This window comes from Onychomys torridus, chromosome 21, assembly GCF_903995425.1.
Source record: "Onychomys torridus chromosome 21, mOncTor1.1, whole genome shotgun sequence".
In the NCBI taxonomy this organism is placed as follows: Eukaryota; Metazoa; Chordata; class Mammalia; order Rodentia; family Cricetidae; genus Onychomys; species Onychomys torridus.
The window spans coordinates 38823626-38967163 of record NC_050463.1 but is presented as its reverse complement, the minus strand read 5'-3'; the positions used below and the strand labels follow the sequence as shown (position 1 = coordinate 38967163).

Genomic DNA, 143538 nt, shown 5'->3' with positions numbered 1-143538 from the left:
TACTTCTTAGCCATTGGGACTTCCATTTCTGATGTGGTTCTACCCAGGGCTTCTTTCACCAAAAGTGAAAATCTCTGAGATGTGCTTTCTCAGCTCCAAGTGGTCATGCAACCCACACTGACCTCTGCTTTGCAGGTAGCTGCAGCCTGAGGTTTCTACAGTGGAAACCACAGGGGGGAGGGAGAAAGGAATGAGCATTTAGTGAGCATGGACTGCCTGGCAGGCTGACGGACAGATAGTTGGCTCCTGGGTCTCCTAAGACTCTGTTGTTTTAAGGCAGGGTCTCATTTGGTAGTCCAGTATGTCTTTGAACTCCTGATCCTCCTGCCTCAGCCTCCTGGGTGCTGGCATCCATCACAAAGGGGGTACTACTATGCCTGGATCCTTGAGCATCCTCAAATCTCACTAGCAGCTGCAAGGTGTGCTCAGCCCATCCCCCACCACCCCCAAATCAAGATAATGGTTTGGAACCTGGTAAGGAGTGTGTCAGGGAGTCAAACTCATGTGGCATGGACCCCAGATTATGCCTTCTTTTCTTTGGGCTAGAACACGAGAAACATCTGATAAATCGAACCCTCTAGGCTGGGTCACTACCCAAGCTGAGTGAAGGACATTCTGAGCTTCCAAGAAGATCAGGTGTCAGGATCAGGGGCACAATTGATGGCGTCATCCCCAACGGGGAAGGCTATGTGGTTAGATGGCCAGTGTTCTTACAGACTGGGGCAGGGCTTGGCCCAGGAGAAGGCAATGCAGTACATCATGTTTGGAATTGTGGAAACACGGCCGTGGGCTACAGAGCTACTCTCTTCTCAATGCTCCTACAGTCTACTATGTGGGCCCCTTGCTTGTTGTACAGTCCTTGGAGAGATCATATGTGTCCTGGAAGCAGCCTGACAGGATACTCTTCTTTGCCTCTCTGGATCTAGCCATCTTTCCAGTCCTTGCTCTCATTGGCTTCTGCACCATCACACCTCCGAGACTCTCTCTAGGCTCGACCTTCCTCGCCACAGTGGATATTTCTTACCTCCAGGCAGCAGCATCCCATCGCCTTAGGACTAGTCCCTTCTGTCAGATGGATGGCTGCTCTGCTGGTAGGTACCACAAGCTCTCAGAGAACCCCATGGTCTCCATGTGCTTTGGTCCCCAGCAAGAGTGGCCTTCTGTGGGCTCTGAGTTCGAGACAGAATAAGAAAGAGGAGTGAAGCAGTGCTTTTGTGAGAGTCCTGAACATAGGCCAATGAGACTCACGTTGGAAGCCCCAGCTAGAGTCTAGGCAGCAGGGAACACCCCTGCTTTCCCTGATCTAAGTCTGTGAAAGGCCCATCCTTGCATGCGGCCTAGGCCCGGTGTATTGTACACTGCTGCGTACAGCCTCTATTCTAAGCTACAAGTCTCTCAGGCCAGAGAGGAGAAGGTCTGTCCAGAACATTCTGTGACTACAAGCTGTGGGTGCTGGGTATGATTGCACAAAAATGACCAGTGTGTCTCTAGGAGAACACAGAGTGACCAAAAAAAAAAAAAAAAAAAAAAAAAAAAAAAGCCTAACTCCCCAACTGACCTCAGAAGTCTGGCTGGCTCGCCCTAGGAAATGGCCTTCTGGCAGGACATGTCAGGGAGGGGAATAGAGTATTTCAACTGAAGCATCCCTTGCCAGGGGAAGCAGGCGGGGGCTTCCCCAGGCTGGGTACAACCTCCAGGGTCTCTGGTCAGTGAAGCATGGAATCACAGACTTCCTCCCACCAGAAGCCCTGTTCTCACTCCAGAGCTCTTCCCGAGTGCTGGTCTACAGCTACACTCCCTTTCCATCTCGAGTATCTTGACCTGCCTTCCTCTGATGGGGTCTCCCTGCAGCCCCAGCCCTTAATTTCTTGTCTTAGGTCTCAGGGAGGCATGGGCCAGAGCACTACCACCGTTGTTGCTTATCCATTAGGTATGAGGTCAGGTTGAGGTGTGCCTAGGGACGGAGAGATTGACAATGTTTGCTACAGAGTCAGGAATGCAGTAGCTACAACTATGGCCAGCAATGTGGGACCAAGGCCTAAGCAAGGACTACATAACAGGGAAAGACAGGCCTGGCGGGCTTCCTGGAAGAAAGGGAATTTGACACATGAAGGACAGTTAAGACAACCATGCCTAGGGGGTGTTAGGACAAAAGAAGGGCTTGGAGTGCCGTTCAACAGCAGTTGTCTAGCATGAGTGAGGCTCTAGTTATCCCCACAGCACTGGGATAAGGGGTCGAAGAGAAAGAGGAGCCGGGCTAGGTAATGTCCTTGGAGGAAGAACTGGCTACAGAGATGGGTGGGTGAATCCAAGACTGCGTTGAAAAGGACCCGATTTCTTGGACGATAATGAGGCCAGTGAGGCCATTGTGCATCACAATATGCATGAAAGTGCCCACCTCCATGTGGGACCCAGCATGGTGCTCAAATCATGCTCACTTGTGACTTGTGAGTCTAGTGACAGATTGGCATACAGTTAGAGAGAACCCAATTTCATTGGTTTTCTGAGCACCTGTGAAGACAGGGACTTCTGAACTTGGCATAAACTTCCCTGCCCTGGGAAGAGATGAACACCATTACACACCTTCCTCTTCAGTGGGCAACCAGGCCTGCCTGTCTTGTACCCAGCATGGAAAAGACTACTAACCAAGTCTAGAGAGCTCCCAGACAAACTCCTGTCCTCAGACTGAGCCTATGGTTATGTTCCTTGGGATCCTCCCCAATATCTCCTCCAGTCGTCCTGACAAGGATTTTGCCCAGACCTCACAGAAGGCTACCCAGAGCCCACATGGGCACCAGAAGGAAGAATTTACATTAGTTACGTGCACATCTGTTTATTCTTTTCCCAGAGTTAATTGCTCAGCCAAGGCCTCCCGCCGCAAGCAAGGGACATCAAAGTGTCCTTGGGATGCTCTCTCCTCCATGTGCTGTCCTTGTGCTGGCCCTGGTAACTAGGCTGACCAGGACTTGGCTTCCAAGCAGAAGAACATACCGAGGTGTCCCAGTCTGCCTCCTGTTGCTGTAGTAAATATGAAGACCAAAAGCAACTTGGGGTTAAAAGGGATTATTTTATCTTACGGATCGCAATCTATTGTGAAAGAAATCTGGACAGAAACTCCAGGCAGGAACCCAGAGGCAGGAACTGAAGCAGAGACCATGGAGGAATGCTGCCTATTGGCTTGCTCCCTATAGCTTGCTCAGCTTGCTTTTTTTTTTTTTTTTTTTATACAACCCAGGATCACCTGCCCAGGGGTAGCACCATCCACAGCAAGCTGAGTCTTCCTACATCCATCAAGAAAATGCCCCACAGACTTGTGTACAGTCCAATGTTTTGGAGGCATTTTCTCAACTGAGGTTCCCTCTGTTAGACTGGCTGACCAGTCTGACCTCAAACTCACAATTCTCCTGCCTTAGCTTCCTGGATGCTGGAATTATAGTAGAGCACCACACTCTAATAGCAAATATTTGTACAAAGAAATAAACAAACATATATGAACTGGGGTTTGAGAAAGGGGGCTGGCCGCCTTGGAGGTGGATGGCCGAGCTCAGTAGAAATGGCCACGGAACTGTCACACAAGCATAGGTCCACTCTGGGGAGAGTAGGCCACAGGCTCAAGGCCAGACAAGGTGTGTGGGCCCAGCGACTTTTGAGTCCAGTAGAGTTGAGCATCCATTAGCAAGAGCAGGACTGGGGAGGAGTTATAGAGGGACCCCTGAGCGAGAAGAAGCATGCAGGAGAAGGAAGGGTAAGGAAGACTGAAACTCTGGCCCTCAGTGACTGGTGAGCGGGAACGAGAAGGGCGGGAAGAGGGGACGCTATCCACTTATGGCCCGAGTGAAAAAGCATTGTCACCGTCATGGGATACTTCAGCCATGCACGGTCGGGTGGGCCCCCGAGAGGGCCCTGAGTCAGCAGCACTTTTCAGTTCCACAGGAAAGGCTTAGACTCCGGGTCTGGATGCAGGCAGGGACTCAAAAGCTCATGCCGGCATGTTATACGATTCAAGGGCTGTGCGGCTTGCAACTGGCTTGGGAACCCACACCTCTCCAAGCTGTCTTCACTCTGGCCCCAGGATAGCAAGTTCCAAAGAGACACAGTGTGTAGTGGGTACTGACAGTCCTTCTAGCCCTGGGCAGGTGGCTGGTGACACAGACAGGGGAGATGAAGCCTGGTAGTAGACTTTGGGGGGGGAGGGGAGCTCTGTACAGTAACCCAGGCCCACGATTTGCATGCACGTATTTACCAGTGTCTGAGACAGTTCAGTACGACTGAGCTGCTTTCTCCTTGCCAACACTGCTTTGCCAAATCTTCTGGCTCGCTGAGACACCCACTGTCCACATGGCCAGACCTCAGTTCTGCCTCGGTCAGCTCCCCCCAACCTCCCATGTGTCTGACACTGTACTCAAAGCACCTTCCTGTGCAGGTCCTGGGCACAGACATTAACCAGACACTGTCTAGCCCTTGAAGGGCCAAGTCTGACACAAAGTCCAGGTGGCCCAGCCTTCCAGGTGGTGTCTTTGGCCTGGCTCCGTCAAGGGCAAGGATACATTCACGCCTGGGCAGAGAGACTGGCATGCGCACGTTCGTGCTCTGTAAAATCTGTTTTGAAATCTGTGTCCACTGTGAAAAAGCTAAGTTGAAACTCTGCCTTTTCTTTCTTTCATTCTTATTGATTGATGGACACTGGGTTTTAAATCTGTGGCTTTGTGCATGCTAGGCAAGGACTCTATCACTAAATTATTACCTCAGTCCCCTTGAGACTCATGCTCTTAGGGTGCTAAGAGTATCTGCCCCTGATTCAGTGGCCTTTAAGAGGATTCCTTGAGTCTAGGAACAGGGGAATGGACAAAATTGTTGGACCTTCAGCTGAAGCCTGCTGAGGACAGGTTGGGGTCTGTGTTGGGCTGGATGCCAAGGAAGGCACTGGGAAAGGCCACATAGGAGGTGGGAGCAGACAGACTCTCATTCTGTCCCATGCTCTTCCTAGGTCTAGTTGGTGAACTGGGGTCTTGTCTCATAAGGCCAGAGAAGATTGGCCACTGAGTGGGGGTCTTGTTTGTACTGTGGCAGCTGCTGAAAGAAGCATCTACCACAGAGATGATGCAGAAGTGGAGAAGATCTTCTAGAACAGTGGTTTTCAACCTTCCTAACACCGTGACCCATTAGTTTTATGGTGAACCCCCCCCCCCACAACCACAAAATTATTTCTTTGCTACTCAGAACAGTAATATTGCTACTGTTATGAGTCATAATGTAAATATCTGATATGCAGGGTATCTGATATGTGACTCCCGTGAGAGGGTTGTTTAAAACCCCCAAGGAGTTGCGACTTGCATGCTCAAAAACGAGTAGCTCATACTTTTCAGAGTCTGAGGCTGGAACAAGAGCAGAGGAAGGAAGAGCTGGGCCCAGGAGCTGAGGTGAGCACTTGATCTTGTCCACCAGGACCATTTACCCTCCATCCACTGAGCATCTCCTGGGCTCACGAGTAATGGAGGCAAAACCAAGGAAAGTAGGGTCCACTCGGGGCTTATAGCCAGCAGTCAGAAGACCTCAGAATCTCAGCCCGTACTATGCCTGGGCCACGGGTTAAAACTCCTGCTGAAGACAAGGAGTGTAGGCTGGGTTGAGGGGACAGCCGCTGAACTTGGATGAGACAGTTCTCACGGTGGTGTTGGCTCAAAGCTCTCATTTCTCATGTGATAGGAACAATTTTCATGGAATGACTCTCTAGGGACTCTCCCTTTTGCTGTGGGCTCCACTTCCGGAGGGCCTCAAGGAAACAGTTGAACCTAATAGCAGCAGGGTTTCACTCTGGGCCCCAACTTGTCTTATGATCCTTAGTTTCCTCAACGTTTAAGATCTTATACTTGGGGTTGGGGATTTAGCTCAGTGGTAGAGCACTTGCCTAGCAAGCGCAATGCCCTGGGTTTGGTCCTCAGCTCCAGAAGGAAAAAAAAAAAAAAAGATCTTATTCTTGTTGCTTGAGGCTGACCTGGAAACTCTCAATCTTCCTGCCTCAGCTTCCTGTGCACTGGATTAGAGGCATGCACCACCACACCCCATTGTAGGAGGATCTAATAATATACGGCCAGTTGCTGCAAGGATTATCAGTGCTATATGCAAAGGACTAGACATATAAATGTGCATAGAACACGGAGCTATTAATATGACAGCTGGCAGCTGCAACCACCTCCTCGTCGGCAGTAGTCTTGGCTTTACCTCTGCCACCTTGTTTGGAGGCAGTCTCCCCAAGATTCAGCACATCCCGGGAGATACCCTGGACATAAGGAACTCATGTGGCCTCTCCATTCCTGCATGCTACCCTTTTTACATGGCCTCTGAAGGGAGCTGCTGATACAGACAGCTGGTCCCGCAGTGTTGCCCCTCACAGGAATGATTAGCTGTGTCATGCATCCATTTGTAATGAAATAGAAACGTTTTGATTTCTCTGGGAAGCCGGATTTTCTCCCAAATCCTTGCTGCTTTCATCCTTGGACATGAAACAGCCCATTCTAATCTCATACCAGGCAGCCATTATAGAGAGCCCGTGAAATCTGATCACCCCCTTGTCTCCCCACCCCCCCCCCCGCAGCGCTTTGATGCCTGGGAGGGATCCAGTTATCCTCCGCCTGCTGCTAATAGCTCTATGCATTATTGAAGAGCTGTGTTTGCAGGGGCAGACCCATCGGGGAGACATCCCTAGTGGAGGTTGAGACTCAGCTGTCTCCCCGGCTGGCTCCTCACTGTGGAGTTTTGGGGTCTGGAAGAGCTACTAGAAAGAGACACCTGCCGTTGGGAGAGATGGCTTAGCAGTTAAGAGCACTGGATGCTTTTCCAGAAGACCCAGGTTCGAGCCCCAGCATCAACATAGAGGCTCATAACCATGTGTAACTCCAGTTCCAGGGGATCTGAGACCTATACCCTCCCTGGGCACCAGGCACAAACATGGTGCATAGATGTGCAGACAGAACTCCCATACACATAGAAATGAAATAAAAGTTAAAAAAAAAAAAAAAAAAAAAAGCCAGGCACGTTGGTACATATCTTTTATCCCAGCACTCAGGAGGCAGAGGCAGGCAGATCTTTATGAGTTCAAGACCAGTCTGGTGTACATAATGAGTTCCAAGATAGTCAGAGCTACATAGGGAGACCCTGTCTCAACAAACTAACAAAAAAGGAAGGAAGAAAGAGACAATGTTATCTGCGTATCTTGCCATACTCTTGTTGGATGGCAGCTGATAAGAGACGAGAAAAGAAGATATGGAGCCTTGAGAGATGGCTCAGCACCAGCGTGGTAGCTTACAACCGTCTGTAACTCCAGTTCCAGAGACTCCAACACTCTCTCCTGGATTCTGTGGGCACGTGGCATGCATGTGATGCACAGACCTACATGTAGGCAAAACACACATACATATAAAATAAATTCTAAAATTTTTAAAAGGAGAAACAAAAAGAGATGTAAGATGGAATGGTAGCTTAGCTGGTAAAGGTACTTGCCACCAACTCTGACAATCTAGGCTCAATCTCAATCTCCGGACTCACAACGTGGACTGAAAGAGTCGACTTCCACAAATTGTCCTCTGATCTTCACATGCATGCTGTGGAGCGCGTGCACACACACACACACACACACACACACACACACACACACACACACGCATGCACGCACGCACACATACACACACGCACACAATGCAAAAATAATTAAACACTTCTAAAAATAAAAGAGGTGAAAGCAGTAGTTTCGGGCTTTCTCAACTGACCCAAGGCCTCCCTCACTCGGTTACAGTGAGGCTGAGGCAGACGGTGTTTGCATAACCCCCTGAGCAGAATTCTGATACCATGCTTTCCGGGCAAGAGGGCTGGGACTTAGTTATCCCTGAGAATTTTCTGGGAATGCCAAGGAATATGAACATGGTTTGCCCATCCTTGCGGTTCAAATAGAATAACCTAGTCAAACGGCTTTCATTCACCTTTTAGAAACACTGTCTAAACTGGAGAGGTGGCTCAGTGGTGAAAAGCAGTTCTTGTTTTTGTAAGAGGACCTGGGTTCAATTCCCAGCACCCACATGGTGACTCACAACCATCTCTAACTCCAGTTCCAGGGGATCCGATGCCCTTTTCTGGCCTCCATGGCACCAGGCATACATACATACGATCAAGCAATACTGATACATACAAAAAGGTGCAATAAATAAATCTTTAAAAACTAAAATAAAAAATTAGTGTTCAAATATCTGCAGTGTGCCATGTACAGCATGAAAGACCTGATCATGAGAGCAGAGGACAGTTATCAAGGTGACCCCGATGACTCCTGTCCCCTTGTACTCATGTGCTTACACAAGTGTCTCTCACACTGAAGAGTGCTGACCTGTGTGGCCAGTAGACTATTCCATGGGACTACAGAGATGGCTCTGAGGTTAAGAGCATGCACTGCACTTCCAGAGGAACCAGGTTAGGTTCTCAGCACTCATGGAGGATAGCTTGTGAATGCCTGTAACTCTAGCTTTGAGAGATCCAACGTCTTCTTTTGCCCTCCATGGGTACACACTGACACAGACACAGACACAGACACATACACACACATACACACACAGACACACACAGACACACACAGACACAGACACAGACACACACACACACACACACACACACACACACACACACACAAATATATAATCCCAAATGATGGACCTGGGGTGAGGGGTGGGGGGTGGGAGTAGCAGGTGGGCTAAAGTCCATGTCTTCCATGAGTTTCTCAGCCTGGCAGAGAATTAGCTATTGGTCAGCTATCACCACAATAATTTACAATTTGTATAAAAGCCTCTGTTCAGGAGGAAGGGACCTAGACAGAGCAGTCAGGGAAAGGCTCTGGGGGAGCCGGACTTGATCCGACTCTACAGAGTAGGGATAACTAAAGAGAACGTAGGTCAAGGAACAGCTCAGACAGGGAGTGGGCTGGAGGCTCAGGAGACCAAGAGGCAAGTTGGGGAGAGCAAGAGCTAGCAAGCATGGAGTGAGAGGCACCTGGGTAGATGTGGAATTTACAGGCTTGCTATTTAGCCTAAGCACAGCGGGAACCTGGGCTTCGTCACTTTAAGCAAATGAGTAATGTGCTAAGGTCTGTGTTTTCAAAGCTTCCTTTAGTTTCCATGGAGTACGGATTGGAGATAAAACGAGGCCCCATGCCGGTGACGGAGGCTTAAGAGAGGTATGGGGTGCTTAGAAAAAGTAGCAGAGGGGACAGACCGAGGTGTAGGAGGCTAGACTGACCTGACGACACATACTGGGTATAGGGAAGAGTCCCAGATGAGCTTGAGGGCGCAATACCATGATGGCTGAGGGCAAACCAGTTCAGACCCCAGAAAAAAATGCACCCGATGGGCCATGGTGAACCTGACATGTAGTCCAAGTAATGTTCAACCTCTGGCTCTGAGCATGGTCCTGTCCCATCATAAATTATGGTCTGGTATGTACCCTGTGTCCTTATCCCAGTTAGCATGTCCTCACCCTACAGGCTCTGTACTTGGAGGTGGGGCCTGGTTAAGTTTAGAAGAAACCATGAAGCTAGGATCCTCAACATGGCGGTGGGGGTGGTGGGGTGCTTGTACAAAAAGACATGGAAGAAGCTTGTAGTTTGAGGCCTGACTTTCTGTCTGTCTTGGTACGAGTGGCATAGCGACGGGCAGCCGGGAACCATGCTCTCACTGAGAACTACATTGGACAGCACTAACAGGATGAGAAGGAAGCTTCTAGACCCTGTGAAGGACATTGCTGTTGTCAAAGCTGCCCAGTGTACAGTCAGAAACAGGCTGAGCCAGCCACCCTCTAGGGAGGCCACAGGACCCACTACAGGAGACATCCAGGGAAGAGCTGCTGTGTTTCTTTCCTCACAAAGGGCAGGTCCACGAGTTCAAGACCTAGGATAGAACAAAGGCCCCTAGGGAGCCCTGAAAAATGTCTTTGGAAATCCTGAAGTTAGAAACTATTTATATAAGAATACTAAGGCAAAAAAACCCAAAAAACCAAAACAAAACAAAATAAAAAACCAGATGTCGTGACACACATCTGTCATCCCAACACTTGGCTCAGAAGTTCATTGTTGTCCTTGGCTACATAATGAATCTAAGGCCAGCCTAGGTTACAAGAGACCCTGTCTCCAAACAAACAAACAGAACAAAACACAGAGACTAGGACAGTCTCTGCCTATTTTTCAATCTTATTCATCCAGATAATAAAATGGAATGTTCTAGAATCCAAGTGGCATGAGGTTTTGCAGGGGACTGAAGGGAAAAGCAATATCAGAGCTTGTTCACCAAGGCCATTCTTCACACTGTCTACTTTCGTTTGAGTAAATACATTTTCATAAACGTATTTTACTCATAGTAACGTGTAATGGGTATATTACTATTTTAAATAAGTCATTGAGTAATTTGAAATCTGCCAAGCTCCAATTATCAACATGGCAAATATTGAGAAATACAATCTATTAAACTAAGAGGTCTTGGGGAACCTGTATCTCAAATTCTAATTGGTCCTATATAAAAACCTGGAGCCAGATATCAGGGTCAATGCTGAAAAATCAGAGGAAACAAGCCCCAGCCAATTCTTATCTTGCCAGCTCCTCAGCCGAAAGGAGAAGATCCTGTCTCCACGAGTCCTCAGACTGAAAGCCCCGAGTCCTCAGCCAAAAGCCGCCCCCCCCTCCCCGCCCCAACACCTGTCTTCTCCTCCCACCTTATATTCCTTTCTCCGCCCAGCCATGTCACTTCCTGTCTCTACCTTCCTAGTGCTGGGATTAAAGGTGTGCACCACCACTGCCCGGCCTCTATGGCTAACTCTGTGGCTGGCTCTGCCCTCTGATCTTCAGACAAACTTTATTTGTTAGAGCGTACACAAAATATCACCACAGGAACCTGCTTACAGTGGTACACACCTGTAACTCCAACCCATCGGAGGTGGAGGCAGGAGGATCAGGAGTTCAAAGTCATTTAGCTACATAGCTCGAGGTAAGCCTGAGCTACATGAGACCTTGTCTTCCTCCCTGCACCCCCTGTCCCCCCAGATATCTTAGAAGTCTTCATTTATTTGAGGGAGAGTTTTGTTGTTGTTTTTGTGGTTTTTCTTTTATTTGTTATTGTCTGACTCTATAGCCCAGACTAGCATAGAACTTACCGTGTAGCCCAGGATATCCTCAACCTTGCTGTAATTTTCCTGCCTCACCCTCCCACATACTATAATTACAAGAATAAGATACCATGTCGGCCTGGGGTTTTAATTTTTAAGAGTAGAAAATAAGGGTCCAGTTACCAAAGACTTTGAGAACTGCTGATCGAGGGTAGGGATGGCCTCCATTTCTCAGTTGTCTCTTCCATCATTAACAAAGTGCCATAGTGGGTCAGCAATAAAGCCAGAAGCATCACAGCCTCTGGAGATGGACTGATAGACACATTAATCCTGCATAGTAGGTCAGCAGCAGAGACGGAAGCGTCACAGCCTCTGGAGACGGGCTGCTGTACACACTACTCCTCAGCTAAATGTAGGCTTGTCTTCTGTCGCTGAAGGGGTTTTGACCACTCTGAACTTTTCTACTCCCCTGTTGAGATACATACAATGATCTTTCAAACGAAAAACTGACTCTGTCTCTCCCTGATTTGAAATCTTTCCACTTCCCCAATCAACTGGAAATATTAAGGCTCCAATAAGCACTGAGTCATGTCAAGTCCTCCATGGCTTCCAGCATCGCTGCTCCTGACCAGCCTCATTCAGCTATTATAAGCTTCCTGGAGTCTAAGGGACTCTGCGGGACTTTGTGTATGTGCCATGCAGACAGCACCCCACTTCTGGAGCTGAGGATCGAACCCAGGGCCTTGTGCTTGCTAGGCAAGGGCTCTACCACTGAGCTAAATCCTCAACCCCTGTAGTGAGTCCTGAAGTACCTTTTCCCCTTCCATCTGCAGCTCTGCTTCCCACAGGATGCAGCTCAATGATCATCTCTTTTGTGAAGGTGCCAACGACCCTCTTCAAGGCCACTAGAACGTAGCAGATTCCTCTGTTCCAAGGCTGAATCTTCACATCTGTGGTAGAGCTGAGGTCTTGCCTATACATGTCAGAATGTTTTGGCTCTGGTTGGTTAGTTTCTCATTTCTGACTGCTCGTTGTCCTGGTTGTTAAAATATTTTCAAATCCTTCCCTTCCAAAGTCCTTCAAAGAAAGCATTCAAATATTTGCCAAATGACTCAATGAACAAAATGCTCTGGGCTCCAAATGGCACAAGAGAAATTGCTTTGCCAGCCCAGAGGTCTTGGCTTGTGATTAGGAAGTCTTCTCTAGAGCTGGGGGTTGAACCCAGAACCTCACACACCCTGAAACTACGCACCATGACTGAGCATCCTCATCTCCTGCAATCCTAGGCCTTTCTCCACCATAGGCCTTACATGGGAGGCAGTACTGAACGCCTCAGTCAATTCTCAGCTTTCTCTGAACCACGGCAAATTAGAAATCTCAACGTTCTCTTTCCAGCCCCCTGGCTTATCACCCACCTGCACCAAAGAAGCTGCATCCTATAGACTTGGGTCTGTCCAATATCCTTGGTCCAGAAGCATCTCTGCTGAGGCCTCAGGCTCTGCAATCCTGATTTACCGACTCTCACTGCAGGTGAAGTTCCTAAGGGGTAAGTGGCCAGGAATTCCAACTACGTGAAACAATTATGCATTTGAGTCAATATCTATCTATTGCTGGGAAGAATTATATTCTGAATCGAATCCAGTCATTCCCTCCATGGGTGAGATACTCAATAATGGCTGTGGTCACTGCTTTCTTACATGGTACCAAGTGTTGTCTGCTCGGTCAGTAAATGCATTTCAATACCATTCACTTCATTCAGAACATCTATTCAGTGTCTGCTACTGTGTTAGGCTTTAGACTTAAGTTTATAACACACACAGAGACATACACATGGAGACATACACAGAGATGTACACACATGGAGACACACAGAGACTCATATACAGCATACACACACACACAGAAACAGACACAGACACACACAAGCATACATACACAGAGACGCAGACACACACCACTTCTGCTTGACAACATCAGGAAAAGTAGCTTCACAGTTAATCAAAGATTCAAAATTATCCGAGGAGGAACCGGAGAGAAACCTCATTTCACATAGCTCTCCAGGGACAGGAAGATTGCTAGTTAAGGTAATCTAGAAATATTCAGTTTCCCTAAGGTCTAAATTCCTGGCCTGTAGTGAATGAGGAGTTGGTATCAGGCCTCTCAAGACTATGACTTGCCATGCCCCCCATCTGCCATGTGGTGGTGAGGGCAAAGGAAAGATGCCCTCCCCCTGACCCTTGCCACCTGTGGTGGGTGGGGGAGCTGCCCCTGCCCCTTACCAGCTGCAACACTCAGGAGAGTGGACCCTGCACCTCGCCTGGGCAGCAAAGTAGAGGTGAACCGCCCCGAGAATGTGAACATGGGAAACCAGGCTCCACTGCTCATCTGCCATATGGTGGCATGGGCATGGGAGAGCTGCTTCCCTGTCCTCCACCCCCCATCAACACCTGAGACAGTGGGAGAGCTGACCTTGAGTACATAAGAGCAGGAGAGAAGCCCCTGTCCCTCACCTGGGCAGCACAATAGAGCCAATCCTGCTGGCAGAGGTGTGGGTGAGCATGCCCCAAAATTGTGAACATGGGAGAGAGAGCTGTCCCCATTACTCATCTTTCATGTGGTATCATGGGCCAGGGATCAGATGCCCTCCCAACCCCCACTCTCATCCATCAACGCTTGAGGCAAGTGGGAGAGCTGGCCCTGGGATCCTAAGAGAGGGAGAGCTGTCCCTGCCCTTCATCAGTGCAGCACTCGGGAGAGTGACCCCTACAAACCAATGCCTGAGCAACACAGTAGAGTTGGCCCTGAAGGTGTAGCTGTGGAAGAACCGACCCTGAGGACCGGCCCCGCCTCTTGCTCATCGCTTCAAGAGGTGAACTAACACCTGGTGGTGAGGACAAGGAAGAGCTGGCAGGCTGACCAACCCTGTAACTAACTACTCAGGCTCAGAATCAGAGTTATGAGTTGGCCTACTCCAACATCCATACCATCTACCATATGCTAGAGCCCATGAAGGGGTCAATGCTGCAGACTCAAAGCTGCAAGATCTCCATGACACAGGACAACAGGCTGTCCAAGAAGAGTTCCAGGGAGGGCCCAGCATCGATAGAGTAGTAGAAACCAGAGGCCTCGAACCAGACCAACGACTCTTTGCAATGAAGAGACATATGGACAAATGGGTTTGCAGTGTGACTCACTGTGTCACACTACAGCTTCCATGACAAGATTGAATTTTTTTTTTCCTTTTCATTTTCTTTTTCCTTAAATTTTATTTTATTTTATTTTGGGCGTGGGGGAGGTTGCAAGGGCAGAGGGCAGATACAAGGGGATGGGGGAATGAATAGGCTGGAGATGCATGATGTGAAAGACGTAAAGAATAAATAAAAAGTTTTATATAAAAAAGACTATGGCTCAAGGGGCAGGCTTCTGGGCTTTCTCTGGCTGCTCTCTACTGCCATCTATGGTCATTTGGTCAGGCTGTCTGGAGGCCACAGGACAGCGGGGGGGGGGGGGGGGGGGGGGTGGAGGTGGGTGTCCTGTCAGCAGCTGAGACTTTGCTGGGCTGTGACAGCATAGGAGTGGCCATCTAGAACTCACCACAGGAAGACTTTTCTGTTTAGCTGGCTTGTCCTGCAGCTGTCTAGAAAAAAAAAAAAAAGAGCCAGGGAGATGAGAGCCGCTGGTGATTGATGGGGCTGTGTGTGGCTTTCTTTTGCTTCAGTGCACTGTTTTCAATCAGGGAAGAAGAGGCTTATCTCTCATTTTTAATTGATTTTAATGCTGCTCAGCCAGGCTAGATCAAATCTTAGCTTCTGCATGGCCTATAAGGAATGGCTTGAGGAACTACCTGAATGTTAATGAGGGCTAGAGAGAAGCCAGAGGAGGCATAGAGGCCCTGTGCATAGGCTCCTGTGGCCTCTGTAGCTCAGCCTTGTGCTGGCCGGTCACGATGAGCTAATGTGTGCATTTCAGGGGTGGTGTAGATATGGGAATGTGGTAGTCTGACCTACGTCCGACTGGTGGAGCTGATGCAGAGGGATGAAAGTATGTGGTTGTAATTACAGTCTGAAAGACCCAAAACGAGTACAGGTTTTGGACTTGGATTGGCCAGCTCCACATGACTATAGTGAAATGTCTGAGGCAGTTAATATACAAGCAGGAAAGGTCTAACACAGTTACCAGTTCTGCGGGTTCCAGCCCAAGAGTCTTTGGAGTAGCACAGCCCAGAGGTGAACAATGAAGGAAACTGCTTACTCCATGAGAGAAGAAGCCCAAAGAAACAAAACTGGCACTCCACAATCTCCATCATTGACACACTGCAGTGACCTAAGGACCTTGCATAGACACCCCTCTTCTAAAATACTTCGCCATTTGCCGCCATGAACATTGAGCCTTTACCATGTACACTGTTGAGAAGCAGTCATCTAAACCACAGCAGGACTCCAGCGAGCTGATGCCAGATACACCCACTCTCTTCCCTCACGGGGCTTCTGCCTCCTCTTCAGGTGCCTTTGCGGTTCTCTGGGTGGCACCTTCTGGAAACCAGGCTGCTCTTTCTACAAGCTGCTTGGTCTCTTCCCAGCCCCCACCCCAAGCCCCACTGGACTCTGCCTCTCCATGAACTCAGATCAGCAGTGAAGCCTTCCTGGCCCTCAGCCCTCCACTTTCAAACTGGGATACTGGCATTTGTTTGGAAAGTCAGAAAGAAAGGGAGCAGGCTGACACTTTGGAGGCTGACACAGCCCACTCTGGGGGATGGCACTGACTCCTATTCTGGCCCCACGATGAGATGCCCATCCAGTTTTCTTGAGTGAAAAGAGCCAGTAGGTATACCATAAGTTTGGGTTTCAAATCCACTCCTCGAGAGAAGCACCTAGACTTGGGCACTGGGATATCCTAGAAGGTGGTGAGTTTAAGATGTGATGGGAAAGAAAGTTTCATTTCCTAAACAGAAGGATTCTACTTCTGATGTATTTCTATCGGCTTCTTCCTGTGGTGACCACAGGTCATCTCATCTCCAATCTGGTTCTTCTATACTCAACAGAGCATCCCGAGGGCCTCACAAACCCCAGTGGTGGGTACATGAGTGAGACAGAGAAGGGTATCTGTCTCTCCTTATTTCTCAGTCCCTCTCTCTTCCTTGCCGTTCAATAAGGAAAGCTACTTCAGTTTCTCATAGTGACTCACACAAGCCAAGAACAGATTTCCAGTGTGTACCAGCTCTGAAATACCTTTTTTCAGGACGCCATCATCTCTAATTGGTTCTCATACACAGACAAATGTGGTGAAAGCCAGGGACACTGAAACACACGTCTATGAATACATTGTCAAATACTGGTGAAGAGAGGACGGTTTAAGATGCTTCTTTTGTTTTTATTTTTAATCCTCTGTGTAAGAGACCTAATTATCTTCTTGGTTTTGAGAATACTGGCACAGGACATGAGATTCCTGGCCCAGGGATGAAGGACAGTTTAACATTCACAGAAGGCTCAACAGCCACAGTACTAGCACTCAGTTGCCAGTACTAACTCCCACATAGTGTTGTCAAGAGGATTGGATGACACCTGAGTTACCACATTCGGGAGACATCAGTGTACACCATCAAATGTGAAGCAGGCTGTGTTTCACTTAAGAGACAACTGGAGGGCTTGGAGAGATGACTCAGAGGTTAAGAGCACCAGCTGTTCTTCCGGAGGTCCTGAGTTCAATTCCCAGCAACCACATGGTGGCTCACAACCATCTAGAATGAGAACTGGTGCTCTTCTGGCCTGCAGACATACATACAGGCATTGTATACATAATAAATAAATAAAATTAAAAAAAAGAGAGACAACTGGATCTACCAAGGCTGTCCACTAGACAACCATCCTTAAAAAGATACTTCAGTCTTACTTTGTAAGATCTGGGAAAAAAAATGCAAGAGATCTATGAAGAATTATCTAATACTCAGGTTCACTCTGACACACACTTTCCATGTGTACTCACATAGCATGTAAACACACCCAAGATCTGCATAGGAAATATGCATATTTAGATTCCTAGTCTTTGAAGATAGCCTGGGATCTGCTCCCTGGAAGCTAAGATTCTATCATTGAACTGCTTGGAATTTTTTGTTTGTTACTTTTTGTTTTGTTTTTTTTTTCTAGACAGGGTTTTAAAACCTGGAGCCTGTTCTGGAACTCACTCTGTAGACCAGGCTGGCCTCAAACTCACAGAGATCCACCTGCCTCTGCCTCCCAAGTACTGGGATTAAAGGCGTGCACCACCACCACCCGGAAACTGCCTGGATTTTTATAAAGATATTTCAGGTTTGTTCCTTTTATATAAAGACTATTGTCTTCCAACCAGGACCATTCTTTTTTTGGTTTTCAAGACAGGGTTTCTCTGTGTAGCTTTGTGCCTTTCCTGGAACTCACTTGGTAGCCCAGGCTGGCCTCGAACTCACAGAGATCCTCCTGCCTCTGCCTCTGCTGGGATTAAAGGCATGTGCCACCACCGTCTGGCTCAGGACCATTCTTTCTTCTTGCTTTTTCTAGAATTTTTGATGGAGAGAGCAAGGCTCCTTGTCCACACTTCCTGTGGAGGGTGCTCACCACTGACCTCTGCTTGGCCCCTTTTAAGCTACTATTTCTGGGCTCTGCTGTACCAGTTCAGAGTGCAATCAGTAACTCCCCTTGTCCACATGCACTATGTTCTGAGATCCCTGAGGGGCGCCTTGAATCCATCCATAGAACTGTACCCTAGAAAGGCTGTTTTTTTCCCTACACGTGCATTCCTGTGATTAAATTATTAAATTAGACATGATAAGAGATTAACAACAATTACTAGTAATGAAATGGATTACTGTGATATACTTTTATTTAGCAAATATGAATTCTTTCTTGAATTTTCCATTTAATATTTTCAGACTGTAGTTGTATAGTAATTGAGGACTGGAAATGAAACTCCAGATAAGGGAATCCCTGTAGTCCTCTTTATTTTCCAAGAAACATTATGAGAGGAGGTTTGGTTATTTTTTTTGTTTGCATTCTGTTATGTTGCATTGGTTTAACTCTGTGAAGCTGTGTTACTGTGCTTGTCTAAAACACCTGATGGTCTAATAAAGAGATGAACAGCCAATATCAAGGCAGGAGAAAGGATAGGCAGAGTTGGCAGGCAGAGAGAAAAAATAGAAGGAGAAATCTAGGGGAAAAAAAGAAGAAAGAGCACGAGAACCAAGAGAGAACTTCAGGGACCAGCCACCCAGCCACCCAGCCACCCAGCCACCCAGCCACCCAGCCACCCAGCCACCCAGCCAGTCACGGAGTAAGACTGAGAGTAAGAAAAGGAAAAAGCCCAGAGGCAAAAGGTAGATGGGATAATTTAAAGTTAAGAAAAGCTGGCTAGAAACAAGCCAAGCTAAGGTCAGGCATTTATAATTAAGAAAAAGCCTCCACATGTGATTTATCTGGGAGCTGGGTGGCACACCCGTTAAAGAGCTGAAAAGAGTAGAGTAAAAACAACCACCGCTGCAGATGTCTGCCCCACTGCCACGCAGGACAGGAGCAGAGCAGAGCTGGAGAGGAGCCACGGTAAGGACTCTTATTACAAGCTTGGAGCTGCGTTAGCTGATCTTTTTGTTGACGTGGGAACTGGATCAGGAGTGGGAGCCGTCACCCTCTCTCCGCAGCTTAGCCCCGTGTTCCTTCCAGAAGACCAGTTATCTGAACGTCTTCTTCCCCGGGACTCACCCTGCCTGCCCTCCTGAGCAGGCTAGATTCAGCCCTTGGCTCCTCCACCAGCCTGCGTGCATGAGGCCTGAGCCTACATCCATTGTTGCTGGGTCTGCCTTGCCTAAGCTCTCAAAGGTGGAGCCAGGTCCTGTTTTTCGTGTCTCTCTGGGCATGTGCACTGTTGCAGGTCTCTCTGCTTCAAGCTTTGCCTGAAGGTCCTGTGCTGACTTCTCCGCAGCCTGCAGCCTTTTGCCTAGGAGGCTGCTCCTGCTGCTCTGCTTCCTCTCATACCTGAGCTCCACACAACAGTTTTAAAGTGTGAATAAACTCCTGGAAGGTTAGGGGGCATCCTGGAGGTCGTTTGAGGGAAGGAGAAATATCAGACAATGAATCTCAGAATTCTTGGAAGTGGGAATATGGGGGCTGGGACGGGGTCCCATGTAAGTCAGCTCAAGCTGCCTGTGGCACAAAACTGGCTCTCACCTGGCAGATGTGAGGCTAGAAGAAGCCACAGAACTCATATAAGTTTTGGTATTGGTGTCTCAGATATGAGTCCAGGCCGGGGAAAAATACATAGAGAAGGTGGTGGCTCCAGGGTTTATCTCAGGCAAGTGTCCCAGAGTTTAGGGCCAGAGGATGGCCAGTCTCCCATCCCTCTGGTGGGTGAGCAGGTGACAGGACTCAAGGTCACACCCAGGGCAGACGATCTGTTCTCCTCTCTCCTCAGTCTTGGTTTGGTGCAGTGGCCCACTTCCTGGGTCATTCCGGCCAAGAATCTTTCAGGAAAGGGAGGCTGGCTAGAGCTAAAGAACCCTGCCAGGTGGGATATCTGAAGAGGTGAGGAGTACCTGCTCTGTTTTTGCTGAAATTCTCCCCATGGCTGTGCCCAGCAGAAATAATAACAGTGTGTTAGTGTTTCTCAAACACCTTGACCTCTATTACATTAACTGCAAGATAGGCAGGGAAGAAGATAAGCATACACATACCTTCTTGTTTCTTGGTGCTTTGTTTGTTTTGAGACAGGGTCTCCCTAGGTAGCTCTGGCTGTTCTGGAACTCACTGTGTAGACCAGGCTGGCCTCAAAGTTCCCAGAGATTCACCTGCTTCTGCCTCCCGGGTGCTGGGATCCACGGCGTGCGCTACTACCCTGGCTCATAGCCTCTTGTTTGATAGGAGGAGACTTGGGGCCAGAGAAGGAGAGGGCTTTACTCAAGGTCACTCAGCAGAAAATGCTGGTGTCAGGTCCAGGCCCAGCTTCCTCCTGCATGTCCCACTGTGGTGCCCAATGACAGGCAGTACTGCTTTCTCCTTCCTCACTGTTTTCCTGGGGACTGTGCTATGGATATCGCTCTGTACAAATAAAATGCTGATTGGCCAGTGGCCAGGCAGGAAGTATAGGTGGGACAAGAGAGAAGAGAATTCTGGGAAGTAGAAGGCTGGGGAGAGAGACCGCCAGCCGCCGCCATGAGAAGCAACATGTAAAGACACTGGTAAGCCACAAGCCATGTGGCAAAGTATAGATAAGCAGAAATGGGTTAATTTAAGATAGAAAAGGTAGATAACAAGCAGCCTGCCACGGCCATACAGTTTGTAAGCAATATAAGTTTCTGTGTGCTTTCTTGGTTGGGTCTGAGCGACTGTGGGACTGGTGGGCGAGAGAGATTTGTCCTGACTGGGCCAGGCAGGAAAATTCTAACTACAGGACTGAATGCTAAGGACAGCGGGGATGGCAAGGGATGTGACCGGAACAGGAAGTGGAGGCTAGAGCACCCAGGCTGTGGGTGATGTTAGGGTATGGGGGCCTCTTCAGTCTCCATGGGATAAAGGCTGGCAGGGTGGGGCAGTAGAGAACAAGAGAACGGTCAGACCCCTCACCCCTCACCACCACCCACCCACCCCCACCCCTATACTCAAGTGTCTCCAGGTAGGGACCTATCCACGGCCTCCTCTGGGCCACCTCTCTGGTCTCACCTGCCTCTTGACACCGTGTGGCTCTCTACTTAGCACACCCTCGTTCTCTGTTATGTTCTCTGTTCTGCCGCTCTAGGACCCAAGGGCGGGCCTCTGTCTGGTTCATCTCTGCACCCAGAACACGGTTCAGGGAATATGCAGAACAAGTACTGGATGCACAGTTGTGGAATGAATACATGGGTGAGTGAGTGGTAAGTGTGTGGGCCTTGGCCTGGGGATGTAGCGAAGTTAGTGGAGTGCTTGCCTGGGCTCTGGGCTGATGCCCGGCACCTCATAAACCAGGTATCGTGATGCTTGCCTCTCATCTTAGCACGTGGAAGATAGAGAGGAAAGAGGATCAACTGAACTTCAAAATCATCTTTGGCTACACAGCCAGCCTGGACTATGAGACTCTGTCTCAAAAAAAAAAAAAAAAAAAAAAAAAAAAAAAGAAACAAAAAGCAAAAAACAAAAATCAAGCTTCGTAACACATGGCCTGAGCATAGTAAGGCACAATAGGTACTTACTGAACTAGAGAGGGGGGAAAATCCCAAGACCGATCTACGATGTCCTCACACCACCATTGGCTCCCCGTCTACGCATACATACATGTACAAGAGCATCCTTCCAGGACACTTCGAGGAAATCCTGCTCTATAACAGCCAAACAGTCTCACCTAGCACACCAAGTACCTCGCTCTGAAAGCACGCTCCCCGGACTTCTGCTGTGACACTGTGATGTAATAAGAAATAGGTGTATTTTGTCTCATTTCCTGGCACAGGATTCAGAAAGCCTGTAGCCTCTCCGGAGTGACAGAACATCTTTGTACACTAATGACGTGACAGGTGATTGCTCCCCAGACAGATGCAGGGTGGAAAGCTGATCACCAGCCAAGACTCCAGTGACTGAGGACTGACCCCAACCTCGGGGGAAGACAGAGGAGCTGAAGGTCGTCCAGTTGATCTCTGTCTGATGGGTAATGATTTAACCAGGTACACCACCTACCAAAGCCTCCAAGGGAACCAAAACAACCAGGTTCAGGAAGCTGCCAGATTGGTGACCACAAGGAAGTTTGGGGGGGAGGGGTGACCAGAAAAGAGGTAGCACCTGCCCACCCAGTCTTCAGCCGCAACTGGACATCTGTATCACCACCCCTCACCAAGGCTCAGGGAGGGACCGCTGTGGAAGTGGGGAGCAGGTATTGTAAGAACCAGAGACTGGGGAGCACTGGAGAGAAACAGTGTCTTCTGGACATGTCAGGGCTGCTACCTATACTCATGAGCTCACGGCACCTGTGGTTGCCTGCAGGAGACACGCACATGAGCGAGCTAACATTCTACACGAGCCCATGCCCGTGCTGACAGAGCAATCAGTTGACGGTTGCTTCTAGGGGAGGGCCAGTTTTCTTTAAAGGCCTATGTAGCTTCTGGAAGGTTGACTGTGCTTCAGTGGGTACCACCCCACCCCCACATGAGCACAAACAGGACTTGGTGAGCTATAAAAATTAAAGGAGGTGAGGGTGGATCTGGGAGGAGTAAAGTAAAGGATGGGTGGTTGATATGATTAAAATACATTGTATGAAAATTAAAAAATATATATACACATATAACGAAGTTCCCTATTTCCAGTCTTGTTTTATTCAGCCCTCTCATCCAGTTGTTCATTTAAAGCCTTCATTTATCCTGTATAATAAATGAGCAAACTTAAGGGAAATGTTTCCTCGACCTCTGTAAGCTGTCTTAGCAAATTAACTGAACACCAGGCAGGAGCTGTGAGAAGCCCTGATTTATAGCTCATTGGAGGAAGTGCACGCTGCCACCCCAGGGCTTATGATGGGCACCTGGAGTGGGAGAAGTGTGGTGGGATGAATGGACACTATCAGCAGGTAGAACACATTGGAACTGAACTGAGCTAGGACACCCTGCTGCTACCTGCTGAGAACTGCTTAGTGTGTGGGTGAATGTCCCCGTTTATGGGCTGTTGGACATGCCCTGATGAATGATGTGTGAGAGCAGGAAGACACTGGTTTTTTTTTGTTTTTGTATTTTTTTTTGTTTTGTTTTTTTTTAATCTTTGACACCCCTCCACCATTCGCTCCCTGGTGAGCACACAGCAGTTTCCGAGCAGCCACTCAGCTTTCCCACATTTCTGTCAGCTGCATGAAGGGATCAACCTGGAAGGTGCCAAAGCTTCCTAAAAATATCTCAAAAAGCCTTGGTGCAGAGCTGCAAAGGTAAGTAAGCTGGAAGTGCGCATCCCTGGGGAGCCTGCCTGGACTCTGGGCTATTCCCACACCCACTTCTCCTCCCTGGCCTACACTGGCCTGCATGAGCCTGGATCGGCACATACAGACAGATGGCTAACACCTCCAGAGAGCATCTCCAGTGTGCCCATACAGAAAGATGGGGAAACTGAGACCCAGAATGAGGCCAGCCAAGATACCCTGGATACCGCTAAGGGGCTCTGTAGAGTGCTTCTCTGTGGTCAGAGGCAGACAGGAAAGAGGACAGGAGCAGTTCCCTCTGGACCCCAGGGATGGAATGTTGTGCCTCCAAGCAGTTTGACTGTCCCCTCCCCACCATGTCATTTGAGATCTTATTTCTTTAATTAAAGAATGTAATTTATTCTTTGAGACTGTCATGCGTGTACTCATTGTACTTTAAGCATGTCCACCCTCATTTTGCCCAGGAGTAGCTGTCTTTGACGAGAGCTTCGTGCTGGGAACTTGACATGCGATGCTGCTTGGTATGGGAGAGGGAGGAGATGGGTGGATGATACCATCTTTCTAGTTGACTAATGAAGAGTTTCCAGAACTCGCCCAGAGTCTCAGCTAGAGGATGGATCCTGTTCCCTGTGGGATCTCCAGGCTCCTAAAGCTGGATGTGTTTGTTCCCAGGGCAGGGAGCCTCTGCCTGTAGTCACCAGCTCTGTCTTATCCCCTGTTGACTGAGGACCACAAGTCCTCTGAGGGGCTCTCCCTCTGGGGTAGTGGAAGCCACTTTGTGACAAATACTCATGTGCCCCTTCCCTTTTGAGTCCCCCACCCCACAAACACACCTAAGCACGGCACAGCTCTGGGAGCTGTAGCAGGCTTTCTTTTGGGCCACCAACCAGCTCCCAAATAAAGACACGGAGACTTAATATTAGTTATGAATGCTAGGCCTTAGCTTATGCTTATCCCACTAGCTCTTAAAACTCAGTTTAATTTATTTTTCTTCATCTATGTTTTGCCTAGGGACTTTTCATCTTTCATTCCATGTGTTCTACTCCGTGTCTGGCTGACGTTTCCCTCTCTTTTTTCCCTTGTTCTCCATTTCTCTCCTCCTCCTCATTCTCTCTGCCTCCCAGCCCCGCCTATCTCTCTACTGCCTAGCTATTGGCCATTGAGCTTTTTATTAGACCAATCAGGTACCTTAGGCAGGCAAAGCAACACATCTTTACATCATTAAACAAATGCAGCATAAACAAATGTAACACATCTCTACATAGTTAAAGTCATAATCCACCACAGAAACAAATGCAACACATCTTTACATAGTTAAACATTCCACAACAAACAGACAGTGCCTGAGCCAGCTTCCTTCTTGAATAGTCCTCTAAACTATTCTAGGATCTATGGTATGTAGACCAGAATCGGGGAATTCACCCTCCAGCTCTGTACATCTGCCCAGTTCCCTATGCTTCTGGGTGCCCAGAGCCCTTTGAGTGTCACTGGGTCCCATGCTCCCACCTTTCTGGTCCAGTACACTGGCAGGACCCCCAGTGTCACTGACTCTTGTTTCCCAGCACTCCGATTGTGGGTACCTCTTATTTGGTTGTGTCTGCACCCAGCTGTGAGATGCAGGGAACTCATCCCAGGCATCCCTTCACTTCCTGGCGATCTCTTTCTTGCCTCTCTACTTTGTGCGCCCCACTTTGGGATCTCTGGACCTTGCAGGATTCGTGAGTACCAGTTGTCTGCTTAATGCCAGGCATATGCACAGGCCAGGTTGCCATCTTGCTATGCATCTAATCCTGCAATCATGTGATCTGGTGTGCAATTTTACACATGACAAGGTAGGAGAACTGGCTTCATTAGGACCATCACCAGAGGTTTGAGGGTGGAAGTCTGAGCTCTAGGAGTCCTAACATGCTAGGCTCAGCCACTTGCCCTCACTACACCAATTAAAGACACAAGTAATCGTGAAACACGGAGAGAGGTTTATTTAATAGACCCACCCTGGGAAGAGGAATTAAGAAGGAGGTTTGGTAATGCTACAAATCCATCTTCAAGCTATGGACGTGAGATTTAGATTTAAATAGCCAGCAAGAAGTATGCATAACTATGCAGTCTTGGTCAAGGTAGGCCGGAAACTGGAGAGTAGAGATTTGCATATGAACATAGCCAGTTGATAGAGGAAGGCAAGAAGCTCTTCCCTACCCTGGCTTCAGATGACAAATGGACATACGGGAGTAAAGCCATAATACACATACTTGGGCAGGGCATGGTGGTGCACACCTTTTTTTGTTTTTGTTTTTGTTTGAGACAGGGTTTCTCTGTAACAGCCCTGGCTGTCCTGGAACTCACTCTGTAAAACTGGCTGGCCTCAAACTCACAGAGATCCACCTGCCGAGTGAGTGCTGGGATTAAAGGTGGGTGGTGTACACCTTTAGTCCCAGCATAGGCAGGGCTATGTAGAGAGACCCCAGTTGTCTCAAAAAGAAAAAAAAAATCAAACCTGGAAGAGGCAGGTGCTATGTAAAGCCCACCCAGTGTTTATGGGCTTTGCTTTGGCTCACTAGCCCCTCCTCAATCTTGGGAGTACTTTCCTTTTCTTAATGAATTCTATTCCCATGTCTAATGTTGTGTCCCTGGTCCACTTCTTTGCCATGATGGGACACTATGGATACTTCTACAGGTGCCCTGGAACTTAAGTCCTGTATATAACGAAAGTGTGGCCCTGCCCATCAATGGGCTATCCTCGGACCCTTGGTCTGTCCTGCAGAGCGGTGTGACAGGATCAGAGCTGTGTAAATTCTCTCCCTGGGAGACACTGTTCGTTTTCCCTCTGTCTGGTGCCAAGGTTTCAGTCTTCCCCTTCCCTGTGGCTCAAGCTCCTGGAGGCCCAGCCTTTCAGCCATAGCTGTCTCTCTTGAGAACACCTTCACTCCTTCCAGGACTGTCATGGAAGGATTCAAACCAACATGGCTGACAGTGGGTTCAAGTTCTTTTCCAGGCCAATGTGCTGATTCTTGGGATGGGAGACAAACACTGGAGGACCGTTATTATTTTTTTTTTCCCCTGAACCTTCCAGTCAGAGGCTCTATGCCTGCAGGGTAACCAGAGGACATGGGCCCCAGGGACCCCTGTGACTTCCCCCTTCTCCCCCTCCCCCACCATTACAGCCCCAGCTGGTCAGTTAGACTAGACAGGAAGAAGGCGCATGGTGCTGGCAGGGGAACAAAGGGGTCTGTGGGTCAGTTGGATACTTCCTCTACAGCACAAAGCCCCAGCCCTCCCCCAGACTCAGACCTCAGCCTTCAGGACCCCAAAGAATGCCTGGAATGTAATGGAGCCAGACAGCCCCCGGGCCCCTGAGGACAGTGGAGAGACCGCCTTTGTGCTAGCAAGCCTGATGGCAGCCTAGAAAGGTCACTCTCTGACCTATGGTCCTCCACTTACCCCATTCCCTTTCCACAGGACCCCCAGCGTCTCTTGCTTGACCCCATTTCACAACAGCTTCAGGAGAGAGAAGTGGGGTGTTCCAGTTGGTGATAGCCCTGAAACGGTCCACATCCAACCTTCCCCTACTCCATACCTGTCTCTGAGCCCACAGGCCACATGGCTCCCAGGCATTCACTTGAATAATCAGCTCTCCCCCACCCCCCACACACACTTTTTATTTGCTCCCTCAGGCTCCACTGGTCTGTGCTCCTGGACCCTTCAGTGTGGCTGGGTGTCCCAACTGTCCTCCGAAATGGGGCTCTTTCAAAGCATATGTGAATCTCGTTATGTCAGGAGAGGGGCAATAAGTCTAAGACACGAGGAGTATGGAGCATCCAGGAGAGGGTGGGGGTGGGGCTGGATCTAGTCTGGGCTGAGGTCTCTGAGCGACTACTTGATGGAGGTGAAATGTGAGGGTCGTCGTCGTCCCCCCATCCATGGAAGGTGGAGAGCGACAGAAGCGTAGACACTGTTCATTCTGGGAGTGACAAAATCGGAGTCAGAAAGAGGAGTCCAGGGAGCCAATGTGGGTTGAATGCAGAGGGACCGTAAATGACAAAGTCACGAAGTTGAGCAACCTGGACTTTTTGCTACTGTGCAGGTTAGAGAGAGGTGGGCAAGGAGGAGGGAGGAGTCTGGGTAGCAGTAGGACCATCCTGGAAGGAATGGAGACATTCTGGAGCAGTGGTGGGCGCTCAACCTTCCTAAAGCTGCGACCCTTTAGTACCGTGGTTCCTCAGGTTGTGGTGACGACCCCCCCTCCCCACCTCTGCCCCCAACCATAAAATTATTTTCATTGCTCTACTCCATAACTGCAATTTTGCTGGCGTTACAAATCGTAGTGTGAACATCAGTGTTTTCCGACGGTCTTAGGTGACCCCCCCCCCCCCGCCCCCCCCCCCCCCCCCGCGAGAGGGTCGCGACCCACAGTTTGAGACCTGGGCTCTACAGACACATCGAGTCCCTTCCTTCGGCTATCGGACTATTGTGACAACGGTCCTCAAGAAACTGGAAGCCTGGTCCCTCTTCCTACTGCAGCCATACTAAGTACATCGGCTTCTCAGTGTTCCTTGTCTGCGTAATTGGTATGTTGAGGACCAGTGGGCACGCCCACCTTGTTAAGGCTGTCGGGGAACAGGCTCTCTAAGACTTCAGCGCCAGGCTCCTGCTTCAGCCAGGCACCTCCTCCAGTTCCCAGCCGTGGCTCTTTTGAAGGAGCAAGACCTAGGCTGGGCAGCTGCCCGTCACTGCCACTTTAGACTCTCTGGGAGAGGACTGGTCCTGGGCAGGGAGGGGGACCAGGATGGAGAGCATAAGGCACAGTGGTTTTCTTAAAAGATTCCCACCTGATGGGAAGGGAGGAGGCTGTCAAGATTCGGAGTGGGGGTGGGGGGGGATTTGTCTGGCACCTTATGTCATCAACCAGTGATTGCATCCCAGCCTAAAAGGTGGCTGTGCACCCCCACACTCTCTCTGAGTCTCTCTTTGCATCTCTCTCTCTCTCTCTCTCTCTCTCTCTTTTACACACACACACACACACACACACACACACACACACACACACACACCCCTTTTCCCAATAAATTTCTAAAAGGTACCACTAAAAGGGTTCTGTCGTGACTGTGACCTTTCCACGCGGTAACCACCTCCAGCCACCAGCACCGATACACTTTCAGGGCTAGCCTAGGTGGTTCTCCCCACTCAGTGTCCCCCAGTTCAGGACTGGTGCTTGCTCAGAGACCCAGTAGCATTCTCTCTGCCTCTGTCTCAAAGTGGCCCTTGGTTTGTTTTAAACCTTGGCCTACAATCTGGCCTGTGGCTTAAGGTTCTCGGGGGTTGGAGAGTCTTTGGACAACTGGAGTCTGAGGTCCATATCAGGTACCAATGGAGCTGGTGGCCAGAGAGGCTTGGTCAGTGGGGTTGACGATGAGCAAGGCCCCAGGTCGGCTCACTCTCAAAAGCCAGAGAAACACATTTAGCTTAACTGTGACTCATGCTTCCTTAGAAGAAAACTTTGTTTTTTCCTTCAAAAAATCGCAGACTTCCACCTTCAGACAATAGCGTGTTCTCAGGAAGTCATGCATTTTGTTTTTCTGTGGGAGATGCTGGGGGTTGGTTTGTTTCAGAGTAATTTACTGGAATTGGACCTGCCAGCTACCCTATCTCTCAGACCAGGCTGATAGCCAAATAAGGTCCCCAAATCTGGCAAACAAAAAATACAGGACCCTAAGTTATATATATATTTGGTCTAACTATGTACCTTGCAATATCGAAGACATACTTAGACTTGGGGAAAATTTATTTATCTGAAAAATCCATTTTACTCCATAAGTTACTTGGTAATCTTGCCCTGGTCTGAAGTCCACAAACAGCTAACCCCACTGGGTATCCATTACTGGCCCTCTGCCTCCTGATGTCACTATCTGAAGCCACACAGAACCCAGTGAGTCGTCTGCTCATTGGCCCAGCTCTGTCTATGCCCTTATACTTGGGTCTCAAGTCAAAGACCAGGCCTGAGGCTGGCCCATCTCTGACTATGCCCTTACACTTGGGTCTCAATCCAAAGGCCAGGCCTGAGGCTGGTCCAGCTCTGACTATGCCCTTACACTTTGGTCTCAAGCCAAAGGCCAGGCCTGAGGCTGAGCTTTTAAAGCCTGCTTTGCCTTCCACTTACCACCCATCTCCACTTTGGGGAAGGTAGATAGGTGGTGGTGTCTCCTGTCCTCTACTGTTACCTTGTCTGGGATCAGTCCCCTTTACCTGATCACTGATAGGAGAGGCTGTGCCCTGTTCTCCAGCTCTTTCCAGGGCTTTCTGGCCTCTTCTTGAGAGGAGGTGAGCCAAACGTTGGCCATCCTTGTATCTGTGATGTGGAGATAGTGTTATGGTTACCATTCTGAGGAGCTCCCCAGAACTGTACAGCCTTAATTCAGGCTAAGCTAGGATCTGACTTTAGCACTTAAATTCTTTATTTTAGTTATTGATTTTTTTATTTTGTTTTCTCAAGAAACAAAGTGTTTTTTGTTTTGTTTTCCTGTGCAGCCCTGTCTGTCCTAGAACTTGTTCTGTAGACCAGGCTGGCCTCAAACTCAGAGACCCCCATGCCTCTGTCTCTGGGATTAAGGGCATGTGCTGCCACCACCCAGCTGACACTGAAAGTCTTTTCTGGAATTCTGGCTTTGCTACTGGTGGGCAACTTCAAGTAGATGCCTAGGCGAGGGGCTCTTCTCCTTCTCATGTCCCCAAGACCCTCCCTGCCTTTCCATCCTGCCTCACTTGGACATCACCTCAATCACTTCCACAGCCCTGCTCCCTGATGGCAGGTTCTTCCATGGCTGTGGACACCCGGAGTCAGCTCCTCTCACTCCCAGCAGCTGCTCCACATAGCCATGTTTAGAAGGGGAACTGAGCTAGGCAGTGGTGACACATGCCTTTGCCTTTAAACCCAGCACTCAGGAGGGCAGAGACAGGCGGATCTCTGTGAGTTCAAGGCCAGCCTGGTCTACAGAGTGAGTTCCAGGACAACCAAGGCATTTACATGGAGAAACCCTGCCTGGGGGTGGTAGAGGTGCTGACTCTCTTTTCAGGCTGAGTTCCTGGGATCCAGACTCTGCTTTCATTTGGGAGCCTCATCCCGCAGCTCTTCTTGGGATGTATGTATCTTCTACTCATTCCTAGTTCACAGCCTCAGAAGTTCATCCTCCACACTTGGCTTTGTCCCACTCAACTGACAGTTGCCCTCTGGTACCTGCCTCGGGCATGGCCACACATGGCCCCAAGTGCATAAAGACGCATAAGAGGTTCATGGCCACACATGGCCCCAGGTATATAAAGATATGTAAGAGGTTCTGTTGTGGTTCAGCAGGATAGGAGAGAGGTGGCAATGTCCAGTAATTCTGTGGAATTCTCAGGTCTGCTGTGGAGGGCACTGGGACTACCCCTGCCAGAAGAGCCGGGGCAATTTCCCGAATGGCGAGGTCTGAACTGGAATTCCAGAGGTGAGTAAGGTTCTGCCTGGAAAACCCTTGGGAAAAGAATGGGGTTTCACAAAGGTGCCTGGTGGGCATGGATGGTCTGAGGCTTGGGAACAAGCAACTCTCCGCATGGAGGGGTGGCAGTGCCTCAGTCCTAGGGCCACCATACTCTTTTAGACTTCTGGAGCCCCAGCTCCCTGTGGCCCAGGACCCTAGCTGCCCTTCCTGCCAAACACTTCCCACATTGTTTGCTTTTTGTCTGTTTTCCTGTGCCCAAGCCATTGCAGTTTTATTGCTCTGTTTTCCTTAAGGGTCATAATGCCAAGCTGGAGTTGGCACCATGGATTAGCAAACAGGCTTGAGAGCTGCTGGGCCCCCTGCTGGGTCCTAGGAGGAAGCCAGCCATAAGGACCATTTCCTGTCTGTCCTGCACCCCTGAGCCAATTTGGCCTGGCAGAGCCTGGCCTGCCCATAACGTGTCTGTGCCCCTAGACATGTGGGTGGAAACTCTTGGAGGGATGGTCTGGCCCCGAACCCTTCTTTGAAGAGCAAGACAGTTGCTGGAGTACGTCTGGGACGTCCTGACATAGATCTTGTTGAGTTCCTTCCAGGCTTGTTTCCTTTCAGTTCAGAGAACCAAGATTTGTATAAAACAAATGACAAGGACCTCCCATAGCCCACCCAAGCTCCTGTTTTTGGTTCCATCCTTACTAGCTAGGACAAATAGATCAAGTGACTGACACTCACTGAACTCTTGTGTCTTCAGTTGAAAAAGGGTTAGAATGATTGAGAAGATTCAGCTGATAATGAAGAAAAGGATCTAAAGTCTAATACAGGGTTGTGATGGTTTCAACCCTCCCACACCTCCCTCCCTCCCTTCTTTTTTTTTTTTTTTTTTTAACAGAATCTTGAGCCTGGGTTGGCATTCAGTCTGTCTCGTTAAGGCTTTCAGGGTGCGTGTAGACAGGCACAGGTAAGTAACCATGACTCTACGGCTGCAATCCTGTGCGTGGCACTTCAAATGTCTCCTTGCCTGGCCTCAAGGGAGCAGAGAAGCTAGGACAGCCCGACTGTGCCTTGACAGTCCCCGGGGCCAGAGCCTGATAGGGGCCATCAAAGCAAGTGATAGAATCATGGCTCCCTACGGAATCAGATCTGACTCTTGGGACCTATGAATGTCCCTGTAGTGAGTTGAATGATGCCCACCCAAGTAGATATGCTCCAGTCCCCACCCCTGGTACCAGGAGATTAGACCTCATCTGGAAATAGAGTTGCTGTATCATTTATTTAAGTCTCTTGAGATGAGACCGTTCTGCATTTCATGAGCCCTAAATTGGATGATGGATTCTTTATAAAGGAAAGGAGCGGGGGAGATTGAATTGAGGACAGATGCCATGAGAAGGCAGAGAGAGGTTGGGGTGATGCTGCCAAGGCCGGGGACACGAGGAGCCTGCAGAAGATAGAAGATGTTGGAGGGGGGATCATTCCAGAGCTTCCGGAGGAAGTGTGTGTTGGTTAAATTGGTGCTGTCGCAAGGGTGCTGGAGGAAAGTCATGAGCCAGAGTTACCTTTTAGAGCTTTATTGAGAGAGAGAGAGGGAGAGAGGGAGGGAGAGAGAGGGGTGGGGAGGACCAGAGAAACAGAGAGACCGTGCGGAGGGAAGAGAGTGTAAAGGGAGACACACAGAGGGCCAGCCGCTTTTTAGGCTGGGCCTCCGTTCCAGGCTGATGATGTAATTAAGGACAGAATCCTTACATCGTGGCCCCCAACACTGATGCTCTGCTTTAGGCCCAGGGCAATGTGAGAGACTAGAGTTTTGTTGATTTATTTTTTTATAATCTTCAGGAATTGGTATAGGTTATGTACTAGAATAAGTTAACTCCAAGACAACACAATGGTTTTTCCTGACCAAGGCTAGCTGGAATGGCCTTTCTCATTGTGATAACTTGTTTGGGTTCCTTGCAGTCCAGAAGAAGGAAAACAACCTGAGCTGCTGTCTGAAGGGGAAGGAGGCAGTTCTGTCAGAGATAACCTTTGGCTTCTTGTGGGGGCACACACTTGTCCATCCCCATCAGTATGAGAATAGACAAGGGATTCCCTGCCCTGCCCCCTGGCCTTGCTCACCACTGAAGCAATCTTCATGGAGGCCGATGTCAAAATATGAAAGCATATCGCACACTTGACGTGGTTTTGAAAGCCGCAGAAAATGCAAAATCAGGTCCTTCCCTCAAGATGTCCTCAACAACCCCGGGAAGTGTCATGTTCACAGCAGGGGGAACAATCGGACTGATTAATTGTGCGTCTGTCGATGTCGCGGCGGCGGCGGCATGCTCCCAACTTCTGTATGCATTGCTGTGGCATGGCCATCTGCCAGATGGAAGCTGGTACACACGCAGCATCTTGGTGCAGCGTGCAAGGCCTGGAGACTCGAGCAAGCTTGGTAGAATTTCCATTTGCTAAATGACTATAATCACTAAGCAAATTGTGTGTGTGTGTGTGTGTGTGTGTGTGTGTGTGTGTGTGTGTGTGTGTAAAGCCACAACATGTTCTGCTGAAGATGATAGAAAGTATTTCAGCTTCCAGGGTAATCTCACCCGTTAATTTTCTGCAAGCCTGTTGTCTGCGGCTGACTCCCTTTCACCGCTGCAGGAAGCTCTATGCTTGGGTCAAACAGGCCTCCGAGGGAACATGGGAGACCCCCTTCCAGTCTCCAGAGTGGGGAACAGCAGGAAGGAATGAGAGCTGTATGGCCAGGGAGAAGGGGTTGCTATGCATCAAGTCTTGTGGGCTAACAACCTGGCTCGCCTGCTTCTGCTGATACCCAGCTTTCACTCAGTAGATTCAACAGGCATTATGGGTAAGCTTGACTTCCTGTTCACATTACTGGAGTCGGCCTCTTTACCCAGCTGTATCCATAGTGCAAGGGTTAAGGGAGACAGGCCTCTCTTTGGATGGACCGAAGAATCATTCCATTACACTGACCTGGAAAAGAAAACAGAGCTCTGGATTCAAGTCCCAGCTCAGGCCCTAGCTAACCTGAGGACCTAGGGGAAGTCATGGTGGTCTTGGGGCCCCAGTGCCCCCTCATTTCAGTCTACAGTGGGCCGCGATGCCGGCTGTGCTTGATATTGGCCAAGGCTACATGAGAACACAGAAGGGGAGTTGTTTGTTGTTACTGGCATAAAAAGAACCCTTTTCCCAGATCATTAATGTGAATGGTGTAAGCGTCTGGAAGCCCGAGACAAATCCCCGGCCCTTCTTGCATTCCCCACTCACTCCTATATTGTGACTGGGAATTTGTTTTTGTTCCTCTGGTACTTTCAGGACGTGGGGGGGGGGGGGGCGAGAGGGGGGAGCAGTGTGGGGGGGGAGCAGCTCTGCTGCTATTCACAGGAAGCATTTGCTGAGCTCAAGGTCACATTCCAAGGGCCAGGAGCCAGACAGGATGTTTACCTGGATCAGTGGGTGCTGCCGGCAGAGAGGCATGGCTGGAGACAGGATGCCCAAAGATGCCCACTAGCCTCTCTTGGGAGCCCTGGTCTAAAATTTCCCAGGCTTCCTGAACCAATCCTCTGATTTATTATTTTTTTTTTTTTTGGTATTTATTTTTATTTTTTGAACATTAGAGTTTTGGCTGCATGTATGTCTGTGTGAGGGTGTCGGGTCCCCTGGAACTGGAGTTACAGACAGTTGTGAGCTGCCATGTGTGTAAGGATTATGTCCTTAATTACGTCACTAGCCTGAGATGGTGTCCCAGCCTAAAAAGCGGGCGGGCCCTCTCTCTTTCCGTATTCTCTCTCTCTCTCTCTCTCTCTCTCTCTCTCTCTCTCTCTCTCTCTCAATAAAGCTCTAGAAAGGTAACCATGGCTCGTGATTCTAATGTCACCGATACATCCAGCACTCTCCTCCATCTGCGGTGGCCATGAGCGCCGCCACTTAACCAACAATGGGTGTGCTGGGACTTGAACCCTGGTCCTTTGGAAGAGCAGTCAGTGCTCTTAATCTCAGAGCCCTCTCTCCAGCCCCTCAGCTGACTGGTTAAATCTGGAAATGTAATCTCCCATCTCCCCTACCTATTTGGTCTCCATGGTGACCCTGGTTCTCTGGCTCCTCTTTGTGTAGGCTCCCAAGGGATGTTAAGTGATTCTTGTTGTTGTTGTTTGTTTTTTCAAGACAGAGGTTTTTGTTTTGTTTTTGTATAGCCCTGGCTGTCCTGGAACTATCTCTGTAGACCAGGCTCTCCTCGAACTCAGAAATTAAAGGCATGTGCCTCCACCACCAGCAGCACCTGTAGAAGCCCAGGATGGTATCAGGTGAGAGGCTGCACATAGCTGAGGGAGGAAGGAGGCAAGGCTTATGTTAGTTATTTAGCAGCGCTCTTACCCTGCGAGGAAATGTCATGAAACACGACAGAATCCACTAACAAGAGTTTTATTAAGATAAGAGAGAGGGACAGATGTGCGCAGGCCTGTGGAAAGACACGTAAATAAAGATGAAGTCCGGAATATGGCGCCGGTTTATAAAGGGTGGGCTGGCCTGCGCACACAGGCCCATGTGGCTTTTCCACACATGTGTGTAGATCACATGGTTGCGCTGCGTGCTTTATGCAACCATGCAAAGCCACGGGGTCTTGGTCATGCGAGACGTTTTGACCCGGAAATGGCTAGGTGGAAGTGTCTAGGTCCACCGGGCATTCGCAACCATGCCCAACCGTGGGGGCATGTTGTGAATCCCTATCAGCTTACCCATTCCTCTGATCTCTGATCTCAGAGTCTAAGGCTCAGTTACATGCTTGGCCCTTGGGCTGGCCCTTCCTTCATCAGGGGCCTGGAGAATGACCCTTCCTCACCCTCTGGGATAGCCCTTCCTTTGGCCACCAGAGCTAGGGAAGGCAGAAGTTGTGAGGGACCCTGAGGTTCTGACATGAACTCTCATACCCAAGGAGGGGATGCTTCTTGAAAGACTGCGGTTCTTGTCTTTATTGTTTTTGAGCCAAAGTCTCGTGTATGGAGGCAGCTGGGCTTACGTCATGTTGGGAATTGAATCCAGGGCTTCCAGAATGCAAAGGAAGCACTCTAGGAGCTGAGCCACTCCACAGTCCCTGAAAAGGCAGCTCTTGTTTGTTTTTGTTTTTGTTTTTGTTCGAGACAGGGTTTCTCTGTGTAGCTTTGTGTCTTTCCTGGATCTCACTCTGTAGCCCAGGCTGGCCTTGAACTCACAGAGATCCGCCTGCCTCTGCCTCCCGAGTGCTGGGATTAAAGGCGTGCGCCACAGCCCTGCTATAAAAGGCAGCTGTTGTAAAGAGAGGATATCAGGAAGTTTCCAGAAGTTGTGGGGGGATGGAGCTTGAAGAACGGGAACTGAAACCTGCCTTATTCTCATACAATCTTTCTCCTCGGTTTCCTCTGCTCAGTCTTTGCTCAAGTTACTACTGTCTGAATTCTTTCTCTTTACTTTTGGAACTCTGTCAAGTGTGTGTGTGTGTGTGTGTGTGTGTGTGTGTGTGTGTGTGTGTGTGTGTTTGTGTGTGTATGTGTGTGTGTATGTATGTGTGTGTGTTTGTGTGTGTATGTGTGTGTGTGTGTATGTGTGTGTGTGTGTATGTGTGTTTGTGTATGTATGTGTGTGTGTGTGTGTGTGTGTGTGTGTGTGTTTGTGTGTGTGTGTGTGTATCAGATTTTTTTCCTTGTTGAGACAGGGTCTTACTCTGCAGCAGCTCAGACTCGCTCTCTATGTAGTCAGCCCAGGCTTTGAACTCTTGAGCATACAGGAAGCTTCCCAGCACAATCCTTCCTGCCGCTAGTCTACCTTACCATGCCCGCCACTCTTGTCTTCCCGACTGCCTTGAAGCTTCGTGGAAACGCAGACTGATTGTAGAGGCTGTCGACACTGCAGTGGAGCTGGCTGGGTGTCTAAGCTCTGCCACAATCTAGCTAGCTACACGGCATCCTTCCGCACTACACATGATGCTGTAGTGTTGGAACATGCTTCGTAGCTGATGCCAATACGTGGCATTGGCCCCGAAGTTCTGCAGTGTGGGTGGCATTTATAACAGCATCCAGGGTCTTCTTTTCCATGTCAGGAAAAGCATCTGTTCTGAACCCAGCTTCTTGGCTCTAGCCTGTTTTCTGGGAAGCAGAGTGTATCATCAGAGGGACAGTTGTAGTTTCTGTCACTCAGAGAAACAGCCCTTTTCTAAGACTCAAAGGATATACAGTTATATATCCTTTTGGCCATGGGGAAACAAATGACCAGGGATGGATCTTTTCAGTTGGAAGTCTAGCCCTGTTGGCTCTCAGGAATTCCCTGGAGTCATCAGTCTTTGAAGTTTAACTCTAGATCTGACTGAATGACCGAGAAGGCCCTCCCTGGATTTACATTAGGCAAATGTCACCCGTCCTCTGGCAGCACCCATCTTAGAGGACTTTGTCACATGTCCCCAGCTCACACCTGAGCAGGCAACAGAACGCATGACTCTGGAAATGTCCTGAGATTAGTGACCCATGATTATATGACATGCACCGAGGTTCTGGAGAGTCTGATCCTGTGAAATAATCCATCCACAGGAATGTGGGAGAGTGTGTGATCACGGGGTGCTGGGTAGGTTTTGGAGGGAAACAAGGAGGTGGCTGAGAATGGAGTTTAGCCCTGGAGACAGCCAGACGTGGCGGGGCCAGCAGAGTGCGAGAAGAAATTCAGCAAGTGGAAAAAGGTCAGGTTGGAGACCCAGGACAGAAGACAGAAGAACAGGAGCCGCCAGGAGGCCCCTGGGAAGTGACAGGGAGGTCAGGGAGGTCACAAGGGCTTGGGGTAAGAGGAGGTCTGCCTTGGTCTGGGAAGGTGAGCAGTGTCACAAGAAAAGCGAGGCTAGGAGAAGCTTTCGTCTGGCTGCTCCAGGATTGGCAAGAAGGCCAGGTGTCCTGCATGGAGTGGATGGGAAGATGGTCTTGGGTAATAGGGCTAAGGGGGGTGGAGGATATGTGGGCCTGGCACCTGACCTGCAGTGTAGAGGAATATATTGAGATGGGGCAGGATACTGGGGCCAGGATAGGCACAGTACATCAGACAGTGAACGCAGCTATTCAGGAGAAGGGAGGACTTTTGTGCCACACACATGCAATAGTCACCTAGATCTCTTCAAAAAACTTTTAGGCCGGGCGGTGGTGGCGCACGCCTTTAATCCCAGCAGTTGGGAGGCAGAGCCAGGCGGATCTCTGCGAGTGAGTTCGAGGCCAGCCTGGGCTACAGAGCGAGTTCCGGGACAGCCTCCAACGCTATACAGAGAAGCCCTGTCTCGAAACACGCCCCCCAATTTTTTATTTATTTATTTTTTTGATTTGAGGATCGAACCCAGGGCCTTGCGCTTGCTAGGCAAGCGCTCTACCACTGAGCAAAACCTCCAACCCCCTAATTTTTTTTTAAATCAGATTTATTCCTTTTTAAATTTTATGTGTGTGAGTACTTTGCCTGCACGTGTGTATATGTACCACTTGTGTGTGCTTGTTGCCCGAGGAAGTTAGAAGAGTGTATCAGATAGTTGGGAACCACCACATGGGTGCTGGGAATCAAACCTGTGTCTTCTGGAAGAACAATCGTGGGCTCTTAGCCAATAAACCATCCCTTCAGCCTTATGTTACTTATATTTCTTCCACATCCATCCTCAAGATGGGGAGGGCACCATGAAGCAGGCATGTAGTGTCTACAGCTGGCTGAGGAGATGGTCTCAGTGCCCTATGTGTGGCAAACACTACTTCTGCAGGGGGCCAGCACTGTTGAAGTGATGGAGGCAGTGTTTATGTAGTGTTACTTTGCACTGAATTTCTCAGAGGAAGAGATGTTGGAGTAGGGTGTACCGGAAGAATAGGGCTTTCCATTGAGCGTGGACTGAGGCCTGGGGTGGTGTTTTTCTGGGGAGGAGGGGAAATGGAGAAGAAGGCATGTCTTCCAAGTCAGGTATGGACACCAGCGAAACAGTGAGAAAGACTCAGTGTGTCGGAGAAAGCATGTTTCAGAGCGCCACGCTGAGGATCTGAGCGGGTTGGGTACCCAACTCCACGCTCTTGTGTCCCAGGACAGAGCGCTGCACCAGAGACACATGGTTAGAAACAGAATTAGAGACAGCTTATTAAGAAGGAGAAAGCCACTGGGCGGTGGTGGCACACACCTTTAATCCCAGCACTAGGGAGGCAGAGCCAGGTGGATCTCTGTGAGTTCGAGGCCAGCCTGGTCTACAGAGCAAGATCCAGGACAGGCACCAAAACTACACAGAGAATCCCTGTCTCGAGAAAAGAGACAAGAGAAAGGGGGGGGGGAGAGAGGGGGAGAGAGAGAGAGAGAGAAAGGCCAGAGTGGGAGTGGGCTAATCAATGAGCCGAGGAAAGAGCCCCGGTGGCCCAGAACCCTTTATACAATGTCTACGTAACACCTGCTTGGCTCTTTTGTATTTCTCTGGCTTTTTCCACAGATGTTTTGTTCCTCAGATGGGTCCTATGTGGGGAAGCATTTCCTGTCTTCCTCTGCAAACTGGCTTCTTGCAAGTTGATGGGCATTTCAGTCTTGAGTCCCTATTCTCCTGCTACCTGTGGGCACTTGACGTTTGGGCTAGATCAAGATCCTAGAGGAGCAACTCTTCTTGTTAGACCGAAGGCTGTAGTGTGAGGGGCTTGGTCCAAGTAAGTAAGACTCCACTCCCACCCAACACTGGGCCAGGTGGAGTGTGTCATGGATCTTCGTAACAGAGACATCGGTGTATTAGCAAAGGCAGGCAAGGACCTGTCTCTGTTGGCCCCAGGCTGGCCTCTTCCCTCCAATTTCTTCACTGTGTCTCCATAACTTCCTTCCCAGCTGGGCTGCCCCGTTTTAGCCAGGAGCAATCGTGGATTTGCAAAAGCCAATAGAAGAGGAACGTCCCTGGTGTCTCACGATGATCCAGCAGCCCGGAAAACTCAGTGTGGAACACTCAGAACTGTGTCATTTCCCCCTCAGGTAACTCCCCGTGCCTCAGCTGTGGGCCGGAGTGGAGGCAGGACAAAGTTCCCGTCACAGAGCTTCAGCATCAGGGCTCGGGAGGGTGGCTTGGTGCCCAGCTGGGAGTGTGTGGAAACCAGGCTGGGCCCAGCTCGAAGTTATGTGAAACAGAGGTCATCATGGGGTGCCTTGTCCTGGGTGACACCATCTTACAAAGCAGCAGTTGGCTCCAATTTGAAGACAAACACAGAGGCAGGATGATTCTGTATTGGTGGAATTATTAAGGCCACTCCACGTAGTTAAAAGGGAGGTTTATTTTGTGGGGTAACTTACAAGTGAAGGGATAGGTAACAGGGTCTGGGAAAGGTGTAGTACAGTCCAGTGGTGTTCTCTGGAGAACTCTGCTCAGTCTACCTCCAGCATCCAGGGTCCAGGAACCAAGAGAGCCGGCACATCCAGATCTCGGGCCTTCAGGGTCCTCTCTTGGCCCCGCCTTGTAGGTGTGACCATTACCAAAGCCTCAAAGTGGGTGGTATTTCCAGGTCAAAGCTGGAACAGCTATCCACTACAATTCTGCATCTTTGTGCACATGGGCAACACTATGTGTATGAAATAAAGCCAGGGCACAGATAGATAACTTAGCCACACAGGTGAAAGAAAGCCACCTTGGAACTTACTGGAGTAGATCAGGAACATTTGGGCACATGGGTGTATTAAGGCCATATAAAACCCGGAAACCAGGCCTGTGAACTTATTGAACACAGCAGGTCATTGAAAGACACGACCACCTTTCCCAGAAACGGAAGGAGAGTGATGGCAATAATGAATGATGGCGCCACTAGCCTGTTCTACTCTTTGATGCGTGTGTCAGGGGACGGACAACCCCCAGCTGTCTCTAGGGTTTAGCTTACACAGTCTCCAGTTGTCTGTCCAGTCATTTATCTGTCCATCCGGACCCAGTCTTGTCCCTTGCCCTGAGGGAGGAAGGTCATCTGCATGGACCTATGGCTCAGGCTCAGCTCCATGAGCCTCCCCACCTGGGTTCATTCATATCCAACTTCGTACAGCTACTTCCTTTGCATTTAGATCAGTTCTCTGCCTCCTTCTCTTTGAACTCTGTGGCCTTTGTAACCATGCTGCAAAACACACACACACACACACACATATGTGCACACACACATGCATGCACACACACATATGTGCACACACACACACATGCATGCACACACACATAGTGCACATGAAGTATAATGTGTGTTCTGAAAGTTAATAGCGATTAAGACTAGAATAAAAGAATCTAGCCGGACGATGGTGGTGCACACCTTTAATCCCAACTAAACTCAAGGGAAGACAGTAAGTTGCTCATGGCCACAGGTAGTAGCCGGGCCCTGCTCTATGCCGACCAGCGAGGTGAATACTCAAGTCCAAAGAATTCAAGTGGCCTCAGTGCCCCAGTCATATAGACAGTTGGGTACTGTTCCTTCCCAAGCTGTCCAGACAAAGCCAGGTCAAAGGCCATCCCGGCCCTCGGTTTCCTGCCACTCACAGGGACATTCCTAATTGCACTTGGGTGTTAGTGTTAGTGGTAGTATGGTAGCTTCACTTAAGTGCGGGAAACTCCACAGGATACAGCTGAAGCCGGGTGGCCACCCGATACAGGCTGTGTCCACGGAGAACAAAGGGGGCTTCCCCTAGTCCTTATAAGCACAAGTCTTCTCCTCCCGGGACACCACCAGCTGAAGCTCCTGAAGCTGCCCGGTGTCCACCCACCACCTCCAGGAACTCTCTCAAGGCCAGGATCAGCGTCTGAGCTGATTGTAGGAGGAGAGTTTCCCTGGGGCTGAAGAGACAGGGCTTCCCCAGCCCCAGCGGATGAGGTCATCCGCTGCTGTTTCAGGCTGCGCTAAAAGATCCGTAGGCATAACAAAGCTGAGCCAGGAGATAGGCTGCATGACTCATCGGTAGGCCAAGCACTGGGGGCTTCCGGGCCTCAGAAGTCAGACACAGAGGCTATTGTTTGCTCCGGAAGACCCCATGGAACAGTAAAGCTCAATGGGGTCATTTGTTTTTCTCCCTAGTCCTCAATCAGTGAGAGTCTTCTAGCTGCCTGGGCTCAGGGAAGGAGAATCAATATTCTGTCACTCCCCTGGGAATAAGCCCCTCCCCAAATAGAAAATCAAGGCCTGGCCTGAGAGGCAGGAGCTTGCTTGGCTCTTAGCCACAGTTTAAGATTCCAAGACCCAGGGGCTGGGGAGAAAGCTCCTCCGGGGTTAAAGGGTTTGCTGAGCAAGCATGAGAGCCTGAGTTTAGATCCCTAGCATGCATGTGGAAAAAACTAGGTGTGGTGGCCTGCCTCAGTAATCCCAACACTGGGAGAGGGTGGGAAAACTGGAGGTTCCTGGAGGCTCTCCCTTCCCTGGCTAGCCAGTCCAGCCCAAATGGTGAGCTCCCTAACCTTGTTTCAAAATATAAGGTAGAGAGCAATAGAGGAAAACATTCCATGTTAATCTCTGAACTTCACAGGTGCATAGAGGTATGCCCGGGTGTGGGCACTTATACACACACACACACACACACACACACACACACACACACACAGCCTCACAATCTCTAAAACTCATTGATTCAAGTGTCTTCATCTTTCTGGTGGAGATAATTTCAAAAGACAAAAAGCTATTATGAGGACGATCGATCTGAGCCAGCGGGAACAGACAGTGACTAGCTCAGACTGTGTAGCCATGATGACTCCATACTGAGCCTTCTTCTCACCCCACACTTCCCAACCTCCAGGCTTACAAACAACAACAAACAAACCAAATCAGGAATAAACCTCAGGCCAATAGAGGAAGCCGCTGCCCTACCATTATGGTAATGCACAGATCAGTTACCCAGAACTGTAACATTCTGAACTCCCCTACACTGTGTGCCCCCAGAAATGGGCCTACCCTGGAGGACACAGCACCAAGGGAACAGAGCCTCGTGTGGAAAGCACAGAACTCAGTGGTTGCAGCTGGGCACAGTTGTGGGCATTAGGCAGGGTGACTGGGGGCTGCCTCCCAGCTTGCGACCCATCTTAAAGAGTTAAAAGGAGAGATAAGGGCAGGGCGGGGCGGGGTGGGCACTTGGGAGGCAGAGCCAGGCAGATGTCTATGAGTTTGAGGCCAGCCTGGTCTACAGAGTGAGATCCAGGACAGGCGCCAAAGTTACACAGAGAAACCCTGTCTCAAAAAACAAAACAAAACGCTAGGTATGGCCCTGTGTGCCTCTGTTGTAAGGATTATGTCCTTAATTATGTCACCAGCCTGCGATGGTGGCCCAGCCTAAAAAGCAGGCTTGCTCTCTCTGTGTCCTCTCTGTATCTCCTCTCCTTCTGTATTCTCCCTCCTCCGAGCAGTCTCTCTCTCTCTCTCTCTCTCTCTCTCTCTCTCTCTCTCTCTCTCTCTCTCTCTCTCCTTCCCTCCCTCTCTCTCCCAATAAAGCTCTAGAAAGGTAACCAGGGCTCGTGACTCTTCCGGCACTCTCCTTCCTCCACATGGCCGCCACCGCTTAACCAACATCTGTAACCCCAGTGCTTAGGGCATGAGGGTAGGAAACAAAAAGAATTTTCGGGGCTTGCTGGCTACAAACCCATCTCCCGCTTCAGTGAGAGACTCTGTCTCAAGGGACTGAAGTGGACAGGGACCGAACAGGACACCATGTGTCTTCCTCTGCCCTCCCCCCCCCCCCCCCCCCATGCCCCGCCATGTGTACTACACACACAAAGAGTGATGATTACGGAAAAAAAAAAAATTAAAGGGAAACACAAGTGACTTACAAGTTCACAAACAGGTGGCCAAGTTACCTGATTATTGGAGAAACACGAGTTGAGACAAGAGGGGCTATGGGATATAGTGATTTCTTTTTTAAACAACAACAACAAAAACAAACCAGCCAACCAACCCAGAACAACAGCAAAACCCTCTAAGATAATAATACATGAAAAGTTATGGGGGGCGGGAGGAATTATTGGGGGTTGGTGCTGGGAGTAGACACCCAGACAGACAGGTGATGGGCAAGCTGGCACTTTTCATGAAAAGTCACTACGTAAATTCAGATGTGCAGGTGTTATGAACGGGTATGGATTCCTCTATTGAGGCCAGAGCTGTAAGTGTCCCATATAGATGCCAGCAAAAGTCTGGTGAGTCCTTCTGTCCACACTCTTTGTGTCTTTCAGGTTCTCATCAGCCAGTCTGGAATCCAGCCCCGGGGAAGGCACCAGACACCAGACACCAGAGCCCACCCACTGTCCAACTGCTGACTCTGCTGTGAGGCGAGTATTGGGCCAAGACTCAAGCCCTGGGGAAGAAGAGGGGTCTAAAGCTCCAGTCTGACCTTGGGAAGCCTTCCACCCTGCTGCCTGTACTAGTGTTATATTGTATCACAAATGACCACAAATGTAGCAGCTCGGGACAACATCTCTCTGTTTTCTCACGGTTTCTCCCTGAGGGCCCGGAGCCAGAGCACAACTTCTCTGGATCCTTTTGCTCACTAACGGTGAAGCTATTTGTTGGGCTGTGTTCTGGTCTGGAGGCTCATGTGGGGAAGAACCTATGTCCATCCACACTTATGAATTTTCCTGCAGTGATGTGATGAGAAGGGGGCTAGTTTTGGGGGATCAGCTGGAAGCTGCCTTGGGGTCCCAGCTTCTGTCTGTAGCTCCTTTCCAAGATGGCTTCTACTCCATCATGTCCTCCCGGAGGGGCCCCCTATTCAGGAGGGGTCAGCTGCTCTTGCAGGCCTCATTCTACTAAGGAAAGCATGTCCTCAAGAGGGATCCTCCTCTAGGATCTTGGGTGGAGATGCAGTTACTTGCTAGGCACACAGGGGCTAGACTACAGGAATGCAGGGATGACTGGTCTATTAGGGAGAGGCAGAGAGAGCTGGTCCCGGGGATGGCTGCCTGTGAGGGCCCCTTAATTTCCTTTCTCCCAGCAGAGATGACCAGAGAGGAGCACCTCAGCCTCCACATCAGCCCTTTGTCCTCTCTCCATAGCATCACCCTCTCTTCATGAGGGCTTCCTGGGAAGACGGTCACGGACAGATGTGATCTCAAGCCAGATGTTGCACTCACAACCAAGATCCTCAGTCATTCCTGGCCTCCATTCCTGTCTGAGGCAGGCAGGGAATTAAGAGCAATGTTGGCTATGGGGGTGGGGGTAGAGGAGGCCTGACTCCCACATTGCCTATCACAGAGGAGGTGGGCCTTCCTGTCCTAAGAGCCCTTAAATACAGAAAGTGTGTTCAGACACTGGGGCTGGACCCTCAGGCTACCATCTATCACAGTGCCCAAGCCTCAGGACTGTTAGTGCTCAACCACTCATGCTGTGAGGGACCGAGTCTCCCTGGCAGATCTGAGGATATTCAGAGGTCACTCTTAGGACCTGGCCAGCCATGCCCACATACGGCCCTGTACCTGTGGATAGTGAATGAGATGGCTTGTCCAGTCTGGCCACTCCCCCGTCAAGCAAGGTTGGTCCCCGTGTGGGTCTGGCATTTCCATTTCTGTCTGTTCCAATTCTCCTCAGATTCAACACCTGCCTTAGACTCAGGCCCCATGATGTTTCAATCTTCCAAATCATATGGCTACTCCCTGAGCTATCAGATGGGGGCGGGGATTTCTTTTGCGATTGTAAGAGATTTGCTATTAAATTTCTTTGTGCAATAAAAAAGGGTCAAAAGCTGTGTTCCCCCCGAGAACCCATGGCTTAGTGTGGGCCATGGGAGTTACAGGCCTACAGTGGCTGGCTCTTTGTTACTGGAGCGGCTTCTTGGGGTGTCCCATGATGCAGTATCCAGATACTTTGTGTCTGGATCGAAGAACTGAGGGAGCCATGAGTTACCAGGGAATCAGGGTTCTCTTGTGCAGGTTTTTAGCCTTGTTGATAAAACAATTTTAATATGGACTCGGAAACAAACTTCAGGGTCATTTTTATCTGAGTTCGGAAAAACCAGACTGTAGGCAAACCTCTGGGAGATGGAGAAGGGGAAGAGAGAAGGTCATGCCTTTTGAGTTAGAGTCAGCAGCGGGGGGCCTGGAAGCAGCTATGTGGACAGGAGAAGAGGGTGTCTTCTGAGAAAAAGAGGGAGATCCCAGAGTGTCAGGGTAAGCACAACTGATTGGGATTGGCAAAGAAGAGACAGAACGTGGGAAAGAAAGAGGGCTTCTGAGTTAGAACTCAGGAGAGTGGGCAAGCTTGACAGTGAGGTTCTGTAATTACCTGGAGGGAGGGGCTCCTGGAGTAAATACATTATCTCATTAAGGAGATAATTATTCTTCCATCTCAGCATGCCATGGGGGTGGGGTCTCTTGGCCAGCTGATTGACAGGCCTAGTTAGATTAACTCTGCAGAGACGGGATAGTAAATGGGTACTATTGTAATCTTTGGGGCAGAATTGAATGTCATGTTTCTGTCTGTGCTCATGGACTGGCCAGGGAAGGCCTTGACTAACCAACCATCCCTACAACCAATTAGCTCTCAGCTTCTGCCCTTGCTGACTCAGCTTGCCTGCTCGCCCAGAGCGCTGAACCTGATCTTAGAACTCCCTCATCTCTGCCTCCCTTCCCCAGCCTACCCACCCACTCATCACAGACTCTAGGGGTGTGTGTGTGTAGGGGGGGAGAAGCAGAGCCAGAAAACAGGAATGTCACAAGGCTGTCCTCCCAGGAGCCAGGCCAAGGCCAGTCATTGTTGCTTAGAGAAGCACCCGGGGGGGGGGGTGGGGGGTTTGGCTCTGGCTTCTTGCTCTGGCCAGCTGTGAGCTCACCTTTGGGTGAGGAATTCACCCCTGGGAAGGGGAATCCGATGATTACACATTCCTGAGGCCTGAGTCATGCTTGGCTGGGGCTCCCGCTTCTTCTGGAATGTATTTGGGCCGCTGGGCTTCAGGGAAAGGAGGACTCTTGCTTCCTCTCCATCAGGCTAGCCCCAAGGCCAAAGGCTGGGGGCTCCTTTCAAGGAGAAGCCCAGGCTGACTCAGGAGCCACTAGGACAGTGGTTCTCAACCTATGGGTCTCCACCCCCCACCCCCAGAGGGTGCTCGAATGCCCCTTTCACACGGGTCCCACATCAGATCTCCCGCATATCTGATATTTGCACTGTGATCCATAACAGTAACACAACGCTGCAGTTATAAAGTAGCAACGGAAATAGTTTTGTGGTTGTGGGAGTGGTGGTGGTGGTGGTGTCACCACAACATGAGGAACCGTATTAAAGGGTTGAAGCAGCATTAGGAAGGTTGAGAACCAGTGCTCTGGGATGTTGTCACAAGACCTGTCTGTGGGAGCATCAGCCCCAAACTGCCACAGAGTTTCCGCTGGCTTTAATTGCTCACACTGGACAGAAGCTGAAGAGGAGCCAGGCCAAGCAGGGCCTTTCCTATAGGAAAGGGAGCTTTTCCCTCACTCCTTCCTTGTATAGGCTACCAGAGGTCGCAATTTGGAGAGGCCCTGGCAGCTCCGGCTCTCCTCAGAACATTGCTGTTAAGTCTGAGCCCCTGGCCCTCGTCCCATCTAGGGGTCTGTGGATGAGTCCATGTTTTTTTAAGCCACTGCTGCTGGGGAAACACTCCTCCATGGTTGTCACTGCTGAGAACTTGTACTGGGCCTTTCACAGAGTGGCCACATGCTCCCCAGCTTGCTCGAACAATTCTGGGCCACTAAGGTGTGTGGAGAAAAACTACAGCTCTCACCCTGAGGGAGGGAGTTTATTTTCCGTCAGACATGAGTAACAATGGCCCAGGAATGTGGGTTCACGTTGCCCTGAATAGCATGTCCCCCCAGCAGAATCAGTTACACGAGTATTTATAATCACAGATCGACAACAATGGTCATACAAGGAAGCATTTTCCAAATACGGTTAGAACTGCAGACAGGTAGGTCACAGCAAAGTAGGGAGATCTCATTCCTGGTGTCAGATGTCATCTGATGACATTCTTAGCTTCCAGCCTGGTGGAAGGCAGGGATCTGTTAAATTAACACATTCCAAAGGTTTTATCTGATAGTTGAATGGATGTGGGATCAGGCCAGCAGTAGGCAATGAACGCCTACTAGAAGGACTTACAGGTAGTCCAAGATAACTCCGAATCGCTACCATTCCATGTCTCTCTCTACAATCAGGAACTGCGAGTCAATCAGCCGGCAGTCCTTCGGCCTTTTACACAGGTGTGGCTTTATGCTGGGAACTTCAGTTCATAGATGATTTTCACAGGGCTCCAGCTGGAAGGTAATGCTACCCCTGCCTCTGTTTTATAGACAGTCTTAAATTATTTTATATTCGAGCCCCACGGTACCTGACAAAGAGGGACATGGAAAATATCTCCATTTCACCGTGAAGACACTAGGGCTATGTGAAGTGACTTGCCTACAGTCTACAAGGGGCACATCTGGAAACGGTCAGGAACTTGGCTCTCGACATCAGTCCTCTTTCGATTGTCAGCCAAGCCAACTTCCTAAGATTCTCCACTTGACCCTTTGAAGGACCCAGAGTGGCATCTCCAAATGCTGGTAAGATACGGTCCTGTTGCTGGGCGGTGGTGGCACACGCCTTTTTTGTTTTGTTTTGTTTTTTCGAGACAGGGTTTCTCTGTGTAGCTTTGTGCCTTTCCTGGAGCTTGCTTTGTAGACCAGGCTGGCCTCGAACTCACAGAGATCTGCCTGGCTCTGCCTCCCGAGTGCTGGGATTAAAGGCGTACGCCACCAACACCCGGCTAGTGGTGTCACACACCTTTTTATTTCCAGAGCTGAGGATCGAACCCAGGGCCTTGTGCTTGCTAGCCAAGCACTCTACCACTGAGCCAAATCCCCAACCCCAAAATATTGTTTTTTTTTTTTTATTTTTGTTTTTGTTTTTTTGAGACAGGGTTTTTCTGTGAATCCCTGGCTTTCCTGGAACTTGCTTTGTAGACCAGGCCGGCCTTGAACTCAGAGATCCACCTGCCTCTGGTGGCGCATGCCTTTAATTCCAGCACTGGGAGGCAGAGGCAGGCGGATCTCTGTGAGTTCGAGGCCAGCCTGGGCTACCGAGTAAGTTCCAGGAAAGGCGCAAAGCTACACAGAGAAACCCTGTCTCAGAAAAAAAAAAAAAAAAAAAAAAAGATACGGTCCCTTCATGAGCTCTCTTTCAGGCCCCACCCCTTGGCGCTCAGTTCTTTTCCGTCCCTGGAGGGGCAGCGTGGGCAAAGGCTCTGCTTTCACAGCGGCAGCCTGGCACAAGAAGCATCACTGTGCCTACCATGTGGCACGTCTTGCACAAGATCCCCATCACCTGTTCCCCACGTCAACCCTGCAAGCCGGGCATTTAGAAACTCTCGAGGCGGCAGGGCGGAGAGAGGCTGGCATTCAGAGATCTCAGCGTTGAGAGGAGTGAACTCTGTCGTGATCTATAGAGTGATGCACTGCGGAGCTGGGCTATGGCATCCTGTTTTGGTCCCAACGGGCGAGGCTCTTCTGGCACCACAGTAGAGATACAAATGGCTTCCTATACATGGATGAACCCTAGGCTTCTCCTCCTACCAGGGAGCAGAGCCCTCTAAGTTTTGAGCTGGTCTTTACAACGTGCGTTCTTCATGGAAATGAGATTCGGGTAGTGTTTGCATTTCTTGGTTAGGAAAGGTCAGACATCTTTTAGAACAGAGCATAGATGTCTCCAAGCAGCTGTGGAAAGAGCAGTTTCTGAAGCCCAGCCCCCTGTCCTGGGCCCACCCCGCCCCCACCCCTCCCACCTCAACGTGCCGGGGCCTCTTGGGAGGAGGCTACAGCAATCCCATGCCAGATGTTCCCAAGAAAACAGATTTAGGAAAAGCATGTTTTCTCAAAAGTTACCAAAAATAGAGAGATGAAGAGGGAAAGGCAACCTCTGACCCACTTAAAGATCCATTTCCCAGTAAGGACTTTCTAAATCACAGCCATGGTAGAAAAGGAAGAGGCCAACAGCGTTGGCATAAAAATGTAGCTCTCTGGCACACCAAAAAAACGATAGATGGCAAAATGAAGATAACAGATTAGTAAAACACAAATACAGGGGCCAATATATGCCTCAGAGGGTAAAAACACATGCTGCCAGCCGGGCGGTGTGGCACATGCTTTTAATCCCAGCACTCAGGAGGCAGAGGCAGGTGGATCTCTGTGAGTTCGAGGCCAGCCTGGGCTACAGAGCTAGATCCAGGACAGGCACCAAAACTACATACAGAAACCCTGTCTCGAAAACAAACAAACAAACAAACAAACAAAACCCACACATGCTGCCAAGCTTGACAGTTTGTTCTTTGGAGCCCACATCCTAGAAGGAGAGAACTGACTCCTACAAGTTGTCCCCTGACCTCCACATGTATGTACACACACACACACACACACACACACACACACACACACATACACACACAGAGTAAATAAATGTAAAAGTATAAATATAAACAAATATCAAAATGGTAATACATAGCTTGGAAAATGATTTTTCAATAATTCCATCAAAACCTGGCTAGAGGGGCTAGAAAGTTGGATGAGTCAGTGGTGTACATCCCTTGCAAGCATGAGGGCCCAAGTTTAGTTTCCAGCACCCACACCGGGGAGGTAGAGTCAGGCATATCACTGGGGGCCAGCCTTGCCTGCTTAGCGAGGTCCCGGTCAATGAGAGACCCTGCCTTAAAAAGCAAGGTGATTGGCTCCAGAGAAATGACAAGGAAATTGACCTCTAGCCTCCACACTTACATGTACACACATGAACCTGTACCTACATAACCAAAGACCAGGTTAGACGAACAAGTAAGCTATGCCATCCACACCCCCTCACCCCCTCACCCCACAGGACCAGTGACCGAATATATGGCCTTAAGTGTGTGAGGCAAGGAGTCTACCAGAAACTACAGCCCCAGGCCTGGAGAAATGGTAAGGAAAGAGGATACTTTTAAAAAATGTAATACTTAATAATTACACTTTTATTATTGTTACTTGTCACACAAATTACAGTTCTGAGATAACATTATCTGCCTTTCAGATAATAAGATTTTTTTCCACTGGTATTACCCTAAGCTGGGACAAACAGGAGTCCCCTCAAAGAGAGGCATGCAAGCCAGGGGCAGCCCTTGTGGAAACCATCTGACAAATGCATCCAGGAAATTTAACTTAAAAAATACCTTGGAATTTTCTCTGAGGAAATAAGACTTTCAGACAAAAATTTATGGACAGATATGATCAATAAAGAGGATGGGATGTTGAATACCAAAAAGGAAAACCCCAGATGTTTTAAAATATGTAATTACATGTATTATGATACATCTGCAGGGATTACATAGCCATCTCAAGTGCTAAAAAAAAAAAAAAAGAGAGAGAGAAAGAAAGAAAGAAAAAAGAAAAGAGATTTGCCTCCATCAATCATGTCTATCTATACTATTCCAGGAAAACAAGCTCTGGTACTTTTCTCTCTGATGCCACATCCTACACCATCCATGGTAGCTGCTGCTGCCCCCATCACTGCTCTGTGGCTACTGGGAGGTCTGCCCAGTGTTTCTGAGGTTAGATTAGAGACTGGAGGTGGAGAACAGCCTAAGGGAAGGCTGAGGGCAAGCAGCCCAGCTGCCTGGGTCTTTCAGGACAGTGGTGGTCTCTTGGTAGACCAGTAGTCCAGACAGTATTAGGACCACTGTGTTGGGAAAAGGTCTACCGTAAGGGGCACAATCCTAGTGATCAAGGACTGTGGAGAATCTGGCCAAGGAGCCTAATGCCTTGGCAGGGGACAGGCTACTCTGCCCTGAGAACTGTCACTTAGCCCTGCTGGCACATATAGACCTCTCAGGATGTGACTCCCGATCCAATGCCCCAAGTCGTGGGATACTTCTGAATAAGTATGGAAGGTAGGTGCTCTAATGACAGTAATTGGTGGCTACACTAAGAACATTAGGGTACCCCATGCTGGTTACCAAAGCAAGTGAACAGATCTCCCCAAGATTTTTTTAAAAGGCTAAAATATAGTTATAAAAAGATTTACTTATTTTACCTTAGGTATATGAGTGTTTTGCCTGCATGTAGATACATGCATCCTGTGTCTAGTGCCTAAGGAGTCCAGAAGAGGGTGCTGTATCCCCTGGAAGTGGAGATTGTTGTGAGCGGCCATAGAGTGCTGGGAACGGAAACTGGACCTCTGCAAGAGCAGTAAGTTCTCTTAGCCACTAAGCCATCTCTCCAGCCCGTACAATATGATTAGTAATATCTGTTTGGGTTAAAACTTACTATAAAAAAGTTATCTTATTTTCTATACTTTCAATTTTTTCTATATCAATTATATATTACTATCAAAACATAAAGGTTGCTGGGCATAATGGGGCACTCCTTTAGTCCCAGCACTTGGGAGGGAGGCAGAGGCAGGAAGATTCTCTGTGAGTTTGAGGCCATCCAGCTCCATATAGTAATTTCCAGGCCAGCCTGGGCTACATAGTAAGACCTTATCGAAAACAAACTAGTCAGCAACACAGCAACAAAATACATACACACAGAGAGAACGAAAGAAAACATTTAAAAGGCCATTTTTAAAAATCATATACATGCACAGACTCACCAGCAGAAACACAGCCCAAAGAAAGAAGACTCCCCGTCTCCAGCTGCCATCAATTGCCAACGGCCCCTCAGCTAGGGACAGAGCTTCACAAGTCTGTCTTGTCCATGATGGGATCCTGATTGGCTTGCTCTTGTGCAGGTCTTGCACAGGTAACCATAGCCGCTGCAAATTCATGAATATATTGGCTATGCCATGTGCAGAAGACAGCATTCCACAGCGCTCTGCCCCATCCTTCTGGGTCTTAGATTCTGTCTACCTCCCTCTTCTGCAATATTGTCATATTGTTCCCAAATGCTCTTCTTCTGTTCTTTTTATAAAAAATGATTTGTTTTATTTATGTGTGTGTGAGAGAGACAGATGGACAGACAGAGTGTATGTGCCTGTGAGTTCTGGTGCCTTCAGAGAACAGAGGCATAGGATCCTCTGGAACTAGAGTTACAGATGGCTGTAAGCCAGGTGGGTGCTGGGAACCCAAATCAGGTCCTTTGCAAGAGCTACAAACACTCTTGACCACTGAACCATCTCTCCAGCCCCATGTGCTTAGTTCTTACAAAGCAAAGTGTCTTCCGAGTGATTCCAAAGCAGCTTTTCTGCTAGGGACTGACAGGGCTAAGGGTCCCAGTTCCATCTTGGCAGGGTTCTGCAGCCCAGCATGAGAGCTCACAGTCCAGTCTCCTCTCTGGCTGATCAGCATAAACCCAAGAAGCTAGCTGACCAACAGGACTCAGGGTGAAAGCAAAGGTCATCCCTCCAAAGAGGGCTTGCCTAGGAGCCCTTTGACCTCAATGACACTCTTTATAAAGACACCCATTACCAACGTTCAGAGATCAGGTATTGTCTTAGCTAGTGTTCTACTGCTGTGGAGAGACACCATAACCACAACAACTCTTATAAAGGAAGACATTTAATTGGGGCTGGCCTACAGTTCAGAGGTTTAGTCCATTGTCACCATGTCAGGAAGCATGGCAGCATGTAGGCACAGTGCTGGAGAAGGAGCTGAGAGTTCCACCTCTGCATCAGAAGTAGCAGGAAGAGAGAGACACTGAGCCTCACTTGAGCTTCTAAAACCCCAAAGCCCACCTGCACACACACCTCCTCCAACAAGGCCACACCCACTCCAACAAGACCACACCTCCTAATCCGTCTCAAGTAGCACCACTCCCTAAAGACCAAGTATTTAAATAGAAGAGCCTATGGGTGGGGGGGCATTCCTATTCAAACCACCACAGGTATGCTATGCAGTTGAAGCATCTGACCTCTCCATGGAGAGAAGCCAGACTGTCCATGGTTGTTTTGTGACTTCTCATGGATACTAGATGCTTGTCAAGCAAACATGCTGTCTTGAGCTCAGACCCCCAGCATCCACATAAAAGCTGGTTGCAATAGCTGGCATGTATAATCCTAGTGCTCTTATAAAGAGATGGGCATTGGAGATGGGAGGTGGAGATGGGAGAATTCCTAGGAGCTCATGGGGTAGCTAGCCTGGTGTATACAAGTTAAACAGAGCCCTGTCTCCAACAAGGTGGGAGGGGAAGAAGACTGAGGTTGTCCTCTGATCTTTAGGTGTGAGCTGTGGGACACGTGGCCCTCCACTGATACACGAACCAGCACCTGGGCTCCGACAGTTTACAGCTGGTCATACGATATGGGAGCCAGAATCAAAGACAGACGTCTACATCAGTATCCAGTGTCTATGATGCCAGCAAATGCCTTCCCTCCTAGCAGCTGCCAGGTGAAGAGAGAGCTCTTTGTCATCTCCCTGGGGATGACACATTCAAGCCACACACTCCATGCCCCTCCACGAGGCAGGCACAAATCTTTCTTGGTGCCACTCATCACCAGGCGTCATCAGGCTACAGAAAGCCTCAGAGAGAGCTTGCCTTCTTCCCCCAGCCACCACTACTCAGAATCTGGAAGGTGCTAGAAGCTGTCACAGTACAAAGCTGACATGTTTATTGTCAAGGCTCTGTACCCATGGTATGTGCTGCCCATCACCTCTGTTTCTTTGGAATCTCGTAAAATCAGTTCTGAGCAGCGGACACAGGTAGGGGCAGTCGGGTGGAGGAAGCTGTAAATCTGATCCCAGCTAGCAGGTTGCAGCAGGGAACACATTACCCATCATGTCCTTGTATAGTCAAAGGGCACAGAGATCAGAAATTGATCGTGGAGGAAGCTGGCTTCCCCTTTCCTACTCTGCTTGCTGGAGGGTGAGCAGGTTTGCAGGGGGGAGCCCATGCTGTCCCAGGGTAACCCTGATCTCACAATCACAGTCCAGCAGATCTCTCAGTTCCCTTGGGGTTCTCCGGGAGTTGTTCTCCTGAACTCAGGCCTAGAAGGAGTCTCTGGGAGCAGGCACTGAAGGAATGCACACAGGCCAGGGACCTTGTAGAACTAATGGTGAGGAGACAGCTCTCCCCTCCCCTGCTTAACAACCCTAAAGGAAACTATGCTTAGAAGATGTAAGATCACAGTGACAGTAGCATCCTGGGCCCCAAGGTAAAGAGGACACTGCTTGTGACCATATATACTTTTCCCTAGTGCTGGTCTCCTTGTTCCTTGTCGCTAAACTGGGGCAACCCATTATATCAGGGCTAGCTAAAATAAGTCACCTCTTACATATGGACTCAGCCAGCTCTACTACAGCCTCCTAGAGCACCGAGTTGCTAAGGATTCTGATCAAGGTTTAGTCCAGCTGTTACAGGAAAGAAGTACAGTGGTCTATTAGTGATGTCTGCTATGGGTACAGGCAAGGAGTGTGAGAGCTTGGGTGTGAGGGCACTCTGGGGTATAGACTGTGGGAGTCTAGGAGTGATTGATGGCAGGAAAACTGGTAGCATCAAAAATCCTTGTTAAGGGGTTGGGGATTTAGCTCAATGGTAGGGGCCCTGGGTTCGGTCCTCAGCTCTGGAAAAAAAAATCCTTGTTAAGTTCAGGAGATTCTGAGGTCATAAGAGTGGGCTGTTGGCTAGGAAGAACCTCATGACCTAGCAGGAGCCTGTGGTGGTATTGTGTTCCCCCAAATATTGTGTTTTCCCTGAAATAAATTTATCTGGGGTCAGAGAACAGACAGCCACTAGAACAAAGCCAAAAATGGTGGCTAGAAAATGGGTCAGAGCAAGCCATAACAGAAGTTGGGCAGTAGTGGTACACACCTTTAATCCCAGCACTTGAGAGGCAGAGCCAGATGGATCTCTGTGTGTTCAAGGCCACTTTAGAAACAGCTAAGCTTGGTGACCCATGCCTTTAATCCCAGAAACCCAACCTTTAATCCCAGGGAGTGGGGGCAGAAAGAGAAAGGTATATAAGGCCTGAGGACCAGGAACTAGAGGAGTAAAGCATGTAGTTGGTTAAGCATTTGGTTGGTTAAGCGTTCAGGCTTTGGAGCAACACAGTTCAGCTGAGATTCATGTGGAGGAGGACTCAGAAGCTTCCAGGCTGAGGAAACAGGATCACCTGAGGAACTAGCAAGGTGAGACAGCTGTGGCTTGTTCTGCTTCTCTGATCTCCCAGCAATCACCCCAATAATTGGCCTCGGGTTTGAGTTTCATTAATAAGACCTTTTAAGATTCCTACTACAGGAGCCTGCTTTTTCCTTAGGTCGAAGGCTGAGGTCATAGGACAGTTAGTAGTATTGTCTTGAGTTTTGTTCCCTGTGTGACTATGGTGCTTGCTGGTGGGGCCTTAAGCTTGGATCAAGAAGGCCAGGTGCTTGCTGGGGTTGCCCAAGCATCTGCTGAAACTGTATGGGCCTGAGGGCTCCTGTCTTAATCCCTTCCACAGCCAACTACCATACACTGGGGGCTAATAGCAATTGAAATGGATTTCTCACAGTTCTGGAGGCAGGGAAGTACTGCCTTGGTCAAGGTACTGTTGGATTAAGATCTGATGAAGGCCTGGTCTCTGGGTCACTGTTACAACGACAGGGGTTAGAAGTTCTCTCTGTCCCCGTGTGTGATCACACTAGTTCCCGTCATGGTCCTGGGCTGTGCCATGATGACATGTTCTTTTTAGAAGAGTCCTGCCTTCCAATATCCTTATCTCGAGTGGGATAAGGATTTCAACATAGGAGTGTGGGGGAGGGGTACAAGCATTGAGACAGAGGACCTCTTCCCGTCAGACACAAAGCCCACCACACCTCTTCCATGAACAGAGGAACAAGTGCTTTGGCAGCCTGGGAAAGAAAACCCCAGCCTGGAACTGTAGATCACGAGGTTGAAAGAAAGACAGAGAAGCCTTGGAAAAGAACAAGACACACGCCAATGTGGGTATCTTCTTTCCAAGGGTAGTCACGTTAAACTGTCTTAGGAGGAGGCGTACACACCACGTCGGTGGCTCACAGTTTACATCTGAATGGGTTGCTAAGAAACTCTCTGTGACTTTCTAACAAATGAGATTAGAGGGTGGTTCAAAGGTATGTTGGATGGGACTGTAAATCTGCTCAGGTACAGCCAGGAGCCACCAGGGTTGCACAAGGTTGTTTAGGGTGTGTCCTTTGATTGTATTAGGTCACTTTTCTGGTGAGGTCCCTAGAAAATTACAGGTATTCATAGTTAGGAAAGGAGGAAGGCCTTAAGCAAAGGTTAATGGTGACTGGATTTTTGATTATCAGCAGGCAAGAGGTTTTAACCACACTCTGGTGTGAGAGACCCCTTTCTTTTCCTGTGCCCTTGTAATAATAGTTCATCTTTCTCTCCTGCCTCAGTACCTCTGTGTAATTTACACAAAAATGCCCTGTGTATTACATCCCTGGTTCCACACCAGCTACTCTCTCAAAGCCTTCCTCCTCTTCCTCCTCTTCCTCCTCTTCCTCCTCCTCCTCTTCCTCCTCCTCCTCCTCCCCCTCCTCCTCCTCCTCCTCCCTCTCCTCCTCCTTCCTCCTATGGTCACAGAAGAGTCAGTTAAGCAAAGAGGGAGAAGGAAGGAATGCTTGAGCTGTGTCTATGGCAACCACTGACTCTGTACCTGGTCCTCACCTGCTTGCTGGGCTTGCCTAGGGCCATGTGGTCCTTCCCAGCTTGGCTGTACACTACTCCATTTTACACCCGTGCTTTTGATTCTCTGACTGCTCTGAAACATAGACACAAACCAGACAGTGCACTAACTTCAAAGCCAAGGAAGCTGCTGGAGGGACTGTCCTCAAAGTCCCCGGCCAGGCAGAGGCGTGACTTGATCTATAAGCTCCTTTCAGGCTTGGCCAGGTGAGGAAACCTATGGCTCAGATAACCTCCGACTGGCAAGGAGATGCCATTGCCTGGCGAAGGCATAGACAATTACTATGAACTCTGACATGCTCACTCTGCTCCCCCCCCCCCCCCCCCGATGTACTTAACATCTTGGTTCTAGAGCCTTTTTGTGTGGGAGCCTGGATGATATGAAACCCAGCATTCTTTTCCCGTCCCTTTTGGGATCTTGAAGCACTTCCACCAATCCTAGACTTCTTGAACATTCTTACCTTTAAAACTGTGATCAGTTGCTGGGTTGGCTCAGTTGGTAAAGGCACTCTAAGCCTGATAACCTGAGTTTAGTTCAAACCCTGGAGTCGATATGGTGGGAGGAGAGGACTGACTCCTGTGTGTGGTCCTCTGACAACCACCACCATCACCATCATCATCATCATCATCATCAACACACACACACACACACACACACACACACACACACACACACACACACACACTGCTTCTGCCTGGCTCTCTTGTATTGTGATAGCAGCTCCTCTGTCATCTTGGAGTGGCCCCTCATTTTATTTTTCCCCATGAGAAGACTCCTAGTCAACTTCTAAGATTCTACGTAAAATATCACTTCCTCTGGGAAGCTTCTACAATGGCCTAAGTCTTTGTGTTCCATGAATTTATGTACTAGATATTGGGGACTTTGGGAGGGGATTCCTGTCTTTATAAAGAGGCCCCAGAGACCACCTGACCCCTTTCACAACAAAAAGACCCAGTAAGAAGACTCCATCTATGACCAGACAGTAGGTCCAGGCACCTCTCCAGTGGTGCCTTGAACTTGGACTCTAGCTTCTGGAACCGTGAAGAACAAATTTTTGCTCTACATAAACCATCTGGTCTACAGTAATTTTTTTTTTTATTGCAGTCTGGAAGGGCTGAGATATTTAGCCCTATGGGTAGTGGCAGGGGTGGCAGAATGGTCACTTCCTCCCCTTCCTGTACTCTCTTTACCTCTCCAGCCTTTGTTTTAAACAACTTTGATGTTATTTTGGGTCCCAGTGTCTTTTTTTTTTTTTTTTTTTTTTTTAATAATCTCTTCAATCCCTGGGCTGGGTCTCCATAGCTTTTCCTCTTGGGACCTTTGGTGAGATTTGGACTGCATGTGTGTGTTTAGGACCCAGCTCAGGGCTTCCTTGAAGGCCACATAAAGAGGCTTGAGCTGGAGCCAACTGTAATCAGTCCCCTCTGGAGGGCCAGGACAGACTTGGGCCATGAGACTGAAGGTACCCATCTTGACCCAGACCACTACCATAGGCTCCCTCATATTTATGACTGGAACATAAGAGTTTACAGTCAGGAACAGGGTGAGGCTGTCAACTACTGCCCAGTAAAACATAGACATGTGTTCCTTGACTCTGGAGCCAAAGGTCACTTCCTGGGTCACTGGACCCAGTCCCCAGCAGCCCTACACAAGTAACACGTCCCCAGTACTTCTAATTTTGCCCCAACTTTACAGTTTATGTTTGGGGGGCTAAGGAAGGTCTTGTGTAGGTTTAGCATCCTGGATGGATTTCCACGTGACCCAGATCCATCACCAATTTGCTGGGACACCACTATACTGCCAACCTTTTTTCCCCACGGCTGTCAGAGACGAAAGTTAATTTTAAAGAGAGAAGATGGAAAGTAAGTGACAGGAACCTTAGGGATTCCATGGACCATGGATGTCCTGCCAAGAGGATCCCTCACCTGGGGAAGCCGTCTTAACTGATTTTACAGGTCACAGATGTTCGGGAATCTAGAGCATGATATGGCAGTCTATTCTGAGATTAGGAGTACGTGGATTTAAGAGCTTTCCCTTTCCTAAAAGGTGAATCCTTATCTGTATCTCCAGGATTCCCCTGGTCTTCTATGACTGTTCTCTGGCCAGAGGGCTGGGTGGGGAGCAGCTCTTCAGGTAGCTTAATGCCAGGCCTCGTCTGGGAGTGACGTAGTGACCTAGCCAGGAAGTTCAGCACCTTGACGTGTGGGTGTGGCACTCATTTGCTATACCAGGAAACCTCCTTCTGTGACCTGTCGGAATTAATACCATTTGGATTCATTTCCCTGATCATCATGCTCTTTAAATTCTTCTTGGAAACGTTCCTCTTTTTCTTTCAGAGGTTTAAAGATGGCCAACGGAGTGTCTCTCTGGTGAGGGGACAGAGGGATCAGGAAACCAGGAAAACAGGGTGGAGAGAGAGTGACCAGAAGGGCACATTGAGCTGGTGTGGAACTAGATATTAAGCCTGGAACCAAAGGTCTCATCACCGTCCCAGGGGTTCTGAGGCTTGCTGAAGAGGCTGCTAAACCTAGTGAAGGCATCTCTGTTTATCTGTCCAAACTCCTGGCATCCGGTCCAGGCAGAGGCTGTTGGGATTCTGAAACCACAGCCAGGGCAAGAAGATGGAAGGCCTGTCAGGGCTCGAGGCTGAGCGAGGACACGCCATAGGAGCTCCACACATCCCTCTCTTGCAGCCACCCCCGGGGGCAGGGAAGGACATCCCTTGCTGGCAGCACTACTGACCTCAGGCAGCCAAAGGGACACCCACAACCCAGTGAGCTGCCTGGGCTCGGGCCCAGCTGGGGACACAGATTTGCGTCACCCCAATCATCCAGGCCACTTGAGTCAAGCAAATGAGATTTAGATGACTTACAATCAGATTTGGACACGGTCCAAGTCAGGCTTCTGTCTGGAAAGGGAGGGTGCTGGGACTGTCAGAAGAAGCCAGCAAGTTTAGCCTTTTTCTTTTTCTTTTTTTCTTTTTCTTTCTTTCTTATTTCCCCTCAAGGAAAATATACTTATGGACAACTTGCGCAACATAACACACACACACACACACACACACACACACACACACACACACACACCTTTTTTCTTAAAGATCAGACGGAAAGAACTTCCAGTAAAAATACTAACTGCTTTTAAACAGAGTCCAAACATGGTCCTTCCCAGAAATGTGTGTGTGTTGGTGAAGGAAGAGTTCTGGGTTTAGACTATGCTTCTTAACTGCTGACTGGTTTGGAATCAACTCATTTCATGAGTCTTAGTTTCCCTGTCTTTCCCATCTCACTCAGAGACCACAACAAAGATCTGCGCAGGCTCCTTGTGAACATCCATCTGCTGTTGACATGAAAGAGCGTTTCAGAGACAGTGTCTCAGAAGCTCACAGGGTATTGGATCACCAGTGTCGGTATGGGTATAGCTCTAAGGCCGTGGGCAATGGTGACTTCACACCCTTTTGTTTGTCCCAAAGTCAAGTTAAGCTTCCTTATGGGACAAGTTATACCAGGCCACAGAGAGCTTCCGGGTGCCCCAGCCTCAGTGCTGTCAGACCCTATGTGGCCCCTACGGCTTGGTTTGTCATACCAGCCGCTGAGCAGCCGTGGTTTGAGGGTGTCATTAAGACGGAGTTGGTCTGGTTAGGGATATTGGCCTAGTGACCCTGCCCCCATCCTGCACCGGTCACTATGACAACAGCTCAAATAGGCCCCGAGGGCTTAGGAATCCCCCTTCCACAGAGGGCGAGGTTGGCTGAGGTCAAACAAAGAGGGATTAATAGAGCCCTGTTCTCATTAAAGCCACAAAGTGCCATTATGACAAGCCACGAGGGCTCTACCAGAAGATGCATCATGCTTTCAAGTCACAGAGAACCTGGCAAACTGAAGAGAATGTTCCCAGCGTGGTCCCCAAAGTCACCATGGTACCTCGACTCAGAAAAGGACAAAAAACAAATAGAAATAACCCGAATACCAAATGAGCGGCCATTTCCTGAGCACAGGCTTCAAATGACAGCATCGATTGCATTCATTAAACTCCTCATGATGTGTGAAAACAAGTTCATGTATCATACGACAATGTTTTTGTAAAAAAAAAAAAAAAAGACATACAGTAAAGTCTAAAATCACTTCAAATTTGTTAGCAGTAGTTGAATCTGAGACGATGTATAATATTCTTCATCTGTGTTTTCTGTAATGAACACGTACCTCTCTTTTCTTTCTTGTGTGTACTTGTATGCATGGAGAGGCCAGGTTGACAGTGGGGATGTTCCTTAAATGACTCCCTATCTTATTTGACATTTATTTTATAGTTATGTGTATGCATATGTGTGTTTGTGTGTGTATGTGCGTGTGAGCAAAGATGCCTGAGGTCAGTGGCTTTGGACTTCCCTAGAGCTGGAGTTATAGTGGTTGTGAGCTGCCTGATGTGGGTGCTGGGAACTTTCACCTTGGTTCTTCTGAGAGAGTACTAAGCCCTCTTAACTGCTGGACCACTGCTCCAGCCCCATCCTACCTTAGTTTTTGAGGCAGAGTCTCTCAGTAAGCCTAGGGCTCAGAATTTGGCTAGAGTGCCTGGTCAACAAGCCCCGGGGACCCTCTAGTTCTCATCCCCCCAGTACCTGGGATCACAGGAGCATCTGGCCTTTTTCACAAGTGTTCTTGGAGATCAAGCCTGGGTGCTCATGCTTGCTCTATCAGCATTTACTGGACAAGCTATCTCCTCAGTCATTTTCTTGTTTGTGTATATATGTGTGTGTGAGTCTGGCCTCAAACTCCAAGATCCACCTGCCTCTGCCTCTGAGTGCTGGGTCTGAAGGTGTGTGCCACCACTGCCCGGCAGCCTTCTCCTGTATTTTACAAAAACTTAGTTCCTTACAAATTGGTGCAGAGAACTAGAAGCTGCCATTCTTTTCCTCTGGAGTTCCGTTTCCGTTCGCGAAACTCACAAAAAGGTCCTGTTTTGAAAAGTCAAGATGTTGGTCTCAATTTTTATTGATTCAAGTACTAATACTTTTAAGAGGATTTTATTAGGCTGGCAAGATGGTTGGCTGGATGAAAGCGCTCGCTGTACAAGGCTGATCACCTAAAGAGTCAGATGCGGTGGTGTGCCCCTGCCATCCCAGCATCCCCACAGCAAGGCAGGAGACAAGACAGGTGGAGCGCTTAGGAGCTCATAGACCAGCCAGCCTGGAGTAGGAACAAGAGAGACCCTACCTCAAAAGCAAGTGGGAAGGTGGGAAGGCATGAAGCAACTCCTGAAAGTTACCCTCTGACCTCTCCGCACGTGCACCATGACATTTTATATATATATATATATATATATATATATATATATATATATAATGTTTTTAAAAATTAATGTTCACATTGACAGTGTCCAGTTGGCTCTCGGCCATCACAGATTCAAGCAACCAGAAACTATGTCTAGGGGGAAACATGACCTTAGTGGATAAGTATAGGCTTTTCCTTGTCATTGTTTCTCCAGCAATATAGAACAATTAAGAACTAGTTGTATGGTATTTACAATGTACTAGTTTTTATAAGTAAAGAGGCAATTTAAAGTATATAGGAGGATTACATAGGTTATGCTACTCGGCCACTTGGAGGGACTTAAGCATCCTGGCACTGGAGTTCCAGAGAGATCGTGGAGCTAAACCGGTTGGATAATGAGGAATGACTGTGTAAGCATATTATCCTAAACAGCTCTGCTGTCTTATGCCTGATCATAGAGTATTATAAAATAGCTTATTATAAGCTTTATCATGATGAAGGATCCAATTCTGACTGTATCACAGAACATGTGGCTCTCAGGGCCACTGGATGAGAAGAACGATTTGTGACGACATTAAACGGCCCAGGATGACTTGACTTACTGAGCACATAGGTTTGCTCTTTATAAATTTGCAGTTTGGGGGCTTGAGAGCTACCTTAGTGGTTTAGGGAACTGGCTGTTCTTCCACAGGATCCCGGTTCAATTCCCAACGCCCACATGGTGGCTCACAACTGTCTGTAACTCCCAGAGGGGCTCCCACACCCTTTTCCAGCCTTAGCAGGCATCAGGTACACATGTGGTGCACAGACATACAAGAAAAACACCCCCACACAAAAACAAATAAATTAATTAAACAATAAGGTTGCAGTCTTCTGCAAACAGAGTGTGAGTCTCAACATTCCAAACCTGTTGCTATTCTTTCCCACTTTTTCCAGTCTACTGTGTCTCATTTGCCATCTTTTTAGAAAACACACATCTACTTGATACAATGTATAAAGTAAGAGAACACGGGTCTGGGGGCTTTGAAGTGAAGGCACCCACCTCCCAGCTGAGACCCAAGGTGGAGTGGAGGCCATGACTCTTTCGGGACAGGAGCTAGACCATGGAATACCAAGAAAGTCATGTTACAGACATGAAATGCTATTGCATTTTATGCTAACAGCGGCTGAGAAGTACTGAGGAGCTTCATTAAGGGAAGCAGGGTGCTCAGATCTGTGGGTTCTGTGTAATTAATTTTTACATTTTTGGTGCTGGAGAGCAACGTCAGAGAGCCACATATGTGCTAAGCACATAATCTACCACCGATATATACCCCCAGGCCTTATTTAATTTTTTTAAAAGATGACTATAATAAGGGACATCCCTGGAAATGGGCTGTGAAACAATAGATCATCACAGACCTTACATGCATGCTCTCTTTTAGCTGGTCAATCCAAATGCATGTTTGCTTTAAGAGGAGACAGGGAGGAGATGCATTTCTGGCCTCTGTGCCAGAGAAAGTGATGACTCCTCTAAATCATGGATTTGTTTCTATGTATGGGTCCCGTGGAATCTCTGTGTATATAATTTGACTTCCTGCTCCAGATTATCTTAGATGACTGCTTTCAGTTTGCCCAGAATTCTTGGTTGTTGTTGAGGCATGGTCTGGTATACAGCCAAGGCTGGCTTTAAGCTGACCCTCCCGCTCCAGCATCGTGAGTGCAAGGGATTACAGGTAGGAACCACTATGCCTAGCTCATGATTCTGTATTTGTGGTGTTTTGTTTCACCTGATGTGTTTAAAGTGGCATCAAGTTATCTCTGGAATGAAGTAGAATATAATGAACGGATGTTTTAAATGCCTGGGCTTGCAAAAGCAATGGTTCTTGGCTAGGTTCTCAAATCCCTCAAACTTCTCTTTCAGTAGGTTTTTTTTTTTTCCTTCTTAAATCCAGTGATTGTTTCAGTGTGAATTTATACCAAATATTACTTTAAAAAATCTGGACAGTCCATGATTCTAAAAGCAAGCAGCTTGTAAAGGAAAAAAAGATGGGATAAGTGTACCAAAACTGAAAACATTTTGGACCGAGAGCAAGTCACTAGTGAGGGCTCAGCCCTAAACAGGACATCGGTATCACCCTCTCCAAGAATTCAAGGTCCACTGCAAAAGAAGAGGGGGAAAGAATGTAACAGGCAGAGGGGGGGAAAGAGTGCCGTGAAATGCTGTTTTCCAGAAGTGCCGTGGGCATCGCACTCAAGAACCAAACAGTTGTAGTTACCTGCATTAGACTCATACAAGATTGGGCCATCAAAGCCCTGCAGTGGTGGCGCACACCTTTAATCCCAGCACTCGGGAGGCAGAGCCAGGCGGATCTCTGTGAGTTCCAGGCCAGCCTGGTCTACAGAGCAAGATCCAGGACAGGCACCAAAACGACACAGAGAAACCCTGTCTCAAAAAACAAACAAACAAACAAGATTGGGCCATCGGCCTTCCATCAGTGGGGGAAGGGTGGTAGGGTCCAGTCTCTCTTTCAGGGGCTATTGGTGGTAAATGGCTGTTTTGGGGTAGAGAGTAACTTTCTCTGGTGCTGTAGTCATTGCTAAGCTGCCTTTGGTTAAGTGAGGAAGCCCCATACATGCTAATACAAGCAACCTTAGTTAAACGTAAAGACACCACACACACACATACACACACACACACACACACACACACACACACACACACACACACACGAGAGACATGAAAATAGAAGTGGAAACTTGTTGGAAAAAATAATGGGTTCAATGGGAATGGAAGAGGGGTAATGGGGCTAATTTAGGGTGAACATGACCAAACTCTATTATATACATGTATAAAGTTGTCCAAGAATAATAAATGAAAAGTTCTACACACAAAAGTAATATGAAGTTAAGTCTTTTGGTTTTCAAAGGACACCATGAAGAAAGTGTAAAGAGAGCCCACACAATGGGAACAAATATTTGCAAATCCTGATCAAGGATTTATATATAATACACACAAGGAACACTAACTCAAACTAAAAGGACACATAATCCAATTAAAAAATGGGTATGAGATTTAAACAGATGTTTTTCCAAAGATGATAGGCAAGTATCTAATAATATTCATATGAGAAGACAGTCAACATCACTAGCTCTTAGAAGTCAACCAAAGCCACAATGAGTACACTTCATTGAGGTGTATCTAAGATCAAAAGACAGACAGCGGCTAGTGCCAGGAGGGGACAGATGGGAACTTTTGGGCTTCTTTGGTGGGAATGTTGAATGGTGCACCTCAGAAAATGGTGTGCCAAGTCCTCCAAACATTCAACATGGAGTCGCTGCATTCCCCAGCAATTCCTCTTCTAGGACCATGAAAAATGAAAGCATAAATGCACACAAATCTCATCAACAGCATTATTTATAAGAGCCAATAGGAGCTGGGCTTGCAGAGTCAGAGGCAGGTGGATCAATGATTTCCTGGCCAGCGGGGTCTACAAAGTGAGTTCCAGGACAGTCAGGGCTATACAGAGAAACCCTGTCTTGAAAAACCAAAACCAAAACCAAACTAAGACTGAAATCAAAATAAAAAATGAAGAGCCAATAGGTGAAACAACCCAACAACTGAAGAATGGCTGGACAAAAAACGTGAGCCATCCATAGGAAGGAATAATATTAGGTCACAGGAAGGAATAAAGCTCTTATAGATAATGCTGCAGCTAGATGGATCTTGAGACCTGTATGTGATGTGGACGAAGTTGGGATTACCAAAAGGCCATGTGTAAACACCATTCTGTTTGCAGGAAATGTCCAGAGGGGCATAAAACAGAAAGCATCCATCCAGAGCTTTGAAGATGGGGGTTGAAGTATGATAGACAGCTAAGTACTGTGGACTCAGTCTCTCACCCTTCTCGCTCCCTTGTCCTCTCGGGTCCTTCCTCCGCTCTTTCTTTTTGAGACAGTTCTCAGCATGTAACCCACGCTGGCCTCAAGCTCATGGGCCTCATGCCCCTGGCTCCAGAGCATTGGGATTACAGGTTTGTATTACTACACCCGACTTGGGCTTTCTTTCTGAGGTGATGGATGGATAGTCTAAAATTGGTCGTGGCGGTTGTGTAGTCTGTGAATGGAATAAAACCTGTTGAGTTGTACAGTTCACACAGGTGTGCTGTATGGTGTGCAAAGTATATCCTGATAAAGCACCTGGTAGCTGGGTGTGGTGGCACACACCTTTAATCCTGGCACTTGGGAAGCAGAGAGAGAGGCAGATTGTTGAGTTCCAGGCCAGCCTGGTCTACAGAGTGAGTTCCAGGACAGCCAGGGATACAAACACAAACCTTGTCTTGGGGAAAAGAGAGAGATTGAGAGAGAGAGGGAGAAAGAGAGAGAGAGAGAGAGAGAGAGAGAGAGAGAAGAAAGGTAAAGCAAAACACCTGGTACTCATCCTATTTGGCCCACCTAGAAGGCTGGGGATGAGGATGGGAACTCAGGTATGATCCTAAGCCGGTTCAATCTCCAGCTCAATCACCTAGTCCAAACTGCCCAAACCCATAGTGCAACATTCTCAGACAATCACTGCATGTCCTTCCTCGGGAGACAGTGACACCTGAGGCACAGCGTGCTTGTGGGGATCTGGAGGTGTGAGCACACCTTAGGAACTGAAGGGTGTGTCCTGAAAGGCATGCTATGGTTTGAATGTGTCCCCTGGAGTTCACATGATGGCACAGTTTGTAAAATGCTTCCAGCATAAGCGTGAGGATCTGAGTCCGATCCCCAGAACGTTAAGAAAGTCTGGGCGTGGTGCTGTGCTCTTGGCAATCCCAGAGCTGGAGAGGCAGAGAATGGTGGATGCCTGGGGCTTGTTGGCCAGTCAGCAAGTTCCAGGACAGTGAGAGACACTGTCTCAAAACCAAAACAAGGTGGATGGCACTTGATGAGTGAGTGACACTCAGGAATGTTGTGGGAATCATTGATGCGGGCCTGCTAGCCAATTGTAAGGGGTGGCTTGTCCCAATGGGCATGGTCTTCCCTGGAGAAACGTGACCTGATAAAAAGTGTGTGTTGTGGTGGTATTGTATTCTGTATTCAGAGACAGAACAGCCAATATATTAAACATAGAGGATAGCACACACCTTTAATCCTAGCATTCCAGAGGCAGAAATCCATCTGTTCAAGAATACAGCCAAGCATGGTGACTCACACCTTTAATCCCAGGGAGTGATGGTAGAAAACAGAAAGGTATATAAGGTGTGAGGACCAGAAACTAGAAGCTTTTGGCTGGTTAAGCTTTTAGGCTTTGGAGCAGCAGTTCAGCTGAGATTCATTTGGATAAGGACACAGAGGCCTCCAGTCTGAGGAAACAGGATCAGCTGAGAAGCTGGCCAGGTGAAGTAGCTATGGCTTGTTCTGCTTCTCTGATCTTCCAGCATTCACCCCAATACCTGGCTCAGGTTTGATTTTATTTTATTTTAAGAACCTTTCAAGATTCCTGCTACAGTGTGTGTGTGTGTGTGTGTGTGTGTGTGTGTGTGTGTGTGTGTGTGTCTTCTTGCTCTCTTGGACAGTGTGGAGCTGGCAGCAAGCCACGGAGAAGCATGGCTGGCAGTTTGGCCACACACACACACACACACACACACACACACACACACACACACACACGTTAGAAGGAAATCCAGTCCCTCAAATTTGTATGTTAATGATATCTGGAGCTGAAGCCTTTGGGAGCTAGTTAACACTATGAGAGGTCATGAGGGTGGGGCCCCTATGATAACCTTAGTGGCTTTATGAGGAGAAGGAACCGTGAGCTGGCATGCTTGCTCTGTCTCACCATGTGATGCCCCATGTCCTCAAGGCCAGATGCCTAGCAGATGACACACTGAATGCCCTTATACTTTCCAGCCTCCAGAACTAATAACCAAATAAACATTTACTCTTTATAAACTACCCAGCCTCAAGTACTTTGTTATAGCAGCAGAAAACAGACAAAGACAAGTCTCTCTAAGGCCCCTGTCCTCAGAAGGTGTTCTATATAAGCGGGGCTAGTAGATTCCCTTTATAGGAATGAACTATTATTGGTCTTGCTATTATTTAAATAGCAATGTAGGAGGCCTGAGAGATGGTTTAGAGCTTGATGCTAAGACTGACCTCAATTCCCAGTATCCATCCACACAGTGGAAGGAGAGAGCACTCTAGCAAGCTGTCCTCTGACCTTCACACACACACACACACACACACACACACACACACACACACACACACACCCTTGACACATGAATCCCTCTGACAAATTTTTAAAAATCAAATAGCAATGCACAAAGTTTATGGGAGTGAAAGCCTCAGAGAGGTAGGCAGGAGCTGTCCCTGTTCCACAGGAGGCCCGTGAATGGTATTGAGGTGGCTATCCACACATCAGCGACCTTAAGTGCTTGGGCCTTCGCTGGAGCGGCAGTAGGTGTTTAGTCTACGCTCTTGCGTCCGACTTTTCTGGGCCCCTGAATCAGCAAGTGCCTTTAAAGTCTGACCAGATGACTCTGAGTCTGGAGGCCTTAGTTATAAAGTTAGTGAGGCTGAGGACACACGGACAGAGCGCTTGACTATGGTGGTCTCTCTAGGATACTCTTCTGGAGGCCCCAGGGTTCTTTTCCCAATCCCCTCCAGCACACTCAACTCTGTTCATGTTTCCGGGGTATTCTCTCTCAGAATCCCAATGTTCACCCGCTGGAGATGTTTTCCTTTTCTATACAGCAACTTCACATATGCTATTATGACAGTGGCATACTGGGAATCTAACCCAGTTTGTCTGAGCCAGAAGTCTACATGTCCCCCCAGCCCCATCTCCAGTCCCCTCATTTCCGTACCCCAGGGCTGACTTCTCTGTAACTCAGGCTTCCTGCGTGTGACCCCTCTAATCTGAGGCTAGGGAGCTTCCGCTTCAAGTCCGATGAGAGAAAAGGAGAAACACAACACGGCCCTCCCTACTTCCAAGCTCCGAATCTGTCTCTCAGGGTGCCTGTTGTTGCCAAGAAAGACGAAGCAGATGTCCTGGCAGTAGCTTCAAAAGCTTCCTGCCAAACCAGGGGAGAGCTTGTCTTCAGTCTAGCTGCAGCCAAGACAGACAAGCCCCAGCACACATTAGTCACAGGAAATGTGCGCGCGCGCACACACACACACACACACACACACACACACACACACTCACTCACTCACGAGAGAGAACATCTCCAACCTGGGAGGCCTGCAGCTCCCACAGCCTCTCTTCAGCAGGATTTCAACACTGACTGCTGAAGTTGCTTGGCAAGACTGTGACAGGCTTCAAGTGCCCATCCTCCACTCCCCCAGACCCTAGACTTCCCAGGTCATCTCCCTCCTAACCATCATGCATTACTCCATGGCATCTGGGCTCGGTGGGGAAGGAGACCTGGAAGAGACATGCAACCATAATGCCCTAGGTATGTATGTATGTATGTATATGATGGATAAAATGCATATAACATAAAGTTTACCATTCGAATCATTTCCAAGTGTCCAATTTGGTGGTATTTAGTACATTCACCATGTCTTGCAAACATCACCACCACCACCCATTTCCAGAACATTGTGTCACAGCAGGAGGAAGCTTATATCAATAAGAAATCTCATTCCTCCCTCCCCAGCCGCTGGTAATTTAACCTCTCGTCTCTCAGTCTCTGAATTTTCCATGTTTTATGTAATTCCTATAAATAATATTCTCTAGCCTGTGACCATTGTGAATGGCTTCTTTCAATCAATTTAGTGTTTCCAAAGTTCATTCATGCTTTAACTATACTTCATGTACTTTATTATTATTATTATTATTATTATTATTATTATTATTATTATTTATTTTTTTGGTTTTTTGAGACAGGGTTTCTCTGTAGCTTTGGAGCCTGTCCTGGACTAGCTCTGTAGACCAGGCTGGCCTCGAACTCACAGAGATCTGCCTGCCTTTGCCTCCCGAGTGCTGGGATTACAGGTGTGCACCACCACCGCCCAGCCTTCATGTACTTTATAGCTGAGTAATATTCTATCGCATGGATATGCCACCTTGTCTTTATTCGCCCATCATGGGCATTCACTCAAGATGGGCATTCAAGTTGTCTCCACTTTTAGTTTATTAAGAAGAGTGCTATGGAAATTTTGGGGGATGTTTCTTTTATTCAAACATCTGTCTTCAGTCATCTTGCCTGTATACTTAGTCATGGGATTGCTGGGTCATATAATTTCTACTTAAAAGTCTTGATGAAGATTTTAAGAACCACCAAACCAAGCTAGGTGTAGTGGTGCTGCACATCTTTAATTGCAGCACTCAGGAGGCAGAGACAGGTGGATCCCTGAATTCAAGGCCAGTGTGGTCTGCAGAACAAGTTCCAGGACAGCCAGGGTTACACCACCCAGAAACCCTCTCCCAGGAAAAAAACAAACAAACAAACCCATAACTATTTCATTTCCTTTTTCTCTGGGTTGTTTTCCATGCTTTCAATGATGAACTTTGATGCACAAAAGTTTCTCTATTTGATCAAGTTTAATTTGTAGTTTCTTTCCTCCGAGCTGAGTGAGCCTAGCATGCACTGCATAAATTAGGCATGGTGGTTCTCATCCATGACCCTAGCACTTAGAAGCAAGAGAATCGGAAGTTCAAGGTCATGCTTGGCTACATAGCAAGTTTGAGGCCAGCCTGAGCTATATGAGGGTCTGCCTCAAAAAGCCAGGGGGGAAAAAATCAATTTCCATAGATGTACAGATTTTACCTAAATTCTCAGTTCCATTCCATGCATTCGCACGTCCAGCCTTGTACCAATACCACAATGTTTTCATTAGGCTAAGTATGTAGCAAGTCTTGAGATCAGGACCTAAAAGGCCTTCAACACTATTCTTTTTCAAGACTGCTTTGACTGTTCAGAGTCCCTTGCAATTCTATATATTTTATTCCTTTGAGACAAGGTTTCACTCTGTAGTCCAGACTGGCCTGGAACTCATGGAGAGTCTCATGGAGAGTCAGAATCTCATGCTTCAGCCTCTGAAACCCTGGGATTAGAAATGAGGCATCATGCCTAACTCCATATGCATTTTAATATTAGCTTGTCTGTTTGCATTTTTTTTAAAGGCCACTGGGATTTAGATATGGAAATCATTGTCCTATATATCAAATCAAGGGCTATTGCCATCTAACAAAATTAAGCTTTCAAATAATTTAGATTTGTTTAATTGTTTTCCATGTCTAAGTGTTAAGCCTGAATGTATGTATGTGTACCATGTGCAGGCAGTGCCCTCAGAGGCCAGAAGTCACAGGAGCCCTTGAGACTAGAGTTAGAGATGGTTTCAGGGACATGGTGGGTTCTGGGAATCGAACCTGGGTCCTCTGCAAGAACAATAGTGCTCTTAACGGCTGGGCCCACTCTCTAGTCCCAGTGTTAATTAAGACTTTCAACCCATGACTACAAGTGTCTTTTCATTCCCTTGGGTCTTCCATTTCTTTGAGCAGTGTTTTTTCTTCTTCTTTTATAAGTATGTATATGTGTATATGCTGCACATGCATGTACGTATGGGTATTCATATGTATGGGTATATGTGGGTGGGTGTGTCTGTAGGCATGATGTGGAAATCCAAGGCTTATGTTGGGAATCATCAATTGTTCTCTACCTTGTTCTTTTTTTTTGCCCCCTTTGGTTTTTCGAATCAGAGTTTCTCCGTGTAGCTTTGGAGCCTGTCCTGAAACTTGCTCAGTAGCCCGGGCTGGCCTCGAACTCACAGAGATCCACCTGCTTCTGCCTCCCGGGTGCTGGGATTACAGGCGTGTGCCACCACTGCCTGGCTCTTCCTTATTCTTTTTGAAGCAGTCTCACAATCCAATCCAGAGCTCACCAATAAGCCAGCTTGTCTCGGGGTCCCTTGTCTCTGCCTTCTGAAGCTAGAGTCACCACACCCACACATGGCATTTACGTGGGTGCTTGGGATCTTAACTCTGGCTTTAGCTGCTGAGTCATCTTTCCAGCCCCATCAACGATGGTTTAGTGGTCCTCAGTGTGTAAGTCTTCAACTTTCTTGGTTACATTCACTCCCAAGTATTTTATTTTGTGGATACTATGTACATGGAATGGCTTTCTTAACTTTCTCTCTACGTGATGTAGAGGTATAGGACAGATTTGTATGTTCCTATCATATTCCTTGGCTTCATTGAACTCATTTATTGGCTATCGTGGTTTTCTGTCTGGACGCATCTTTTACGAGTGTCTGTCTACATGTAAGATCATGCCATCTTCAGAAAGAATACTTCAACTGCCCCTTTAGCCACGTGGGTGCCTTTGATCTCTTCTTTTTGGCCTAACTGCTCCGGCTAGAACTTCTGGTCTAGTTGTTGACCTGAGTGTGTGCCCTGTGTGTGTGTGTGTGTGTGTGTGTGTGTGTGTGTGTGTGTGTGTGATGAGTATTCACCAAATACTCTCCCGCCTCTTGCGGTTGTCCCCCTGTGGCCTTCAGGGTGGCTCCCACCCCTGCCACAGCTGTAACCCCACTTCTGCCCACCATTTCCCCAGAAAACACCCCATGTTTGCAATAAAGAATGTTTGGAGGGGTTTCTGGGCCTAGTCCGTGTGGCTCCATCTACTCAGGTAGCATGAGTTCTCCTGGGCCCTTCCCCACTACCCTGAACATGCAGGCGTAGGGGTATATCACAAGGGCTGGGTAGCATGTGGGAAGCCTTTTTTCTTTTTTTTTTTTTTAGAGGCCAGTTTGCTGAAAGAGCTATGTCTTAAGATGCCTGGCACAGGAAAAATAAATCCCCAGACTTTCCAGTGTGTCTCAGCAGAAGAACGATGGCTGTCACAGAATCACAGGTGGTAGCACCTGCTGACAAGCCATAGAAACAAAACCCAAAGACTGAAATCATGTCCCCTTCAGCTAGAGGAGGCCAGGAGCCAAGGACCTCTGTGAAGCAAATGGGTGGGGATGCATATGCTGGGTTAGAACACAAAGCAGAAGGAGCTTAGGGCGGTGCTCAGTACCTTCCTGCTGGAGGCCCACAGGAGGTACAACATAGACAAATTCTCACAGGGGTCTTCAGTCGTGCTTAGGGACAAGGCCAGAGTCTTCCCTGTGGATCCTTAGTCAGAACTGGCACCAAACGACCCCCAGAAACATTTGGCAAAATCACCACGGTGAGATATATTAATATCCTCTCTCAGCAATCCAGGATAAATAAGAGTACAAAACCCTGGGAAATATAACCAATAATTCTGAAATAATATATTCTCTCCAAACAAGGTATAATGCAATGAAATTTAAAATGAATTACAAAGGGGTAGCAACCTTGGAAACAAGCATCAACACACAAATGTTACAAGCATTCTAAATAGCTTTTTATATTTTAAAGAAGAAAGACAAACTTTGAATTCATACTTGTTGAAAACCAACAAAACTGAGATATGCTAGATAGATATGATAGGAGGTGGCCCAAACTGTGCTTTGATGGATGAGGTAGGAAATACTGGGTGCTGACAAGGTGGCTTCATAGGTAAAGGCACACATACAAATAAATAAATGTAAATAGAAATAGAAAAAATAGTAATATACACATTTAAAACCCAAACTATCTGTTTTTTTAATTTTCCTTTATTTATTTGAGACAGGGTCTCACTATGCAGCTCTGGCTGTCCTGGAACTCACTAGATAGACCAGGCTTATTTTTGTTATATTTATTATTTATTTTTGTTTTGTTTTTTGAGACAGAATTTCTCCATGTAATATCCCTGTCTATCTTGGAACTTGCTTTGCAGACCAGGATGGCCTCAAACTCATAGAGACCCACCTGCCTCTGCTCCCAAGTGCTTGGGATTAAAGGTGAGATAAAAGGTCAGTAGAAGGGCTGGAAGATGGCTCAGTTGGTAAACTTCTTGCCATGCAAGTATATAAATCTGGGCACAGCAGAATACACCTCTAACTCCAGTGCTGGGTGGGGTAGAAGGCAGGGACCAGAGAACCCCTGGAGTTCCCTGGCCAGGCAGCCTGACTGAAGATATCAACCCAGTTTTCAATCTAGGGTATTTTCTTTGTCTTTCTTTTAGGGTCTGTGACTCAAAAAAATCCAGGTGGAGAATGACCAAGGACAGACATACAGAATTGACCTCTGACCTCCACAAGCTTGTACACACACACACATGCACACACATATATGAACAAGTCCATATACCACATGCACACATCATACTCACACACATTCTCTCTCACACACACACACCTTTACACACATTTAAAACAGAAAGAGCAGTGGTATTCATTGCTCACAGATATTGGTGCCAAGAGGAAGATTTAAAAAACCCTACATTGAAAACTGGGTTGATAGCACAAAGATAATTTTAGAGTTATTGGAGAAGAATGTGCATTTTTGAAACCTAACGAGGAAGATGCTTTTCTAGAAAAAAAATATAAAGGGTAAAAGTTAACTGGGAAAGAATTGGAAAAACATCCACAGAGCCGGGCAGTGGTGGCGCACTCCTGTAATCCCAGCACTCGGGAGGCAGAGGCAGGTGGATCTCTGTGAGTTCCAGGCCAGCCTGGTCTACAGAGCTAGTCCAGGACAGCCTCCAAAAGCTACAGAGGAACCCTGTCTCGAAAAACAAAAACAAAAAACAAAAAACAAAAAACAAAAAAACCAACCAACCAAACAAACAAACAAACAAACAAACAAAAAACATCCACAGAAGAAATGGGTAAGGTCTCCGGAAGGGGTACGGCTGTGTGACAGGCAGGTGAAGATGAGCTGGCCTGGGCTGCTTGTGTGGGGGATCTTGTTGGTAGCTTGGGTATTTTTGCACAGCTCATTCTGCTGTCCTGATCCCCACATGAGCATAAGAACCCTATTCTTGAATTCAGACTCTCAGACTTGTTCCTTAAACTTAAGACCCTTGAGCCTTAGGTCTAAGGGGTGCCCCTAAGGCCAGCTCAAATGCCATGGCGGGGAAATGATCTCAGGCAGGCAGGGGCAACAGCGGAAGCCTGCCTCTTTATTTATTAACAACAATAATGTCTCAGGCTTAAAGTAGGGGGCAGGAGATGACGCGCTTAGCTTGTCCTCTGTAACCAAGAGACCAAACAAAACAAAGCAAAATGAAGTACCCACTTCTTGGTCACTGTCAGCATCAGAGTGAGTACGGCCTTTGGAGGGGACTCATCGGGTATCCCCCTCCTTGCTATTATCATTGATTCAGCAGTGTGACGTCCTCAGAGATGAAGTTATCACTCTTTGCTTACTTAGAGTCACACAGCAGCACTTCCTGGATGCTAATAAGCAGAGGCCCGACGCTTTCTGAACCAAAAGGGCTTTGTGGAGACCTTCTGCAGGACCAGGGCTTCACAGCCTGCTCCAGAGGGCTTCCCTCCCAGGACAGCCTGTCCTCCCCACAGTCACGTGGCCCAGGCTCCTGGGGCTTACTGAGGGCTGCAGGGAGAACTTTGGACATATTTTCCCCCACCCTTGCCTGACACTGGACAACTTCAGGAAGCGACAGAAAGCTGGAAGTCACGGACACAGAGATAAGGCCAGTTAGTGTCCAGGGCTTCCAGGCCCGCTGGGGATTTTGTCCTCATATTTCTCCAGGGGGCTCTAAGAGGAGACCTCTTGTCTTCCACAGATGCCCCTAGATCTTTCCTTCTACGTCATTATTCGCTGGACAAGAACCCTGACCAGCATGAGGAAGATATCTGCTAAGCTTTACTTCCATCCCAGATGAGGGACAGCACAGGGGAGGGTCAGGGTGTAGGGAGGCAGGGCTAACATCTAGGTGTGGCGGGTGTCTTCTGAGTGAGGAACCCTGCTCCTGGTAGTTCCTATATATATATATATATATATATATATATATATATTTTTTTTTTGCATTCAGGTAGATTGGTGTGTATACATGCAGGTGTGTATGTGTGCACCCATTGTGAATGTGCATTTGGAGGCCAGAGGTTGATGCTGGATGTCCCCCTCAATCATTCTCCACCTTAGTTTTGAGACAGCATCTCTCGCTAAGCCTAGAGCTCATCAATTTGCCTAGGCTCCCTGGCCTGTGAGCTCCAGGGACCTGCTTGTGCCGGCCTCTCTGGTGCTGAGAAACAGGCACACACTGCCATAGCTGCTTTTTATATGGGTGCTGGGGATCTGAACTCAAGGCCTTCGCCAACAGAATCATTTCTCCAGCCCCTGTTTTTTAGATGGAGTTTATATTTTAGAGCAGTTTTAGGTTTACAGAAAATTAACAGGCAGCACAGAGTCCCCAAATTCTCCTGCCCTCTTCCCCCAATGTAGAACTTCCCCACTGTGGATATTCTGCTCCAAAGAATGACCAGGGATCCTATAGAAAGTCTAGATTCCATTAGGCTCATTTTCAGTGTGTATTCTACGACGTCTGGACAAATGCATGTATGTATGTGATATAGCAGCGGTTCTCAACCTTCCTAACGCTCCAACCCTTTAATACAGTTCCTCATGTTGTGGTGACCCCCAACCCCAAAATTATTTTCATTGCTACTTCATAACTGTAATTTTACTACTGTTATGAACCGTAATGCAAACATCCGATATTTCTGACGGTCTTAGGTGACCCCTGTGAAAGGGTCGCTTGACTCCAAAGGGGTTGATACCCACAGTTGAAAACCACTGCACTATAGGATTGTATTGAGCAACTTCCCTGTCCTTCTGCCCATCCTTCCTTCCCCTTGGCAGCCAGTGATGTTCTCACTGGCCCTGCAGTATTGCTCTGTCTCTGTTACTGCATTGGCATGGCTCAGTTCCGTCTTTCAGCTCGGATGTGCATGCTCAGCTCTCCCCTAACCTCTCAAGGCTTCCTAGTGCATCTCTTCACAGTACTGAATCTATTCCCCTGTCTGGTTCCCGTCTTCATCTATTCACCCAGAGGAGGGCAGCTTGATTGCTTCCATGTTTGAGCAATTAGGAGTAAAGTCGCTGCGGTAAACAGTGGGTTAGTGTGCGGACTCAAATCTTTCAACTCCTCTGAGTAAATACCAAAATGCACAATCGCTGGACCGGCTGGGATAGGGCTGAGTTTGGACCGTGGTTCCTCTTTGAACAGCTTTACTGAGGCAGGGTTTAAATGCAGTAAAAGCTCCCATTAAAAGTGAGCAGCTTGGTGAATCTGAGTGAATGTGTATCGCTATGGTCATGTTCAGACCCTTGCCCCACTCCAAAATGTAAATGTTTCCTCATGGCCGCTGGCAGTTGATTCTCTCCCCGCCTCTCAGTCCCCTAACCACTACCATCTGCTTTCTGCCCACACTACGATTTTACTCTTTCCAGAGTTCACACAAACAGGATCCCGCAGTGCACTTGGGGTCTGACTTCTTTGACTTAGCATGTTTGGGGGTCTACCCAGTCCTAGTCACTGGAAGCTCTTCCTCTCCATATATCCATATATGGATATACCATGGTTTATTCACCGTTAACCCGTGGGTATTTGAGTTGTTTCCTGTGGACAGGAATTTGCTGGCAATAACATTGCCGTGAACATCCATGCCTAAGTGTTTGTGTGTGGCTTCTGGAAAGAAGGGGGATGCTCGCTCTGCTCTCCAGTGGGAGCGAGGCATGGAGGAGAAGCTGTAAGGAGAATGAGAAAGCCATGCAGGCAGCTGCCTCTGTGCACAGCCTCCTTCCAGCAGCACCCAGCCTGCTGCTCTGAACAAAAGGTCAGGGGCTGGGAGAGAGGGGAAGATGTGTTTATTTTCTCATCTCTATGGTGCTGGGAAAACTCTTTTGTCTACATCATAGGGTGAGCTGGGAGGAGGTCGCTGCTCCCACCGCCCTGCTGTTATGAGTGAGCCCCCATCAGAAGGGCTGGTTTCCAGTGTGTTCCATCCACCCTCCTTCCCACAGCCTCCATGGCCCACACCCAAACAGCATGACCCCAGCCTCGGTGGGTCAGGTGATTCTGTGCTGCCACCTTCCAAGGTCCCCAAGCCACAGCAAGGCAGGGGAAGCATGTCACTACCCAACCCTGCAGAGACCATTTATGTTAGGCATAAAATGACATCTATCGAGATGTGATTCTCTTCTTACTCAACACCTGTGCTCTACAGCATCACCATAGCTCCCCATTCCACTCAATAGCTGGTCCTCCCTCTTAGGGATGTCACAGTCCAGAAGGCCTGGGTTTGAGTCCTAGGGCCACTCAGACAACCATAAAGAAGTTCACTAGAGTCAGACACCAGGCTGGGGCAGGAAGTGAGGTTATTGTAGGGTCAGCTTCTCTGCAGCTTTGGATGCCGGGGAGACAGGTGGACAAGGAGTCTACTGTCCTACTTTCTAATCTAAAAACATAGCCCTCTGGGACCTACAGTACATGTCAGAGGAAGTCAGCAAAGTGGCCATAAAGCCAAAAATGAAAAGGCAAGCAAGCATGGCCGAGGAGCCTGCGCCAGCCAGCCAGTTCTGAGAGAGGAGCATGACTCCCTCAGAGGCTGAGCGAGAGGATCACGGAGAGACGCCAGGAGGGATGCCCAGGAGCCAGCTATCTGGGAAGGGTGGGCTATGCAGAGCCACACGAAGACAATGTTCCAGAGGGCAGGTAAGGCTCCAGAAAAGGCCTCCCCTGCCCTGTAGGAAGGCAGGCAGGCATGTCGCTGTCTCCACCGTTAGCACAGACATCTCTAAGAGTCGATGAAGCTTAGTCGGGCACGATGCACAAAGAATAGTCGCCGGACTACAGGCTCAGTCCAGAACCTGATGCAGCACCAGAACCCACTGTGATAGGACAAGGTGGGAAGGGAATACTGTTGGCCCGGGAACACTTGTGAACGCCGAATGTTCAAGGCAGGAGGTGGCTATAATGGGCTGAAGAGGGTCTCCTCAAATGTCAAGTCTGAGCCTAGAACAGTGGCTCTCAACCTGTGGGTCGTGACCCCTTGAGGGGTCAAATGACCCTTTCACAGATGTCGCATATCAGATATATCCTGCATATTATTTACATGATGATTCATAACAGTGGCAAAGTTACACTTACGAAGTAGCAATGAAAATAATGTTCTGGTTGGGGGTGGGGGTCACCACAGCATGAGGAACTGTACTCAAGGGCCAAAGCATTAGGAAGGTTGAGAAGCACTGATCTAGAAGCTGTGAGGATCGTTTCTGAGGGATCGAGGCTATGAGCATGATTAAGAGAGAATGAAGAGTATCATATACTAGATTGGGCAACACTAGCGTCATGGCTAATGTTCTTACAAAGGGGAATTAGGGCACAGAGATGTGGGAGGGACCACGCCACTGTGTGAAGACAAGAGATACACAGGGTACAAGTCACATGAAGCTGGAGGCAGAGACTAGACGCTGGGGCATGCCCAGGGTGGCTCAGCAATCCCCAGTAGCCAGGAAGAAGTAGGAGGTGGTCCTCGGAGACTATACATACCCAAGTATTATGTTCTAGAACTGTTAAGGACTTTTTTGTTTGTTTGTTTTTGTTTTGTTTTGTGTTTGTTTGTTGTTGTTGTTTGTTTTAGATCCACTTTGTTTGGGATGATCTCAGACACTTATACGGGGACCAAAAGCCCGGGCCGGGATGCACACAACAGATTACATGTGCTGGCAGGTAGCAGAGAGAGGGGGACGTTGTAGTGGCGTTGGATGTTTGGGCAGGAGCCTAATGGAACCGAAGCTAGATGGCTTCTGGGAGGACCAAGTCGAATGACTCATTTTCCACCAGGCCCACTTCCGAGCCTGCAGCAGGCCCTGCAGACAGTAGGTCAGCAGGGATGTTCACTATCTACACAGCCTGTTCTTTCTCGTGTCCTCTGAGCCCCAGAGCCGTGCATGCCAAACTCCTGCCTCCCTCTCCTCCACTCACACCGTATGCTCTGTGCCCTCGTCTTGCTCCCGATGGCGTGTGTTCACTTTTCCAGCTCTACTTCCGTCACAGGGCTGACGTGCTTCTGTTCTGTTTCCCTGGGACACCTGATGCCCTGTGTTTGAGAGGACACAGTTCTGCACACAGTAGGCACCCACTGAACACTGTCTGGAGACGGAGAATTGGACATGACTGGCCAACTTGGTTGTAGGAATCTAGCTAATCTAGTTTTAAGGTGAAAAGCGATCGGAGACTGTGCTCTTTGCTGAGCTGGCAGAGAAGCATCAGCATTTTCAGAGGAACGTTATCCACAGAGGGAAAGCCCACGCATGGAGCCATTTGCTAAGCTCATGATCTCTGTGCTCGAGGCTGCATGCAGCTTTATTCCGAGTGTGACCTGAGAGGCCCCATCTCTAGCCCCTTTAACCAGCAGCTCTGGCCTGGTTAATTATTATTTCCCTCTGGCCAGGGAAATAAGAGCCAAGGGTCATCAAGTGTGTTTGTGTGTGTGTGGGGGGCAACTGATGTTTGCAAGTCATATTTATGCACTGTGCAATGCCCAGCATGCATTCAACGGCCAGCGCTGATGATAACAGGCTGGCTGAGGCGAATCCACAGGCCTCTGACCACCCTGCCTGGCCATTGCCGCTTAGTAGGCAAGCTTGTCTTGGACGGAGGTTCCTCTAGGACCAGCTCCTGAAGCTTCCGGCACAGACAAGACTTTGGTTACATGGATCCAGCACCGTCATGCTACAGCCTGGGTGGACAAACATCCAGAAGCTTCCACGGCCCCAGCCTGACCACCACCTCCTCACCAAGGTGCTGTGAGTCACATGAGAAGAGCTAGCTAGCTGTTTATGTCACTCCTCTACTGGTCCCCGGCCACCTTTCCCTAGTCAGAGGTCCTTAGAGTACAGAGTACCATGGTGGTGGTTCCAAACAGCAGTCTACGGGCTTCAGGGCATCTAAGGCTGGAACCGAGAGCTCAGCCACTTCAAGGGGCTTTGTGCATCAGGTCTGCTCTGAGTGTCCATCCGCCTGTGTGGAGATACAGCTGCACTGGATGGCAGGAGACGCAATGGTGGCTTTGTGGCCCTCTTTCTCCAGATGTGTACAGCCGGGTGGCAGAGTGAGCCAGACAACGAAGCATAGCCCTCCCTCCACATCGGCCTGACACCGGGTATGAAATCCGCGGCAGTTTGTGGATGCAGAGCCCAGGTGTTTGACAGCTGGGATCAGAAACCACAGGTCCTGAAGAGCAAGCAGCAAGACTTGGCTGTGGTTGGCCTCTGATGCAAGGGTTCCAGCCTCTGATGCAAGGGTTCTGGCCTCGGAGCAGATCCGTGAGCACATGGGGGTGCGCAGAGATGCAGAAATGGTCCGTATTCAGCAGGTGGGCACTTCCCAGCAGAGCCCAGGACGCAAGCCTGCCTGGCCAGGATTAGCCCTAGAACTGGGACTTTCCAGAACGGTCCCAAGTTCACAATGTTCTAAGAATGATGGGAGGAAAGGAGTGGCGGATGCAGCCACTGGCAACACATCCTGCCCACGGGGCCATAACAGCCTTCAAAACAAACGCACACTGCTGCTCGTCAACCTTCAGTTTCTCTTGCATGGGGACATCAGAACTGAGGGCTCCTGAATCTGAGTCCTCGGAACAGCTGGATGATGGTTCCTCCTCAAGAACAAAGATTCTAATTCAGTCCTGACTAAGGATTCAGATTGAAGTGGTGGGGGAGGGGAGGCTATGGAGTGGCTCAGCCTGAGAATCCCTGGGAAGCTGTTTCCTCTGCAGTGGACGGCAGCCTGCAGAGCTGTTTGCTGCAGAACCCAAGGCAAAGGAGCACCTTAGGGTGTTGGAGTGCAAGGGCCAAGCCTGTGTACGTCCATCAGGCAGGGCACGCCTGAAATCATGACAATTCCAGCCCCATGCGGCACCCAAGATGAGGATCTGGAGAGAAGGGGTCCTCCTTCTACACAGGGCTTGACTAATTACTGGCCAGAAGCTCCACTGGACCTGGATCTCTGGGCCCTCTGCCTCAGTTTACAGAGTGGGAAAGACTAGAATCCTTCCTTCCTTCCTCCTGGTCCCAGCTAAGAGACAGCCTGGAGGACTGGGGGCAGAGTCAGCAGACATAAAACATCTTCCCTGGTTACAAAGGACAATTCTAGCTCCCCATTACAGAGAGGGGAGGGAGGGAGGGAAGGAAGGAGGAAGAGAGGGAGGGAGGGAGGGAGGGAGAAAGAGTGAGACAGAGAGAGAAAGAGAGAGAAAGTGTCAGAGTTAGCAGAGTACCTTCCTTTGTTACAAAGGACAATCCCAGCTCGGGGAGAGAGAGAGAGAGAGAGAGAGAGAGAGAGAGAGAGAGAGAGAGAGAGAGAGAGAGAGAATATCTTCCATAGTTACAAAGGACATCCCCTACACATACCACCACCACCACCACCACCACCACCACCACCCACCACCACCACCACCTCTCTCCCATCAGCCCAGGCACGGAAAAGAACAACACTAAAAATGTGGCTTTGTCATACACAGACTTTACTGGATAACTGGGAGATACAGATCAGCTGTGTAGGTCACAGACCTGGGATCAAACCAAGTCATGATTGGAAAATTGCATCTGTGGAACAAAACACCCATGCCAGGGTATCCTAAAAGCTCCACAGCAGACAAATCCCCACTAGTGGGCAAAACCACACTAGAGAATGGTAGATCAGGTCTTGTTAAGGATATCGCCTGGGAATTGGCCCATGGAAACCCCTACATACCCATTTCTAATATGCCATCTAACACCCAAAGTGGGTGCAAGGTGTGTGTGTGTGTGTGTGTGTGTGTGTGTGTGTGTGTGTGTGTGTGTGAAAGAGAGGTAGAGAGCTGGTAGCCAAGGCACAGAGGAATGGATACAGAAGGAAAGTATCCAAGGGGGGCTGGGAACACAGTTGGATGGCTCTGCAGAAGACTGGGCCATGTGGCCTCTTCCTACTTACTGAACTTTCCTTTGCGGTCAGTCAAGAGGGAGCTGGGGTTGGGGGACTCCTGGGGCCTGGGCAGGGTTCTGGGCACCAAGAGATGGGAAGGGGTGAAGGCCTGCTCGTGAATGGGAAGTAGAGTTGGGGTAGGGGCTATCTAGAGTCAGTTCTAGGCTCTGAGGAGACCCTCAATCTGGCAAGGCAGAGGAGTACTCTGGTCCTCCATCGAGAACCATCTACACCCTCTCATTTGGCCTGGGCAGGTGGCCCCTGCTCAGAACTAGGCAGCTGACAAGGGGCACGGTAAGATGCAAGCCAGGTCAGACCTGGTACTCCCAGCCTGTTCCTGTAGGTCTTATTACAAGGTAAGAGCTGGGGACTCCAGACACTGACAGCAGCAAACAATTAGACAGTGTCACTTGGAGGCCCCGTGACAGTGGTTCTTGGACCTGAGTGGGCCCCTCTAATGCCTCTGTGACGCACAACCGAGTCGAGAAACAAAATGTCTGCATTTTGTTAAGCAAAAAAACCTATGTGTTTCATAAAAAACAAAACAAAACAAAACAAAACAAAAAAAAACAAAAAAAAAAAACAAAAAAAAAAAACTAGTTCCTAACACAAAGAATATACTCTGACATTCTTTGCTCCAGGAGATACCATCTACTGGAAGGCACAGGGTTGTCCTGGTGCACGGCTCCTTCTCCTTGGCTGGTGACTCTGTGGGGTGGTGGGGTGGTGGGGAGAAGCTAACAAGTTCAGATCCTGAGGGCAGACAAGGTCTCGGAGGAAAAGCCTCAGCACCTCATACCCCAGAGATCAAGCTCTGGGAGATGCTATGACCCACTCTGTTGACAGCTGCATCAAAGGGGCCGTGGGCTGGCCAGGCCCTTCGTGGGATAGGAAATGGAAGACCGGGAGTCCTGGAAGCCCTCCATGCCTTAGAGAGGCAAGGCTGGGCCTACATTTTCCTTTTAGCACTGAAAGCCCAAAAGGACTCAGAAGGGACTTGGGTCAAGACAGTCTGGATTGCTGGGCCTGAGCAGCTATGCCAAGGAGAGACTCCAGAGTGGCTTGTCACAGGTAACCCCGTTAGCCCAACCTAGGCTCAGTGCCCATGGGCCTTCCTTTCTGCGCTGAGCTGGCAGAGCCAGTGGATACAAGTATGTGGAAGGCGTCCCTTTGCTGGTGGAAGGGACTGTCCTCTGACCTCACTCCAACTCTGAGGTCAGGCCCCTGTTGAGCAATGTAAGGCCCACACCTCCTTTCCTCTTGACAGCCAGCTGGACTGGGACAATGCAGCTTGATTCCTATGATGTTCCCAACTCTACGTTCGGCAGAGTCCTTGTCCACCCCACAACCCAGGAGAAAAGGAAACAGTGTGGTACCGGGACTGGGGGTCCAGGTTCCCACTTCCATTTGTGGTCCTTGCCTTGCAGACAGAACCCACACATTCACACACAGACCTCTTCCCCAGGAGGGTATGCAGCCAGCTGCAGGCCCAATAGAGGTTGGGGGGGTGGTAAGTCAGAAGAGGCTGGGGGAGGCTTGGGCAAGTGTGTCATGGTCTTGGATGTACTGCAAGATGTCCATTTCATCCATGGCTTGGATCTGTTGCTGCTTCTGTGGTCCAGCCCCAGTTTCTGACGGGCCCACAGAGGGGGGCACAGCTGGTTTCTTGGGCAGTGCTGGCTTAGCTGGGACTAGAGGCTTGGGCTTAGTCTGGGGCTTGGGTTTAGGTTCGGACCCGAGGTTCAGGATCTGGTCCAGGTCCTCTTCAACTCTAGGGAACCAAAGAGAGCAGTCCTAGAATATAACTATATCCACAGAAGGAACGAGAGCCTGGAGTGACACCATTCATTCCCCACACAGGCACTAAATAGCTCCCAGCTTGCTCACTGTACCATCCACCCAGCACTGAGGAGAAGCCCAAGGGCAGGGCTTTCTGACTCCCCACCTCTGCAGCAGCCAGGGTCGAGCCAGTCCCTCGGCATGACTCCAACCCTGCCAGTGTCTTCAGAGGACTTCCCTCCCAGCCCTTTAGAAATAACTGCATGCTATCTGGGACCAGACCCCTGACCTTCACTGGGCACTTTAGAAACATCCTCTCTCTCTCTCAAATCCCGACTCCAGGGAAGGACGTATATGTGTCTTTTTTTTACAGACAGGAAGCTGTAGTCTGAGAGGCTGGGTGGCTCATTGAGAGGGCACTAGGTTATAGGTGTGCCGAAGTCACGACAAGGATGCCTGATGCACAACACGAAGCTCAATCAGCTCACCCAGAGAAGTAGTGAACATGGGGTTCTGAGCTGCTGTGGGATGAGGTCTGCTGGCAGAGGCATATCTCTCTGAGTCACTGGGTTCTAGACAGAGGACTCAGCCAGGACTCACCAACATTGGGTCATGTGAGTCTGGAGCAATGACTCAGCAGTTAAGAGCACTGGCTGTTCTTCCAGAGGACCCAGGTTTGATCCTCAACTCTCACACCGAGGTTCACAACTACCTGTAACTCTGGTCTAAGGGGATTCAATTCTTATTTTGGCCTCTAAGAGCACTGTGCACAAGGTGCACAGATACAAATGCAGGCAAAACAGCCATACACACAAAGTAATAAAATTAAAAAAATTTTTTTTAAAGATTAGGAGATTACCAGGCGGTGGCGGTGCACGCCTTTAATCCCAGCACTAGGGAGGCAGAGGCAGGAGGATCTCTGTGAATTCAAGGCCGGCCTGGACTACAGAGCGAGTTCCAGGAAAGGCACAAAGCTACACAGAGAAACCCTGTCTTGAAAAACAAAAACAAAACAAAACAAAAATTAGGAGATGGCACAGTCCTCAGATTGCCCACTGGCTGATGGGATTGAGGCTTCACTGGTGGTCAGTAAGGAGGAGCGCATGCTTGAGTACTGGCTAGATACTGACTAGATACTGACTAGATACTGACTAGATGGGGTAGACGGCCCAATGCCCACCTGCTCTTAGCCTGGGAGAGCTTGTGTTGTGAGTTCCCAGCGGAGAAGCTGGATCTCAGAACCAGACGTGCAACACAAGCCTGCATCAACCCACTCCACCCATCAGCCCACTCGGTGGTGCAGCAAATACCACGGGTCGGGCACTTGCGCATCTTCACACCGTCTGGAAGCAGATACAAACCCCATTCTACAGAGGCAAAAACTGAGCTATAGTGAAGTGAAGGGCCCTGTCTTGGGCTTCATGGCTAGGGTGAGGATAAAAAGTACTGGACTCATAGGAGGCTGGCTCTCTAGAGGGTGGTCACCTTCCTGGGTTCCCCTGCACGGAGGTCCCTTCTCCAGCTTCAGGGAGGGGCTGTCCCTTGTGCTGACAGTTATCTCCACAGGTGTCCTTCAGCCAGATGAGCACAGCAGTGGAAAGCAGACAACCCGGGGCAGTGGGGGAGGGGGGGAGCACTTAGCTTCTCCATGCACCGGTTCCTCATCTCCAGGAAGGGCAAGGGGCTATTAGTGCTGTACAGCAGCTGTGAGCAGGCCTGGTTTCTACTTCTTATCGGGCAGCCCCTCAGCAGGCGGCCCTCAGGCCATGCCACCTCTCCAGCTCACTGAGTCTGCCCATCTGTATGTAAAGGAGGGCTGGTTCTTGCTCCCCTAACCTCACAGGAATGCTTATAAGGGTCAAATTAAACAACGCAGGAAGTGCTTCACCAATCTGAGAGAATCCTGCACACACTAACTTCGACTGACAGCCCCTGGATGTTACACAGGGCGGGCGTTAGCTAGATTAAAGTTACTGTCTCACTCCTCCCGCAGGGCACCCCAACCCAGCTGGCCAGAGGGCACCAGAACAAGAAGTCATGGATGGCTAGGGGAGGGTGTGGCCAGAGATGATGGGGAAGGGTTCTTAAGGATAGGAAGAGGAAAGATGGGCCCTGACATGAACTGCTAGGATCCCGGAGAGCAAAGTCTGGGCCGTGGGAACGAAAAGCAAAAGGATTCAGGCCAGCGTGATGGCGGCTCTCTGCCCTGGGCAGTGTGTCCTTGCAGAGGGACAGGAGCACCCCAAGCAGGACTGGGGTGGGGGAGGGGGGGCAGGAGAGGAAAGAGGAACATTTGGTCTAAACAATGCTCTGGTCCTCCGAGGCCTGGAAGAGGCCTGGGTGAGCAGAGATTCACAGTGCAGGGTCCCAGAGACCTGCCTGTTAGGACTCAGCTGCTTGGGAGCTCTGGATTGCCCTGTCTGCTTTCTGGGGTGACCAGGACTTCCAGAACCTGCTTGGGTAGCAGAGAGAAGTGAGCACAAAGTCTAGACCCAGAGGGTCTCCAGACAGCCACTGTTTCATTGGGTCAGGAGCTGGCTTCCTTTACATTCTCCAGAGGGTGCCCACGAAAAGCTCAAAAGGGCAGAGCTAGCTTCAGAGGTTTTTTTTGTTTTGTTTTGTTTTTCAAGACAGGGTTTCTCTGTGTAGCTTTTGGTGCCTGTCCCAGGACTCACCTTGTAGATCAGGCTGGCCTTGAACTCACAGATTCACCTGCCTCTGCCTCCTGAGTGCTGGGATTAAAGGCATATGCCACTACCGCCCAGCCAGAGGTTTTTTGTTTTTGTTTGTTTGTTTGTTTGTTTTGAGACAGGGTTTCTCTGTGTAGCTTTGTACCTGTCCTGGATCTCCCTCTGTAGACCAGGCTGGCCTTGAACTCACAAAGATCCTCCTGGCTCTACGTCCCGAGTGCTGGGATTAAAGACATGTGCCACCACCGCCCCAGCCAGAGTTCTTTAGGAAAGCCAAACAGCAGCTAAAGGCCTGAGGCCGATTTCAAGCACAGCCACGATTCCTTGGAACAAGTTGCAGCCAGGTCTGCTAAGGTTGGGAGGGGTGCCCTGGGTGGCGAGCCACAGCATGGCCATTATAGCCCCTCTTAGGACATGGATGGTTACACGGGCTGCTGAGATAGGGTCTAACATGAGGTTCAGCTCCTCTCTCTTTCCAGATCTAGGTGGTGCGATGTCGACCACCACAGTTGAAGTGGTCGTCCTGAAGTGTTCTGTGCCCCGAAGCTGTAGCTCTCTCCTCCCTCCTAAGCCCCCACAGAAGGCAGGACCCAGCTACAGATGGACTTCAAGGCCTGTTAGAGGGGCTTCTTGAACTCTGCTCGGCCCATTCAGCAACACCAACGTGGCTGCTGCAGGAGAACGAACGGATGCCGAGGTGAGTGGCTAACAGAATAATGGAGGGGTGAAAGCCTGCTTGCTCTGCAGAGGAAGTCCAATTACTGCCTGAACAGGAAACAAGGTGGGCACAAAGAATAATAATTTCTGGCTCCTGCTCTCAAGAAGCCAATGCTTCAGCACCAGATGTCTGTTAATGGAGGCAGGGATGCAAAGCCCACATTCCTTACGCTGTGATTCCCAGGGGGCTGTTCGAGACAGGGAGGCACCATGAGAAAGAAGGGTCCCGGGGGACCAATAGGGCCAGGAAATGCTGCGTGGCAGTGTTCGCTTGTGCATGACAAGCCTGCTTAAAGCTGATGTCAGCCGGCCACAGAACCCTATGGAAATTGCTTTGATACACCCACAGAACCAGGATCGGTGGGACGTGGATGGAAAGTAAAGGGTTTCTAATGTGTGCTGCTAGAGAGGCTCCGTGACATCTGTCCCACCCGCACAGACCCTGCTGCCAGGCTTCTCTGTGCCTCAGTTTCCTGCCGAATGGAATAACAATGATCCCGGCTCCTCCCAGCCAGCAGGATGGCAGGAGTGAGAACACATGATGAGGGAGTGAACAGATGCTAGGGGCCTCTGGGAGATGTAAATACAAGCCGCCGTCATCGAGGTGACTCGGGCTTGGTGGGCACTTAGAGGGCTGTGCAATGGCCTGGGGCTGCTAACGAGGGGTGCGGATGACAGCCTCCCAGGACCACAGGCCTCGGTGCCACATACACTATTCCTGAAAGAGGCGGCTCACTCCATGCACGTCACCAAGCATATACTGCATCCTGGGAGCGTGGACTGGGAGGGAGAGACACCAGCGTGCAAGCAACTGGAAGCGGGCTGTTGCACAAGAAGTCAGGGAGAACCCACAGCCTGAGGCAGGAAGGCAGGTCTCCCAGCCTCTCCTCCAAGGGCTCAGGGCTCCCACTGGAGCAGAGAGGGGTGACACAGGGTGGTATGAGTGGTAGCCTCAGGCGAGTGATCTTTCCTATACTATTTTCTGTAATTGCGGAGAACAGCAGCCATCTTAGGGGCTGTGTGAATGGTAAATAAGATTATCCATGGTGAGGCAAATCTCCTACAATGCCGGACACACAGCAAGCTCCATGGAAATAGTATTATTATTTTTTTTCCACATCAGACATCAACCTTCAGGTAATAAATTAATCTTGACTTTCCCTTCCCTCTAGCAGGACCCGCCTGGTGGACTGGCCATTGTTCTGTAGTACATTTGTGTTCTGTTTTCTCTGAACATGAAGTACATCAAGGGTCAGTTTTATGTGTTCCCAAACCCACTTATGCCAAATATACTTGTTCATGAATTATATAATTTAGTTATTTTATTCCCTTAAAGGAGCTATTAAAATAGAAGTGTGAAAAGAAAAAGAACATAGTTTTCCTTGGAACCAGTGGGGCTGCCCTGGCTGCTGAAAGCCTTCCCCCAGCAAATCCCCACTCTCTTTTAGCCATGGTGGCCACGTGTGGCGGCAGGACTTGGCTAGGCCCGGATCCCTCCCTTGTGGGCTGAAGCTAGTAAAACACTCTCACACGAGGGTAAGAGCTACTGAAGTCCTCCCTGGGGACAACAGTACCTGAACAGCTCCTTGGAGGCACCCCTGTATTCCGGGCTGGATGTGGGCCCTCCACTCTCACGGGCAGTCGGCAGCAGTAAAGGGTCACCCAGGGAGACAGCCCCACCAAGATCAGGGTCGTCAAACAGCTTCAGGGCTGTGGGAAAGAAGGAGCAGATGGTATGAAGAAACGCTGGTCTTAGCCGGGCGGTGGTGGTACATGCCTTTATTCCCCAGCACCCGGGAGGCAGAGGCAGATGGATCTCTGTGGGTTTGAGGCCAGCCTGGTGTCTACAGAGCGAGTTCCAGGATAGGCACAAAGCTACACAGAGAAACCCTGTCTCGAAAAACCAAAAAAAAAAGAAAAAGAAAAAGAAAAAGAAAAGAAACGCTGGTCTAGCCTCAGCTGCCAGAAAGCAGGCCTGCTACGCCTCACATTGCACCAAAGGAATCAAGCAATGGCAGTGGGGCAGTGGTGGCTCATGGGGCAGAAGGAGGACAAGAACCTATCAACTCTATAAAGGCCTGAGCTGCCTGTCCACCTTGCCCTGGCTCTGTTCCAGTCCAGGGTGGCTCACTGCTGGGGTAAGTGGCTTCTCAGTATAATGCACCAGCCCCACCCCAGGACTGGACCCCTGAGCTTGCCCACGGGTACACATGAGTAGGTACCAAGGGCACCCACCAGCCCTGGATCTTGCCAAGGTGGTGAATGAGGAGCAGGGGCAGCAGACAGGTACTGTTCATAGGGCCCACCTTCAGTAAGCCCAGGTCTTCCCAAACGTCTCCCACCTGAGCCACTCACAACTGCCCTTTGGAGTGTCAATCATAGCTGTACTGAAAGCATCTTGCCCCAGTGGAGCTAGCTAGGCCCCCTGGTCTTTTGGGGCCCACCACGGCACTCCTTCCCAGGATGCCCGCTCTCCTACCGGAACCAGTGTTTCTGTTCAGCCCTGAAAGAGATCCGTGCTGTGCTAAAAAACGGGCGATACCATGTATCTCGAGCTCCCTGGGGGCTCTAGATTTAAGGCTGGGGATCTGAGCTTGACCTTCCCTTGGAGGATGCTCACCAAGCGCAGGATGAATCAGTAAGTTACCATCAAATCTCTCTGAGGGAGGAGGAGGGCCTGGGCAGGCATGAGGAAAGGTTAGAGAGACTCATGGAGGAGTCCCAAAGCTACTGAGCATTCCCTCTGGACCCTGCACCACGGCCTGCAGTAGAGTCTATGTGGGTGGCATGCAATCATTCAGATTAAAAGTTGTACAGAGTTGCATGCACGTCCAAGGTAGGCTAGCATCCTCTTTCCAGTTAACAGTTCCAGGGAACTCTAGTGCCCATGTAGCTATAGATGTAACCAGGGAACTAGGTCTCTAAGTAACCAAAAAAAAAGGGGGGGGGTCATTCTCTTCCTGTATAGGACATTCAGAGTAAGTGTATGATGCCAAAATGTTCCAGCCTGTGGGGACACCAGGTGTGAGGCTCTGATTGTCCAGCAGAAAAATCTTCACATACCTAATCTGTATTCCATCTAAACAGGACAAAGATGAGACTTGCTTGCTCAGGGACACACACAGAGTCACCAAACTCTAGGCCAACATTGGTACTGACCGTCCTGTGTGGTCCCCAGAGGTCTCAGAGGGGACACCTTATTGCCTGGGCTAAAGAGCCCCGCATCAGGGTCTATCTCCTCATCAAAGATAGTGAGTCGAGGTGAAGGCTTGGGCCTCATGGCCACTTCTGGCTGTTTCTTGGGTTTCTTGGAGCTGGAAATAAAACACAAGGTAAGGATTCTCATGAGTGCACAGGTGGCCTACTGGTCATTCCCAGGTTCCCAGGTCAGCTGGGGCCTTCTGGAAGAGCAGGTCAGAAGAGGACAGCCCTACCAGAGCAATCTTAGCAGGTGGAGAAACCTCAGTGATCCTCAAATCTCCAACACACAGGTCTTCTTGACCCAAGGGGGTCAAACAGACAAGAGGAGGAAGACGGAAGGGAAGGGTCTGAGTGTGTACTAGGAATGAGCTGGGTCATACTGTAATAACAGAGTGGAGAGACGTCTGCTACTTCACTGCAGTGATGGGCACTGGGAAGGGAAGGGCAGGGAGAAGCCGGGGGACTAGCTGGACTGGACATGGATAGCCAGGCAGCTCCTAACCCAGGTGAGACTCATGGAGGAGTCCCAAAGCTACTGAGCATTTCCTCTGAACCCTGCACCATGCCCTGCAGTAGAGTCTATGTGGGTGGCATGCAATCATTCAAATGAAAAATTGTACAGGTCCACTCAGGTGCTGCACCACCGCATGACCATGGGCCTGATAACACGCTTCTCTTCTCAAGGTGGGGGCACCTAACAGGCACCTCCTGGGGCTTGAGCTCAGAAAGCTGCTCTTCACAGCCACCTGGACGTGGGACAGATGTGGACTGTGGCTTCCAGTTCAAGGGGCAGGGCCTACGAGGAGAAGCCTTCTTAGTTGGAAGAAGCCTATCAGTGACTTTTCTTCTTTCTCTAACAAAATACCTAACAACACAACACAGCTCCAGGAAGGCAGGAGTTATTTGGGTGTATGGTTTGAGGGTACAGTCCACTACAGTGGCAAATTCGGGGTGACACACTGCAGCCACGGCCAGGAAGCCAAGAGAGATCAATGTTGGGGCTCAGCTTTCTTTGTCCCTTTTATGAAGTCCAGGACACCAGACCCTGAACTGGTGCCGCCCATATTTAGGGTTGGTTTTCCGACCTTAGTTAATCCAGTCCAGAAAACCCTTCGCAGGTATGCCCAGTGGCCTGTCTTCTAGTTCATTCTAGATCCTGTCCAAAACGGACGACAGTAACCATCACACAGCCTAAGCCTTTGTTTTCCTGCATCTGACCCTCTTCTCTTAGTAGGGGACCCGCCACCCTTCTCTTGAACGCTGTGGGTCCCCAGGGTACCTTACTCCTTTGTGAAGTTCCTCTGTTATAAGCCCGGCTTGGCCCTGCTGCACCTGTTCACTAACTGCCAGCTCTTGCCCTGGGATGCTTGCAACAGGAGGAAACTGGGGTGGGGTGGGGTGGTGTCACAGGGAGGCTTCTGGGATGTGCCACCGTTTCATGTCTTGCTCCAGGTGGACAGGCAACCTTCATGCAGCTAGGTCACATGACCCGGGCGGCCTTTGTGACACTGTCTCCAGATGACAAACTTGGTTGAATTTTAACAAGATGACCTCATGCCTGGGGGCTGCTGCCCACATTGGCCATTTCAAGATTCCTGAAAACAGCAAGTTTTTCTTTTCTTTTCTTTCTTTCTTTTTTTTTTTTTTTTTTTTTTTTACTGGAAACTGGGATTGCTTTTGCCTGAATGCCTGGCAGCCAGTTCCACTGAACTGAGGTCATCTCTGAGCTCATGTTGGCAACCCTGGCAAACTACATGAGGCTGACCATTGCCAAAAAAACTGTAGCAGGTCCTTGGGTACTGCAAGGCCAGGGACTCTGAGGTGACTATTCCCACGGTCTGGAGGTAGATATAAGTGCAGGCTAGTTTTATGGACACAAGACATCTGGGAAGAAGGAATTGTAATCGAGAAAAATGCCTCCATCAGGTTGACCAGTAGGCAACCACGGGGCATTTTCTTAATTGAAGATTGCTGTGGGAGAGGGCCCAGCCCACTGTGCGAGGTACCTCCGCCAGGCAGGCGGTCCCGGGTTGTATAAGAAAGCAGGATGAAGAAACCACAGAGAGCAAGCTTGTGTGTGTGTGGCAGCAGCACTTCCTTGGGATCTCCCCATCAGTTTCTGCCTCGAGGTTCCTGCCTGAGTTCCCACCCTGGATTCTCTGGATGATGGATGGACCAAAGTTGTAAGATGAAATAAACCCTTCCACCCCAAGTTGATGTGGGTCATGGTCTCTGACCACAGCAACAGGACCCTAAGTAAGCCACCAGCCTAGCCCACAGTCATAGCTGAGAGCAGAGAAGCCGTAGAAGCCAGGAAGGTTCTTATATGGAAGGCCACAGGCTAGACAGCTGGTGCTATGGGATACATACCTGTCCAGTCAGGGCAGCCTCATTGGCCAGGTAGAGAAGCAATTCAGAGAAGCCGAGTGCCTGGCGGAGGCCACACAGCAGATGGGACATTTTGGGGCTGGCAGCAGGGTGGTTACTACTTATGACCCTACGCTCTCGTTCCTTACTTTAATATCCCATAAATAGGATTGACCTTGCTTTCCCCAGGACAGGAAGGGACACATTTCAAAGGCAATGACAGCATCCGTGTTCCTAGTCTAGTGTTTGTACTTTTTCCATCAACACGGGCCACCAGGGTGAAGTGCTCTGCTCTGCCTGTGGCACTGGGGCGAACGACGGGAACCAGGATCTCTAGTCTACTAGTGAGCATCCTCTAGAAACCTCAGCTCCACTTCGTGGGAAGGCTCCCCTTCATCTCATCCACCAGGCAGAATCAACACAGTCCTAATGAGCCCTGATTGGGGATGCTAAACAGAAGCCATAGCCCTAGGATGACCGTAGTCCAGACTCCCTGTGCCAATATGCCTGGAGGGCCCTGGGAGCTGTGTGCCTGTCTCTTCATGGGATGTAACCATCAGTTGGGTGTGGGATCCCCTGGACCAGCCCTGGGGGATGGGAAGAGAACTGTAGGCTGTGTTCCACCACTAATACATCCCTTGATCACCTATCCTAACATCCTCTGCTTGGCCCTGGACCCAGCAGGCATTGCAATAGTGATGGGCAGAGAATTTCATTCACACCTGAGCCAGCAGCTCCAGAAGGGCAGGCTTGAGGCTACTCCTCAGCCATTCTGGTAGCTTTGCCCTCCAGGTCCTGTACTTCTTTACTCAGAAACCACCTTCTCTGGGGATCAAACACACATGCCCCCCAGTCAAAAGGTCCAGAGGGCATGGAAGCAAAGTTTCCTAAGGATCAAGAGTATCAGGAAGTGCCAGGCGGTGGTGGCGCACGCCTTTATTCCCAGCACTCGGGAGGCAGAGGCAGGTGGATCTCCGTGAGTTCGAGGCCAGCCTGGACTACAGAGTGAGATCCAGGACAGGCTCCAAAGCTACAGAGAGAGAAAAAAACAAAAACAAAAACAAAACAAACAAGCAAACAAAAAGCAGGAAGCACAGAGCAGGGGATCCTGAAGAAGAGGGAAGCCAGCTGAGATTTCATCCACTTCCCAACAATGTCCCCTTGCCAGGCCCGTCTAGCAGCCTTGATAGCACAAATGACACTAGGCTGTCCTTCTGGGCAGGTGTCCCTCTCAAACCAGACTCACATTTTGTCCTACTCAGTGACATCTGTGATTTGTGCTGAACTCAAATAAAATAGTTGTTCAGCACAGGACTGCCCAGCCAGGCGCTGGCTGCACTCTACCCTGCCCCACCGAGCTGTTCTGTACTCCAGTTCTTCAGACCTCCCAAAGAAGACAAGGAACATCAGGGGAAAGGGAGCTTTGGGACCTGGAAGCGAGATCTTGTCTGATTGGTCCCAAAGTTGCAGAAAGGTGTTCAGCAAATACTAGAAGGAAGAAGACAGACAGACAGGCAGGCAGGCAGGCAAGCAGGCATGCATGCACGCATACAGGCATTTGTCCTCTGTGTAGCTGGAGAGTCATCAGATAGAAGAAGGAGGAAGACAGATTAGCTGCCTTGATAGGAGGGAAGGAGGAACAGGCCGGCAGGCAGACAGATGGACAGACAGAGTTATAACACATCTGTAATTCAGACTGTTTCTGCGTATCCCGCAAGGAGACAGGGAGTGAGGGTCACATCAGTTTCAGTGCTCATCTTAAAAAGCCCTGTCCCTATTCCAGCACTGCTATCCCAACAATGTCCCCTTGCCAGGCCCGTCAGCTGTGAGCAGCCCGTCCACTCCCTCAGAGTGCCTCCTGCGACCCGCACTCACCAAGCACGTCCCTCCCACACCAAGGTGCCTGCGCTAGTTGATGTAGACAGACACGCCTGAGATATGTGACTGTCCCCAGAGGCTGTGAGCTGAGCAGTCAGTCACAGGCACCAGCCATTCCCTGTGGGAAAAGCCAGTCTGTTACAGCTGGAGCACGGCGGGTGGAGAGGGTGCAGGCTCAGGGAGGGATCCCTGGAGGAGGTCATGGAAACCAGTGGCTGACCTAGCAGGCCGAGGACAGAAGTCTCTGGAAGACCACTGCCAGTCACTCTGTACACTCGGCATAAACCAGGAACATATACCCTTCCTGGTGTTAGTGAGGAGAGGGAGGGGAAGTGGATCCTCACGGAACTCGGCTTAGAGACCATGGTCTGCCATGAGGAACGAAGCAGTATGAGTGGCAGGCGAGGCCAGCGTAATTACCAGAGGGAGTTAGGTCTACGACACTGTTACAAGATCTATAACGGAAGTGATAGATGGATGGGGTCAATACTTCATCTGGGATCTGAGTCCCTGGAGTGCTGAGTGTTCCTCCTCCTGGGCTTCCCTAGGCCAACACCTCTACCCAGCTGTCCATGGACACACAGTTCCCCCACAGCACCGACGGCGGAGAAAGCCCCTAACTGATAACTGAGGTCATGCTCCTCTTAGCACCAGGGACTGGGGTAGGGTCGGCAGCCCCTGACTTCCTGGTGAACCTGTGCAGACCCCGAGAGCTACCTAAAGAGGCGTCTTGCCCAGTACAGGCTGTGTGAGGTAGGCAGGGGCCCCTGGATGGCTGCAGGCATGTGTAAGCATGTGCATGCTGCTGTACAGACTCCAGTTCTGCTGTGCGCCTGACAGAAGACAGATGCACAGCCGGGCCATGTTCTGAGGCAGGCATGTAGTCCATGCAGGGAGATGTGGCAGCTGCTGCTGACAGCTCCCTCCAAAGCTCTGCCTGGCCAAGAAGTGTCTCACTCCCCGTGGCTCAGGCACTTCTGGTGACAGTGATTGACACATGAGAGCAGCCTCCCCTCTGGCCACCCAGGGGGCCTTGTGGATCCATTCCAGATTCATCCACCTCCCACAGCAACCAGTGATGGGCACCAGCTGCCCTGGATTGGAGAGCAAGGGAGTTCTGGGTCTGGACAGAAGGCTGGGAGTCCACAGCCAAGACACAGACCACCTTCAAAGCCAGGGCGATGCTTCACCAAATATGGCAACAAACCTCTTTGCCAACGATGTGACTTTTCTGCTTCAAATAAATCATTTCTCCTATCTTCACCTTCAATGTGGCTGTTTATTCCAATTGTAGAAAACTTGTAGGGTGCCGCTACATGGTCTTTTTCTGCGTGTGCAGGTGCACATGTGTGCATACCTGTGCATGTGTGTGGAGGCCAAGAGAACTTCAGCTGTCAATACCCTGGTGCTGTCCACCTTGTTTGTTTGTTTGAATCAGGATCACTAGCTGGTCTGGAGTGTAGCAAATAGGATTGGATAGTTGGCCAGTGAACAACAAGGATCCACCTGTCTCTACCACCCAGCTCCGAAGATTATAAGCATGTGCCTGCACCTTGGGCTTCTTCATGTGGGTTCTGGGTTTCTTTGAGCAGTTTCGCCAGTCCAATAAAGACTTTCTGAACTCCATCCCTGGGCAGCTTTACCTGCAGCAGTCCCACACGGGGCTTCCATAGGGTAGCGAATGCCAGAAGAGGTACCCACTCTGAGGGTCAGGTAGCCTCATGGAATAGTCGGGAATTTCAGGGAGAGGCTGGGTAGAAGATGGGCAGAGGTCAGTAGCTGTGCTCAGGCAGAGGACCCAGGAAGTGCATGGGGGAGACAACTTGGCACACCTGGGTCAGCAGCACTGTCTCTGAGCCCATTTTCTTAGTCTGGTAAATGGGAGTTAGGAGGAAGAGCTATGAAAACACTCTGTAGCCCGTGTGTAGACAGCACTGAGGGAGGCCAGGGGCTTGATGTGGTTTCATGATGTTCGTCTTATGATTATGACCTTAACAAGGAGATAGGCCCAGCGTGAGAGACCAGCCTGGATGGCCCTCATTGGGATGGCTACCAATGTCATCCTCACAAAAGCAACGGCCTAACTCTTCAGGCTTCCCAGAGCCAACCCCTAACCCCAGAGACCAGTACCTCAGCAGCGATTCCCTCTTCTTAGATTCTGGGTGACACTGTTCCATTGCCTCTGTCTTGTACTCACCATGTACCACAAGGACACCGAGTAGCGTCACCTGTAGGGCGACAATTCTTTGCCCTAACATAACTATCCAGCCCTGTTCATGCTGCAATTATTCCAAGAGACAGAATGTGCACAAGGGGGACAAGGGCCACCTTCCAGGGACACTCTGGCCAGACCCTGCAGCAAACAGCCCAGGTAACCAAACCTCAGCCTCTGTGACAGCCAGTCCCCAATGGCCAAGCATGATCAATACCTGTCAGGCTATCCAACTGAAACCTTCACTCCTGATTTAGTGGGACCAGTCAGAGAAAGCAAGCCGAATGAACACACACCCTTAATGGATTCCCCAAGACCCAAGATGTCCTGATCTTTCATGCCCATGCTGACAGACCCCAATGACAGTCCAACTCTGCCATTGTTTTTGGGTGCTGTGAGGCTTCTCGCCCCCTGCCTGCCTGTGAGTCTCTGGCAAAGGCAGGTGCTGGTGGTCACTTCCACCCTGGCTACTGCAGAATGAGCAAGCAGTCTTTGTTTGTTCTTATTTGAGTAGTCTTGTCTTTTGTCCCCAATGACATCCCACAGTAGTCTAGCCTTTGGCATGATAGAGGAAGGAGGCTGCCGCTCCTGAATACTGTCCATCACCTATGTCATCCAAGCACATAAAAACAGACAAGTCGCCGGTGGTGGTGGTGGTGGTGGTGGTGGTGGTGGTGGCGGCGGCGGTGGCAGCGGCGGCACACGCCTTTAATCCCGGCACTTGGGAGGCAGAGGCAGGCAGATCTCTGTGAGTTCAAGGCCAGCCTGGGCTACAGAGTGAGATCTAGGAAAGGCGCAAAGCTACACAGAGAAACCCTGTCTTGAAAAAACAAAACAAAACAAAACAAAACAAAACAAAACAAAACAAAACAAAACACCCCAAAAAACAAAAAACAACAACAAACCAAACCAAACAAACAAAAAACCCAGAGAAGTCAGACAGGCAGTGGTGGCCCAGGACGTTAGTCCCAGCACTTGGGGGCCAAGAGGCAGAGGCAGGTGGATCTCTGAGTTCGAGGCCAGCCTGGTCTACAGAGCAAGTTCTAGGACAGTCAGGACTACACAGAGAAACCCTGTTTCGAAAAACAAGCAAGCAAGCAAAAACCCGGAGAAGTCCAGGCCTAGCACAGGGAGTGGTCTCAGCTGGGCATGAAGAGAAGAGTCCTGAATCACCCATCAGGTCACCGAGGCACCTACTCTCTGGATGCTCCTGGTTTCTGACAAATGTTCCTCAACTCTGTTACCCAAAACGCGGAGTCCAACCTCCTCCTGAACATAGACTGTCTCACTATGAATGTCTGATGTTGGGGGCAGCCTTAGATAGGGGGATGGTATACTAGCCCCTCATGACTCTTGTCTCTAAGGAATGGGGGAAGCGTGAGCTCCAGCAAGAGCTCAGCCTAGCAAGTTCTTTCTTCTCAGAGACAGAGATGTGGGAGGCAAACCTGCCACCTCCAGGTGTTCAGGTGCATCTGGTAGGAGGTACAAGCCCCGATACCCATAAACTTTACCTGGTGCTGGGATTTGCATAACAAAAGGAAGTCGGCACACTGTCTTCTATAGCTCAGCTGATGTGGAAGACACAGGAAGGCCTCAGGGTACAGATCAGTCACATTTCACAAAGACCTTTCCTTTCTTCCTTTTTGACTCTTGGGTCTAGACCCTTAGGGGCTCTGGAGGGAATGATAAACGTTCCTTGAAGGTAGACAGCCCTCTCTCCACCCCATTGGAGGCCCCTGTGCTTTTGAAACCTTAATTGTTTCACAAGTGAAGAAGCCACAGTGTGGAGTCCAGCAAACTGCCTGTGGCCTGCTTCAAAGGTAGGATTTGAATGCTGAACCCTACTTTGGGGGTGCTCATACATCTTGGGAGTTCCAGCTTGCCCACTGGCATTCAAACTGTGCTATAAGAGGCCACAGTCTTTTCCAAAGCTATCTAGGGCCACGTCAGAGGGCAAAGATCTAGTTCCCATGCTCGTTTGCATGAAGGGTCTGAGTGAGGCTTTTCTCTTGAACAGCAGCCTTCGCTACTGAAATAAAAAGTCTACAAACCACTGTGCTTGCTACCCATAGTTCCTGGAGTTCCTTCACTGAATAAAAAATGCACAAACCACTGTGCTACCCATAGTTCCTGGAGTTCCTTCACTGAATAAAAAGTGCACAAACCCACTGTGCTACCCATAGTTCCTGGAGCCCCTTCACTGAGGCTGAGTCAGGAGCAGAAGTACCTGCATGGGAAACATAGTAAGAGGGGACAGCTGTGCCCCTAGATCAGGATAGCTGAAGGTTTTCATTCTGCCTGCCTACTTCGGGGCTAGCTAGGGCTTGGAACCATGGGGGTCCTACTGGGGGTCTCCATGGCTCTCAGAGAACCCGTTAAGTGTGTGTCGGGGGGACAGCACGGAGAGTCAAGAGGAACCGGAGGATTAGGAGGAGAGGTATTATGGATGGGGTACACTTTTCACCCCTCCCTCTGCACTAGGTAGGGGCATCGCTCAGGCTTCTGCATATGTTGGTGCTTGGGCTGCTGTGGTGTGAGTGTGTGGACATGATTCACACACAAGGGCTCCTTGACAGAGTCTGTGTGAAGGGGTCTGGGAATCTGTATCCCCACCTGGTTCCAGGCAGAAACACAGCCCCTAACTGTGCTCTGCTTTAAGGGAGTATTCAACAAAGGCCTGGGTCTCCTGGCTCAGAGTCCCCAAGGCAGGGTAACGCTGGTGCTATTTATTTAGCGAGAGGCACCCAAGGCAGGTTATTAATTTCAGGGTTACTTGGGGGGGGGGGGGGGGGGGCGGCAGCAAGGCTGAAACCACCCCATCCCCCCAGCTCCTGCCATGGATTCTCGATGCTGGGTGAGCAGACCTGGGAGCACTAACATTCAAAAATGGAAGGATCATCCCAGAGCAGAAATTTCATCCAAACACAAAAAGTCAAGCATTATTTTTATACTCAACACAAACAGTTATTTCACGGAAAAATAAGCAAAAATCGCTATAAAAATAATGATAAAACAGTCTCCAAGGAAAAAGGTCTTCGCTTGAGTCCTGGGCCCTCCCCTTTGAGAGTCTGAGAGACCAGCAGCACAGACAGGCAGGGTCAGGGGCCAGCTGTGTCCTCTGTCACTAGGAAGCAGGCTGGAGAAGAAGTTACAGTGGTGTTTGGCTGGGCAGGGGAAGAGAGAAGAGGGGTCTCCAACAGGGCAAATGTGGAGACCCCCAAGGAGTCTTTATCAGCCAGAGGCCCCTGCAGAACCTGCAGGAACCTTGCCCTGTGGCCATGACTTAGATGAAAAGTTCCACGGAATGAAAACTCTGTACCCATGAGTCCCTTGATAGCAAAAGTCTGTGAAAGGCACCAAAAGCTGGAGCCTGTCAGTCACTCCAGCGCCTGGAGTCTGGTGGACTGGCTCGGAATCTGGGGGAAATATCTGTAGCATTGATGTGGGGGGGGACACCTAGCAAAGACGTGGAAAACACCCAACTGTGGAATCGTAGATATGAAATAATCCCATTGTTAAGGAGATGTGCGGTTAGAAACTGTGTTCCTGGGGGAAAGACTTTTGCCTGTGTTTCCAATTGCTCCCGATGACTAGGGTATTTTTTTTTAGTCAGGATGAAAATGTCTCTAGCACAAGGCACAGTTTTCTCAGAGCCTGGGACAGAACATTGATTGGAAAAGCAGAGTGTGAAACGGTATGTACACTATGTCTAGAGTCCAGATGGCATGGGCCAGGGTCAGAGAAGATCCCCAGAGAAGACAAGGAGCCATGCTGTGTGAATGAGCTAGGGTGTGGGCTTGTCTTTGCTCCCCAACAGGGTACCGAGGCTGACTTTTCCCTAGTCAGAGGCAGGTTGAAGAGACAAAGAAAAGCCAGGCCAGTCAGGCTCCAGCTTTGTGCCCATCTCGCCCACCCTTGCTGACAGTCCTAAAATGGAGCCTGAGCGCCTCCCTGTGGCCATAGCAGGGAATGTCTAAGGCAGAGCACAAGGAAGGCTGCTCCAGAAATGTCCAGAGTCTGGCTGGGGGATCTGAGCTTGGGAGCCAGGGGTGCTGTGTGTGCAAAGGAGCAAAGGAATTCAGACTATAAACCCCTAGTGGATAACAAGACTACTCCACCAAGGGGTGAAGTGGATAGCCAATGTGTCCATGAGAGGGAAACCTGATCTCAAGTCTCTGTGCCCTGGTTAATTGCATGCGCGCGCATATGTGTGTGTGTGTGTGTGTGTGGTGTGTGTGGTGTGTGTGTGTGGTGTTTGTGTGTGTGTGGTGTGTGTGTGTGGTGTGTGTGTGTGATGTGTGTGTGTGATGTGTGTGTGTGTGTGTGTGTGTGTGTGTGTGTGTGTGTGAACTTGACACAAACCAGAGTTACCTAAGAAGAGGAAGAACCTCAGCTGAGACAATGCCTCCATCAGATTGCCTTCAGGGACCTATATCGGGCATTTTCTTGAATAGTGACTGATGCTGAAGAGCCCGGCTTACTGTTTGGTCTGGATTGGAACGTGAAAGCAAACTGAGCAAGCCCAGGAGATGCAGCCCAGTGAGCAGCAAGCCTTCTTCCACGGTCCCTGCTTCAGTCCCTGCCTCACTTCCCTCGGTAACCTGGGAATTTAAGCCAAGTAAACCCTGTACCCCACCCCCCCCCACCCGCCCCAATCCCCATCTCCCCGAGTTGCTTTTGGCCATGGTCTATATCACAGCAGTAGAGAGCAAACTGGAACACGAGGCGTCGGCCAAGCCCCTGCTCGGAAGAGCCCTTTGATTTCTCCCGTGTGTAAAAGCCTTCCCTAGCTCTTGCCACACTGCCAAAAGACGCCTGTAGGTGGGTGGCTTCAAGCCCTGGTTCTGCCATTTGGGGCCGTATGAATGAACTCCAGCTACCTGACTCCCAGGACTGTGCTTCCAGTGTGGCCCCAGAAAGCAGTTTGGCACGTTACGGATCTTTTCACAAACGGAGCAGGATAGGAACCATCGGCACTGAGTGCACGTAGCCAGGTTTCCTATGTTCTGGAGCCTCGCTCGGTCTCATCTGAAGGACACACACACACACACACACACACACACACACACACACACACACACGTCCTGATGTACAACACATTACTGCAGGTCGTGGCCAATTTCAGAAGCGCTGTCTCAGAGTTAACATGAGCTCCCTCAAGCAAATGCCAATTAGCTCAGTTCCTGGCACTGGGAAAAAGCTCGCAGGAGAAAAAAAAACAAAACAAAGCATTACTTATTATTCCTGACAGAGCCGATAATACCAACTGGTGTCACATGGGTCCTTTAAAAAAAAAAAAAATCTGGCAGGAAGGGGAGTCCTCTTGGTGCCGTTTTCCCAGAATCCAGCCACCCCCAAGGGCACAGAGCTCCCTGCAGGTGGTCCCAGGCTGGCTGTCATGCCGCCTAACCCCCCCCCCCCAACTCTGCTACTAGACTAAGAAATTCAAGGCAGCACTTGCCAGCCCCGAGAGCATTTTCCTACCCAAAAAAGGAGCCACTCTGCTAACTCTGTCGTTGAGCCAAAGGCTGGTGCAGCCTCAGAAGTCCATTTTGGTTTGGCACTGATCGTGGTTATTTAGAACGGGCAGATGGCGTGAGTTCAAACAATGCCTTATCCTTAACAAAATAAAGCCCAGGCTGGGCCCTAAGGCTGGGTGAGGCTGATAAGGAGTGGATATTATAGGCTCTTCCCCGTGTCCCCTTGATATCCTTACTGCCTGTCCCTTGTGGACCAGACCCCCGACCCACCCAACATACACACTGGCTGGAGGTTGCTGGGAGGCGACTGATTCCCCTGGCCTGGGTACCTTTGCCCAATGTGAGGCCCCATCTCCTCTGTGGTGGGGCTCACATCCCACACTTGGGGAGTGAGCAGCATTTGGAGGACCTCATTTTGTATGGCATCACAGTGAACATGGCTCTGTCCAGTTCTTTGGTGCCTTTTGTTTCAGGCAGGCCTCCCTTGTCTGTGTACTGAGTATGCCAGTAAATTCCCAAGACCCATGTGTCCCAGTGTGGAGAAGGGGGCCGTGGCCCGAGGTCTGGTTCTGTTGAAAGTGAAGTCTATGATGACAGCTACTGTGCACATCTATGCATCCTAGATAATCTTCCCCGGAGCTCCAGGTGGTAGGTACTGTCAAGAGCCCATTTTTTACCGAGGAAAACCGAAGGAGGGGCAGACAGCCAGGGAGCCCTGGCTCCTGAAGGATGGAGCTGGAATTCAGGCCCCAGTAGTAAGTCCTCACACTCAGGGCCAATCCGGCACCACTCTTCACCTTCCAAGGCTGCTTGCAAAGCAAGGAACAGATGGGACACAGTACGTGAAGAACAGTGTATTATGCCCAGCACGGAAAATATTAGTATATTAGTTGCTCTTTGCTTGAGCCAAGAAGGAGAAATGGTATTCTGGGATGGCTGAGTAGCCGGTTTCCATCAGGGAAGCCATTGCGTTCTCAGCCCATGTCCACTGTGGCAGGAGATGTCTGGCTGTCCATCTCTTCCTCCAGCCTGCGCCCCGACCCCGACCCCCCCCCCCCCCCCAGCCCCCCAGGAACAGAGCGGTTCATGTAGCCAGGGCTCAGGTGCAGCTCACTGATAGGCGGAATGCATCAGAGAGGAGTGAAGCAAAGTGGTCCCTAGCGGGTTTGCTTCTGTCTCCTTTTGGAGTGTGTGTGTGTGAGCATGAGAAAGGGGACACTGTCCCGTCACTGCGGCGGTCATCACCTGCCGGTCACAGGTGACTTACACCTGCCTATACATGGAGGCTTCCAACGCGGTCCTGAAGGAGCTGAAGGAAACCTGCCTTACAGATGGTGAATCACACTGCCACTCACTCAGCAAGAAGAAGAACTCAGGCCCCAGTGCCAGCAGACTGGGTCCAGCAGGCCGTACTACGGAGCTATCATGGGGGAACTCTGTAGCGTTAGCCATAGATGGGGGATATGACTAGGGATGGGCAGGTGATTCTGAGCCCAGCCACAAAGAGAGCTGATACTGAGGTGGAGCAGAGTGAACTCTCTTGAGCACACCAGATCGAAGCCCCACGGCCCAGACTCCTTTGAGCAAATGACCTGGGAAGCAGTGGAGACCTACCGCATGATGCCCAGGGGATCCAGCGCCTCTTCCTCCTCTTCCTCTTCTTCCTCCAAGGACTTCTCCACATCCTTGTGGCTTAGGCCCAGGGTGGGCGGCTGCACTTCGTCCTGCTGCTCAAAGAAGTCAAAAGCCTCATCGCTGTCCCCTGGCTGGCTGGCTGTGACATCCAGGACAGAGGGATCTCTAGGGGCAAGGCCTGCAGCCCCTGCAGATCTGGTGCCTACGGAAGAAGCAGAAAATAAGAGCTTGATGTCCACTCTCAAGGAGATGTCACCATACCCCCCCCCCCCAAGCCAGGTTCTGAGGGCTTCCTGTTACTTCAATTCTGCTTCATCCTGAATGGAGAGTCTGGGAGAGGGTCAGGTCCCATGGTACCCCGCCCCCTCGGTGATGCTGGCAGCCCGGGAGCCTGGTGTGGCCTACTCATGGGGAATGTCAGAACAAGTTGAAGGAAGGCATTTTTTCTGTGGCTCAGCCTTTTTTTTTTTTTTTTCTCTTTTCCTTTGTTTTTTTTTTGAGACAGAGTTTCTCTGTGGTGTTTTGGAGCCTGTCCTGGATCTCGCTCTGTAGACCAGGCAGACTTGAACTCACAGAGATCCACCTGGCTCTGCCCCCCGAGTGCTGGGATCAAAGGTGTGCGCCACCACCGCCAGGCCTCTGTGGCTCAGTCTTGTGTAAACTTTTCCCAGGGAGACCTGGACAAATCTCTATTCATCCCAGATAGAGGACCACCTGCAGAACAAAAGGAAAACTCCACCCATGTCTAGCTTGATGTGCTGAGTTTATAGGAGCATGGACGGCTGGCTTATAAGCAGTTATACCACGTTTAAAAAAAAAAAAAAAAAAGCCTCCCTCCTAACAGCTGCTAACTCCTTGTCTATCTGTCCATCCATCCATCTGCCCATCCATCCATCCATCCATCTGTCTGTCTGTCTATCCACCCTCCCATCTGTCCGTCTGTCCATCTATCTGTCTGTCCCTCGATCTGCCCTGGGGAGAGGTGGGGCCTTGTGAGCCCCTCCAACATCCATGAGGAAAGGTTAATGGACCCAATCTTGTATGCTTCCCATACCAGTAAGTGATCACAGCTGCTAAGAATTCAAGAGGGCAAAAGCTGTATCATGCCCGAGGCCTGCATGCCACAGACCCAGAGTTAACTCTACCACAGAAAGAGTCAAGCCGGGGCCCAGTAACCCAGTAGTGAAGTATGCCAGCCAGTGTACAAGGAGGCTTGAGCAGGACTGTCTCTCACTCTCTCAATGGTTCATAATAGTGAGTCCCCGCCACCAGGAACCCTGCTGACCTAACCTCAGGCAGACAACTCCTGGAGCCTGCCCTATCCGCTTTCCACCTGAGTGAGCGCAGTGAGCACATGGGAGATTCCAGAGCTCTCAAAGCACCAGAGGCAGGTGTTTGTGATGAGAGAGGGGAAGCAAGGCCCCCAAAATGTGCACAGAGGCTTGTTGGCATCACTGCGTCATCTGAGCACACAGTATTTGTGAGCCTGTCTGCGAGAGGCTGGGAAAAAATAGCTAGTCCTCCCCCACAGACAGTTTGAGAAGCGTAGGTTTGGGCTGTTTGTTCATCTCTAGGCAAGCAGAGACCGGGTAGTTACCCTCTGAAACAGTCACTTAAAAAAAAATCATGTCAGGCTGTGGTGGCACACCCCTTTAATCCCAGGAGGATCTCTGTGAGTTTGAGGCCAGCCTGGGCTACAGAGTGAGTTCCAGGAAAGGCACAAAGGTACACAGAGAAACCCTGTCTCAAAAAACAAAAACAAAACAAAACAAAACAAAATCCCTCAGCCAGGCATGGTGGCGCACACCTTTGATCCCAGCACTTGGGAGGCAGAAGCAGGTGGATCTCTGTGAGTTTGAGGCCAGCCTGGTCTATGTAGTGGCAGCCAGGGCTACATAGGGAAATCCTGCCTCGAAGGAATGATTGAATGAATGGATATCACCCAGGACTACATAGAGAAGCTCTGTCTCAAATAAACAAACAAGGAAGCAAGCATCACTCAGTCATCAAAATCTTAAAAAGCACTCTCCAGCCTTCACATGTGGCTTATGGGAATTATGGCCTGTAGAACTGGAGACCCACAGGATCAGAAAAGAGCAAAGTTAAATGATTGATGGGAAAGGGAAGGTGGAGAGGAAAGAGAAAGAGAGAGAGAGAGAGCACGAGAGCACATCCACAGGTGTGGCCTGGCCCCATCATCCAGGGCATGAAGGGCAGATGCTTGCCCAGGGGGGTTTAAGTAGACAAAAGTACTGGAGGGAGGTGGCCTTTTAATTACCACCCCCTGGACGAACAGGTTCTGTTTAAAGCATTGTATGCATGTTGGTTCATACACCCCACAACCTTGAGGCATCAGCAAATTACTTCTCTCATAGAGAACACTGATGAAGGGTGTGTGTGTGTGGGGGGACTCCCTGATGCTATAAAAAGAGTTTGAGGTCCTCAGAGTTGACTACAGGACTGCCAGATCACACCCGTACTCTCTATGTGGGGCATGGGCTGTGTGGGATACCCACAAAGGACCCAGACAGCAGACTGGGAGTGGGACCCAGTGTTCTCCGGATGTCGCAGGCTGCCAGGTCTGGTTGGAAGGGGTGTGGAGAGATGGGTGTATGCACGAGTGTGTAAGTGAAGGGAGCTCTTTAATGAGGATGGCAAGGAGGGCCATGGTGAGGTCACTCTGAATACCCGCTGGCATCTGGAGGTTAGTCCCTTGAGGGCTGGGTCTCCTACTCACCATCTAGCCCCGGAGGTCAATGAGGCCCGAGTGCCTCAACAGCTTTGCTAAGGACTGCAGGCCATGGAGGGTGGCAATGGGACTCCCCAGTGAGTCACAGAGGTGAGAGGGCTGCAGAGACCTCAGGGACATGGGACAAAGCCTCGGGTACCTAAGAATTCTAGCAGCTCTGGGCTGCCTGCCAACTGGGCATCCTTGGAGATACAGCGCAGAATTTCATCAAACATGGCTCTCCTTTCCCGAATGTCAGACTCCCCGACAAACAGGACCTTCCTAGGCAGCGGGGGCAAGCTGGCTGCTGGGTAACGATTGCTCAGTTTCTGGTAAAACTCTTCGATCTCGCTGTATTTTTTGGAGACCTGGAATGAGAAGGGTATGGGGTTGCCTGAGAGAAGAGCCAAGGGTAAGAAACTTCCTCACCTTGACCGGTCAGATACGTGCCTGGAGCAGACCTGCCTGCTGCCCCTCTGCATTCCTCCAGCCTCCAATTTCTGGTCCCCAGAGAAAGCTCAAAGTCCCAAAGGAAGGATGTAATAATAAAGAGACCTGGGGGCTGGAGAGATAGCTCAGAGGTTAAGAGCACTGACTGCTCTTCCAGAGGTCCTGAGTTCAATTCCCAGCACCCACATGGTGGCTCACAACCATCTGTAATGAGATCTGGCGCCCTCTTCTGGCATGCAGGGATATATGCAAACAGAACACTGTATACATAGTAAATAAATAAATCTTAAAAAAAAAAAAAGAGACAGAGAGAGAGAGAGAGAGAGAGACCTAAGGTGCCGCTGCAGGTTTGTGTAAAGGCCTTTAACAGGGACCTACCCGGCCTGCAAATGACCCTGGTCTCCACCTATTCCGGACTTTCTAAATCCTAGCAGAGCGAGTTCAGCACCTGGCAGGTGACGGGCCATCTTGTGACAGCATTGAGTCATCTTTACACAGTGCAGACACCTTGATCATCCTCTGACTTGAACTGGCCTTCTGATGGGGCCTTCCTGGCATGTGGCAGAGCCGAGTACTGACCTTGAGCTATACGGCCTAACAGATACTGTACTTCTTCCTTGTATGTGACCCCTTAAAAGGAGAGGAGAGAGGGGTCATGTGTCTCCTCCTCCTCCTCCTCCTCCTCCTCCTCCTCCTCCTCCTCCTCTTTCTTCAAATTTTATCCTTGGGTGATTCTCAGATCTGAACCCAGTTCCTCTGGAATATCAGTCAGTGCTCTTAACCACTGGGCCAGTAGAGCATGAGATTCTCAATCTCAGGGTCATGGGTTCGGGACCCATGTTGGGCACCATTTGTTAAGATCAACCACGTGAGTCTATTCGATGGATAATAGGGATTTATTAAGATATAAATTCACATGAATCTATCTAATGGTAATAGGGATTTATTAAGATATAAATTCACATGAGTCTAGCTAATGGGTAATAGGGATTTATTACCATATAAATTGAGGAAATACACTTACCAATACAGAACTGAGTAAACAGCGATAGTCTGTTCTGACGGGGGGAGTGAATCCACCCAGCAGTCCAATCACGCCAGGAAGTAGGAAGCAGGCAGAAGGGACCTTGTGACCCCTCTCCCTTTCCTTTTAAGAGGTCACATAAGGCAAGAAGCACCACCTCCTTCGGGCCATATAGTCCAAGGCTGTGGGCGGAGCAAATACCACTACACTTGGCCATCTCACCGTAAATATGTGGCAACGTTGAGGATGAAGGTATGAATGACCTGCACCCCCAGGCCTGGCTGCACCCCCAGGCCTGGCTGCACCGTCTTAAGTATGTATGCTGGTGTGTGACTGGATTGTAGGTGTCCCCATCACTGGAAGGCCTGGCGGTTGCCTGAAGGTGTGATTCACAGCTCGTTAGACAGCATACCACCCAGTTTTAAGGTCCTAGACACCAGGAAGTAGCTGTGCAGTGGAGGGTGGGGGTGAGATGTGGAGCTTTAGGAGTCCCATAGCTGCCGCCCCATAGTTCCAGCCTGGTTCTGGAACTTTCATGGGAAGAACTCTCAAGGAAAAGGTAAAAAGGATCCCCAGCGCACCAGTTACTCAGGTTCCCACCTGAATCCCGGAGTTGTTCTGAGGCTCTTGGTATGGTAGCTGCGGCCAGGCCAAAGCGGGGAGTGAGCACCCCCTGCTGCCTAAACTGCACCTTGCAGGCTCAGGCTACAGACCCACAAATCAGGCAGTGTGAGCTGTAAGTGCTGGTGGCTTTGGCACCACCCAGGGCTCTCATCCATTTGAGAACATCAAGCAGCTGCCAGAAAACATGATAAACGCAACAGGGAGCTGGAGTATGAACACAAAAATACCCAGGGCTTCTGTGTGGCAGGCATTGCAGAGCCCTGGGTCGACAGTAATGCTACCTCCCGGTCCTCTGGTATGTGTCCATGCCTGTGCAATAAGGATTCACAGGGTGGCTGCCATAACGTGTGTGTGTGTGTGTGTGTGTGTGTGTGTGTGTGTGTGTGTGTGTGTGTGTTTGTGTTCCTCCCTGGGGGCTGGCTTTACCTCATGGCTAGCAACTAAATGGTTGCTTTTATTAAAAAGTATATATCCTTTTAAGGAACAGACACAAACTACTTATTCATTCTTTAAGCTAACTCATAAAATTCCAGGCAGATTTCAGACCTGAGGGCAGAACTCTGGGCCACCGTCCTGGGTACCACGGTGTTGCGGGGGGCAAATGAGTTTTCCTTTGCCCTCTTACTTCAAGGTCCGCGATGCACCAGCATGGATGCGCATGCGCACGCTTTTTGCACACAACCCAGCATGCTTTCCACAGGGTGTGGGCACCCCTGTTTCGGGACAAAGCAGCACTGGTGTGGCATGTGGGAGTGTCACAGGTGACCTTTCATTCTTCCTGCTCTGACATGCAGTCCTTGGTGCAGGGCAGAGCAGGCTGCACTGGAACCCCATGTGTCCTGGGATGCTGCCTTTCCTTCAGGCCCCAGCATCAATCACTCACTCCCTTTCTTTTCTGCTCCGGTCTCTGACTACCTGGGTGCACTGAGCTCATGCAATCTGAGGTCAGTTCAGATGACCAGGAGCCACAAACGGTCCCACAGAGCAGATCCACTCGCGGAACACAGCGGACCCAGAACTATCGGCTCCCATTCCACCTAGGTTCCACTAAGAGTTGGTCTAAGGAGCCATCAGATGAAAAGTAGCCCTGTTGTGGAACGCCGCTTAAAGAGAGATGTGTGGCTTACATTATTCTTATAATTTGGTCCCTTGCTGTCACAGAGCTGTACACTCATCTGTTTTCCTCATGTTTTGGTTGCCTGGAGTTGTGGAACCAGCCTGCAGCAGGCTGCTCCCTTGTGGTACTAGAGGACTCTGGTTCATTTGACCTCATTCTAAGACCTCACCAGGTCTGGAGCCCTTCAACAAGAGGCCAAAGGGTAAATAAATGTGTGAACACATCACTCCTTTTTGGAAGTTCTCTGTTCCCGTAGCTTCTGGGACTTCAGTCACCCAGCCTCATCCTTCCGCCTGGATGCAGACTCAACTGCTGCCGGCCTGCTGGTGTCTCCAGGATATCCTCCTCGGCTCTTCTCCTGGCTACCCACTGGGCAGCTTCATCCATTTCCAGCTCTAACATGACTTCCAAATTGATGTCTACAAACCCGAGCCTCAGGCCCGGCCCACTCCTACGCTGGGCTTCTTGTGTCCCTAACCACCATAGTCCCTAACCACCACAGTCCCTGACCTGATCCTCACCAATGTTGCTGATCTCAGCCAATGGAAGCTGGACACTATAAGCACCTCCCTCTCTCCTTGCCCCACCTACTTCCGGCCTGGTGGCTTACAGTGCTGTCCCCAGAACCAGGCTCCCTGTCTCCTGATCCCAATGCCTTGCTTTTACTAGACTCGATGGTTAAAGGTAGATGTCACTTCCCTGCTTAAAATGACTTGTCTGCAGACAAGTCCAGATACAACTGTGTCCTGCGTGCCATCCACCTGGTGTCTTCCCGTGTCATCCCAAGACCATACTCAACAGCTCAGAGACTCCCAGGTCCCAGCCCCCGTGCCTTCTTTCTGGGACACTCTTCCCTCTTCCTCTGCTGTTTAGCACCTCCATCCCACCCACAAGAAAGAATTTCTCTGTGTAGCCTGGCTTGTCCTGGAACTCTGTAAACCGGGCTGGCTTGAACTCAGAGATCCGCCTGCCTCTGCCTCCGAGTGCTGGGATTAAAGGCATGTGCCACCACTGCCCGGTAACACCATCTATCCTGTAAAACCCTGTCCTGCCTCCACCTCTTCCAGGGAGTTTCCAGAATCTTTTCTTCAAGGTGTATTGGGTTGCTCCCTCTACGAATTCCCAGTCTCCCATGTGCTCCTGGCACCAGCCATGTCTCCTTACCAAGTCTGCCTCCCTGTGGACTCTAAGCATGGATCTGCTATGGTATTCCTGTCATCCTACACAGTCTAACCCTCCAGACCCTCCCTAGGCATTTGTTGTACAGGGAAGTGTCAGCACTCAGATGCTACTGCACCCTGTGGGGCAGACACGTTGCCTGGACACCCTCAGAGCATTGTGGCTAGAGTCCCAGGCTCACCAAGAACTGGACAACATCTTCAGGCCGGTGCTTGGCAGACTTGAACACAGCCAACCGGGTCACCCCCAGGATCTGGTATTCCACATGGCCGGACATCATCTTGCCCCGTACTTCCTGGTGCTGTGGTACGGTCAAGTCAAGGCCTGTGTGGACATTCTGAACTTGCCTGTAAAGAGAAGGAAGGCAAGTCAAGATCAGGTTCAAGTCAGCAGGTGTAGGCGGGTCAGAAAGGCCTGGTCATTGGGTTCTGGGCCATTGAGTTGTGTGTCCCTGTCAGTCTGTCCTTGCATTCTGATGGTGATAGTGATGATGATGATGATGATGATGATGATGACGTGTGTGTGTGTGTGCATTATGTAGACTAAGAGAGACACCCGAGTCTATGAAGACAGTAGGATTGAAGTCCTCCAGGGAATCTGGACAGACATCTCCTCGGCTTCAAAGAGGGCAAGGGGGCTGAATCTGGGGAACCAGAATGACATCCAAGACTGCAGGCCAACAGTGGCTTCCTCCTCTGGATGACCTAGGGGACAGAGACCCCTGCCTGGATACAGTGAGAACATCCTCTCCAGGCTGCAAGGATGTGCTGGCTAACCTATTGCTCTCAGAGAGCTATGAATGTCCACCCGAGCTCATGGAGTATTTTTAATGCAAACACACACACACACACACACACACACACACACACACACACACACACTGCATATGTCATGTTTTTAGTAGGCTGCCTCAGCATGACAGTCTTGTTCCCAGGTGTGTGTGTGTGTGTGTGTGTGTGTGTGTGTGTGTGTGTGTGTGACTGAACAGACATTACACATGGGGAATACTTTCATCCCATGTAAGGGGCATCAGCAAGCATGAATCCCACTGTAGGTATGAGCTAACCTGCCTCTGGGGTTAGACAGACACACGCTGCACGATGGGATTCACAAAGCCAGCCCACTTCTTTACTGATGGCCAATGACAGTGTTCTGTGTGCCACTGTCGCGAGGGAAGGAGACTGGAGGGGACAGTACAGGGGGACGCATCTGGCCCTCTCAGCAGGTAGAATGCATGGAATTACTCTATTCGCTCAGTGCCACCGCAAAGATAGGAACAGACACCCTGAACGGGAGTAGCTTGTCTCTGCTGTCAGAGCTCCAGGGAGGAATCCCAGGCAGCCTCTGCCAGTGGGATAGGAAAATGAGGCATCTTTTCCTTAGGACTGTTAAGACAATGGAGCTCAGGTAGTGGGAAGTGATAATGTGGAAGACTGTTCACCCTGAATGGAAGAAGACGGGAGAGTATCATCAAGCCCCTGCTGGAACCTCCCATGGACCCTGCTCTCTGGAGGTGGCCCGCAGCCAACCACACCAGAAACTGAACTCCATAGCCTACCCCTGTGGTATTGACCCTACCAGCTGAGTGGACTCTACAACAGGATCTCTATGTCTTCTTCATGCCTAGAGCTGAGCTGGATTAGAAAAAACAAACGAACAAACAAACAAAAAAACACTTGGGCAATTCATCGCTTCCTTTGCTCCTGTGCCCTGCCAGCTCTGCCCGATTGGCACACTTAGCTTCCCTGGCCCTCCCTGAAACTCCTGACCACCAACTTCAGACAAGAGCAGTAAGCCTGGGAACAGGACCTCATCCAGATGTAGAGTTCTCAAGATGCGGTCCCTGGATGGCACTAGCATCACCTGGGAACTCGTAAGCATGACACACTTGGGTCACTGAATCAGAAGCCTGAGGTTGGTAAGAGCAGACCTCAACAATCTCAAGCCTTGCACACTAGCCTACTTCCTTTGCATCCATTCGGCTCTGCCTTCAGCCAGAGGGGAAGCAGCCACAGGCAACACTTACCTGGTTTGGGTGTGTTCTTTGTACAACTGGAATTGTTAGTTCCCACTCCGGGGCAGTTACGTCATCACCTGTCTCCAGGTGCCTTTCTACCTATGCGACATGCGCACTCCTTTATAAGTGTCCGCCAGGCACGGCTTGCTCTCTCGCCTTTTGTCTCTCGCCTGTTCTCTCTGTGTCTGTCTGTCCACCTCCCTCATGCTCCCACTCCAAAAGCCTTTCATGTTTTCACTCTTCTCCCCTCCCCCCATAAATCTCTTGCACTAGCTCTGTCTTGGGTGGTGTGTTTGCTTAGTGGCGTACCTTGGCAGGGCCTGCGTTAAGGTACCCACTTTCGGAATCACAAAAACAAGTAGTTGGCAGGATATGGCTCACGGACATAGTATGCTCAACTGGGTCCTAAAACAAGCGACTCAATCGCGATGTGGCTACAGGTCCCATAGGATCCAGTTAATTTCATTCCCATGGCTCACCATGATCTGGCTCACACTGCCCTCCAGGGGCCTCACCCAGACTCAAGGCCTTCCATGACATCCTAGGCCAATGGCGCCCCAATTCCTACCTGTGATCCAGACTCTCCCCTCCAGGCCATCCCACCTCTCAACTTACCTAGCATCTCCGTTTGACTGTCAATCATGTTTTAAAATGAACCCATCTGAGCCAGGTGGTGGTGGCGCACACCTTTAATCCCAGCACTCGGGAGGCAGAGGCAGGCAGATCTCTGTGAGTTCAAGGCCAGCCTCGTCTACAGAGTGAGATCCAGGAAAGGCGCAAAGCTACACAGAGAAACCCTGTCTCAAAAAACAAAAACAAACAAACAAACAAACAAAACAACAAAAAAGAAGACGAACCCATCCGAACAAATGCTGATTCCCAGCTCACGTGTCCCTATCCCAGGAAGCAGTGAGCTCAGGACAGTAGCTCTGCAGATGATCTCCATGTCGTCCGCCCCACCCCACAACTTCACCATTCACAGACCTTAGAGCTCATCACTCAGAAAACAGAGCGCCTAAATAGACCTCAGCCCCTCTTCTCCTCAGTGGGGCCACTCCATGGCACCACAAGGATTCCAGCCAGTGCCTGCAGAACATGGGTGCAGCAGCCATAGGGTCTCTCTACTCCAGTCATACGGCCTCTCTGTCTACGCTTTTCTTCACACTCAGAATGAAACCTCATGGTCTCTATTGCAGGCTCTCCAGGGCCACCTCTCTCTCAACGCTCCTCCTTCAGTACACTGGCCTCTGGACTGTGGCTCTTGCTGTCTTCTCAGCTGAGCCCACATGTCAAGATTTCTTTTCTATAGTTCTCTCTGTCGGGGGACTTCCCAAGAGCCTGTTCACCCGCCGTCTCTCAGAAAGATGTCCCTTGACCACATCGTATAAAACTCATGCCTACCCTGATCTCCCATCACTTCACCATCTTTTCTCAGCATTTAACTATCCTTGACATAGCTTGCCTTTTCCTACGGCCCACCCATTCCCACCATCGCCTCGCTACTGCAGCCTAAAACCTGGACCAGGATCTGGCACAGAAGAGGCGCCCCCCCCCCCCAACACACCTGCTGGCTGGACGCATGTGTGAAGCCTGGAAGAGCAGGAAGAAGCTGGAAATATCAGCTGATCCTGGGTCCAAGGCCACCTCAGTGCTTGCTAAGATGTCAGCGTTCTTCACCGGCAAGCTCCCTGTGTCTGCTGTGACTATCAGAATGGACAGGCCACGCCTGCTCTGCCCTCACCATGAGCAGCACTCTGTAACGCCCATGTGCATACTGTCACCGAGGGAAGCCACCACCCGTCGCTTCCTAAGCACCAGCACCAAATTCACAGTCATGGGTCTGCTTGGTGTGGCCCACAGGGACATTTATTGCTTGCATGCTTATACCTGTCTATATGGAACCTCCATCTACAGAAAGGGAAATCGAGGCTCGGAGAAACGAAACAACATACAAGGTGGTGCAGATGTTGTCTGCACCCTCATTCACCAAGGAGAGCAAGCAGCTTCCAACACCGGGGGTTATGTACAGAATCGTATCTTTTTAGACAGGGAGCTGGAAGTACTGCTGAACCTGTGTTGGGTAATGTGTCCATTTACACAACAAGCTGGTATCTTGGCGAGAGTTTGTGTAGGGAGCGCAAAGGCAGTGTATACGAACATCCTTGAAGTTCGCCATTTTAGAGTTACTTAAAAAGCAGCAGAGAAAGAGTAGGACCACTCCCCTCCCAGACTTTCCAAGTTCTGTCCCGGCTGGGTCTCTTAGGTGTGGCTCTGGGTGGGTGCACACTGCTGCCGACCCCTTTGCGGAAGCTTCTGAGCCCTCTCCAGCGCCAACAGCTAGGATCTCACTCAGCTCTACCTCCTGGAGCTCAACAGCAGCAGTGTGCTCCGGGGCAACAGGAACTTACTGGCCCTCCCTCACGCAGCACCAGCCACCCTGGTGCCGGTATCCCCTGCAAGACCAGCTTGTTTGATTCATCTCGTCCCTGGTGCTTAGCATCGGGCTGGTACACTCACGCTAGCGCTGAAAAGCTGGGGGTGGGGGATGGGGGGAACGGCGGCGGCAGAAATGACCCCAAAGTACGCAAGGGCAGTCCCAGGCCTTCCTAAGGTCTTGGATGAGTGCTTTATCCTCTAGGGGGCCTCGGGTTTCCTCGTCTGTAAAACTGGGGGCGCTAGATGGCGCGCCGCCACACCCGCGGGGCAGTGGGGTGCAGCGGAATAAACCGCCCAGGCTGCAAGGGTCCCCGGGACGCGAGGGTCGGAGGTCTGGCTCACCTGGAGGTGACAAGCACCGCTGGGGACTGCATGTCGGCTGCGGGCGGATGGACGGTCACGGGACACGGCGTCGCTGCGTCCCCGCCCCTCCCAACGCGGGCTCGGCACCGCCTCCTCGACTCTGGCCTGCTCCCTGGTGGCACGGCTTTCACCTCGCGGCCTCCGTGGCTTCAGGATAGTAGGGGGGTGGGGGGCTTTGTTTCTCAGCCCTCCCCAGATTCCCCCATAGTCACCTCATAAACCTGGAACCTGATGTCATTTAATGCCAGTACATGCTTAGCCCTCTAACGCGACGGGACTGCAGCCACTAGTCCTCAAGCTGCAAAAGCACTTCCTCCTCTCCAATCTCTCTCTCTCTCTCTCTCTCTCTCTCTCTCTCTCTCTCTCTCTCTCTCTCTCTCTCTCTCTCTCTCTCTCTCCCTCCCTCCCTCCCTCCCTCCCTCCCTCCCCCCTCTCCCCACCGTGTGCGGTTAATTAACACTGCACTTGTGAGGTCGAAGACAACTTTCTGGAGTTGGTTTTCTCCTTCCCGGTAGATTCTAGGGTGAGGGTTGAACTTAGGTCACCAAGCCTGCATAGAAAGTGCTTTCACTCACTGAGCCAACTCACAGGCAGGCACAGAGATTTTAATGCACGTCCCTCTCCGGTCCCATCCTAAACCCACCTCTCCTTTCCTCACCCTCCCCTCCCACCCCTTTCTTCTTTCTGCCCACTGCTGAAAGGGACCACCATCTTGCATCACCAGCACAGCTCAGGCTTTGGGTTGCAGAAGGAGATTCAGTTTTGTCTAGTGGTGCTGAGAAACATATACATAGTGCACAGGGAGTGGTCCTCCCCTGGGTGAGGCTGGAGGGAGGAACATCTTGTGCATCTTTGTTACCAGGGCCTCAGCCACGGAGCTGAGCAGGAAGCACACAGATTCAGATTTAGATCCCACATTCCAAGCATTGCACACAATTATGCACGGAGCCTATAGGACCCACGGAAGCAGAAAATGGAATTGCTATCAAGCAAGTGGGTCATTTTCATGAGAATCCTGTGGGTACCCTTGGCAGGCACCAGGGGTGCTGAAATTCCTGTAGTGCACAGGACAAGTCACAGGGAAGCCCAGCTCATTAGCTCACAAGGTATTGGTAGCAGGCAGGTTAGCAGCCTGGAGTCTCATGGGGAGTCCCCACTATGATCTCTGCTTTCCTACACCCTCTCGAGATAGCTCTCCAGGGCTCTCGTGGGAGAGGGTGTCACCTGGACCTTTAACGTTAATAATCTCCTTTCCTCCCAGGATTCCACATGCACAATATGAATATGCGTTTCTTCTGCCCATTGCAGAAAGAAGTGGAGTCAGAAATGGCTTTGTAAAGGAGCAGGGTCCCAGAGAAACAAGAGTTGGTGAACCAGAGTAGGAGAATTATCGTGTGGAAGCTCCCGAGACAAGGAGGGGCTCACGAGGGCCTGAGCAGAGGAGGCAAGGAGGAGTCAGGGAATGAAGTACTCAGGATTTGGAGCTCAGGACTTTGCACTGCCCTGGAGACCAACACTGGCCATCAGAGAACTGTGCACAAAGAAATGTCCTGGGCAGCCGAGCTGGGAGCAGTAGTTTGAAGATGCACAGACTTGCAGAGCACTCCAGAATGGGGAAAATGATGAAGGCTGCAGATGAGGGGGGCAGGTGTGAGAACCCTAGGAGATGGGGGTTTACAGGCACATGAGTAGGGGAGCCAAGGTGCTGCACTAGGCTGAGATGTAGCTCTGGTCTTAGAGTACTTGCCTGCCATACACGAGGGCCGGGGTTTCATGCCCAGTACTATGTAAATCCATGGCGGTAAATCCAGCATTCAGGAGGTCTGAAGGAAGAAGACCTAGCAGTTCAAGGTCATCCTCCACTCCACAGTGAGTTTGACGCCAAGTCAGCCCTGGGGGTACATGAGACCTTGTCTTCTCAAAATAAAAGAATAAAGATAAAGTGCACACACCTTTCACCCCAGCACTTGGGAGGCAGAGGCAGATGGATCCCTGTGAGTTCGAAGCCAGCCAGGTCTAAAGAGGGAATTCCAGGACAGCCAAGGCTACACAGAAAAACCCTGTCTTGAAAAACAACAGCAACAACAACAACAACAACAAAAGAATAAAAATAAACATTAAAAAGATGCTGCTGTGGTTTGGTTCTTGTGAGTAGCTGGATGTTCTTCTATTTTGTGGCAGGACACTTGGAAGAGCCCTAAGGTGGTAAAATGATGAGTCTGTTTTGGACAAGAGAGACTTTGGGAGCTGGGATGTGGAGATCATTGAATCTACTATGGTCAGGACCTGGAGACTTAAGACTCAGATGTGGGGTCCTGGGTGCAAAGGACACTATTAAGAATAATGGTGACACCCTCTCCCATGAGAGCCCTGGGGAGATATCTGGAGAGAGTCTAGTGCTGTGGAACCATTGTTGTACACTGTAAATGAGCATTTCTCTCATGGTTAATAAAAAGCCAATAGCTGGGCAGGAAGAGATTGGGTGAGACAACCTGATACAGAAACAATTTGGGAGGAGAAAGGGAGTCACCAGCCAGATGCAGAGGAAGCAAGATGAGAATGCTGTCCTGAGAAAAGGTACCAAGCTATGTGGCTAAACATAGATAAGAATTATGGGTTAGTCTAAGTGTAAGAGCTAGTTAGTAATAAGCCTGAGCTACCGGCAAAGCATTTATAAGTAATTTTAAGCCTCTAAGCCAATTATTTAGGAAGCAGCTGCCAATGTGGGAACAGGCAGGTGGGACAGAAATGTCTGTTGATGTATGGCGTCCAAACGTTTGGCAAGAATTTCCTCATAAAGCCTGAAAAAGCTTTTAAAAAGCATTCTAAACACACAAAAACAGAGTCAAAGTCGGCTTCTTGCTAAGTGCTTTTTCTTGGGTAGGCTCTGTTTGCTTGTAGTGAGCAGAAGCACAGCTCCTTCAAGAGATGGCTTCCTGACCCAGCATTAGTGACAAAAACTACCCTGCTTGCTAGCAAACACTCAGACGGAGTTTATGAGCAGTGGGTGGCACACTACTCAGCGGCAGCATGGACCCAAAACTTCCCAGAGCTGGGGCAGTAAATATGGTTCCCAGAGCTTGCAGTAAACATACCTCCACCATAAGACTAGCCTCTCAAGGAACCAAGAAGCGGGTGTCCTAGACACACCTGCTTAGCAGCTTAAAGTCTCATGTGGTCAGAAAAAGATAGAGACAGTAAAGACAGATTCAGATGAAAAAAATAAAAACAAAAACCTCTGGATGGTTTAGAGTGTGTTTAAAAATATACATAGGCTTGGGAGAGAAAAGAGAGGGTACAAACAGTCATTAAAAAGACTATATAGTTTAAAAATAACAAAGTAAAGCTCTTAAAAAGAGAATAAAGTAATATAAAAATATTAAATATTTATATTTATGTGGCAATATAAAAAAGCCACGTAAAGATGGAAAATATACAGAGAGTCTGGATATACATAATAACAGTATGTTATTGTGTTGTCTTCTTAAATTTTTGACTGCTATGAGACATTTGATTGTAAAAGTTGGTAGATTAACCCACTCTATATATTTTAAAAAATCTTAACTCCAAAATTTAGATCAAAAAGTGTGTCACTTTGGGGGAGGTTGTGTTTTTGTTTCCACAGGAAATGAGAGGTTATGGATACATATTGGGGATAAGGAAATTCAAGTTTGATCCAGGAAGACCCCCTGAAATCTTGACTACAAACATGGGAAAATAAACCTAAAGTAACTACAAGATGTGACATATATTTTACCTGCTCAGACATAAAACAAAGAATTATCTTTGACTGGATTATGTACAATGCACAATTTATATTTGTATTAATACAAAGATATACGCTACCTTTAAGAGTGTATGTATCTTTAGAGCAAGGGGACCAGACACCAATGAAAACAATGGCCCAGGTGATCCAGCATTCAAATCAGCTTCAAGGCTGCTAAGATGATTCAGCCTCACAAAACACTACATCCAAGACTTAAAAATTAATCTAAATTTTCTCAGGGTCCCAATAGTATCACCAGCACGCACAATCAAAAAGAAGTAGTTTAGAGAACTACGCCCACATTCCCAAAAATAAACTATGGATATTTGCCATTGTTTAGTTGTTGGTTACAAGTTGTTATTGGTAATGGTCAGAAAAAAAGCTGAGCAATAACATTTCATGACAGTGAGACATGTCTGCTTCTGACAGCATCAATCTACTTCAGAGAAGATGATGATATTGAAGAAACTCCATATGGAGTTTGTTTTCTTTATGGCAAAAGCTAGCCACATGGGCAGAAAAACTGCCCTTGCCTCAATTGTAGACGGTACACTGTTCAAACTGGACCAGCAGGATACAAGAACTTTTCCAAAACAAGGTAGGGCGGTCCTTCAGAATCCCCTGTCAGATATTCTACTTGGATGCCCCAATGGTGCAGAGGAACCTAGTGTGACTGTTATGGTGGCCTATTGTCCCTGTCATTAGGTAACCTTTCTCTATTCTGGGGTCTTTGATGAGATTGAAGACTGGTTAGTTATAATTATAGTTTTCATTGATCTCCAAATTATATAAAGAACTCAAGAAACTAGACATCAAAATACTGAACAATCCAATTTAAAAATGGGCTAAAGAGCTAAACAGAGAATTCTCAACAGAAGAATCTCAAATGGCTGAAAGACATTTAAGGAATTGCTCAACATCCTTAGTCATCAGAGAAATGCAAATCAAAATGACTCTGAGATACCATCTTACACCTGTCAGAATGGCTATGATCAACAACACTAAGGACAGTCAATGTTGGAAAGGATGCGGAGCAAAGGGAACACTCCTCCACTGTTGGGGGGAGTGCAAACTTGTACAACCACTGTGGAAATCAGTGTGGCAATTTCTCAGAAAATTGGGAATTGATCTACCCCAAGACCCAGCCATACCACTCTTGGGCATATACCCAAGGAATGCTCAATCACACCACAAAGATACATGCTCAACTATGTTCACAGCAGCATTATTCATAATAGCCAGGACCTGGAAACAACCGAGATGCCCGTCAACTGAAGAATGGATTAAGAAAATGTGGTACATATACACAATGGAGTACTACTCAGCAGAGAAAAACAATGACAGCATGAAATTTGCAGGCAAATGGATAGAACTAGAAAATATCATCCTGAGTGAGGTAACCCAAACCCAGAAGGACAAACATGGTATGTACTCACTCATAAGTGGATACTAGATAGAAAGCAAAGATCAACCACTGCAACCCACAGAACCAGGGTTGTGTAAGGTGTGTAATTCTCTCTCTCTCTCTCTCTCTCTCTCTCTCTCTCTCTCTCTCTCTCCCAATAAAGCTCTAGAAAGGTAACCATGGCTCGTGACTCTTCCGTCACCGATACATCCAGCACTCTCCTCTGTTGGCATGACTGCCACAGGTGCCGCCGCTTAACCAACAGGGGGACTGTAAGATGACTGTGGCTTATAATAAGTTTTGATTTTACTCAATCACTGGGCAAGCTTCAGTGAAACATTTCACTATTAGGATAAGAATTTGTACTGTATCAAGCTGACAATAGAAAATAAATAAATAAATAAATAAAGAAAGAAAGAAAGAAAGAAAGAAAGAAAGAAAGAGATTAAAAAATATAGTTTCCCTTAATTATGATGAAAAGGTAAATTAGATGTAAAACTTTAGAGTCACAAAAGTAAAGTAGATAATAGAGTATTTTTTCTAATTTTGCCAAATACAAATAGACTAGATAATGTAACTATAATTCTTACTTGATAAAGTTTTTGTTGTATATAATCTTACTATGTTAAAATTAAAACCTTCCTTTTGGGGATTTAGCTCAGTGGTAGAGTGCTTGCCTAGCAAGCGCAAGGCCCTGGGTTTGATCCTCAGCTCAAAAAAAAAAAAAAGAAAAAAAAAAACTTAAAACCTTCCTTTTTAATTATACAAAAAGGGAGAAATGCTGTGGAACTATCTTTGTACACTGTAAAAGTGTATTGTTCTCAATGTTAATAAAAAGCTGGTTGGCCTATAGCTGGGCAGGAAGAGATTGGGTGAGACAGCCTGACACAGAGAGAGTTCTGGGAGGAAGAAGGGTGGAGACAGAGAGTGGCCAGCCATATGCAGAGGAAGCAAGATGAGAACATTGTACTGAGCAAAGGTATAAGCCGTGTGGCTAAACATAGATATGAATTATGGGGCTGGAGAGATGCCTTAGAGGTTAAGAGCACTGACTGTTCTTCCAAAGGTCCTGAGTTCAATTCCCAGCAACCACAACCATCTGTAATGAGATCTGTTTCCCTCTTCTGGCCTGCAGACATACATGCAGGCAGAACACTGTATATATAATAAATAAATAAATCTTTAAAAAAGAGAATTATGGGTTAAGTGTAAGGGCTAGCTAGTATAAGCCTGAGGTACCAGCTGGGCATTTATAATTAATATAAGCCTCTGTGTGGTAATTTGGGAAGTGGCTGCTGGGTATTTGGGAGTTGCTGGCAGGACAGACACTTCCCCTTATAGTCTAGGAAAGGGAAGACCATAGTGAGGACTCCCCATGAGACCCCAGGCGGCTAACCTGCCTGCCACCAATACCTTGTGAGCTAATGAGATGGACTTCCCCATGATTGTGCACTACTGGAATTTCAGCAACCCTGATGCCTGTCAAGGGTACCACAGGATTCCTGTGAAAGTGACCCACTTGCTTAATAGCAATTCCATTTTCTGTTTCCATGGGTCCCACAGGCTCCAATTCGTAATTGCATGCAATGCTTGGAATGTGGGATCTAAATCTGATACTGTGTGCTTCCTGCTCAGCTCCATGGCTGAGCAGTGGTAACAAAGACCATGTTGCACAAGACATTCCTCCATGTGCACTTCTCCCAGAGGAAGTCAGGCCTCCAGTCAGGACCTGATCTTTTTCTCTGTCCCTTAGTTTTAATGCTCCAGGGGTCTGCTTACCTCCAAGTGGTAATGTGGGAGGGACCGCCATCTAGCTAGTCATCCAGCCAATGCTCACCGGCATTACTCAGGCCTCGAGCAGCAGAATAAGACTCAGTTTTGTCCAGTGGTATTCACTGGCCATGTGGGAACAGTTGGAGATTAATAAAAATTCAGGCTCTGGGGGCATGAGGACACCCTGGAGATGAGTAACAGCCTGGGTCAGGAGTGGTGTATGAAGAACTCTTCCAGGAGCAGGTGGTACCAGACCTGAGTGGTGAAAAAGTGAATGCTCTTGCTCTGCCTTTTTTTTCCCTTGAAAAGATAGGTGTAACAGACCCACAGCAATGCTGGGAGTGATCACAGCGAGTGAGTGAGATGAAATGTATGGCAGGCGCTGTGGATCAAAAACCGCCACCAACATCCTTCATTCTGCTGTGACTATGAGGGCTAGAAAAGTAAAAACTTCCACATTTCATTGTGGCTCAAAGGGGCCATGGGGCTTACTTCTGGAATACACAGGGAAGTCTCTGCTGCTCTTCCAGAGGACCTGAGTTCTATTCCAACCACCCACATCAGCACTAGCTCCAGAGGATCCGATGCTCTCTTCTGGTCTCTGTAGGCACCAGCATGTGCAGACACACATACATAAAAATAAATGTTCTTTATTATCTTTTTTTTCCTGAGGCAGGGTTTCTCTGTGTAGTCTTGGCTATCCTGGAACTTGCTTTGTAGACCAGACTGGCCTCAGCTCACAGAGATCTGCCTGCCTCTGCACCACCACTGCCTGGCTTTACCAGCCAATTTTATGGAGGCAATTCCTCACGTGAGGTTCCCTCTTCCCAGGTGACTATAGTTAGTGTCAAGTTGACAGACACTAACCACACTACTCCTTTCATCTTTGTGTATCTAGAACAGAAACCCTGGGTTCTTTGACCAAGGTTGGAGGAATAGACATTCCAAATTATTACACAATGGCAGCTTTGGTTCCAAAAGTCCTTGTTGATTTCTAATTTTGCATGCTGTCTTCTCCACTGTTCTATTGCTGTGAAGAGACGCTATGACAAAGGTAACCCATAAAAGAAAGCATTTAACTGGGAGCTTGCTTACAGTTTTAGAGGGTTAGTTCATTGCCATCATGGCAGGAAGCAGATAGGCATGGCACTGGAGCAGTAGCTGAGAGCTTTACATCCTGATCTGCAGGCAGCAGGCAGAGGGAGAGACAGGGCCTGGCATGGGCTTTTGAACCTCAAAGTCCACCCCCAATGACACACCTCCTCCAACATGACCACACCCTATCGCCATTCAAAGAGCAGAGGATGTTTTTGTATGTTTGGAGATATAGTACCTTATTATGCAGCTCAGGCTGGCTGGAAAGTCAAAATCACTTTGCCTCTTGAATGCTGAAATTATGGATAGAGGTCAACTCTATCAGGGTCACAAAGGAAGTCCACAGTAATGGTGGTTTGAAGACCAGGTCCTCTCCCACACTGCAGTGTTTCTCTTGGCCTCACTGGATGTGGTCATCTCTCCCAGGACACCTCTCAAAAGGGGAGCTTAAGCTGGGCGGTGGTGGCACATGTCTGTAATCCCAGCACTCGGGAGGCAGAGGCAGGTGGATCTCTGTGAGTTCGAGGCCAGCCTGGTCTACAAAGCGAGTTCCAGGACAGCCTCCAAAGCTACAGAGAAATCCTGTCTCAAGAAACAAAGACAAAAGCAAAACAAAACAAAACAAAAACAACAACAACAAAAAAAGGAAGCTTAGCGGCCTCTGGCTTAACCAGCCAGGCATTCTTACATACTCTTGCCAGCAGATGGCACTCTCCACCAGTCCTCTGCAGTTTGTCCCAAATAGGAGCCCTGAAATGCACCCCTGGGAAGGCCTCTGGAAAAAGAAGCTACCTTCTCCCATTACCTTCCCTCCCCTCCCCCACAGGGTGGTCTGGGCCACAGAGCAGGCCACACCCAGAGGCCTGAGGCCAGGACTTTGAGGACCCCAGTGTGAATGCCAGAGCTGTTGCTTGGGGCAACCTGGGCAGCCTAGTTATAGGTTAAGCATGGGAAATTCCTGCAGCTTGAGGAAGCCGGGTCCTGGGTGGGCATACACTGGTGCTGCTCCAGAACCTGCTGGAATCTTCACTTCTGCTGTAGCAGGTCTTTCTGGGAGAGACCCCTGAAGTCTCCTGGGGGCTGAGTAGAGGAGCCAATGTCATCCTTAGAAGAGGAAGAGGCAAGTAGATGCCTCTGCAGGTTGATGTCAATTCTCCCCCTCCATCTCCGCTGAGGGAGACCTGAGCCAGTGCCCCCTCCCCAGACACACACACACACACACACACACACACACACACACACACACACACCATCTCTCTGCTCTGTATCAGAGGTCAGAGGCCATGGTGTTTGTGGAAGGGCCCTAAAACAGCTTGACCACACAGCAGCCAGGACAGGCTTAGGGGCCTAGACACAGCTTCTGTGACAGGCTTACTGGCAGGCAACACCCAGATGCAGGAAAAGCCTTAAGCTGATACCACTCAGGGATAAGGAAGTACCTGACATCCCAAACATTGCAACCATTAGATAAGGTGGCCAGATGTCCCAGAGTCTAGCATACACTGTTTTTTTTTGTTTGTTTGTTTTTGTTTGTTTTTGTTTGTTTGTTTGTTTTACAGATACCCCTAGACAAATGTCAGCCAATCAGTGTCCTGAACCCTGGAAATCCCCTCACCCAAACCTCTGCTATGATTAAAAAAACAAAACAAAACAAAAAAACCTCTGTCCCACCTGAGCTCAGGACTCTCTGCTCTCACCGCTGTGCTGGACAGACAGAGAGACCAAGCTTGGAGCTTGAAGAGATTAAAGGCTCTTTGCTTTTACAAGCATCTGCTCCCCAACCTGGGCACCAAAGGCAGGTTTTCATCTCGGCTGTCTGTCACCTAGGCAACAGCAGGAAGACAGGCAGCACAAACCTTGGTCCAGGTGCACAGGCGCCTGCTATGGGCTGAGCTCAGGCCTTTCACCTCCCATGTAACTCTGCAAGTATTAGTCAAGGCTTCCTTCCAGCTCCCAAACATCCCCAGACCCCAGACCGAGCTCTGCCCCTGTCTCCCGGGTGGTCCTAATGGAAGAGGAAGTGCTTGGGAAGAATCAGCTGAGCGCGCACGTGTGTGTGTGTGTGTGTGTGTGTGTGTGTGTGTGTGTGTGTGTCCTGGGCCATCCGAAGGGTAGGGTGGGAGTGTACTACTCCAACTCCGGGGCCTGGGCCATAGATATCTTAAGACTCACAGGCCCGGTTTAGATGTTCAGTTTGGTACCCAATTTAATTTTTTAAAATAAGATTTATTTATTACGCATACAGTGTTCTGTCTGCATGTATACCTGCATGCCAGAAAGAGGGCATGAGATCTCATTATAGATGGTTGTGAACCACCAATGGGTTGATGGGAATTGAACTCAGGACCTCTGGAAGAGCAGCCAGCACTCTTAACCTCTGAGCCATCTCTCCAGCCCTCCAATGCAATTTATAGGAAAGGGGAGGGGTGTGGCCCAGGCCCTCAAAGCCGCCTGACAGTTGGTTGTCTATTTTCTAGACATTCTTGCTCTGGGGGTTTGTCTGAACGGAATCGCCACAGGCTGGTGACCTCCCTCCTCAGGGCAGTCTTTAGAACCAGGGCTAGCCAAATAAGAGCCCCAGAGTCTGCAAGCTCAGGTGTCCCCTACGGATAGGGAAGAGGTGGACGCCTTTTCCACCCACGCTCGAAAGGTACTGTAACCACAGTGGCACCAGAGCGCTATCCCAGGGGTCTGCTGCTCACCCTCTGGGCTTGTAGCTACACGCCAACATACCAGCAGCCTGTTGCCTTTTGCCCTCCCGACCTTGAAGAAATGTGATCGCCGGCACCTCTCAGCGAGTCCCCCACACCAGGACGGTTGGGAGAAGGTCACCGCGATGGTTGTACATTTGAACAGTGAGCCCTTACTCTGCGTGGGAGTTGGCTACTCTAAGTCCAGCTGCCTTCCTAATTCATCAAGCCCTTTGAGAGTTTGGCTTCTGCTTTGGCGCAAGATCCCCGCCCAGATCTTTTCCTTTCTGACAGTCGGTCCGAATCCATCTGTCTCTTTCTGCCCTGTCCCTACAGCTATTTGTCCTTCGCCATAGATCATCCATCTCCCTTGCTCTGGCTTCCCACTGCGATCCTCAGAAAAACACACCCACCCACGCAAGACAACTTTATTTTCTGTACATAGATACCTACCAAACGTGCACAGTAAACATCTCCATATACCTTCTCCCTGTGGCTTCTTGGTGAGTGCCCACCAAGAGGGCGCAGGGCGAGAAAGCTGGGTGGGAGGGACCCAGTCTTGCCTCGGCCTGGGTCTGGTATCCCTAGCACTTGCAAAGTTGCGGGGAGGGCTGTGTTTCTCCGTAGAGAAGTGCTCCCCCATCCTCCAGCCAAGGAGAGCGCTCAGGTCTTGGGGCGGGGAGTGGGGGTTGCAGTGCCTTAGGGTGGGGAGGCGGGGCACTGAGCTGTGGCGGGAGCCTCTGGCGGGTGCCCCTCGCTTGGCAAGGACCGGGACACCGTGCTGCAGCGAGGGGAGGCGGCTCCTGCCCTGCCTTGCGCGATAGGCCTGAGTTGGGGGGCTCAGAGCTGCGGGTCGAGCGTTCAGCAGGGGGCGCTGCTCCGGGCGCTGGGCGGGGGTGGGGTGGGAGAGGAGGGGGGCAGCGGCTTGCTGCGCACACTTCCCCCGTTATTAAACACTATGTTCAAAAGGCGTCGGGGGACTTCCCGGAGCCACGGAGCCCGTGTCGCGCGACCGAACGGCGCACGGAGCCCATGGACCTGAATGCCTGCCGTCCCAGAGACGGGCTAGAAGCTGCTCCGAGCGGCGGGGGCAGGACCAGCCTGGAGCCCCGGGGGAGGCGGCGGCCGGCGGACCCTCTCCCGGCTCCGGGCCCTTCTGCTCACCAGACCGCCGCAGGAACGGCTCGGTGGTGCAGCACCATTGATGATGTCGCTTTACCGGAGCCTGGCTGGGAGGGCTCCGGCCACCGCAGCCTCGGGGCACCACCTCGCGGACTCCATCACCGGCTTCATAGACCAAGCGCCTCAAGGAACTTTTCAAGGTAACTTCTGTGCCAGCACAGCCTGTCTGATCCTGCTCTGAGACGAGCTGGCTTCTGCTCCATTGGGCTGTGAGCCAAGGTCCCATGAACCCCATCTTCAGGTGTTAGAAACTTCGTCTCCGAAGTCAGCGCATCCGAACCCCCTAAGCCTGGACTGTGGCACCAGTCGGCTTGGTTTCTGAGGACTGAGGGGTTGGAGGTCCCTCGGTGGAACTCCCTCAAGCAGGCAAGAGGAGTTCAAGATCCGCTTCTTTGGGGGAAGTGTCTAGAGTGGCCTCAGGCCTGGAGCCCTTGGAGAAGAAAGGACAGGAATGGGGACTCTGGAGTTCCCGCCAAGAGGGACTAGCAGTGATGGTAGCCCCCATGTCTCCAGGGAAGGATGCACAGAGTGAAGGAGCTAAGGAGAAATCAGTAAATGGCTTCTCTCTGTATCAGGAGGTCCCCCCCTCTCAGCAGGCTGCATGGGGTGGACAGTGGATTAAGTGTGGGCGCCTGTGTTCTGTGGCAGCCAGGCCCCAGCGGCCAGAGTGCAGGACTTCTGTCGTGTGGGGAGGACAGGGATGCCTGGAGTTCAAGCGTCCCATCTCACCCTGTACTGGACCCTCCAAAGCTAGGGTGTGGGTGGGTTTGTGGGGTAGTTGCTGTAAGTCATCGCTGCCTCTAATCTTTCTATGAAGGGTTTTTGCATCCCTCTGCCTTTTCTTTTCCAGTTGGTGGCTGTGGGACCACCAGGAACAGCCAAGAAACAAGGAAAGCTCACCGTGGATTTAGAAGAACCTATCGCTAAGCTGGGCCTTCCTTTCCATTCCGCTGAAGGGACAGGGTGGCGTGGAGGGGAGGAGGTCTTTGCCATGGTGAAGCTGTGTTCCCTTTCTGGCCTAGTCTCCGGGCCAATTTGCACTGGACACTGGGGTTAGTGAGGATGTCTAGTAGGCTGGGTTGGGAGAAGAGAAGGAACCAAAGGGGAAAATGTTTTTTAGAAATGAGAATTTTTCCGTTTTGCACAGCCAGGGGTCTCGCAGCTCTCTGGGGGGCGCTCAGCCCAGCACTAAGGGGCAATTGTCCTACAGAACAAGCATCCGAGAAAGTGCACGCCTTATGTTGTGCCCACTTGGCTTTCAGGTCACCCCTGACCAGAAGTCTGACCTACCCTTTAGGCACAGGCAAGGCGCTGGAGCAGGCAGCTGAATTGAAGAGGCCTTACGGTTTCTGGTACGGGGGTGCGGTGGTGTGTTCTTGGCCCCCACAGCTCAACGATTAGGTGTGTATCTGTGGTCACAGCGAAGGCCTAAGAACTAAAGCTTTAGGTGGAGAAAGACAAGAAAGAACTGGCTGCACTCGTTCTGAACCACTGCCTGCTTCTATGGGCCTTCCTGGGATGTTATGTATCAAGCACAGAAAAGCCAAACCAAGCTGTCCCCATGGCTGCGTGTACTGGCTCTACTCTCAATCAGCGCTTTCTGTTTCTGTCCTTCCCAAGAGCTGAGTGTGGATCTGCGACCCTTCTTCCGCTGCTGCTCCTGCTGCTGTCCACATGCCCCGATGCGACATCTCACCTACTGAACACATCTCACCTACTGAACCCGCTGTCCCTGCAACACTGGGCTTCGGCTGGCCAGGCGACAGGCGTGCACTGTTGGTGATCTCCTCCCGCACACAGAGTGTTCCAAGGTAGTTGCTGATTCTTGAACCTGCTTATGGCTTGATGCTGTGTAAGTAGGCCGAGTGGGCAGTGGAAGGCGGCACATAGTGAGTGGCCCACAGCTTAAAAAGTAATTTAAACCTGATTCTGATACTGTTATTTTAAGGAAATGGCAAAACTCGAAGCAGTGGTAATGCCATCAAGGCTCAAGTCCATGCTGTTCCCACCCCGGCTAAAGACAGAATTAATTAGTTTCAGGGAAGTCACTTTCATTTTGCAGTGACACCCACTGTTCCTCAGCTTGGCTCCTAAGAAGATTGGGCAGGAGAGGTTTTGAAAACTGAAATCTCCTTGTTGGCAGTCTTCCAGCTTGGATTTGGCCAGAACAGAGCTCCAAGGCTTGCAGGCTGCTGTAGTTGAGCATCTGCCTGCTGCCCAGCCTGGCCACTTGGGCGGCTCTTGATGACATTATGTGTAGTCGGAGGAAGGTTTTTCCATTCCCGCCAAGGCTCTGCAATCCCATGGCCTGCTTATAAAATAATCACTCAGAAGCTTATATTAATTATAACTGCTTGGCCATTAGCTCAGGCTTATTACTGACTAGCTCTTACACTTAAATTAACCCATAATTCTTATTTATGTTTAGCTACGTGGCTTGGTACCTTTTCTCAGTTCTGCCCTGTCTTCTTGCTTCCTCTGTGTCTGGCTGGCATTTCCTGACTCAGCCTTCCTCTTCCTAGAATTCTCCTTGTCTGCTTGCCCCGCCTATATGTCCTGCCTGGTGACTGGCCAGTCAGCATTTTATTTATCAACCAATCAGAGCAACACATATTCACAGCATATGGAACGACATCCCACAGCAATTGTGCAATGCTGGTGTGACCAGGCCAGCGAGGAGAGAACCCTTAGAGGGCAGACATGACTCTGTGTGTATATGTCTTCTGAAATTTAAGTAGGTTGTACATATTGAAATGTAAATGATCTGTAAAACAGCAAACTATTTTTTTCTCAACCAGCAAATAGCAGTATGTATTTGTTAAACAGCTTGTATGCTCATCATTCACCACTTTAATATTTTGTACAGATAGCTGATTAAATATTTTATTCATAAAGACGCTCCTGACTGGTGTTTGGGGATGGAATTTTTGACTTCCATAGTATAACCTTTCTGTGTTATTACAGTTCCTCTCTGCTTTGGAGAACAGAAGGCAAGGACTTGTGCATCAGAATGAGTGCATCAAAATGGGTAGCTACATGGTAGGCCTGGCCCTGCTAGTCTGTGCTGAGCCTGGTCTCCTAAAGTACCATGGTCTCAACATGGTATCAATGGGCAGGAGCCCCAAGCATAGGGCTGCTATACCCTGGGTCCTTGCGAGCACTGTGAAATTGCAGAGGATCCTATGCACAGCCATGCACTACATAAGGTCACTCAGTAGGCCTGGGCTTGGGGGGAGAAGAGGCCACAATGTTAAGGAAAAGGTTTTTCTCTCCAAGACACGAACAGTTAAGCTTATAAGGAGTGAATAGTCACTCAAAATATAGTTGCAAGGAGTAAACATTTGGTATTTGCATTCCAGGCTGCGAAGGAGAACCCATCTCAGTGCAGAAAGCATGGGTCCTCTGCTCTGGAGGCTGCATGGTCTAGCCTCTGTAGTCTCAAGGCATAAAGACCATGGAGTGGCTTCTCCTATGAGACCAATGATGTGTATCAGAGAATCTAGGCTTAGAGCAAGTCTGATAGGCCATTCTAGGTTGGTCCTCCAGAGAGCCTCTCCCTGGCTGCTTCAGCTCCTCTTCCAACAGTCTTGCAGTATGTTCTGACCCACTTCTTCCTTCATGGGAAGTAGGCTGCTGCATTTGTTACTTCTGATTACTAAGAGATGCAGTTGTGACAGGAGCCAGCCCTTTGAAGGACGTGTGAACATACAATCTTTGGGAATATGAAGCCCCTGCAGTGTGACCCACCTTTGTGTCCGTGATTGCTGCACCTGCCCAGAGGATGCAGTGCTCCTGGAGTATGTTAATCAAAGTCTCTGTGGTCATGTTTCCCTCCTATCAAAGATACATCTCGAGACTCTCTCTGTGCTCTTAATTTCATTAATGAATGTAAATTTATTTTCTTGGGAGAAAAATCTATCTTCTCAACTAAATACTCCGGCAGGTACATTAAATGTGGAAGTTCCATGACCCTTCCATAGAAAGGTGTAAAGTCTGGTCACGCACTGTTCATCACGTACCTAGGTTAAAATTCCACTGTTCTTCCTTGTCCACAGGGCTACTCCAGCATACTGTGCAGGGCTGACACATTCACAGGAGAAGGGGCATATGTGGAGGTAAAGAAAGTCAGGGGATTTGAGGTTGTATCCAACTTCCCAAACACAGCTGTGAACAGGTCTAAAAGGCTCATTGGTGGCTGACACTGAGGAGGCCAAGCTGGACTTCTGTTCCCTCCCTGGCTCTGCTATGCAGTCTGCCCTTGGTGCTGCTCATTTCCGAGCAGGCTGGGGTGAAGGTGTCTTTGCTGCTGCTCCACTGAGGATGAGGACTGCTGTGGTCACAGATGTGCTGAGCTCACGTATCCTTGGAACCTGCACTCACGTGGTCAGAAGGATCAGCAATCTGGGGAGAGACTTTTCCGCAGGGATATGTCACCAGAGCTGACTTTGGTGGGGCTGTGGGTGTCTGCCGAGTCCTAATCACATGCAGGTGTACAGTGATGGCCAGTACAAGAAAGCCCAGATGTTCTGCAGAGCCTGAGCTGGGTGGATTTGCAGAGGTGGGATTCCAGTCCCTTTGTGAGGGAGTGAGACCTTCCAGGTGCATCCACACCCTGTGGTTCTAATGGACGCCCAGTCAGAGGGTCACATTCCCATCCCAAAGAAGAGGAATTTTCCCATAGACATACCCAGGAAGGAAATCCACCCCACTGTGGGGAGGTCAGCATAAGCCCCTTTACCAGAATGTCTGAGGAATGCAATACAAAATGAGAACGCTCTACTGGGCCTGTCCATTGTCTTGTGTATTGATGCTATGATTTCCTTTTGGGGTACTCTCCAGGGTTAGGGCTCAGTATCTAATAAGCCACATGTTTGGTAGTGGTCAATACTTAAACCTCAAAGGTTTTCTAATTATAGCATAAGAAAAGTAACCACTGTAGTCGTATCAGATGACATGGGCCACAAAGGGTAGTGGCCCCATTTGTAGTTCCTTGGTGTCAGGAATTGCACAGCTGTCTTTGAGTCTGCTCTGCTTGGGAAATGCATACATGTCTCTGTCCAACACTTTTACAGGCAAGCCTACTTTGAAATGCAAAGGCCCTCAAATGGGACTTCCTGATAGTCTGACCACTAAGAACCTGCATTCTGTGAGAATTTGCCTGCTACATATGGAAAGAAACATTTACTAATTTAGACAACCTAGTTCATACTGAAATCTAGTGTCAGGCTCTATTTAATGGCAAGCATAGAGATGATTACAACTCAAGCCCGCTTTCTAGAACTCTCCTTTAAAGGACAAGGAGGGGTGATAGCAGGAGCTAGAAGGAGCTGGTCAGCAAAGCTGCTGTCCCTGCAGTAATGATGCCGAGAGAGCCAGCGGATTTATGACCAGCCCTCCTGGGTGGCTGGAAAGAGAGTTAAGTTTGGCTCAGGAGGTAGAGGCAGTTGGCATTTTGGGACAAGTCTCAGAGACTGGGCATGATGAAAACTGGAAACGGTGATTCTCAAGGCTTAAGAGCAGGCACACACGCAGAAGAGTGTGTTAGGCACAGAGCACCAGGTGGCGAGAAGTCGTGGCAGAGTGCATCCTTTGTAGACACCAGCATGTGGGCGTTTCCTCTCCCAAAATACTGTCTGGTGTAGTTTTTGCAACTGAAAACTGGACAGTTACAGCTTTCAGTCTTTTACAAGCCTCACTATGACCAACCACATCCTTTTACTTCTTTCTATGTGTTGTGTTGTGTTGTGTTGTGTTGTGTGTGTGTGTGTGTGTGTGTGTAGATTTCTATGGAGACCAGAGACATCAGATCTCCCTGGAGATGGAGTGGTAGATGGTGGTGAGCAGACCCTCAAAGGTGCCTGGAAGTGAACTCATGTCACTTATCCACTGAGCCATCTTTCCAGCCCCAGCAGCTATGAAATCTTGAGTGAGGCAGGGCACTTTGCACACAGGTTATTTGAACACTGGGCAAATCTAAGCCTCCAAGGACTGAGAAGCCTGTATGTGAGACAGTGACAGCTTAGGGGATACCTTACCTGGACCTGTTCTTCTCTATGCCAAAATGACCCAACTTCTGCCTGTTCTGTATGAGTAAAGGAAGCCCCTTCCCTTCTCCCCAAGGAAACTCCCTCTTCACAGAACTATAGTAACACTGTGTTCCCTATGGCCCTTGCCATGCTGCCAGGGTATCACCTGGAGCTTCAACAGGTATCATGTTCACTGATACCAGTCTTGGTCTGGAGGTGGCAGAGACCCCCACTAATGGTTCACATCTGCTCCCTGCCTGGACCAATGGGATCACTTACTTCTATCTGTATGGGGCACAAACAGGAGTCACAACCTGTGAGAAAGCAACAAGGACACACTTAAGAGCCTTTCTGTCCTCATCAGGAGAGCATGATTTATATGTACTCCACTTTTCTTTTTACAGTTAAAAAAAAGGTTTATTTACTTATTATGTATACAGTGTCTGCCTTTATGTATACCTACATGCCAGAAGAGGGCACAAGATTTCATTATAGATGGTTGTGAGCCACCATGTGGTTGTGGGGAATTGAACTCAGGACCTTTGGAAGAACAGTCAGTGCTTTTAACCTCTGAGCCATCTCCAACCCTGTAATTTGTGATTTAAGGTCAGGTCTCTAGATAGATAGATAGACAGATAGATATATGATAGATAATATAAGACAGACAGATGATAGATAGATAGATAGATAGATAGATAGATAGATGATAGATAGATAGATGATAGACAGATAGATGATAGATAGATAGATAGATAGATGATAGATGATAGATAGATGATAGATATATAGATGACAGATAGATAGATAGATAGATAAATAGATAGATAGATAGATAGATAGATAGATAGATAGACAGATAGACAGATGTGAGCAATGAGTCAGTCTGAAGATGAAGCAATGGCCAGGAATATTATCTTATGGACTCTAAGACGTTTCCACTGCAGTGAAACACTTCTGTACCTCTATCCATAAAATTCACACCATCATTCCTTCACTACACAGGTATTTGTCACACACTTTTCCTATGCTCCATATTATAATAGATGTCCTGGTCCTCAGTACAGTTGAAAGACATTAAAAGGTAGAGAAGAGAAAGAGATAATAATAAAATAAAAACAGTGTAACACACACCACACACACACACACACACACACACACACACACACACACACACACACACACAGAGTCATCAGGCTCCAAACCAGCAGATGATCCTGGTATTCTGTTGGAACTGTCAGTGGGCCACAGGCTTGGAACTAAGTGGCCTCCTGGAAAAAGAGTTCAGGGCTTTACCTTAGAGAATGGTTGCTGATGTTGAACAGAGCCTCTACAGAACAATTTAGAACTTGGGGAATGCCACACAACTCTTTTACAGATTGGGAAGTATATTTACACTCACATTCACCCAGACACTCATTTGGCACCAGCACAGACTGCCACATGCCAGGAGTGCACACATATAGTGTTGTCTACGTCTTCATGGGTTCACCACCTTGAAAAAGAGGCATTAAGTTTAAGTCCATCCAGAGAAAGCAACCTTGAGTATAGACTGTGTCCCAGAGCCCTGGGTCACTGGTTTTGTAAGGTGCCATGTCTTACACGTGGACTTAACCTTGAAAAGGAGCCAGGTTCCACCTTGGTGCCCCTCTTCTCTTCTTATGTCTAGCAATCATGGGCCTGGCTCATATTCTCAGGGATGTGGCTGCTTGATTTAACCTTCTTATTTCCCACAGTGGACAGGGGATAAGGGCAGTAACCCCCTATCACCACTGACATCATTTACTACCCTCTGGATCTTACCCTGTCTACTTCTGGGTGTTGTAGGGTTCAGATGAGTACTAAAAGCACATGACGGGTGAAATGCAAGTGTGTGTCATGTGAAGGCTCAAGGGTAACTCTCCAAAGCCGGATGCCCCAAGGACACTGAGTGTGAGAAACTGGTGGAGAGGCTACACGTGTTCTCCTCCTGCTGTTTATTTTCACACCTGTTCTAGCTCAGTTCCCAGGTGGCTCCTAAATGAGAACAGATGCTAACGTCTAGCCCAGAGCCATGCCTACACCAGCTGATGATCACCTGAAACAACTATTTCTCTGCCACTTAACTGGGGCAGAGGCAGGCATGGGGAGGTAGGAGTTGAGGACTGGGGCACCATGCCCATGATTCATCTCAGTGACAATTTCCAGGTGAATCCTGTGATAGAAGAAAGGGTCAGAACCACATGCAGACTTCTCCCCTTTTCTCTCTCTCTCTCTCTCTCTCTCTCTCTCTCTCTCTCTCTCTCTCAGATTTATTTATTTATTATGTATACAGCCTGTGTGACTGCAGGCCAGAAGAGGGTACCAGATCTCGTTACCGATGGTTGTGAGCCACCATGTGGTTGCTGGGAATTGAACTCAGGACCTCTGGAAGAGCAGTCAATGCTCTTAACCTCTGAGCCATCTCTCCAACCCCATTACCCTCTTTTCTCTGCTTGCTTTTTTGGCTTGAGGGTTTGTTTTTGTTGTTGATGACCATCAGCGTGGCAAGCAGCAACTGCCACCCTTAGGAAACACCCAGTGCTGTCTCCTAGAGTCTATAAGAAGCTGTTCTACAGACTGCTGGTCAAGGGGAGTTCTGTTGGGGAGTTCCCAGCCTTGCTCACTCAGCCTCTTTCTACATCCTGTGCCTTCTTTGTACCTGACTGTTCTTTTTAGCCTTCACATGCATGAGGAGACAGATGCAGGAGGGCTGGGGGTGGGGACGGAACCATTCCCTTCGCTAAAAGAATGCAAACACAGAGTGGACAGGTAGGAGTGTGTGTGAATGAAATCTGATGTCATGTTCTTTAACATACACTAGAAATACATCTGTCTGTCACCTAAATCATGTGACTCAGTTGTGGATCAAGTCATCATTCTGTACTGAAGAGATAGATGCCTTGAGAGGAATATGCCATTGAGAATTGAGTGTTCTTACCAAAAATACATACATGCATCTAATAAGAAAACAATCAGACACCTTCAAATTGAAAAATATTCTGCAAAACACTTGACTCAGAGTCTTCAAAAATGTCTCTACACTACAAGTCAAACACCAAGGGACTTAGGGGTTGCTTTAGACTAACAGGAGATGCAAGAGATATGTGAGATTCACAAACACTATTGTGAGATTCAAGCAATTCTGGATTTGATGCCATCATCCACTGCAGACAAGAGGAAGAAAAGGGTAGAGTGTGTCCTTTTTTCCTTGGTGTGGAGGAGTAGTCCACAAGTTCCAGATGGTTTCACAAATGGTAACCTTGGTCTAGACCATGGCTCTCAGCTTGATAGTACCTTTGTTTGGGGTTGTCTTCTAGACTTCACCAGTTTGATGAAGTCTGAGCAGTGAGTAGAAAGAGTGTAAACATCCAATCAGAGTCACACACTTGTGAATAAGAAAGATGCCCACCTCCCTGCCCACCCTCTGTCAATCTACAAAGCATATGAATGCCAGGACTCATGGACATTCCCAGAACGTTGATACAGTCAAATTCAACAAGACCAGAGGACAGACAAGGAATTCTAACGATTCTCCAGCTAATGATTCACTTTCCTCCATTCTGGGCTGCTACTGGCTCAGCCTGAATCCAGCATGAGGTGATGATTGGGGAGGGGTGGCCAAGACCCTGTTGTTTCCCAAACAATCTTTTTTTTTAACCAAAAAGACTTTCTGCAGCAACCAATAAGAATGCTCCCAGATCTTGTGCCCCAGAATTAAAGGAAGACAGTTACATTTCCAGATATTTTTGTAAAGTTAAGACAATTGAGTTGATCTATTTGTATTTAAAATAAAGTAAAACCTAGAAGCATCTTTCTTCAATTTCAAGGTTCTTGTGAGACAAAATGAAAGAGTAAGGGGAGCATGTTTCCCAATCCATCCGCCACAGCTGGATGCAAGTGGTAGAGACAGGCACACTCTCATGGTTAGAGGTCAAGACTACGGGGTGAGAAGGATGACCTGCTTGCTGACTTCAACTACATGGCGTTCTGATGAGGACTAGACAGTTCCAACACTGGATGATGACAAATGCCCAAGTGCAGCTTGATTTGCAGAACAAAGCAACAAGAGTGTCGTTTATCCTTGGAGCTGTGGACAAAGGAGTCGAGAGTATCTGGACAGCGAGGGAGTGTTTTTCTTGTTTGCTCATATTTCAGCTCAAAGGAACTTTGTGTTTATTGGCATAACCCAAAAAAAGCAATATGGTACTTTGGGAGAGGAATAAAACACAAAAAGATTTACATTCTAGAGTAAGGAAAAGGAAAATGGAACCTACCCAAACATTTTCAGTTGAGATGAAAGCCCCTCCTGGCTATTTGAATAAATTGCTCTTTAAGTAATTGAAAATCTAACCTGTGCTCCTTAGTAAATTCTGGTAATTTCTCCATACTTGGTTTCAAGTATTTTCTGGTTGGCATCTTTCCAAAGAGTACACCTGTGCGTTAGTTGAACAATGTCTTACTGAAAGATGAAATGAACTAATTTTGTTTGATTTGGATCTTGGTTAAAATTCTGAAGCTAGATATTTATATGCAGAGTCACATAAAGAATACTAGCTTAAATGATTCCACTGGGGACTGTAACAAGATTTCCATTGAGCCGACAGAACACTAGAATATGCTTAGCTAATGAAAATGATTTATCCCTGCTTTTCTATCAAGCACACTGGTGGGGGAGGGGAGGAGCTCTGTTATTTTAGGTAAAGACTTGTGGTTATTTAGATTTCCTCTCTTTCATGCTGTGTCTTCCTAAATATGTTCACTTTCTGTTTCTGAACTTTAAAAAGTCCTTGATCTATTTTAATTATGAAAACTCAGTAAAACATTGTTTTGACTTTAAATTATTGGTCTTTAATGCCTTTGATCCCCTTTTCCCATATAAAACAAAAGCCTAACGATTCTTATTAAATGAGAGGAATAAAATTTTCACAATGACTACTTTCATTTTATGAGGACACATTAAGGTTTTGCTTTTCCCCATTAATTATATGGGGGGTCTTGAATGCAAAAAGACAAGATTTATTTCCAATTTTTATTTCAGTGTGATGATGGTTTTTGTGTAGAATTCATATGTACCACTTTCCCTCTGCCCCCTCAAGAGTACAGGTATATTCAGTAAGCATCTAATGTCATCCGCTGTGGTGATAGTGTCTAAACAATCATGCTGTCCACTGAGTTTTGGGCCCGAATGGCCTCCAACAAGCTCCCCATCTTGCTGTCACATGTGTAAACTGTCTCTGCTGTTCAACATGAGGGATTCAACCTGGCTTTGATGGAAAAGAATAGTGCTGGCTTCCCTGGCTGGGATCTGTGGGGCTCCAAACAATGACTTAGTCCAAGACTGAGAGAGAAATCTCAGCTTAAGAAATGAGCCTTTGGATTACATTCAGAGGCCTCCTGGGTTGCTTCTCAAATATTTTGCAAACTTCCTCAGGGAAACAAGTGAATGTTTGTGATTGTTGAAAAGACTATCAAACCGTACAATAATAATAAAGAAACTAGAGAAACACACAAACTAGGATAGGTGAAGCACAGAAATATGAATCTTGTAATAAACAGGCAATGTATATCATACATGTGCCCAGAATAGGTAGGAATGGATGGGAGAACCAAAGAAGTATGAACTCTACATGGGACATGAGATATATCACCAGTTCATGAGCAATGAATACCATGCCAACTTTGATGAACACTTAAACTCACCCTGCCTTAACTCATTACTTGGTTTGAAGTGCTTGGAGCTGGCAAGTGGGGAGAGGCTCCCACTATGTAAATCCTACTGCTCTTGAACTGTTCATCCTCCTGTCTCGCCTTTCTGAGAGCTGAGGTACAGCCATGCATCCAGTTTATAGTGCGTTTGATTTGATGACAGTATTTGTAGGCCATTGCAACCCTCAGGGACATGCATGCACCATGGTACTGCTGTCAAAGAACAGAAGTAGTCTCTGTAACTCTGAAGTCCATATGTCTCTCTAGTAGAGCAAAGGATAACCAGACAACAACCCACAACTCCAGAGATGCTAACAAGGAAGACCCAAAAGGGACGCATGGACAGCCCTGGGAAGAGGAAATAGATGAGCTCTCCATGAGTAAACTTGGGATGAAGGGAGGGCAATGGAGGGTAGGGGATGGGGGATGAGAACATAAGGGAATGAGATGGTGGAGCTGGAACAGGGATGGAGTGGGAAAGCAATGAAAGAGATACCATGAAGGAAGGAGACATCATGGGGATAGAGAGAAACCGGGTGCTAGGGAAGTTCTGAAGAATCCCCAAGGACGGCCCCAGCCTGGACTACTAGAAATAGTGGAGAGTGGAGATGTAATCATCTTGTTTAAATAAGAAACACAGATCCAATTACAGAGTTAAAAGCCAAGAGGTCAGAGCAATAGCTGAGAGCTGAGAACCTTACCCTTCACTGCTGCTCTGTCTTTCCTCTCCACAAGAGACCTACTTCTGTGTGTTTTTTCTTTTTTATAGACTTTCTGTTCTACTTTCTCATTGGTTGTAAACCCAGCCAATGACCTCCTCGTCACTGCCTGTCTGTACAGACCTCCAGGTCTTCTATGGTTGGTATTGAGATTAAAGGTCTGTGTCGCCATGCTGGCTGTATCCTTGAACACACAGAGATCCGCCTAGCTCTGCCTCCCAAGTGCTGGGATTAAAAGGCGTGCACCACCACTGCCCAGCTCCTGCAATGGCTTGCTCTGACCCTGAGGCAACTTTATTAACATACAAATAAAATCACATTTCAATACAAATAAAATATCACTATAGGGGAGGGTGCCTGAACTGAACTGGCTTACCCCAGTGACCAGATAGGTGAATACCCTGTCAATACAGAGGTTTTCTCTAGTGACTGATGAAAGCAGATGCAGAGATCCACAGCCAAACACCAGGCAGAGCTCCAGAAGTCCAGTAGGGGAGAGAGAAGAGGGATTCTATGAGCAAGTGCATCAGGATCGTGATGGGGAAACCTACAGAGACGACCAAACCAAACTAGTGGGAACTCATGAAAGTTGGATCAATGGCTGTGGAGCCTGCATGGGACTGAGGCAGCCTGATCTGCTTGGGGTGTCCCCTGGTGGTAGGATCAGAATCCATCCCTGGTGCATGAGCAGGCTTTTTGGAGTCCACTGCCTATGATGGGACACCTTGTGTAGCAGGGATAGGGGCTTGGACTTGCCTCTACTGGATGTGCCTCCCCATGGGAGGCCTTGCCTTCTTGTGGGTGGGAGTGCGGAGTGGGTTGGGAGGGGGAGGCTGATGGGGCAGGAGGAGGGGAGGGGGGTCTTTGATTGATGTGTAAAATGAATGAAAAAATTTTCTTAACAAAAAAAAAGTTGTTTTCTCGAAATAAATTTGTATGCTGTCTGTACACATTCTCTAGAGCATGACCCAAGTTCTATCTATATAATCTATATCTATCTATCTATCTATGTATCCATCTTTCTATGTATTAATATACTTATGTAGTCTATTTTTTATTCATTTCTATATATCTGACTGTGAATCTATCTTCCACTTGGATATTTTGAGATAAATAAGATTAGTGAATTCATTGTTCAGCAATGATATGTAGGTAAGTATTTGTGAAGTCAACTCTGTTGTGTCTGTCACTGAAGAGAAAGGTACAGTTACAGGATATGAAATATGCTTCTGATACAAAGCAAAGGGAAGTATAATATGGGCCTCCTAGGCTTTCTAGGCTTTTTCCTCCCCTCTCTGCTCCCTCTTCAGAGGACCAGAGGCTGTCTAACCCTTGGCTGCTTGGCCAAACCTACCCCATGCAGTGTCTGAGCCATGGATTTATTTCTTCCAATTTTCCCTTAACCTCATTCTCAGAAATGGTCACCCAGGAAAGACTCATAAAGCTAATGACTGACAGTTTATGTCACTGCATACCCTCACAGAAAGAAAGAGCTGCCTTTAAACAGTGACCCTGTCTGAGCTCAGAAGGATCCTCAGTAGCTATCCGCCCCATTAGGAAGTACTGTCAATTGCGTTCATGTGATGTCTACTCCTCTCACTCCTTTCTGGAATGGGGATACCTCAGATCAAACAGCTCTCATCTTTGCCTGAATTCTGCTCATTAAGCAAAGGTGACCATAGAAAGAAAAAAAAACCCTTTACATTTTATTGTTGAGCAAAAGATATAAAAACATTTAAGAATGGTCTGAAGATCTTAAAGGAATACACGGTCTGTTCCAGAAACAAAGGTAAGTATAATCTGAAACATATTGCCATTAATAAAAGTCCAGAAGACTGTGGAAGTCCAGTGGGAGGGAGAAGCTACCAGAGCAGGTTTGGGGAGTAGGTAGAGACTCTGTACAGAGCATCTTTCACCTGACTTTATAATGAAATCACATGCTCAGGTGAGAAACACTTGCTTGTTACAATGGTGTACTGAGTTAAACCTCATCTGACCTAGAAATGCTAATGCCATCTCCAGAATGTTCTGTTTTATACAAGGATCATTTCCAAATTATTGTCATTTATAGCAGCAATGACAAAGCAGACAATTACCCAGTGTGCTCCCCACAAATGGCATGAAGGTTTTTAGGGAGCTGCTTCGAGATGTTATCATTGCTACAGTTGTTCCATTCT

General features: G+C 49.1%; 2 protein-coding genes across 2 annotated transcripts; one reads left to right on the top strand and one right to left on the bottom strand.

The window, feature by feature from the left end:
- Positions 1-83686: 83686 nt before the first annotated feature.
- Positions 83687-117114, bottom strand: Hs1bp3 (HCLS1 binding protein 3). The gene is made up of 7 exons (XM_036171197.1): positions 116961-117114; positions 112347-112512; positions 107932-108139; positions 105023-105245; positions 91430-91584; positions 89845-89980; positions 83687-84855 (listed from the first exon to the last, which is right to left on the bottom strand). Exons 1-7 carry the CDS (start codon positions 116990-116992, stop codon positions 84600-84602), a joined length of 1176 nt encoding a protein of 391 aa, XP_036027090.1. The 5' UTR covers positions 116993-117114; the 3' UTR covers positions 83687-84599.
- LOC118571508 lies at positions 116991-131242 on the top strand. The gene is made up of 4 exons (XM_036170522.1): positions 116991-117138; positions 127738-127875; positions 128477-129032; positions 129743-131242. The coding sequence occupies exons 1-4, from the start codon at positions 116991-116993 to the stop codon at positions 129801-129803; spliced, it is 903 nt and encodes a 300-aa protein (XP_036026415.1). The 3' UTR covers positions 129804-131242.
- The last annotated feature ends 12296 nt before the right edge of the window (positions 131243-143538 follow it).

Bases quoted from the DNA above. Each gene is read 5' to 3' on its own strand.
- LOC118571508 (XM_036170522.1), top strand. From the start codon at position 116,991: ATGTCGGCTGCGGGCGGATGGACGGTCACGGGACACGGCGTCGCTGCG. The intron at 127,876-128,476 runs GTGAGCCCTTAC...TCGCTTGGCAAG, and splicing joins GATGGTTGTACATTTGAACA to GACCGGGACACCGTGCTGCA. The intron at 129,033-129,742 runs GTAACTTCTGTG...TTTCTTTTCCAG, and splicing joins GCCTCAAGGAACTTTTCAAG to TTGGTGGCTGTGGGACCACC.
- Hs1bp3 (XM_036171197.1), bottom strand. From the start codon at position 116,992: ATGCAGTCCCCAGCGGTGCTTGTCACCTCCAG. The intron at 112,513-116,960 runs GTGAGCCAGACC...TTCTCTTTACAG, and splicing joins GCGGTGCTTGTCACCTCCAG to GCAAGTTCAGAATGTCCACA. The intron at 91,585-105,022 runs GTAGGTCTCCAC...TTTTATTTCCAG, and splicing joins GATCCCCTGGGCATCATGCG to CTCCAAGAAACCCAAGAAAC.